The following is a 139,227-nucleotide window of genomic DNA, read 5'->3' as shown; positions in this document are numbered from 1 at the left end:
TGAACAATCCCAATTCGCACCCCTTCCTATTGATCAATGTACACAATACTTATTCGCGTATAATACGCACTCGTGTGTTATATGCACCCTTTATTATGGGCAATTAAATTCGGGAAAAATATATCTGTTGTACATAAACATTTCAGGCTGTCAGCACAAACCACAAAATTTATCTTTCAACTGTTTTTTTTTCACCATAATAATATTACCCCTATAAAGCCTCCTATTTCTAATTTTGAGAGCGCCCTGGGCGCTTATAACGTTGAATATGGTGTGTATTTATTTTTTATTTTCCCAAATTTGGCACCATGATGCTGTCGCAGTAATTGGTTTTCTCACCCATGCCCTTATGACAGATGTTGGTCTTCGAACCTGATAAACATGATATATACTCACCCACAAAAGAAACACGAATACCATACATGTTGGTTAATATATGAAGAATTACTCATATTCAAGAGATATTAGATTGGTTCGATGCACAAACGAACATACTGTTAAGTTGTGTGAACCGACGCTTATGAATGCATCATATTTAACGTCATAGATCCATGACTCGAGATGCACAATTTGTGCATTAGCGTGCAGCATTTCGTGATTAGACTAAAGACACTGTGGTAACACTTGACTGTTAGTTTTGTCATTAAGTGGTATGTGTTGGAGACGTTCACTCGTCACGCAGAAGACCTGGGTTCAATTCCCGACATGGGTACAATGTGTGAAGCCCATTTCTGGTGTCCCCCACCGTGATATTGCTGGAATATTGCTAAAAGCGGCGTAAAACTATACTCACTCACTCTTAACTACATACTTCACTATATGTTTCTATGGTTCGCGTTTCTTTTGGCAGTGAGTATATATCCATGGTTGTATTTTCATTTCATTTCAGTATGTTGTTATCCAGGCCATATGACTCATATTTCATACATGTTGTACAGTTATATTACATGGCTCTTGCATCGTGGTATTGGATAACATTACATTTCAGTTCTGAGTTTAAATACTATATACCTATAGTTTGCAGGTGAAATATATTTTCAAGTCTTTTACAATTAATTACAGACATCGTAACGTGGGCTTAGTTGTTTGTTAAAACTTAGCTTAAAAAAATTAAAAAATTGGTTCGACTTTTGAAATATAGTGCGGGCAGGCAGGTATTTTAATTTTTTGGGCTTGTTGAAACTAGTATGTCACCATATAAACAGTTGTGTACCATCAACCTGGGAAAGGGACTCCCTACATAAACAAGCATACAAACTTCTATTGCTGCCATGACCATAACAGGAGATGTGCAGTAAAGCAGTGCACATGTAAAGGGAAGTAACTGCTGGCCATATTGGATCGCATTGTTTTTAAGTATTAGGATTTTTTTTTTAAATTTAAAATGGAAATAAAGACGAAACGTGCGGCAGACTTTGTGATGATGCGGTCAGTGCCTGAGAACCAAGACCTATTATTTTTTTTTGACTATGTGGGGAATTGTGTTTGCATATGATCAGATGCCTTTGGAGGTCAAAGTCACTCTGCATGAAGTAGGCGCTTTCTAAGTTTGTGTACATGATAAATTGAGTATTTATGATTGGAATATATGAAACTGGTACATGTTTACTTGTGCAGGGTTTTGATCAATAAACGTTTTGGTGACCTTCATGCTAGATAAAGGTCACTAGATGTTGGATTGCAAAAACATGTCTTAAACATTATGTCAATTCATAAAAATCAAAGCATCAGTTATGACCGACTCTAAGTAACTCACTTAATACCTGTCATACGTCATGATAGGGTTAAGTGTCAAGGTCACTTTGAAGGTCATGTCATACACGGGTTGTCATTTATCAACCATGCAACTTTTGCACTGTTCATTCCAGACTTTTAAACAAACGTTTTCACTCCCAAGACACAACGAGACTACTTATTTCATTCCAAGAAAACAATTTGTTGTATTTTAAGCTCCCCTGAGTCAAAGATTCATATAGTTCCAGCCAAGCATGTTCAACAGTGCCGATATGCAGTAATTGTACAGTGTGAATTCTGATCTGATTTTCAATATGTCTGTTGTGGCGGCCATCTTGAAACTGTTCTTTGGCTACATGACATTTGTGCATGTATCTGAGTGTGTGATTTGCTTTGAGTGAGTGAGTACGGTTTTACGCCGCTTTTAAGCAATATTCCAGCAATATCACGGCGGGGGACACCAGAAATGGGCTTCACATATAGTACCCATGTCGGGAATCGAACCCGGGTCTTTGGCGTGACGAGCGAACGCTTTAACCACTAGGCCACCCGACCGCCTGATTTGCTTTGAAGTAAGCAGGAGGCAAAAGCAAACGTGAAAAATATTGTAGTCTGTTGGAGTGTAAAGAATAGCATTCTTTTGATTCATTGCCATAACGTGCTACGATGCTATGCATGTATCTTGAGATCATGTAGCGATACAAGTGTTAAGGGTTACATGTAATACTGTGTGAAAATTCCTTATCTGCCAGTTGTCAAGCAAGTGTTTGATGAATGAACTCAATAATTTGTGACACCAATTTTTGAATTCAGTCTTTATAAGTATCTCTTGGATAAGCTTGCAAAGGTTTGTTCATGAAACTTCATGTAGTAGTTTCTGAGAAAATGTAACAAATGTTATGTTTTGGGATAGCGATTTTCTGAGTAAAGTTCAGATTCTAGTACTTTTTTAAAAAAAATTTTTTTTTTTTTTTTTTTTTTTTAATACCAAAACATCAACATCAGCACGGGTTCAGCATGTGTTTGTTACATATGCAAAGTCTCATAATAAGAAAGTTTGCTCCGGAAATGTGACGGAAGGACGGACAAGCAGCAACCATTCCTATATCCCCCTTCAAGGTTGTGGCTGGGGATGATATGGCCCTCCCACTATGATCATAGTGAACGTGGATTCTTTATCACTGTCCGGCTGTGTACTGTGGTATATAATGTGTGTCAGTATGTATGTTACCTTCTCATATGTTTTAACTACAGCCAACCATACTGATACAGTTGATGCAGTGTTTCTTGTTGCTCTGGTGGGCAGTGGGGTAGCCTAGTGGTTAAAGTGTTCCATTCCCAGGTTCAATTCCCCCACATGGGTACAATGTGTGAAGATGTCCCCCCTGCCATTAGTGATTGAGTATCGTTTTTACGCTGCTTTTAGCAATATCACGGCGGGGGACACCATAAATGGGCTTTACACATTGTACCATGTGGGGAATCGAACCCGGGCCTTCAGCACTCTCACTCACTCACTCACTCACTCGGGTGCTTCATGGCTTCTCCGGGGCTCGGGTGGCCCAGTAAACTAAGGTGCCACAATACGCTGTGAAGAGTTGTTGCCCTTGTTGCATGACAACCCTTTGATCGTGGGTTCAGATCCTTGTTTGCCCCAATTTTGTTTACAGGTTTGTCAGCACCGTACCACGGATTGTGAATTTCTCCATAGAGGTAAATGTCTAAGACCTGCATCACTTCAGGCTTTCCTCCAATGTCAAGCTGACATGCCGTGATATGACTGGAATATTGTTCAAAGCAGCATATAACCCAACTCACTCACTCACTCATTGCTTATGCATCCATGCTTATTCAGGTTGTTAAATCTCCATCCAGACATGAGGCAAACACGTGTGAGGCCCATTTCTGGTGTCCCCCACTGTGAGTGTTTAAAGAGGCACTCACTCTCTAGGGCATCGGTCCTGTGTCTGTGATTCCACACTCTACCATCTCCTTGTGTTTGTGTGTTATAATTTTGATATACACTCCTACAACATCGCCAACATGTTAGATATGTCACATATTGTATATGTACTTTATGTAGCAATATTCCAGGACAATCTTTTATCCGGAATGTGATAAATCAAAAGTGTCTTGAATAAATATAACTTGAAACCTGAATTTCTTTCTGTTTGGTTTGAATGATATCCTGTGTGGAAGAGTACTGTGTGGAAAAAACATATGGGCTTTTCACAAAAAGGTCCTTTTTAATGTCTAAAAAGATACACGTCTTAAAAGATACACAAAAACATTCTCACAGTATGATATAACCAAAATTATTTTAACTGAATATTGAAACACGATCACACACCCAGGTTGTTTGTTTCTTTGTTATTTAATGCCGCGCTCAGCAATATTCCAGCTTTATGACGGCGGTCTAAAAAAATCGAGTCTGGACCAGACAATCCATTAATTAATATCATGAGCATCGATCCACGCAATTGGGACCAATGACATGCATCAACCAAGTCAGCGAGCCTGACCACCTGATCCCGTTAGTCGCCCGTTACGACTGGCATAGTCGCCTTTTAGGGCAGGCATGGGTTGCTGAAGACCTATTCTACCCTGGATCTTCACGGGTCTTGAGTTTTTTCAACAAGGTTAAAACATTCAATTCGTTAAAAAGTAAGGCTTTCAAAAAGTTTTGGTTTACATGTGGAGGACATTTCCAAATTTGGAATAACAGTGACAAAGAATATGTCCAAAGCAAAAATCTGGTTTGACTTAACATATTTTTTTCAGGTGAACACATGATTTGGCTTTGCATGTGTTTGTGATGGGTGTCACCGATGTGGCATGATATGTTACCCTTTTCGCTAATGCCTGGTATTCCCACTATTTGATAGTGATTCATAAACACATACTCATGATACATCGTACAATCGTTGTGGAAAAGGCTTTGTCGCGTTTATTTACCGTATATTGTATGTGTGCATCGTACAATCGATGTGGAAAAGGCTTTGTCGCGTTTATTTACCGTATATTGTATGTGTGCATCGTACAATCGATGTGGAAAAGGCTTTGTCGCGTTTATTTACCGTATATTGTATGTGTGCATCGTACAATCGATGTGGAAAAGGCTTTGTCGCGTTTATTTACCGTATATTGTATGTGTGCATCGTACAATCGATGTGGAAAAGGCTTTGTCGTGTTTATTTACCGTATATTGTATGTGTGCATCGTACAATCGATGTGGAAAAGGCTTTGTCGCGTTTATTTACCGTATATTGTATGTGTGCATCGTACAATCGATGTGGAAAAGGCTTTGTCGCGTTTATTTACCGTATATTGTATGTGTGCATCGTACAATCGATGTGGAAAAGGCTTTGTCGCGTTTATTTACCGTATATTGTATGTGTGCATCGTACAATCGATGTGGAAAAGGCTTTGTCGCGTTTATTTACCGTATATTGTATGTGTGCATCGTACAATCGATGTGGAAAAGGCTTTGTCGCGTTTATTTACCGTATATTGTATGTGTGCATCGTACAATCGATGTGGAAAAGGCTTTGTCGCGTTTATTTACCGTATATTGTATGTGTGCATCGTACAATCGATGTGGAAAAGGCTTTGTCACGTTTATTTACCGTATATTGTATGTGTGCATCGTACAATCGATGTGGAAAAGGCTTTGTCGCGTTTATTTACCGTATATTGTATGTGTGCATCGCACAATCGTTGTGGAAAAGGCTTTGTCGCGTTTATTTACCGTATATTGTATGTGTGCATCGCACAATCGATGTGGAAAAGGCTTTGTCGCGTTTATTTACCGTATATTGTATGTGTGCATCGCACAATCGATGTGGAAAAGGCTTTGTCGCGTTTATTTACCGTATATTGTATGTGTGCATCGTACAATCGATGTGGAAAAGGCTTTGTCGCGTTTATTTACCGTATATTGTATGTGTGCATCGTACAATCGTTGTGGAAAAGGCTTTGTCGTGTTTATTTACTGTATATTGTATGTGTGCATCGTACAATCGATGTGGAAAAGGCTTTGTCACGTTTATTTACCGTATATTGTATGTGTGCATCGTACAATCGATGTGGAAAAGGCTTTGTCACGTTTATTTACCGTATATTGTATGTGTGCATCGTACAATCGATGTGGAAAAGGCTTTGTCGCGTTTATTTACCGTATATTGTATGTGTGCATCGTACAATCGATGTGGAAAAGGCTTTGTCGCGTTTATTTACCGTATATTGTATGTGTGCATCGTACAATCAATGTGGAAAAGGCTTTGTCGCGTTTATTTACCGTATATTGTATGTGTGCATCGTACAATCGATGTGGAAAAGGCTTTGTCGCGTTTATTTACCGTATATTGTATGTGTGCATCGTACAATCGATGTGGAAAAGGCTTTGTCGCGTTTATTTACCGTATATTGTATGTGTGCATCGTACAATCGATGTGGAAAAGGCTTTGTCGCGTTTATTTACCGTATATTGTATGTGTGCATCGTACAATCGATGTGGAAAAGGCTTTGTCGCGTTTATTTACCGTATATTGTATGTGTGCATCGCACAATCGATGTGGAAAAGGCTTTGTCACGTTTATTTACCGTATATTGTATGTGTGCATCGCACAATCGATGTGGAAAAGGCTTTGTCGCGTTTATTTACCGTATATTGTATGTGTGCATCGTACAATCGATGTGGAAAAGGCTTTGTCGCGTTTATTTACCGTATATTGTATGTGTGCATCGTACAATCAATGTGGAAAAGGCTTTGTCGCGTTTATTTACCGTATATTGTATGTGTGCATCGTACAATCGATGTGGAAAAGGCTTTGTCGCGTTTATTTACCGTATTTTGTATGTGTGCTTCTTTTGAAACAAACTCAAAATTTTGGAGCAATTAAGAATTGACTTTCACTTTGTATATTTTTATAGTGATTAGAACCTTCAACATTACCAACCAAAGTATTAACTGAACTTTGAAGGATCTACTAGCTGCAACAAAAGACTGCAGAATATTAAAGATTTGACTTTCACTTTGTGTGAGTTCATTGGAGTATGAACCTTCATAGAGTGAGGGCCAAACTGTATGAACATCGGAGCTTGCGTCAGTTTTCTACCTCAAAGGGAGTAGGCCTTGATCAAAACACAATTATGATTAGTGCGTGCAAATTATATTTAGTATGTGTGACTTCGTGTTTACACTCACAGCCATACAACAATCAGCTGTATCGCGGAATAAAATAGTCTCTCAAACCGAGGGGTGACATGGGCGTAGGTATGCTCAATAGGCTCTACAGGAATAACTGCCATTAACCCAACAGTCCCATCACCTACACCACCAACAGCCATACAGTCCTATCACCTACACCACCATTAACCCAACAGTCCCATCACCTACACCACCATCAACCTAACAGTCCCATCACCTACACCACCATCAACCCAACAGTCCCATCACCTACACCACCATCAACCCAACAGTCCCATCACCTACACCACCATCAACTCAACAGTCCCATCACCTACACCACAAAAACCCAACAGTCCCATCAACTACACCACCATCAACCCAACAGTCCCATCAACTACACCACCATCAACCCAACAGTCCCATCACCTACACCACCATCAACTCAACAGTCCCATCACCTACACCACCATCAACCCAACAGTCCCATCACCTACACCACCATTAACCCAACAGTCCCATCACCTACACCACCATAAACCAAACAGTCCCATCACCTACACCACTATCAGCCCAACAGTCCCATCACCTACACCACCATCAACCCAACAGTCCCATCACCTACACCATCATCAACCCAACAGTCCCATCACCTACACCACCAAAACCCAACAGCCCCATCACATACACCACCATCAGCCCAACAGTCCCATCACCTTCACCACCAACAGCCCAACAGTCTCATCACCTACACCACCATCAACCCAACAGTCCCATCACCTACACCACCAACAGCCCAACAGTCTCATCACCTACACCACCATCAACCCAACAGTCCCATCACCTACACCACCATAAACCAAACAGTCCCAACACCTACACCACTATCAACCCAACAGTCCCAACAACTACACCACCATCAACCCAACAGTCCCAACAACTACACCACCATCAACCCAACAGTCCCATCACCTACACCACCATCAACCCAACAGTCCCTACACCACCATCAACCCAACAGTCCCAACAACTACACCACCATCAACCCAACAGTCCCAACAACTACACCACCATCAACCCAACAGTCCCAACAACTACACCACCATCAACCCAACAGTCCCATCACCTACACCACCATCAACCCAACAGTCCCTACACCACCATCAACCCAACAGTCCCAACAACTACACCACCATCAACCCAACAGTCCCAACAACTACACCACCATCAACCCAACAGTCCCATCACCTACACCACCATCAACCCAACAGTCCCTACACCACCATCAACCCAACAGTCCCAACAACTACACCACCATCAACCCAACAGTCCCAACAACTACACCACCATCAACCCAACAGTCCCATCACCTACACCACCATCAACCCAACAGTCCCTACACCACCATCAACCCAACAGTCCCAACAACTACACCACCATCAACCCAACAGTCCCAACAACTACACCACCATCAACCCAACAGTCCCATCACCTACACCACCATCAACCCAACAGTCCCTACACCACCATCAACCCAACAGTCCCATCACCTACACCACCATCAACCCAACAGTCCCATCACCTACACCACCATCAACCCAACAGTCCCATCACCTACACCACCATCAACCCAACAGTCTCATCACCTACACCACCATCAACCCAACAGTCCCATCACCTACACCACCATCAACCCAACAGTCCCATCACCTACACCACCATCAACCCAACAGTCTCATCACCTACACCACCATCAACCCAACAGTCCCTACACCACCATCAACCCAACAGTCCCAACAACTACACCACCATCAACCCAACAGTCCCAACAACTACACCACCATCAACCCAACAGTCCCATCACCTACACCACCATCAACCCAACAGTCTCATCACCTACACCACCATCAACCCAACAGTCCCATCACCTACACCACCATCAACCCAACAGTCCCTACACCACCATCAACCCAACAGTCCCATCACCTACACCACCATCAACCCAACAGTCCCATCACCTACACCACCATCAACCCAACAGTCCCTACACCACCATCAACCCAACAGTCCCATCACCTACACCACCATCAACCCAACAGTCCCATCACCTACACCACCATCAACCCAACAGTCCCATCACCTACACCACCATCAACCCAACAGTCCCTACACCACCATCAACCCAACAGTCTCATCAACTACACCACCATCAACCCAACAGTCCCATCACCTACACCACCATCAACCCAACAGTCCCTACACCACCATCAACCCAACAGTCCCATCACCTACACCACCATCAACCCAACAGTCCCATCACCTACACCACCATCAACCCAACAGTCCCATCACCTACACCACCATTAACCCAACAGTCCCATCACCTACACCACCATCAACCCAACAGTCCTATCACCTACACCACCACCAGCCCAACAGTCCCATCACATACATCACCATCAACCCAACAGTCCCATCACCTACACCACCAAAACCCAACAGTCCCATCAACTACACCACCATCAACCCAACAGTCCCATCAACTACACCACCATCAACCCAACAGTCCCATCACCTACACCACCATCAACCCAACAGTCCCATCACCTACACCACCATCAACCCAACAGTCTCATCACCTACACCACCATCAACCCAACAGTCCCATCACCTACACCACCACCAGCCCAACAGTCCCATCACCTACACCACCATCAACCCAACAGTCTCATCACCTACACCACCATCAACCCAACAGTCCCATCACCTACACCACCATCAACCCAACAGTCCCATCACCTACACCACCATCAACCCAACAGTCTCATCACCTACACCACCATCAACCCAACAGTCCCATCACCTACACCACCAACAGCCCAACAGTCCCATCACCTACACCACCATCAACCCAACAGTCCCATCAACTACACCACCACCAGCCCAACAGTCCCATCACCTACACCACCATCAACCCAACAGTCCCATCACCTACACCACCATCAACCCAACATTCCCATCACCTACATCACCATCATCCCAACAGTCCCATCACCTACACCACCACCAGCCCAACAGCCCCATCACATACATCACCATCAACCCAACAGCCCCATCACATACACCACCATCAGCCCAACAGCCCCATCACATACACCACCAACAGCCCAACAGTCCCATCACCTACACCACCATCAACCCAACAGTCCCATCACCTACACCACCAAAACCCAACAGCCCCATCACATACACCACCATCAGCCCAACAGCCCCATCACATACACCACCAACAGCCCAACAGTCCCATCACCTACACCACCATCAACCCATCTACACACCAACATCCTATCTACACACCAACATCCTATCTACACACCAACATCCCATCTACACACCAACATCCTATCTACACACCAACATCCCATCTACACACCAACATCCTATCTACACACCAGCATCCCATCTACACACCAGCATCCCATCTACACACCAGCATCCCATCTACACACCAACATCCCATCTACACACCAACATCCCATCTACACACCAACATCCCATCTACACACCAACATCCCATCTACACACCAACATCCTATCTACACACCAACATCCCATCTACACACCAACATCCCATCTACACACCAACATCCCATCTACACACCAACATCCCATCTACACACCAACATCCCATCTACACACCAACATCCCATCTACACACCAACATCCTATCTACACACCAGCATCCTATCTACACACCAACATCCCATCTACACACCAACATCCCATCTACACACCAGCATCCTATCTACACACCAGCATCCTATCTACACACCAGCATCCCATCTACACACCAACATCCCATCTACACACCAACATCCCATCTACACAACAACATCCCATCTACACACCAGCATCCTATCTACACACCAACATCCCATCTACACACCAGCATCCCATCTACACACCAACATCCCATCTACACAACAACATCCCATCTACACATCAGCATCCCATCTACACACCAGCATCCCATCTACACACCAGCATCCTATCAACACACCAACATCCCATCTACACAACAACATCCTATCTACACAACAACATCCCATCTACACACCAACATCCTATCTACACAACAACATCCCATCTACACACCAACATCCCATCTACACAACAACATCCCATCTACACACCAACATCCCATCTACACACCAGCATCCTATCAACACACCAACATCCCATCTACACAACAACATCCTATCTACACAACAACATCCCATCTACACACCAACATCCTATCTACACAACAACATCCCATCTACACACCAACATCCTATCTACACAACAACATCCCATCTACACACCAACATCCCATCTACACAACAACATCCCATCTACACACCAACATCCCATCTACACACCAGCATCCTATCTACACATCAGCATCCTATCTACACACCAGCATCCCATCTACACACCAGCATCCCATCTACACACCAACATCCTATCTACACAACCAACATCCCATCTACACAACAACATCCCATCTACACATCAGCATCCCATCTACACACCAGCATCCCATCTACACACCAACATCCCATCTACACACCAACATCCCATCTACACACCAACATCCCATCTACACACCAACATCCCATCTACACACCAGCATCCTATCTACACATCAGCATCCCATCTACACACCAACATCCCATCTACACACCAACATCCCATCTACACACCAACATCCCATCTACACACCAACATCCCATCTACACACCAACATCCCATCTACACACCAGCATCCCATCTACACACCAGCATCCCATCTACACACCAACATCCCATCTACACACCAACATCCCATCTACACACCAACATCCCATCTACACACCAACATCCCATCTACACACCAGCATCCTATCTACACATCAGCATCCCATCTACACACCAGCATCCCATCTACACACCAGCATCCTATCTACACACCAGCATCCTATCTACACAACCAACATCCCATCTACACACCAACATCCTATCTACACAACCAACATCCCATCTACACAACAACATCCCATCTACACACCAACATCCCATCTACACACCAGCATCCTATCTACACATCAGCATCCCATCTACACACCAGCATCCCATCTACACACCAGCATCCTATCTACACACCAGCATCCCATCTACACACCAGCATCCCATCTACACACCAACATCCTATCTACACAACCAACATCCCATCTACACAACAACATCCCATCTACACATCAGCATCCCATCTACACACCAGCATCCCATCTACACACCAACATCCCATCTACACACCAACATCCCATCTACACACCAACATCCCATCTACACACCAACATCCCATCTACACACCAGCATCCTATCTACACATCAGCATCCCATCTACACACCAACATCCCATCTACACACCAACATCCCATCTACACACCAACATCCCATCTACACACCAACATCCCATCTACACACCAACATCCCATCTACACATCAGCATCCCATCTACACACCAGCATCCCATCTACACACCAACATCCCATCTACACACCAACATCCCATCTACACACCAACATCCCATCTACACACCAACATCCCATCTACACACCAGCATCCTATCTACACATCAGCATCCCATCTACACACCAACATCCCATCTACACACCAACATCCCATCTACACACCAACATCCCATCTACACACCAACATCCCATCTACACACCAACATCCCATCTACACACCAGCATCCTATCTACACATCAGCATCCCATCTACACACCAACATCCCATCTACACATCAGCATCCCATCTACACAACAACATCCCATCTACACATCAGCATCCCATCTACACACCAACATCCCATCTACACACCAACATCCCATCTACACACCAACATCCCATCTACACACCAACATCCCATCTACACACCAACATCCCATCTACACACCAACATCCCATCTACACACCAACATCCCATCTACACACCAGCATCCCATCTACACACCAACATCCCATCTACACACCAGCATCCCATCTACACACCAACATCCCATCTACACACCAACATCCCATCTACACAACAACATCCCATCTACACACCAACATCCCATCTACACACCAACATCCCATCTACACACCAACATCCCATCTACACACCAGCATCCCATCTACACACCAACATCCCATCTACACACCAACATCCCATCTACACAACAACATCCCATCTACACACCAGCATCCTATCTACACACCAACATCCCATCTACACACCAGCATCCCATCTACACACCAACATCCCATCTACACACCAGCATCCTATCTACACATCAGCATCCTATCTACACACCAGCATCCCATCTACACACCAACATCCCATCTACACACCAACATCCCATCTACACACCAACATCCCATCTACACACCAGCATCCTATCTACACATCAGCATCCTATCTACACACCAGCATCCCATCTACACACCAGCATCCCATCTACACACCAACATCCTATCTACACAACCAACATCCCATCTACACACCAACATCCCATCTACACAACAACATCCCATCTACACATCAGCATCCTATCTACACACCAGCATCCCATCTACACACCAGCATCCCATCTACACACCAACATCCTATCTACACAACCAACATCCCATCTACACAACAACATCCCATCTACACACCAACATCCCATCTACACACCAGCATCCCATCTACACACCAGCATCCCATCTACACACCAGTATCCCATAAACACACCAGCATCCCATCTACACACCAGCATCCCATCTACACACCAACATCACATCTACACACAAGCATCCCATCTACACACCAACATCCCATCCACACACCAGCATCCCATCTACACACCAGCATCCCATCTACACACCAACATCCCATCCACACACCAGCATCCCATCTACACACCAACATCCCATCTACACACCAGCATCCCATCTACACACCAACATCCCATCCACACACCAACATCCCATCTACACACCAACATCCCATCTACACACCAACATCCCATCTACACACCAACATCCCATCTACCCACCAACATCCCATCCACACACCAACATCCCATCTACACACCAACATCCTATCTACACAACCAACATCCCATCTACATACCAACATCCCATCTACACACCAACATCCCATCTACACATCAGCATCCCATCTACACACCAACATCCTATCTACACAACCAACATCCCATCTACACACCAGCATCCCATCTACACACCAGCATCCCATCTACACACCAGCATCCCATAAACACACCAGCATCCCATCTACACACCAGCATCCCATCTACACACCAACATCCCATCCACACATCAGCATCTCGTCTACACACCAGCATCCTATCTACACACCAAAATCCCATCTACACACCAGCATCCCATCTACACATCAGCATCCCATCTACACACCAACATCACATCTACACACCAGCATCCCATCTACACACCAACATCCCATCAACACACCAGCATCCCATCTACACACAAACATCCCATCTACACACCAGCATCCCATCTACACACCAGCATCCCATCTACACACCAGCATCCCATCTACACACCAGCATCCCATCTACACATCAGCATCCCATCTACACACCAGCATCCCATCTACACACCAACATCCCATCTACACACCAACATCCCATCTACACACCAACATCCCATCTACACACCAACATCCTATCTACACACCAGCATCCTATCTACACACCAACATCCCATCTACACACCAACATCCCATCTACACACCAACATCCCATCTACACAACAACATCCTATCTACACACCAGCATCCTATCTACACACCAACATCCCATCTACACACCAGCATCCCATCTACACACCAACATCCCATCTACACAACAACATCCTATCTACACACCAGCATCCTATCTACACACCAGCATCCTATCTACACACCAACATCCCATCTACACACCAACATCCCATCTACACACCAACATCCCATCTACCCACCAACATCCCATCCACACACCAACATCCCATCTACACACCAACATCCTATCTACACAACCAACATCCCATCTACATACCAACATCCCCTCTACACACCAACATCCCATCTACACATCAGCATCCCATCTACACACCAACATCCTATCTACACAACCAACATCCCATCTACACACCAGCATCCCATCTACACACCAGCATCCCATCTACACACCAGCATCCCATAAACACACCAGCATCCCATCTACACACCAACATCCCATCCACACACCAGCATCCCATCTACACACCAGCATCCCATCTACACACCAACATCCCATCCACACACCAGCATCCCATCTACACACCAACATCCCATCTACACACCAGCATCCCATCCACACACCAGCATCCCATCTACACACCAACATCCCATCCACACACCAGCATCCCATCCACACACCAGCATCCCATCTACACACCAGCATCCCATCTACACACCAGCATCCCATCTACACACCAGCATCCCATCCACACACCAACATCCCATCTACACACCAGCATCCCATCTACACACCAGCATCACAGCCACACACCAGCATCACATCTACACACCAACATCCTATCTACACACCAACATTCCATCTACACACCAACATCCCATCTACACACCAGCATCCCATCTACACACCAACATCCCATCTACACACCAACATCACATCCACACACCAGCATCCCATAAACACACCAGCATCCCATCTACACACCAGCATCCCATCTACACACCAGCATCCCATCTACACATCAGCATCCCATCTACACACCAGCATCCCATCTACACACCAGCATCCTATCTACACATCAGCATCCCATAAACACACCAGCATCCCATCTACACACCAGCATCCCATCTACACACCAGCATCCCATCTACACACCAACATCCCATCTACACATCAGCATCCCATAAACACACCAACATCCCATCTACACACCAGCATCCCATCTACACACCAGCATCCCATCTACACACCAGCATCCTATCTACACACCAACATCCCATCCACACACCAACATCCCATCTACACATCAGCATCCTATCTACACACCAACATCCCATCTACACACCAACATCACATCTACACACCAACATCCCATCTACACACCAACATCCCATCCACACACCAACATCACATCTACACACCAACATCCCATCTACACACCAACATCCCATCTACAGACCAGCATCCCATCTACACACCAACATCCCATCTACACACCAGCATCCTATCTACACACCAGCATCCTATCTACACAACCAACATCCCATCTACACACCAGCATCCCATCTACACACCAACATCACATCCACACACCAACATCCCATCCACACATCAGCATCCTATCTACACACCAGCATCCTATCTACACACCAACATCCCATCTACACACCAGCATCCCATCTACACACCAACATCACATCCACACACCAACATCCCATCCACACATCAGCATCTCGTCTACACACCAGCATCCTATCTACACACCAAAATCCCATCTACACACCAGCATCCCATCTACACATCAGCATCCCATCTACACACCAACATCCCATCTACACACCAACATCCCATCTACAGACCAGCATCCCATCTACACACCAACATCCCATCTACACACCAGCATCACATCTACACACCAACATCCCATCAACACACCAGCATCCCATCCACACACCAACATCCCATCCACACATCAGCATCTCGTCTACACACCAGCATCCTATCTACACACCAAAATCCCATCTACACACCAGCATGCCATCTACACATCAGCATCCCATCTACACACCAACATCACATCTACACACCAGCATCCCATCTACACACCAACATCCCATCAACACACCAGCATCCCATCTACACACAAACATCCCATCTACACACCAACATCCCATCTACACACCAGCATCCCATCTACACACCAGCATCCCATCTACACACCAGCATCCCATCTACACACCAGCATCCCATCTACACATCAGCATCCCATCTACACACCAGCATCCCATCTACACACCAACATCCCATCCACACATCAGCATCTCGTCTACACACCAGCATCCTATCTACACACCAAAATCCCATCTACACACCAGCATCCCATCTACACATCAGCATCCCATCTACACACCAACATCCCATCTACACACCAACATCCCATCTACAGACCAGCATCCCATCTACACACCAACATCCCATCTACACACCAGCATCACATCTACACACCAACATCCCATCAACACACCAGCATCCCATCCACACACCAACATCCCATCCACACATCAGCATCTCGTCTACACACCAGCATCCTATCTACACACCAAAATCCCATCTACACACCAGCATCCCATCTACACATCAGCATCCCATCTACACACCAACATCACATCTACACACCAGCATCCCATCTACACACCAACATCCCATCAACACACCAGCATCCCATCTACACACAAACATCCCATCTACACACCAACATCCCATCTACACACCAGCATCCCATCTACACACCAGCATCCCATCTACACACCAGCATCCCATCTACACACCAGCATCCCATCTACACATCAGCATCCCATCTACACACCAGCATCCCATCTACACACCAACATCCCATCTACACACCAACATCCCATCTACACACCAACATCCCATCTACACACCAGCATCCCATCTACACATCAGCATCCCATCTACACACCAGCATCCTATCAACACACCAACATCCTATCTACACACCAGCATCCCATCTACACATCAGCATCCCATCTACACACCAACATCCCATCTACACACCAACATCACATCCACACACCAACATCACATCTACACACCAGCATCCCATCTACACACCAGCATCCCATCTACACACCAACATCACATCTACACACCAGCATCCCATCTACACACCAGCATCCCATCTACACATCAGCATCCCATCTACACACCAACATCACATCTACACACCAACATCCCATCTACACACCAGCATCCCATCTACACACCAGCATCCCATCCACACACCAACATCCCATCTACACATCAGCATCCCATCTACAAACCAACATCCCATCTACACACCAGCAACACACTAACATATGTAGAGCTATAGACAGATAATGTACATCAGGTCAGCTGGATACATATGTAGAGCTATAGACAGATAATGTACACCAGGTCAGCTAGATACATATGTAGAGCTATAGACAGATAATGTACACCAGGTCAGCTAGATACATATGTAGAGCTATAGACAGATAATGTACATCAGGTCAGCTAGATACATATGTAGAGCTATAGACAGATAATGTATATCAGGCCAGCTAGATACATATGTAGAGCTATAGACAGATAATGTACACCAGGACAGCTAGATACATATGTAGAGCTATAGACAGGTAATGTACATCAGGTCAGCTAGATACATATGTAGAGCTATAGACAGATAATGTACATCAGGTCAGCTAGATACATATGTAGAGCTATAGACAGGTAATGTACATCAGGTCAGCTAGATACATATGTAGAGCTATAGACAGGTAATGTACATCAGGCCAGCTAGATACATATGTAGAGCTATAGACAGATAATGTACATCAGGCCAGCTAGATACATATGTAGAGCTATAGACAGGTAATGTACATCAGGCCAGCTAGATACATATGTAGAGCTATAGACAGATAATGTACATCAGGCCAGCTAGATACATATGTAGAGCTATAGACAGGTAATGTACATCAGGTCAGCTAGATACATATGTAGAGCTATAGACAGATAATGTATATCAGGCCAGCTAGATACATATGTAGAGCTATAGACAGATAATGTACACCAGGTCAGCTAGATACATATGTAGAGCTATAGACAGGTAATGTACATCAGGTCAGCTGGATACATATGTAGAGCTATAGACAGATAATGTACACCAGGTCAGCTAGATACATATGTAGAGCTATAGACAGATACTGTACACCAGGTCAGCTAGATACATATGTAGAGCTATAGACAGATAATGTACACCAGGTCAGCTAGATACATATGTAGAGCTATAGACAGATAATGTACATCAGGTCAGCTAGATACATATGTAGAGCTGTAGACAGGTAATGTACATCAGGTCAGCTAGATACATATGTAGAGCTATAGACAGATAATGTACATCAGGCCAGCTAGATACATATGTAGAGCTATAGACAGATAATGTACATCAGGTCAGCTAGATACATATGTAGAGCTATAGACAGGTAATGTACATCAGGCCAGCTAGATACATATGTAGAGCTATAGACAGATAATGTACATCAGGCCAGCTAGATACATATGTAGAGCTATAGACAGATAATGTACATCAGGTCAGCTACATACATATGTAGAGCTATAGACAGATAATGTACACCAGGTCAGCTACATACATATGTAGAGCTATAGACAGATAATGTACATCAGGCCAGCTAGATACATATGTAGAGCTATAGACAGATAATGTACACCAGGTCAGCTAGATACATATGTAGAGCTATAGACAGATAATGTACACCAGGTCAGCTAGATACATATGTAGAGCTATAGACAGATAATGTACATCAGGCCAGCTAGATACATATGTAGAGCTATAGACAGATTATGTACATCAGGCCAGCTAGATACATATGTAGAGCTATAGACAGGTAATGTACATCAGGCCAGCTAGATACATATGTAGAGCTATAGACAGATAATGTATATCAGGCCAGCTAGATACATATGTAGAGCTATAGACAGATAATGTACACCAGGTCAGCTAGATACATATGTAGAGCTATAGACAGGTAATGTACATCAGGTCAGCTGGATACATATGTAGAGCTATAGACAGATAATGTACACCAGGTCAGCTAGATACATATGTAGAGCTATAGACAGATACTGTACACCAGGTCAGCTAGATACATATGTAGAGCTATAGACAGATAATGTACACCAGGTCAGCTAGATACATATGTAGAGCTATAGACAGATAATGTACATCAGGTCAGCTAGATACATATGTAGAGCTGTAGACAGGTAATGTACATCAGGTCAGCTAGATACATATGTAGAGCTATAGACAGATAATGTACATCAGGCCAGCTAGATACATATGTAGAGCTATAGACAGATAATGTACATCAGGTCAGCTAGATACATATGTAGAGCTATAGACAGATAATGTACATCAGGCCAGCTAGATACATATGTAGAGCTATAGACAGATAATGTACATCAGGCCAGCTAGATACATATGTAGAGCTATAGACAGATAATGTACATCAGGTCAGCTACATACATATGTAGAGCTATAGACAGATAATGTACACCAGGTCAGCTACATACATATGTAGAGCTATAGACAGATAATGTACATCAGGCCAGCTAGATACATATGTAGAGCTATAGACAGATAATGTACACCAGGTCAGCTAGATACATATGTAGAGCTATAGACAGATAATGTACACCAGGTCAGCTAGATACATATGTAGAGCTATAGACAGATAATGTACATCAGGCCAGCTAGATACATATGTAGAGCTATAGACAGATTATGTACATCAGGACAGCTAGATACATATGTAGAGCTATAGACAGATAATATACATCAGGTCAGCTAGATACATATGTAGAGCTATAGACAGATAATGTACATCAGGACAGCTAGATACATATGTAGAGCTATAGACAGATAATGTACACCAGGTCAGCTAGATACATATGTAGAGATATAGACAGATAATATACATCAGGTCAGCTAGATACATATGTAGAGCTATAGACAGATTATGTACATCAGGACAGCTAGATACATATGTAGAGCTATAGACAGATAATGTACACCAGGTCAGCTAGATACATATGTAGAGCTATAGACAGATAATGTACATCAGGTCAGCTAGATACATATGTAGAGCTATAGACAGATAATGTACATCAGGTCAGCTAGATACATATGTAGAGCTATAGACAGATTATGTACATCAGGACAGCTAGATACATATGTAGAGCTATAGACAGGTAATGTACACTAGGTCAGCTAGATACATATGTAGAGCTATAGACAGATAATGTACATCAGGTCAGCTAGATACATATGTAGAGCTATAGACAGGTAATGTACATCAGGACAGCTAGATACAGAACTATTGACCTTTTTCACACTTTCGCCATCTTGGATCGAAAACGAGGCTATGAGAGCATAGCTCCATGCAGTGTGAGTCGCATCAGCTGATAGGGAACAGACAGCATGTTGTGCATTTCACTGATGGACATTTCAAACAAACAAAAAATGGTATCCTCTGTATCTAATACAGAAGATATTTCACATTTAATCCTGAGGTCCAACTAAAATACGCCTGTAACACACTGGAATTAGCATTTTGCTGTCAGGATCCCTGAAGTGAATCGAAAGGTACAGTTCGAGATACATATTTCAGAAATAGATTGTTTTATCATAACCTCGTCGGCATAGAGGTACAATGTGACAGTACACTCAATGACAGAAGTTTTGTATCGTAAATTAACCGCATTACATGAAACATGTCAGTGTACTTTTGCAAATCTGCTCAGTCAATGCCTGGCTTGGTGAACTCGAGATCGTCGATCATGTTTATTTCAGGTTTCATATTGGTGTTTGCTGCACCACGTCACTATCGTTTTGCCATGAGTCCAGTTGACAAAAGACACTTTTTCTGCTATGATTTTCATCTAAACATATTACGATGTAAATGAAATTAGTTCACAAAATAACTCGTGTGTCAAAATAAATATTCAGAAAGGACGATAACTCTATTCAGTGTGTACAATGACAGATGATACTTTACTTGTTCTTCAAACATCACTCACTTAACCGATTACTGCCGATTGAGACTACACCGTGCACGACAAAAGTAATAATGTGTGAAATGTTTAAAACAAGTTAAAAGGAAACTTAAAATTGATAAATATAAATAATGCATGAAATTGAAGAAATATAAGAATTGATACAAACACCAATTCTCATATTTAACAAAGAAAAACAAACCGAAATTTTCATGTCTCCATTTCTCACAATATGAGCTTTCAAAACTTAACATGGACTGGGTGTCTTTGTCAGTCAAAAGTACCTACCGTATTCGATGTAATAAGCACCCCACTCTAATAAGCGCCCACGGCGATATTTGCTGATATATTGGCTAGTGAATAAGCCCAATTAGCATCCCTTCCGATTGATCAATGTACACAAGACTTATTTATTCGTGTATAATACGCACACATGTGTTATATGCACCCTTATTTATGGGCAATTAAATTTTGGAAAAATATATCTGTCGTACATAAACATTTCAGGCTGTCAGCACAAACCACGAAATTTATCTTTCAACTATGTTTTCTTTTCACCGAAATAAAATTCTTATAAGAGCCACGAATTTGTAATTTTGAGTGCGCCCTGGGCACTTATTACGTCGAATACGGTATTCAAATTCCAGGAGAAAATAATTTTCTTGCTTGTAAACAAATGGTACAATGTGCGTATTTAGTGTCTGATATATTGGCCATGTTGTTTTGTGAGAGAATAAGGCTTTTCACTTCCTCGTCCTATTTAGGTAAAATGTGACAGGAAGCACACTTGTTGATTAAATGGATATGGCTTTTACTTCCTCGTCCTTTAACAGGATGCACATTGTAACCAGTGTGTTACTATCAGCAGAAAGCTCCTCCAGACATCCGTCACCGGATACTAGTACTTCATTGTGTTGACTTGGCTGGCCTGAAATGAATAATTCAATAATGTGGCAGGCTCAATTATGTATATAAATTTTAATTAAGATTTATTAGTTAGTAGTAAGGTTATATGGCCTTGTTACCATTTTAACTGATTAGTTTATTACGTTATTTACATGATAAGAAGATATTATTAGTTATAATATTAGTTATGTTTTATACCTTAGTATTTTATACCTTAAACATTCATTCCATAGCTCTGTAACATTAAGTAAGCTTACTCTCAGTCTAACTTCCACTAATTGTCACACTGCATGCTTTTGACTTACAGCACTCTTTGCCCCAGCGCGCCCCGGCCCAGTCTATTGTCTTGTTGATAGGCCAAGCTGGCCACAGCTACAACAATGTTTGTTGTTGAATTTTAGAAAATCAGTTGCTATTTGTCACCTCAAGGAAAGACTCTGCGAGATTTATTGCTGCTTTCATTTCTATGTGAGGATTTGGATTTGTAGAAGGATTTATTCATATTTAAGGTTAGTTGGTTATTTATTTTATGATGTTGTATATATGGATGTTTTCTAATTATTGCGATTTGAAATAATATATATTGTAGAATGCATTCTTAATTTGATTTATTAAAAACATAATACATCTTGTATATATTTATAATGCTTGATGAACTTACAGTTCAGTGAGTAATTATTATCTGTATAAAACAGTATTAAACACAAAACCTAAATATATATATAAACTAAGTAATATAAACCCCTCTGGACAGTAATGGAAAGTAAATGTATGTCTGTATGCTTGATGCATGTTTGAAATGAGTGGCTGTTGTACTATATATTTTATACACTATTTTACCATAGGATATCACTTGTATATAGTATTCTGCATTTGTATTTCTTTATTATGCAGATTTCTCAGTAGCAACCTTCACCGTTCGATCATTGTCACGGTATTACCAGTTCAGGTATCACCTATCTGGTATGTAATGTTCGTTATCACTCTATATCATATTAATATATTTTGTATCTGTGTATTGATGTATTGTACGGATACGTCTGATGTATTGTGTAATGTAAAGTAAATGCTATTCATTTTAATGGAAGTGATATATATATATATATATTTTAGAAATTTAAAGAGTAACTATAACGGATTGTATATATTTATTTCTATGTTATATTTGCTTATGTTGTACTTCTATTGTTTCAGACTGAAATTAAGTACGTACATTCGTACTGATTATAAAATAAACGTCATCAGCCTCACCCCCAACAGCTGTTTGTGATTTATTTGGCCAGTAGAGCACCTACTCCATTATCGGCCAACACAAGCACGGTTACAATAATATTGTAATAATAATACCCATCAGAAATGCAGAAATACGCAGTAAAATATAATCCAAGCGTATCAAATACGCAACGAACATTACAGATACGCTTCAAAAATAAAACTTGTGCGTATCATCAGAATATTGTGAAGTAACCCTGCGTATTCGATTAGCAAATCAGCAACTTATTTTGAAATTATAAACAGGCATTCTGTCAACCTTGCCAAACTCCACGATGACAGTCACATCATGATCATTTGCCATCACACTTTCTTGTGGAAATATCGTGGTATTTTTGAGTCCTATAAAGCTCTCGAACCAACACAACACCAGTTTGCAGCGACTAGATGAATAGTGTTTTTAAATATTTAACTTATATACCCACATGTGTAAAAACTAGTGGGTAACAGAAATTTGATTACGCAGATACAATTAATGATACCCAGTGATTTTAAAATGCATGGGTAAAATACCCACAACACCAAAAGCTTATCTGGAGTTCTGGCTTAATGCTGTGTAAACATTGAATTATTCTTTACAAGATCTCAGTAGCATTTGTATTAAGTCTGTTCAGCTACCATAAACTGCACTGGGAGTTACCAGGTGGTCATGGATATTTTAAATTGAAATCACAACAGAACGGCCAGACTCAAATTTATATAGGTAAGGAGACCAGATAACAGTAGAATAGTTTGTCAATGATAAGAATAAGAATAATGTTCAATACTTACGATTAATGTACCGGGATGGTTAAATTGTCACAGTTTGTCCCGACTGAGTGTCTTGTTGACATCTCCATGTGTTTCATGTGCTATCCAGCCTTCACCTTCTGCTCTCCAAGCCTCGCTTTCAGCCTGGAAGTAGCGAAGTGTGAAAAAGGTCAATACTATCATAAAAATGACAAATGCGCTTACGAATTGCGCTGCACAAGTCGTGAACTAGTCTAGGTTTCTGCTATATCATCTGGGTACTCTCGGGAAAAAACAATAACAAAGGCAACAACCAGTCCTGGAGAATTGCTTTAGATCAGTGCCGCATCAAATAATGACTTAAGATTCTAGTATCAATAAATCAGATCTGACTCGAAGGGTGGTTTGGACAAAGAATATGCATGGCTTTCGCAAACGAGTCGTGTTTCATGAGCCGATTCTGTGGCACAGATTGAAGCACGGGAATGGGGCGAAGCGTTTTGTGTTTTGGCAATTTTCGTTTACTAATCGTGTCTGTTTTCTCGATACTTGTCGTCTCAGTAAACACGGGCCTATATAATTTAGGTCCGTGCAGGAACGAACGGGAACCAGTCAGAGTGTAGTGTTGGCCAGACGCTTGGTTCCCTCTCTTCATATAGTAAGTTGAAACAGTTGGGTTCCCTGGGTATGTTGCGCTGGCGCAATACAGTGTACGGCAGCGCAGCATACCAAGGGAACCTAAGCTGGGCCCCGTCTCTAATATCACAATATAGGCTTGGCACAAGTTGACGACGCGCATAGGGAGCTGGGAACCAGCTTAAAGGGAACTATGATTTATCTCAACCTGGTTCCCTGGGTATGCTTCGCTGGCGCTACACACCCAGGCAATGACTGCACAATGGCCGCCGCCACTAGACGAACAAACATGGCGGACACGCCATGTATTTACTATAGAAAAACTCTTGAACGGTTGGTTAAAAGATGTTCTTAGCATTTTCATTAATGCTCTTGCAATGTATATGTCACGAGAATAACGTCCGTTGTTACTTTTATTGAAGGAAAACATTATTTAAGCTGTTCGAGACTCGAAAGTAGTTGTCACATCGATGAAATGTAAACAATGACACACACCCATTTTCTGCAGTGATATGTGCGTTAATATTTCGTGTCAGCTCACTGTTATCACGAAATCGTATACATAATACATGGAATTAAATGACCATGTCAATGAAATACCATGATATAGCAATTGGGTACAACAGATGACGAGCTACTAAATTAAGAGTAGAATGGTATACTAGTGCAATTCATACACATTTAACACTTCTTGATGGCTGCATTGAACACCAAGGTGGGAAAAATTTAACTATGCATTAATATTTTATCTAATTTAATGAAGTGGAATATATATACACATATATGTATAAATATTTTATTATGAATCTACAATAACCCATAACCCTATTCGACTTTCCGAAAAGTCAAGTTCAATGAGAGTTATCCGTCTTGAGTTGGAACTCTTCAATTGGTTGGATGAACTTCCGCCGAGTACAGTCAACTTCCGTCAAAAATAGCGCGCTGCTTCGAAGTTGTCAAAATGGGGAAGCAATACTGCTGTATTTGTAGCAATTTTAGGGGAAAGATAGTCAGTGAAAGAATAGTATCTCTACACGTCATTCCAGTAAGCAAGTCCCTACGACAAGCGTGGATAAGGCGACTTCGGTTAGTGAGAAAAGACCTCACAGTGACCAAGCACACAGAAATATGCTCAGAACATTTCGTGGGTGGTAACGGTCCAGGCATAGGGCATGATGTTCCATCGATTTTTCCGAAGAAAAATTACAGTACTTGCACAGTGAGTTATGTTGATTCTTATAAGATTTATGCTATTGTTGGTGTATTTAATGTGTTTAATCGTTTGTGAATGTTATGTGATTGTGAAAAAGTGCTATGATTAAAACTTGAAATGAAAAAAAAACGTTTCAAGTTGTGTTGATCTTAAAATTCTATGTATCCTCTCTTTCATCTTATTTGTTTGAATAAATAGAAAAAAATGTCTCAGTGTCTGTTGATAATTTGTTGCAGGTGTCTGATGCTGACTTTGTTGATACGTTTAAGCCAAATGAAAGCCCATTCAAGCAGGCCTGTGACCCTGAATCTCCCAAAGTGACTATGCAGATACACGGAGGGACTCCTCAGTCTGATGAAATTGAACATCATTCCACAACATTCAGTCAAGGTGCCAGGTACAGCGGGAACATAAGTTTTTTCTCTTTTTTTGAGTTTGTTGAATTATTATGAGAAGTTATGCTTAACAAGACAAAATATAACAAGTATTTGTCACAGAATGACGAAATATCCCCCGCCTGTACACCATAGTACCAAATATGAAGACAATCCAGCGATTAGTTCTTGAGATATTGTGGCAACACCGTTTTCCAACTCCAAAAACAGATTTGCCTGCTGTGACCTTGAAAATGGGGTCAAGGTCACCAAATCTGACAGGTGTATGCGGTGTCTGTATATACACTATAGTTCCAAATATGAAGACAATCCAGAGATTAGTGCTTGAGATATCGCGGCAACACTGTTTTCTAACTCCAAAAGCAGATTTGCCTGCTGTGACCTTGAAAATGGGATCAAGGTGACCAAAACCGACTGGTGTCTGCGGAGTCTGTATATACACCATAGTTCCAAATATGAAGACATTCCAGAGATTAGTTCTTGAGATATTGCGGCAACACCGTTTTCCAACTCCAAAAGCAGATATGCCTGCTGTGACCTTGAAAATGGGGTCAAGGTCACCAAAACTGACTGGTGTCTGCGGAGTCTGTATATACACCATAGTTCCAAATATGAAGACAATCCAGAGATTAGTTCTTGAGATATTGCGGCAACACCGTTTTCCAACTCCAAAAGCAGATATGCCTGCTGTGACCTTGAAAATGGGGTCAAGGTCACCAATATTGCGGCAACACCGTTTTCCAACTCCAAAAGCAGATATGCCTGCTGTGACCTTGAAAATGGGGTCAAGGTCACCAAAACCAACTGGTGTCTGCGGAGTCTGTTACCTTGAAAATTAAGTTAATGTTACCTTGAAAATTAATTTAAGGTCACGAAAACCGACTGGTGTCTGCAGAGTCTGTATATACACCATAGTACCAAATATGAAGACAATCCAGAGATTAGTTCTTGAAATATCGCGGCAACACTGTTTTCCAACTCCAAAAGCAGATTTGCCTGCTGTGACCTTGAAAATGGGGTCAAGGTCACCAAAACTGACTGGTGTCTGCGGAGTCTGTATATACACCATAGTTACAAATATGAAGACAATCCAGAGATTAGTTCTTGAGATATTGCGGCAACACCGTTTTCCAACTCCAAAAGCAGATATGCCTGCTGTGACCTTGAAAATGGGGTCAAGGTCACTAAAACCAACTGGTGTCTGCGGAGTCTGTATATACACCATAGTTCCAAATATGAAGACAATCCAGAGATTAGTTCTTGAGATATTGCGGCAACACCGTTTTCCAACTCCAAAAGCAGATATGCCTGCTGTGACCTTGAAAATGGGGTCAAGGTCACCAAAACCGACTGGTGTCTGCGGAGTCTGTATATACACCATAGTTCCAAATATGAAGACAATCCAGTGTTTAGTTCTTGAGATATCGCGGCAACAAACAGGTGGGACGTACGGACGGACGGACGGACGGACGTACGGACGGTCGTGAATACTATATCCCCCGCTTCGCGCTTTCGCGCGGCGGGGGATAAAAATCATGGTGTAGTCTCTCTTACTTACAGAACAATAAAATATAAAGAGCATAAAATATATATATAGAGCATAAAATATAATAGAACATTGACCAATAAACTTGATAATACACTTCTTATATTAGCTTTTGTATTAACAGATTTATGTTAATTTATTTTTTATTAATTTTAATTCCTTTAACCTCAAAACATCGGAAAAAAACTATTTATTTAATGTGATGAAAAGCTATTTATTATTTTGACAGATCCTATGATGTTGCATCAATTATGCTGCATGACTACTGTGAGGCTGTGTGTGAAGACGACATCAGTTGCATAAGATATGGATCATCGCAAACTTCAAATGGTGGAAGTTAGAAGCATGTCTACTCAAACTGACGATGTAATATTCCAGTGTTTAAATCCTGTGAAAACATCCTGTGCAATGACTCAGACTGAGACTGAAAATAAAAAAGTCTTTCGCAATCAAGCCACTCAAGTCAAACTTCCTGATTTAACATTTTTTGATGTGAAGAATGATTCAGAATTGGTAACCTATTATACAGGTCTTGTGGATGCAGAAAAGTTTTCATGTTTATTTGACGAGTTTTCTGAGGTTCATGACAGGGACTATCCAACATCCAATATCGGACGCCCTAAATCTTTGTCTTTGATAGACGAGTTCTTTCTAGTGTTGATGCGTCTTAGACTTGGACTCCTAGTTGTTGATTTATCAAAGCGATTTTATATTTCCAGAAGCTGCTGTGCTGATGTCATTAATAGATGGATTGATATTTTGTACAACAATTTATCCTTCCTAGTTGTCTGGCCATCAATGGATACTATTAATACAACTATGCCTCAAGGTTTTAAAGATCTGTATCCAAATACAAGGGTTGTTATAGATTGTACAGAATTATTTACAGAAAAACCTTACTCTATTGGTAAACAGTCACAAATGTACAGTCATTATAAAAGTCAAATAACATTTAAAGCGCTTGTTGGTGTCACTCCAAATGGTGTTGTTAGCTTTGTCTCTGACTTGTGGTCAGGAGCTATAAGTGACCGGCAAATAACAGTAGAATCAGGACTTTTAGATTTGTGTGATGTAGGTGATGCAATCATGGCGGATAAGGGATTTACAATCTCAGACTTGACAACACCAAAAGGTATACTCCTAATAATTCCACCAAAGAAACATAAGAGAAAACAGCTGACTGCTGTAGAAATTGAACAAACTAGGAGAATAGCGAACTTGAGAATCCATGTACAAAGGCACATGGAACGTGTCAAGAATTTCAGAATTTTGCAGGGTATAATTCCAATTACAATTTCAAAATCTGTAAACAAAATCTGGAAAATCTGTAATGCTTTGACTACTCTGCTTCCCCCTCTTTATCCTCATGACCAAGAAATTGATGACAATTACTTCTTTGATGACAGTTCCTTCCTTGCTCTGTAATTAGTAGGATTAGCATAATCTTATTGCAGCTCCAGATGTGAATGGTCACATGATATTTTCTGCTATATTTAAACTTAATAATCATGGTATCATGATAACAATTTGTATTGAAAACATTGAGCCAAATAAGTCTAGACAAATAAGTCTATTTTTGTCCAATATGACAATTGACTTGACCACCTACTGGTTGTCTATTTTTGTTTTACTTATTGAATCAAAGCATTGATATAAAAATCCTGACTCTTCATATAAGTAGATAAACAATTTCATGTTTTAGCTGTGACAGCAGTATCATAGTCCCATGGTTCTAATTTTTGTAACAATAACTAAAAATGAAAGAAATAAACGCTTGATGATTTTCTTTAATCATGTTGTCCATGTTGTCATTTCAAGACGTTACAGAAAATATGTTATGATATGTTATGGCTTAATAGAATGGTTCAAGAAATTACAAGGAGAAGAAGATATCCTATGTCTAAGCGACATACTATCTGAACGGTCAGTCGCCGTGAATGCGGCGTTAAGTAACAATTCACCCACTGAATGGTAAGTATCTATGACTATCAAAGAAAGATATGATATGGTATTGAGTGAAACATTGAATTGACTGAGTGAGCATAGGGTATAACAACTGGTAAGATGGTAGTACAACGGTCAATCTAATACAGTGAAACACCTCGCTGGACACGTAGGGTATATTTTTCAGGAATAATGGCTGACAGATAGAAACTGCGAAGCCTTGTGAACATCTGATGCCACTTGTTCTCGTCAAATGTAATCCTTTCAATAGATATCCCTTTGAGAGTCCACACCACAAAATCACACCAAGTTCTTTTGGTCAAGGCCATCTGTCCTTGGACTTGAAAGTAGTATGCATGGTTTTCTTTTAGAGTCACATTATTGTCCACAATATGGCAGAAGAAATTTGTATTTGATGCAGCCTCTTCTGGTGTTAGATCTCTGAAAACAGATGATATTTAATCTCTAGTAAGCCATGTTGATTACTACATGTACTACAATCCGTGCATGACACAAGTCCATCAGGGCTAGTTGCAAGGTAAGGGTAGTCTGTATTCACAATTAGTCCACACTGAGACACTTTCAACTGTGGATGAAGACCTGCCATTTTGTTGATATACTGCCGCCTTGCTGCAGATTCATGTGAAAGTCCCCATCTGGTATGTCTGTTACCAAATTCGCCCCGATATCCCATTAGGTCACATACAAGTCTATCTGGAGCTGTAGATGTCTGTCGGATAAATACTTTGCCAAACTGTGAACTTGTTATCCTTTCCAATCTGGCTTCCTTCCAAAACTTTGTTTTATGTTGTCCTCTTGTCATTCTCTCTATTGACCTCACATCCTTTTCTGACACTTTCATAGAATCAAAATAATTTTGAAAGGTAGTTTGACAGGTTGGCGATTTAATATCAACATAGTCAGGAATACAACGATCAATGCATGGTATTTTTGGAAGTTCTGGCATAGGTTCAGGAGCTTGAGTAACAGTAGTTGTATTAACAACATATCCACATTTACTTTTTGTTTCATGACCAATTAACTTCTTATTAAATCTTGTGAGATTTATTGTTGTCTGTGGCATGTTGCTGTTGGGACAAATTGATCTTTTGTTGATTGTTCCATTCTGTATTCCGACAGTACCTTGTGTAGTCCCAGTACCTTTTTGTTGACTCTTCCTGCCACTTGACATCAAGTTCAAGTCATCCGATTTCATTGGATCCAACTTCCTTTTTCTGGGAATTTTCCACTTGCACTCAACTGATGTGCATGAAAGCAAACCATCCTTTTTCTTCTGACTAATGTCTGCAAGGGCATGAAGCAGGGCTGATACATGATTACAAGCCTCCCCGGCACTGCAAAAACAAAATTAGTTATATTTATTAATATTATTTGGACTCTAGCTTTAACATTATGAAATAACAATCAAATGCATATAAAATGACACAGTCATGTTTCCTCTATTTCACCCTAAATAATTATTATTTTTAATGTAATCAGCTAAAGATGTCACATATTAATAAGCAACAATATCAATAATCTGTTTATTTATTTAAATTAACAAAAGTGAATGAGAGGTCCCACAAAGGACGAGATTTTAAAATGTATCAATTACTTTGCTTGTATTTGGAATTAATAATTTACATATCTTTTGATCAAACTTAATATTTGGAACATATTTTCTTTGAAAAGGTTTTTAAACGTTCTGTTTGTAAAAAAACCAGCTATCTAGATATAGATGACACGACTTTAGTTATATAAATGCAAAGTCTACATACCCAGCTGCACAAGTACAATTTGCTGAATGAACACGACCTGTTACTTTTGAGAGACTTGCCCACACGTCGTGATCAGGGCTTTTCCTTGGATCCGCTGTTGGTAGTGATGGTATGACACGGCATCTGACAAACATATGGTCACAGTCGTGATGGATATCGTGTAGAGCTACGCCGTGAACATGTCTATCTTGGTAAAACACCACTGCCTTCATTTGTCGTTTAGCCATCATGGGTTTCTTGTCTGAAGTCCTATGGTTACTAAGTACCATATAATTGTAGATTTCCTTCTCTGAGAATTCCGGCAATGATTCAACAGCATCGTTCCATCCAATCATTAATGTAGTGGGGTCTGGCATTCGATATCCGCTGGGTGTGACGAGCTTCCGTTGCATAGATATAACGCCTTTACTGGGTTGTACTAAGGTGGTTGCATCCAAACGAAGTGCCTTCGCCCCTCTTGCTCGCGCTAAAACTTGTGCTCTTACCCCAGTCACCTTTTGATTTCGTTCCCGTAGGTATTCACGCAATTCTTTAACTGTCATTTGATGGAATTCATCATCAACGTCAATATTGTTATTTGCCGCCATTTTGAAGGTTTACTCGGCGGAAGTGAACCAAGCTCCTTTCCAGCGCGTGACACCTTCGTTACACTCTCGGTAACATCGCTGCCACCAGTGTGGGCGCGGCCATTACAAGAATCTTGAAATTTGCCCTCTAACACCTCAAGTAGTAACGTTGATACTTTTGTTTATATCCCTGGGAATGCCATCATATTTCATTTTGAAAAGGTTTACAACTGACCATGTTTTCCAGATGAATTTACTTTGTTGTTTGTATAATCAGATTGGTTCGAGATTGCAGACTAACGGAAAATAAACCAACTTCTCCCTTACATTCTTACTATATCAATAACATGATAGTTTTAATGAAATAGAAATTCAAATTGACAAACGAAGAAAGTAATTTAGCAGCGATAAGTGTATTCGGCGACACGACAGTCGTCACTTTCTTTGTAAACAAGTCATTGTCATTCGGTTGCGAGTTCAACTCCAAACATGGTTGTGGCCACATATTCACAGTTGGGAGTTTTGACTGGTGGCAGCGATAGTATAGAGAGCTCCGGGAACGTACTATCGCTGTGAGGAGCTTGGAAGTGAACGTGAAAAGGGGACATCACTCTAATTTTCTTTGCAAAGGGAGATAACAACACTTTTCGGAAAGTCGAATAAATTGATGTATTGCTGTATTTCCCCAACCAAAGATTAATCATGCTGAAAACATCATGACATTTGTGCACTTATCTAGACCAGAGTTCAATAATATTTCTCCACTTATTTGGTTCAACTGACATTTAGACATAAACATTGGGCTATAATCTAACAGTAAATAATGTTTTTACCAGCTGACAATCTTGCAGAACGGAGGATTTGCCATTTTCTCAATGTAGTGGTAAGCTTAGCAGACGAAGTTATAAAAAACGCAAACGGCGATTAGCAATTATTTTTCGACCAATCGGAGACGATCTTTGGAGAGTGGTATGTGAAGCGAGTAAAACTTCCGGGCGTCTCGATGTTCGTTGTTCGCCGTTTACTTTTTGAGACGAAATTGTGATTAAACTATGTACAAGGTAAATCCTTTTTCGGGTGCAAAATCTTGTTAGAGTTATATTTGACAAACTACTAGTCAGTTGTAAAACGAAATACATTGGACTGTTTTGGGATGGAAACATTGTTCGGTTTTCGATCAGCGGAGGTGTCCTCCTTTCTCTTTTTTTAATGTAATCAGTACAGTCAGTAGAGTATGGCTATCCGTGGCCCTGTGTCTGAAACAACGTATTCCGTGATGTCTTGCTCAGTGAGTTCAGTATGGTATTATGTAATCAGCTGGTATAAGTGATATGTACATTGTATTCGGAATCTGTGTAACACACTAAGGCGTGCAGATAAAACGTCCGCAGTGAAGCATGTGAAGACAGAAATGTTCAAGCAGATTTCAGACAGTCTCTCGGGATGTTGAGTTATTTTGTGAGGCGTTGTGCTGCCGTTGGTCCATCGGACGTTACACTGCCAAGCCTATAAAGGGCGCACTTTTTCAGATCCAATTAGCGCTGTGGGGGCTCGAACGCGCTTCGCCGGCTCACCGGTTCTGCTAATTAATGCGTTAATTAGTCGACGCCCTACCACTGGACCACAGGCGCTATCACATGTAATTAATGCTCGTTCAACGGGTCATTAGAATCACCATTGACATGCACGCGTAATCAGTAAACAAAGAATTGCGCATGCGTATGACGTCACGGTCCGCGCTCCCATTCATCTTTTCTTGAAACCACACCCGCAATTGTTTTTGTCAGCATGACCGACCAATGGGATTAAAAGGATTAACGCTTGTAAAGGTAAGAATTTATGGCTCACCCTTGCCCAAGCAGGCGAACCCTAATGACCGAAAACGGGTGTTGGATCGTAAAGACGTGTAAGTTTCCCTAAGACCGATAAACGGGTGTTGGATCGTAAAGACGTGTAAGTTTCCCTAAGACCGAAAAGGGGTGTTTGATTGTAAAGATGTGTAAGTTTCCCTAAGATCGAAAACGGGTGTTGGATCGTGAAGCGAGAGTCACCAGAGCGTGAGGCGTAAATTCTCTGAAACTGTATTTCCTCGCAATCTCCTCATACCTACTGGAACAAGGAAGTTGAAAAGAGGCCATGTTGAAATCCATGTTTGTGGCCATTGAACTTTTGTTTACAAAAATACCAAATTTCATTTCATTTTAATTAGCATATTGGCATACATGAGTTCTGTTTATCTGATATTTTAGATTTTGACCTTGATTAACCTTTAAGTTTTGAGGTGAGATGAAATGGTGTTTAACGTCACGTCCAAAATTATTGCACTTATATAGAGGTGTGTGTGTATGTTTGTTTATTTGTTTGTGCTAGTCCGGACTAAAGGTGATTTTAATAGTGCTAGCCCGCTGAGATACATGCTGCGGTTTAACCCCACTCAGAAACAATATACAGACCCAAGCTGACTAGTCCTTGTTTTAGCCCCTTAAAGGGGCACTGATCTAACGCAATTCCCCGGGACTGGTTGTTGCCTTTGTTATTGTTTTTTCCCCCGTGAGTACCCGGATGTAGAGCAGAAATCTAGACTAGCTCGCGACCTCTGTTGCGCCATTCGTAAGCGCATTAGTCATTTTTATGGATACCGGTAGTAATAAGAGCGTATGGTCACATTGATCAACAAAATGAAATACAGTTTTCGAGATAATAAGGAAATGTAGGCATCTTTGTGGCTAGCATCGGTAATGGTGACGAAGTTTTGATAAGTCACTTGCTTGGTAATTTTGCGATTTTCGTTTACACTATTTTGACTTGCAACACAACGCCAACGCAGGTTTGCTTGGCATGCTTTAATGTAAACAGGGTTAGCTCCCCTTGGTAGCTCGCCTGTCTGGGGAGGCTCGCTTGGGTTTCGCGGCTCGTTTCGAGTGATGCCAATAAATATCATCAAGTCTTTACCTGTGTCCTGTCGATGTGTGACAAGTGTACAGTTCCTCCTAACCTAACTGGCGTGGTGGCAGCGGGTTTGAACTCACGTCTAACGAAGCAGGCGACACAACGAACTGTAGTACTTGCATACTTTCACTGAACGTGATCAACAGGTCAGGCGGTAGAGTGCCTGGATAACGCAGAGTAAACAAGACTGTCATTATGGCCAACGCTCAACGTGCCCCGAAGCAATGGTGCCTCGGTAAGATTGAGACTGTAAATTCTTTCGAGAACTGGAGGCAAAATCTCCTTTATACATTATCTTTGGACACAAATTTTACTCCATTTCTTGCCGACGGGGCAGTCTGGCATAAGAAAACTAGGGCCACGCCACTCAGGGGCATGACTGACGACGAGGAAGACGTCCGTGAAGCTATTAGAAGAACTGCAAGACAGAAGGTTAGCAGTTTGGAGCTCATGCTCGGCCAGATTGCCAATTATTGTCCGATAATTTCACGGAACACCATAATAAAATCCTCAACGTCTGTAGATGCCATATGGCATGCCATACGCCTACATTTCGGGTTCCAAGCAACCGGCGCTCATTTCATTGACTTTGCCGAAATCAAACTTGAAAATGACGAGAGACCGGAAGATTTGTATCAGAGACTAATGGCTTTTGTGGAGGACAATTTACTCCGCCGTGAAGGGGGAATAACCCACTATGGCAATGCACCTGAAGAGGACGAGGAATTGTCACCATCGTTAGAAGATTTTGTTGTGCTCACATGGCTGAGGCTGATACACGTTGAACTTCCAAAGCTCGTCAAACAACGTTATGGGACAGATCTTCGCTCACGAACAATTTCCTCTTTGAAACCTGAAATCTCACAGGCTCTCGATTCACTTTTAGATGAAATCCGCACAGCAGAGGATGCTAAGGTTATGAGGACAAACACTTCACAACAGCGCTCGTCATTCTCACGTTTTGCTAAAGCACAACAAACGGGTAGAAAGTTTCAAAAATCATGCCCACTGTGTAAAGCTGCAGGACGCAGCGATCACGTTCATTATCTCAGCGAGTGCAAGTTCCTTCCAGATCATGACCGGAGATACATGGTCAAAGCAAGACAAATTGCCAGTATACTTGATGACCCTGCTGACGATGCTAGTGATACAGTTGAAAATGCGTGTGCAGTGCCATCTACTGAACCTGTCTCCACTCTTCGTGTGCAAGTCCGTCAGTCGCCCTATATGTACTGTTTCTGTGGCCACCAGACGGCACGAGTCACTGTAGATAGTGGAGCTACTGGTAACATGATCCGCCTCTCAACAGCAACAGGCTTCGGCGCTGACATCAAGACTAGCTCTCAGTCAGCCCATCAGGCAGATGGCTCTTCCCCACTGAAGGTCGTTGGAGAGACAAGAATACTTTTCACACGCGACAACAAGGAGTTCGATTTTAATGGTCTTGTGGTGGAAAACCTGGACGTAGAAGTCCTTGCAGGCATACCATTTATGGAGGCCAACGATGTGGCAGTACGCCCTGCAAAACATCAGATCATACTTGGTGATGGCACGACATACACATACGGTTCCACAGAAACAACTGGTGACGAACATACTGTGAGACGAGCTTGTGTACTCAGAGCCCCAGACACTTCTACTACCATATGGCCTGGAGACTTTATTGAGGTGCCGGTTCCTGAAAGCTTTGCTCCTTCGGATTTCACATTTGCCATAGAACCCCGCATAGATACCAGACCTGGACGCTCTACCTTATCATCCACTTGGCCAGAATTAGGAATTATCTCAAGCGTCTCAGGCAAAATCAGGATCCCGAATCTGTCCGACACTCCACAACTGCTCAAGAAACACGAGCACTTTTGCCAGATTCGCCCAGTTTTTATACCTGACTGCGACCCTGATTATGATGTTGAGCCGGCACGCCTGCTACCACCAACTATGTCCCCTCAAATTAAGGACATTGGTTTCTCATCCACTGTTTGTGTAGACCCAGACAATATCCTCCCGCAAGATACCAAATCTCAGTTTGAGTTACTACTTACGGAGTTTGACGATGTGTTTAACCAACATATCGATGGCTATAATGGTGCTTCAGGCCCCTTTCAAGCATTTGTTAACATGGGACCTGTACAACCTCCACAACGGAAGGGTCGTGTCCCGCAATACTCAAGAGATAAACTTTCTGCGCTCCAACAAAAGTTCGATGAACTTGAGCGGATGGGTGTATTTGTACGACCTGAAGATGCAGGTATCCAAGTAGAATACCTCAACCCTTCTTTCCTAATCAAGAAGTCCAGTGGTGGTTACAGATTGGTGACCGCCTTCTCTGATGTAGGACGATACAGTAAGCCACAACCTTCCCTCATGCCTGATGTCGATTCTACTCTAAGACAGATTGCCAAGTGGAAGTACATTATAACCGCAGATTTAACCAATGCCTTTTATCAGATTCCTCTGTCCAAGGAGTCGATGAAATACTGCGGTGTAGTGACCCCGTTCCGTGGTGTGAGAGTATATGCCAGGTCTGCAATGGGAATGCCGGGGTCTGAAACTGCATTGGAGGAGCTCATGTGCCGCGTACTAGGGGATCTTTTAGAGGAAGGGGTGATTGCTAAGCTTGCTGACGACCTTTATTGTGGTGCTGATAGCCCGGATGAGTTACTTCGTCATTGGAGACGCGTACTTGAAGCGCTCAAACACAACAATCTCAGATTATCTCCTAACAAGACAGTCATTGCTCCCAGGACAACAACCATCCTAGGATGGCAATGGCACCAAGGATCCATTCAGGCGAGCCAACACCGCATATCAACTCTGGCTTCTTGTTCACCTCCGGAAACAGTGACTGGCTTACGGTCATTTATAGGAGCTTACAAGGTCTTGTCCCGTGTAATACCTGGTTGTTCCACACTCCTTGCCCCACTTGATGCTGAAGTGGGCGGTCGCCAGTCTAGTGAAAAGCTTCTGTGGTCTGATTCTTTGCTCGATGCCTTCAAAACAGCACAGGCTGGTCTCGCATCCAACAAATCCATAGTACTGCCCCACCCCGATGACCAACTCTGGATTGTAACTGATGGTGCTGTTAGGAAGCCAGGAATTGGAGCAACACTTTATGTAACACGTAGTGACTCGCCACGACTAGCAGGATTCTTCAGTGCCAAGCTTCGGCGACAACAGGTCGCATGGTTACCATGTGAGGTGGAAGCCCTTTCAATTGCTATCGCTACAAAGCATTTCAGTCCTTTCATTATCCAGTCAAAACACAAAGCATGTGTCCTTACCGACAGTAGACCATGTGTTTTGGCATTTGAGAAGTTATGCCGTGGGGAGTTCTCTGCTAGTCCTCGGGTGTCTACCTTCTTATCGACAGTTAGCCGCTACCAAGCAACGATACAACACCTCGCTGGTTCTGCAAATGTGCCATCCGATTTTGCAAGCAGAAATGCACCAGAATGTGACAATCCCTCTTGCCAAATCTGCTCCTTCATTGAGCGCACAGAAAGCTCTGTTGTTCGACAACTGTCTATAGAGGACATCATGAATGGAACAACCCGCCTTCCTTTCACAAGCAGGTCTGCTTGGCGTTCCTTGCAAGAGGAGTGCCAGGATCTTCGACGAACACATGCTCATCTTCTCCAAGGTACCCGACCATCCAAGAAGATAACAAACATCAGGGATGTCAAACGATACCTAAATACAGCAACCATCTCCAAGGATGGATTGCTTGTTGTCCGAAAATCTGAGCCACTCGGTTCACCAAGAGAGTGCATTGTTGTTCCAAGACAAGTATTAGACGGAGTCCTGACCGCCCTACACATACAACTGGATCATCCATCTGCACACCAACTCAAGCAAGTATGCCATAGATACTTCTTTGCTTTGGACCTTGACCGATCCATAAACACTGTCTCAAAATCTTGTCACCGGTGCGCCTCCTTGCGTAAGACACCTCATGTTGTTGTGGACCAAAGCACCAGTGATCCACCTGAAACTGTTGGGTTTGCATTTGCGTCAGATGTTATGCGCAGGGAACGACAACTAATCCTCGTTCTACGTGAATGTGTCACATCCTACACTGCGGCCTGCATCATTACCGATGAGCGTGGCTCCACCCTGTGTGAGGCATTGATTCGTCTTTGCATTGAATTCCGTCCACTTGATGGCCCTCACGCTGTTATCCGCACTGACCCAGCCCCAGGCTTTAGCAGTCTAGTCACGGATGAACGTCTCCAGCAACATAGAATTACCCTAGAAATAGGCAGAGTGAAGAATGTGAACAAGAACCCAGTTGCTGAAAAGGCCATACAAGAATTAGAGGATGAGCTTGTGCGCCAAGACCCTGTACGGGGCACCACTACACCAACAGCTCTTGCCATCGCTGTCGCCCGCCTAAACACACGCATTCGTTCACGAGGCCTTTCTTCTCGAGAGATGTGGACCCAGAGAGACCAATTCACAAACTGTCAGTTGCCTCTGTCCGACAAGCAGTTGATAACAGAGCAACATGTTAATCGCCAAAAAAACCACAGTCACAGTGAAAAATCCAAGGCTCCTCGGAGTCATCGACCTGTTATTGATCAAATTGAGATAGGCGACCTGGTGTACCTTCATAACGATCGCAATAAAACATGTGCACGGAATCGTTACCTAGTAGTCACCAAAGATGGCCTCTGGTGCAATGTCCGCAAGTTCGTTGGGACCCAACTGCGGAACACTTCATACAGAGTTAAGCTCTCAGAATGTTTTAAAGTCCCACTTTGGAACAAGACACGTGTGCATGAAGCGAACAGTGAGGACACATCTGACATCGATGATGACCCACCTGAGACACTTCACCAGACACCGGAGACTCCGCACATTCCTCTGGAAATTTCTACTCCTCCTCTGCCACCGCTTAAGAATGACGTGTTTGATGACAATCACCCAACCGACATCAGTTCTGCGTCGGATCAATCTGACCCCCTATTTGACCCAGGTATACAGTCATCTTCAACTTCAAGGCCATCGCGTCAACGTCAACGACCAAAGCGATTTGATGAATACGTTTTGGACTTTTGAAGTATTGTGTTTGTTTTTTAAATGTTATGTTTGTGAGGGGCAGAATAATCCCCATCGACCAGAGGGCAGTCTACCCTATGATGGTTTACTTACCAATTGGTTTCATGGTTAACCAGAAATTGGATCTTTATTACATCATTGTTTACTTACCAAGTTGTTTTTCACGCCTATTTCCTTCATTATGGTTTGTTTAGATAACGTTTATCATGAAGAAAAAAAAGACAGTCACGCCAACGCAGGTTTGCTTGGCATGCTTTAATGTAAACAGGGTTAGCTCCCCTTGGTAGCTCGCCTGTCTGGGGAGGCTCGCTTGGGTTTCGCGGCTCGTTTCGAGTGTTGCCAATAAATATCATCAAGTCTTTACCTGTGTCCTGTCGATGTGTGACAAGTGTACAGTTCCTCCTAACCTAACTGGCGCAAAGTAAATATTTCACCTGAGCATTGCTTTTTTATAGTGTGTATATTTGTTTACTGTCAAAATGTGTAACATATTTATTAAACGTCTAAATATTCACTTATTTTACAAAGTGACTGAAAAACATTTCCATCTGTATTATTATGATAACGAATTCCAAACATTTTGATGTTTAATGTCATCACCAAGAGACTGAAAATGTTACGTTGAAAAGTACATTTCTATGTTGTTTGGCTTCTAATCCTACATAATAATCTGTTGTGATGTTTGTAGGCCCTTTTGATCGTCTTAATCAATCTGGACAGATTTTTTAGTCAAAAGGACTGAAATATTTACACATTTTATAAATTGCCTGAGAGAATCACATTTTACAAATTGACGGTAATCTATACACGCTTACAAAGGAAATGACCTGTGAAAACAACGTCTATCGCGCATTGAAGAATTTCCCAACCAAGAGGTAGAAAAACAAGAACGAATCGGTTCAAATGAAGGAAAACAAAATGCAAATAAAAAAATTACAACTTGCCAAATTTATGTGTATAAATAGGCAGCTTCCTTATTCGAGGAATGTATCCGTGAATATCCACACAAAGGAATAATATCCCACTCGTCTGCAGCCATACAAAATAACTTATTCGATGTCACGTGTCTCTGTAACTATCAAATATTCTAAATCGTTTCGGGTGTCAAGTCTCAAGGGTCGGCTGAGAAAGGCCACGTGACAACTATTTTCATTATGTCGACGGCTCCTAAAAAATCCATTGAGTTTGATAACAATGAGCAACCAATCAACGTATTATCAGTTAACCCTTTGAACAAATTGTATGTTGTTTTTACATCGGCACTTCACGCCATGATATGAGTGTATTCCCTTTGTTTTAGTAAACCTAGACATGTAAACACTCACTTTTGACATATCCACTGTGCAAGATAACAGTGATTAATCAATCAACGTATTTTCTGTTAATCCTTTGATGACTAGGAACGATCCGTTGATTTACAAAAAAAAGTAAATCAACTGATCATTCATCTCTTGCTGGGCTGCCACGTGCATATTACATAACCTCACTTCAAACCTGGATTTAGATTGAATAATTACCCCAGACACAATAAATGCCAAATGAGAACCTTTGTCAGGTAATCTAAGTGGTGCTACCACTAATTGTACCTGTAATAAATTCATTAACTGAGCATCATGTGAATGACGACAAATACACAAGTGTAGGGTTATACGAGAAAACGTGAATGACAACAAGGGAGTAGTAATCGTATTATCGACGCAATCCGAAATCCGAAAATGCTTTCACTGCATGGATACTTTTTTTAGTATTAAACTATAACCATCTGGGGTATTTCCAAATGACGACTTCCGATGAGCTCCGCCGTTCTTTTTGTCTGTTTGTTTAGGCTGAAGAAATTATTTAATATGCGCCCTTTGTCGAATCTTTATAGATCACAGTTAACCAATCAGTGTTTATGCAAAAATGCGTAAAACAAATATTGCCTCCAGCCTCCAAGTTTATTTAGCTGTCCTTGCAGACGGTAGCCCAGTCTCTGGTCACGCTCAGTTGCGTTGCGTATCATCCGGGTACTCACGGGGGAAAAAACAATAACAAAGGCAACAACCAGTCCGGGGAATGGCGTTAGATCAGTGCCCCTTTAATGCGCCAGGCGGGGTAACAAGTACCATCCTTTAGCGTCTTTCGGAATGACATGGCCGGGAGTCAAACCACTGATGCTCTACCACTAAATCAAGTCGGCGTCAACCATGTCCTCTCAAAATGGATCTCAAAACTCATCCCTTCCAAAACTTAGGAAGCTGAACTTTTGCCAGTATGTTTCAAATTTTAAAAAAGTACAACCATGAAAGAATTTTGACACTCAGCAATCACGAGACAGTGGGTGGGTGGGTGAGTTGGGATTAACGCCGCTTTTAACAGTATTCCAGTTATATCGCGGCGTGTCAGCTTAATGTGGGAGGAAAGCTCGAAGTGATGCAGGTCTCAGACGTTTACCACTTCGGTGAAACCCACGAGCACAATCACGAGACAGAAAACTGAACCCTTGTATGCATAATAATTACTTCCATATTCGACATAATAAGCACCCAGGGTGCTCTCAAAATAAGAAATAGGGGGCTCTCTTTAGAATATAATTTTGGTGAGAAAAAAAGTTGAAAGATCGTAAGTTTCTAAGTTTATGTACCTGAAATGATACAAAAGAAATGTCTGTGCATATTATACACGGCAGATATATTTTGCCAGAATTTTATTGCCCATAAATAAGGGTGCATTTTACACACGAGTGCGTATTTTACACGAATAAATAAGTCCTATGTACATTGATCAAACGAAAGAGGTGCTAATTGGGATTGTTCACTAGCCAATATATTAGCAAATATCCCCATGGGCGCTTATTAAAGTGGGGCGCTTATTACGTCTACTACGGTATATATGAGAAGGTTCAAGGCATCATCTGGGCTTTATCTTTAGCAGACATACAAAAATAATACCATTAAAAGGATGAAGCTTATGAAAATATATATTAAGTTACTTTAAATTTAAAAAAGGGGCGGTCGGGTAGCATAGTGGTTAAAGCGTTCGCGCGTCACGCCGAAGACCTGGGTTTGATTCCAGACATGGGTACAATTTGTGAAGCCCATTTCTGGTGTCCATGATATTGCTGGAATATTGCTAAAAGCGGCGTAAAAACATACTCACTCACTCACTAAATTTAAAAAAGATTCTTGGTTTGATGTGGGGTGTGTTTTTTCAGATAGCCTTTTGGACAGTTACTTTAATATTTCTGGAAGTCTGTGTTTGACTTGAATCATAGACACCAGAGAAATAGGACTGTGGAATATGACATAGCAGTCATTATTCTTTTGTCAGCAGATTAAACAATACAGGTCAATCCAAAGAAGTTATCACAAATTCTTTTCGAACTTTGAATGTCTCAAATGTTACATCACTGAAGAAGGTTCTGTACGTGAGGTAATCTAGTAATATATCCTGGAATTAAAACCCCTTTTCATGATCAAAAGAAATCTCTGCTCAAAACAAAGGACATTATAGAAAATGTGTAAGTAAAGTCTTAACCATGAATGTGGCACAGGTGGCCCAGTCGTCTCAGGTGCCACGATTCCCTGTGCAGAGTTGCATTCCCTGGGCACGCCAGAAACCTATGATTTTGGTTTCGAATCCAGGTTCGCCCTAATTGTTTCTAGGTTTGTCAGCACCATACACATGCTCGTGGGTGTCACCAAAGTGGTAAACGTCTGAGACCTGCATCACTTCGGGCTTTCTTCCCACATTAAGCTGACAGGCCGTGATATAACTGGAATACTGTTAAAAATGGTTTTAAACCCAACTAACTCACTCACTCACTCTCAACCATGAAAACTCACTAATGGGACACTGAACTGATAACCTTGATCTTGACATACAGCTGGTGAGCTACAGAGCCCATGGCAATGCTGTCTGACCTGCTTCACTTATTGTCACAGCATGATAAGATTCCCTCCATTTTCACAGATAGTGCATGGCGATGTGATAAGCTGAACTGTGATGGCCAGTACAGATGAGGACAGTGGACACCGTCTGGTAATGGCCACTTCCGGTGAGCAGACTGGAGGTCACATGGCCACTTCCGGTGAGCAGACTGGAGGTCACATGGCCACTTCTGGGGAGCAGGTTGGAGGTCATAGGACCACTTCCGGGGAGCAGGTTGGAGGTCATGTGGACATATCTGTGTCGAGAGAACACTTGGCTATTTCTGATGTTGACACTGCAAGTTCAGATGAGGAGTACCTCACAGAAGAGGATGACTCTGGCAACAGCGTGGTCAGTTCAGACGAGGAACCTGAAGGTCGCCTGGTAATGGCAGGATCAGCTGAGCATGAGGAGGACCTTGTGCTGGTGAGCCAACCAGTCACCAGATTAGGTACAGGTGGGTGTGGGGGGGGGGACGAACAGGAACAATATTATTTATTAAGTGAATTATCTCCTTCTCTTAGAAATACAGTACAAATGAAGCAGCCCCATGTAACTTGGGATATCTTGTCATGTTGTAAAGATGTGATATATGTCTTAACATGTGCAGCATGTGGTGAGCAGGTACTTAACCATGTTAACTAAGAAAGTGTTATCCCAAATTTAACATTTGTTACATTTGACCACTTTCTAAATGGCATTGTGTAATCGTTTTATAAATTGTTCAACATTTACAAATGGAAAAACACAGATGTTCATTAGGCTTACCTAATGTTAATTCCAAAGTGTAATTCTCCAAACTTCCCCATGTAGTTCTATGTATATTTGTGCACTCACACAACATTGTAATTACACCTCGCACAATTGTCCCTCTTTTATCACTAACTGTTACGTTAAATGCATATGACAATGTTAAAGTTTTCATTACACCTACCTCTCTCTCTCTCTCTCGACCTCTTGACCTCGACCTCGACTTGCTTGTCGTAAGAGGCGACGAACGGGATTGGGTGGTCATGCTCGCTGACAATTGCGTGGATCGATGCTGATGTTGTCAATCACTGGAGTGTCTGGTCCAGACACGATTACTTACAGATCACCGTCATATAGCTGGAATATTGCTGAGTGTGGCGTAAAACAACAAATAGACAAACAAATTTAATGATGTCATTCAATGTTGTATGAAAACATCTGATCAATTCAAATGTTGGTATCCATGGCTACCAATGATTCCTATTGGTGTTGACAGGTGAACATCCTTCAGGGAACTCCCAGGTGGCCAACACTCTGAACATCTTCACTGGACCAGCCGGACAAGGAACACTCGGGAGAGGTGAGCGTTCATGGCTGAAGGGCCAATAGATAACTAGATCTTGTGCAAGTGAGTGAGTTGGTTTTAACGCCGCTTTAAATAGTATTCCAGTTACATCGCGGCGTGCCAGCTTAATGTGGGAGGAAAGCCCCAAGTGATGCAGGTCTCAGGTCTCTTTACCACTTTGGTGAAACCCACGAGCACGGGTATGGTGCTGACAAACCTAGAAACACAAACGGGGCAAAGCATTATTCGAACCCACAATCATAGGTTTCTGGCGTGCCCCAGGGACGCAACTCTGCACAGGGAATCTCCGGCCTTAGACGACTGGGCCACCTGTGCCCCCTGATCTGATGGAGTTGATGGCTGCCTATCCTCACTTGGAATGTTATTTCCCTGGTCTAACATGTCATCCTTATGCATTGAATGATGGAGTATCCTGAAGCATTGACCATGATGTTGTGCCATTCTTGAGAACAGATCAGTGCTTATTCACGGGCCAAATGTTAAATCCTGATGTGACTTCCTATGGCATAAGATGTTGGTTTGTTGTTTAACGTCGCACTCAGCAATATTCCAGCTATATGACGGCAGTCTGTAAATAATCGAGCCTGGACCAGACAATCCAGTGATTGATATCATGAGCATTGATCCACGCAATTGGGATCGATGACATGTATCAACCAAGTCAGCGAGCCTGACCACCCGATCCCATTAGTCTCCTTTTACGACAAGCAAAGTCGCCTTTTACGGCAAGTATGGGTTGCTGAAGACCTTTTCTACCCTGGAATTGTCTTAACACAGAGAGGCATTGTATCAGATTAAAAGTTAAGATTTGAATTTGATCAAGAGGGTTGAATCTGGCAAAATGTCAAACATGGCCATTAAAAACAAGACTGAATTGAGAGGGCTATATGTAGTTAGCAAGTATTTTGTAGTTTAATTTTAACATCCAAGTATTTGCTGGGATGGTAAATAGTTACTATTCCTCCACAGGTACCCTTGATTTGCGCACAGACGAAGCGAGGAAGATTTTTCATCCAACCGAACCATACAAAACAGTGGAACAAACATTGAAGGAATTTGGTCATGTGACCATCTGCGGGGCTTCAGGAGAAGGCAAGACAACGATGGCTCTGGTGTTGGGTTCACGGTATAGACGCAAGGGCTATGAGGTCGTGTTTGTGGACAACATTGAGAAGTTCGACTTAGACCTCTGTCTTAGTAGACACCCCAGAGTATTTCTCATAGTAGATGACATGTTTGGTACTGTTGGATTATCTGCAAATATGGCACAGATGAAATCCTTTCTAAACAACATTCTCCTCCATTTAGAACAAAAGCGGACTGCGGAAAAGCTGCAGTCAGAAATGCATAAGTCCGAAATGCATGAGAGCAGTGATGCTGTAGGTACATCCAGAAAGAAAGTGCGGAGTCAACCAGAATGTCAAACAAAGGATATTCGTGTTGTCTTCACATCAAAGTCGTACAACTTCCATGATGGACTTGCAAAACTGCAATATGAGGGTTTCAAACTGTTCAAAGGTCAAACTGTAATGGATTTAACCACACAAGATAAATACTTGCTTTCTGACAAAGAGAAAAAGACAATATTTGAACGACATAAGAATGCTCTTGGTGACTGCTCCAAGGAACATATACCAGATTACAGTGAGCTGGAAATGTCTTCAAATATCTTTGGATTCCCTCTTATTTGTAAACTTTGTTTTGAATTTGCATCTTTCTACAAAAGTACAAAGTTATTTTTCAAGGAACCACTGTTTTATCTAAGGTTAGAGCTAAAGCATTTGCTTGAAGAGAGAAATGACCGATCAGCCATTTTGGTTCTGATGCTACTGTGTGAAGACAAATTGGACCTGGCCATGTTAGACAGTGGAGACGGGGACAAGGAAATGGACAGCCTGGTCAAAACTGTTTTACAGCTGATGTCTGATGCAACACGTTCAGGCATGTACAAAGCAGCTAAAAGTTTGAGAGGTACATTCTTCACAAGAGGAGACACTGTTGGCTTTGCTCATTCTTCAATCTATGATGCTTGTGCCTGTGCCTTGTACAATATCAGTCCAATCTTTGTTTTGAAGCACTGCAGTGATGATTTTCTGTTTGAAAGAGTACAAGGTGATACGGTTGAAGAAACCAAAGTTGACGATCATCTCCATTTGATATATGTCTCAGAGAATTATGATGACCTGCTTACCACAAGGATTGCACAGTCTATTAAACAAGGACAGTTTTCTAAATCAGTGACACATCCAATTCTCAAACAAGACAGGACAGTTTTGAAACTGCTTAACAAACTTCGGAGCGAGGGGATGAAACAGCTTCATCAGCATAATCAAACTGATTCTAAGGAAGAACCTTGGTTTCACAAGAAAGAGAAAGGACAATGTTTTCTGTATTGGGCAGTTCTTGGACATAATGCACATCTAGTCACAGATATAGAACACACAACTGGAGAAGAATTCACTCAAGGAGAGATCAGTGAGGCTTTGGAAGTATGTGCACAAAGCAACAACGTGACAGCATTGAAATGGCTCTTCAGCAGGAGTGAGAAACATGACCATCAATTGACACTAAACAGACTTTCTTTGGTAGCTGCTGCAAATGGCAGCTCTGACACACTAGTGTATCTGCTGCAGGAAGGTGCTGATATTAACACCCGTGACAAGGACATGCATAACAGCTTACATCTGGTCTGTAAATCAGGAATGGAAAAAACCCTGAAAGTCCTGTTAAACAGGAAGCCTGGGAATAATGTTATAAACTCTATTGATGTGAATGGCAGGACCCCAGTCATGGTTGCAGCACTAACAGGATCAGAGGAATGTTTTCAGTTACTGCTGACATTATCAGACTTGAATGTGAAAGATAAATATAGCTACGGAATTATTCATCTTGCCTGTCATGGTGGGAACACAGCTATAGTGCAACATGTCCTGTCTCCTTCTAACATCAACAGTAGAGGGTGGCAAGGATGGACACCAGTGATGAAGGCAGCTCTCAGTGGACATCAGAGTGTGTTTGACCTCCTTGTGCAGCACAAAGCTGACCTCACACTGGTGGATACATCTGGTGATAGTTTACTTCATCTTGCCTGTCGTGGAGGGAACACAGCTATAGTACAACATGTCCTGTCCCCTTCTAACATCAACAGTAGAGGCAGACATGGATGGACTCCAGTGATGAAGGCAGCTGTCAATGGACATCAAAGTGTGTTTGACCTCCTTGTGCAGCACAAAGCTGACCTCACACTGGTGGATACATCTGGTGATAGTTTACTTCATCTTGCCTGTCGTGGTGGGAACACAGCTATAGTACAACATGTCCTGTCCCCTTCTAACATCAACAGTAGAGGCAGACATGGATGGACTCCAGTGATGAAGGCAGCTGTCAGTGGACATCAAAGTGTGTTTGACCTCCTTGTGTCAAACCAAGCTGACCTCACACTGGTGGATACATCTGGTGATAGTTTACTTCATCTTGCCTGTCAGGGTGGGAACACAGCTATAGTGCAACATGTCCTGTCTCCTTCTAACATCAACAGTAGAGGCAGACATGGATGGACTCCAGTGATGAAGGCAGCTGTCAATGGACATCAAAGTGTGTTTGACCTCCTTGTGCAGCACAAAGCTGACCTCACACTGGTGGATACATCTGGTGATAGTTTACTTCATCTTGCCTGTCGTGGTGGGAACACAGCTATAGTACAACATGTACTGTCCCCTTCTAACATCAACAGTAGAGGGGAGTATGGATGGACACCAGTGATGAAGGCAGCTGTCAGTGGACATCAAAGTGTGTTTGACCTCCTTGTGCAGCACAAAGCTGACCTCACACTGGTGGATACATCTGGTGATAGTTTACTTCATCTTGCCTGTCAGGGTGGGAACACAGCTATAGTACAACATGTCCTGTCTCCTTCTAACATCAACAGTAGAGGGTGGCAAGGATGCACTCCTGTGATGAAGGCAGCTGTCAATGGACATCAAAGTGTGTTTGACCTCCTTGTGCAGCACAAAGCTGACCTCACACTGGTGTCTACATCTGGTGATAGTTTACTTCATCTTGCCTGTCAGGGTGGGAACACAGCTATAGTACAACATGTCCTGTCCCCTTCTAACATCAACAGTAGAGGGAAGTATGGATGGACACCAGTGATGAAGGCAGCTGTCAGTGGACATCAAAGTGTGTTTGACCTCCTTGTGTCAAACCAAGCTGACCTCACACTGGTGGATACATCTGGTGATAGTTTACTTCATCTTGCCTGTCGTGGTGGGAACACAGCTATAGTACAACATGTACTGTCCCCTTCTAACATCAACAGTAGAGGGGAGTATGGATGGACACCAGTGATGAAGGCAGCTGTCAGTGGACATCAAAGTGTGTTTGACCTCCTTGTGCAGCACAAAGCTGACCTCACACTGGTGGATACATCTGGTGATAGTTTACTTCATCTTGCCTGTCAGGGTGGGAACACAGCTATAGTACAACATGTCCTGTCCCCTTCTAACATCAACAGTAGAGGGAAGTATGGATGGACACCAGTGATGAAGGCAGCTGTCAGTGGACATCAAAGTGTGTTTGACCTCCTTGTGTCAAACCAAGCTGACCTCACACTGGTGGATACATCTGGTGATAGATTACTTCATCTTGCCTGTCAGGGTGGGAACACAGCTATAGTACAACATGTCCTGTCCCCTTCTAACATCAACAGTAGAGGGGAGTATAGATGGACACCAGTGATGGGGGCAGCTGTCAGTGGACATCAAAGTGTGTTTGACCTCCTTGTGCAGCACAAAGCTGACCTCACACTGGTGGATACATCTGGTGATAGTTTACTTCATCTTGCCTGTCATGGAGGGAACACAGCTATAGTACAACATGTCCTGTCCCCTTCTAACATCAACAGTAGAGGCAGACATGGATGGACTCCAGTGATGAAGGCAGCTGTCAATGGACATCAAAGTGTGTTTGACCTCCTTGTGCAGCACAAAGCTGACCTCACACTGGTGGATACATCTGGTGATAGTTTACTTCATCTTGCCTGTCGTGGTGGGAACACAGCTATAGTACAACATGTCCTGTCTCCTTCTAACATCAACAGTAGAGGCAGACATGGATTGACTCCAGTGATGAAGGCAGCTGTCAATGGACATGAAAGTGTGTTTGACCTCCTTGTGTCAAACCAAGCTGACCTCACACTGGTGGATACATCTGGTGATAGTTTACTTCATCTTGCCTGTCAGGGTGGGAACACAGCTATAGTACAACATGTCCTGTCCCCTTCTAACATCAACAGTAGAGGGGAGTATGGATGGACACCAGTGATGGTTGCAGCTTTCAGTGGACGTCAAAGTGTGTTTGACCTCCTTGTGTCAAACCAAGCTGACCTCACACTGGTGGATACATCTGGTGATAGTTTACTTCATCTTGCCTGTCAGGGTGGGAACACAGCTATAGTACAACATGTCCTGTCCCCTTCTAACATCAACAGTAGAGGCAGACATGGATGGACTCCAGTGATGAAGGCAGCTGTCAGTGGACATCAAAGTGTGTTTGACCTCCTTGTGTCAAACCAAGCTGACCTTACACTGGTGGATACACCTGGTGATAGTTTACTTCATCTTGCCTGTCGTGTTGGGAACACAGCTATAGTACAACATGTCCTGTCCCCTTCTAACATCAACAGTAGAGGGGAGTATAGATGGACACCAGTGATGGGGGCAGCTGTCAGTGGACATCAAAGTGTGTTTGACCTCCTTGTGTCAAACCAAGCTGACCTCACACTGGTGGATACATCTGGTGATAGTTTACTTCATCTTGCCTGTCAGGGTGGGAACACAGCTATAGTACAACATGTCCTGTCCCCTTCTAACATCAACAGTAGAGGGGAGTATGGATGGACACCAGTGATGGTTGCAGCTTTCAGTGGACATCAAAGTGTGTTTGACCTCCTTGTGTCAAACCAAGCTGACCTCACACTGGTGTCTACATCTGGTGATAGTTTACTTCATCTTGCCTGTCAGGGTGGGAACACAGCTATAGTACAACATGTCCTGTCTCCTTCTAACATCAACAGTAGAGGGATGAAAGGATACACTCCTGTGATGAGAGCTGCATACTGTGGACATAAAGATGTGGTTGACCTCCTTGTGCAGCACAAAGCTGACCTCACATTACTAACAGACAGTAATGATGACATTGAATGTGTAGCTCAGAGGGGAGGACATCCTACACTAGCCAAGTATCTTCAAACTGTTAAACAGCCTCACTGATTAACGTGTCTCTTGTAAAATGGTTTATGATTGATTTAATGAACTAAAAAGGGTCAATCACCATGTAAGACTTAAAGAGTACACCTGGAGATATGATGTGGTGGTTTAAGTTTTGTGGAAAATTCAATGGTTCAGTGCAGTTTTTAGAAGCGACTTCAGTGACGCCAGCAGGATGTTCCACAGATGCATGGCAGGAGGGTGAAACATTGTGAGCTTGTCAGCAGCGGGAATCATGTTTTAAGAATCGGTGGCATATGCAAAACCCTAACTGTGACAGTGTGGGCAACCATGGAATTCAGTTGCCACGGAAGCACGATATTGCATATAACATAGCATTGTGGGGAAAAAGTGACAAAACCCTTTCCATATTTCTAAGAAATCACTGCCGAGAACAGAAGTGATTGTACGATTCCATCTGTATAATGAGCATGTGCTTACGAATCACTATCAACATTATGAAGTTATCGATGGAATGTGCCAGACTGAGGCCAATGTCTCAGCTATTTGAGTATTAAAGAAAAAGTGCAATATAAAATTACTGATATCATGTTACAATGTAAATGTACATTACCTGTTTCGAGAATTGCGAGTGTTAAACAGTATTTGATCCCCATAAGTCTCATGTGGAACCGATATGTTTGTCTCCGAGCAGACATCCTTAGAGAATGCAGAGGCACTTAATACTGTACCTGCTTGAAGGCATCCATAGTGATCTGCTGTCTTTGTGAAGGATGCTTCCCAGCTATCTGTCATTTGTTGAAAGTTCCCTATGACCGCCTCCGTGGTCTAGATGTAGAGCGTCCGCCCGGAGAGCAGAAGGTCCAGGGTTCGATCCACGGCTGCGTCATACCAAAAGATGTTAAAAGATGGTACTTGTTGTTACCCTGTCTGGCGCTCGGCATGGTATTGATGACATGCATCAACCAAGTCAGTGAGTCTGACCACCCAATCCTGTTAGTCGCCTCTTACGGCAGGCATAGTCGCCTCTTACGGCAGGCATAGTCGCCTCTTACGGCAGGCATAGTCGCCTCTTACGGCAGGCATAGTCGCCTCTTACGGCAGGCCTGGGTTGTTTACTGGAAGATACCAAGTCCTAAATATTCATCATGTGTTGAATTCATTTCATCCTTAAGTGACTAACAGTCTCGCTTGTGGTGTGTTGACGCCTCCCCTGAGCTCTCTGCTTGTCAAGCTATGGTCACATTCCGTCTGTAAAATTACTTGTATAAAGAAATAAATCTGTACAAATCTTTGTTTTATGTTTGTGTTTTTGTGTGAAGGGACCGCTTCATTGTGTAGTGGATCGATCATCTGCCCAGAGAGCGGATGGTTGGTGGTTTGATTCCTATTCCCGACATTACAATATGGTACTTGTTGTAACCCTGCCTGGTGCTTTGCATTAAGGGATAAAACAAGCACTTGTATGTGTCTGAGTTGGGAATCTGTTAAACTGGAAACCCCATTTCACCTCACCACACCTCTTTATTTCATTAATTCAGAGTGTGTGTGTGAGTGAGTGAGTTGGGTTTAATGCCGCTTTTAACTGTCTTAGTGATATCACGGCATGTCAGCTTCATGTGGGAGGAAAGCCCAAAGCGACCCAGGTCTGAGACGTACATTGTCACTTTGGTGAAACCCTGGACCACGGGTGTGATGCTGACAAACCTGGAAATATAATTGGGGCGAACTGGGATTCGAACCCACAATCACAGGTTTCTGGCGTGCCCAAGGGGCGCAAATCTGCACAGCAAATTGCAGTGCCTTAGACGACTGTCAGCGTACCCCATGTGTCCTTGTACCCCATCAGCGTACCAAGTGTGTCATTGTTTGTCGTCGTACCCCGTGTCCTCGTACCCCATCAGTATACCCCGTGTGTCATCGTACCCCATCAGTAGATCCCATGTGTCGGCGTACCCCATCCGTATACCCAATGTGTCATCATACCCCTCAGTATACCCCGTGTCATCGTACCCCATCAGTATACCCTGTGTGTCATCGTACCCCATGTCATCATACCCCATCAGTATACCCCATATGTCATCGAACCCCATCAATTTACCCTGTGTGTCATAGTACCCCATCAGTATACCCAATGTGTCATCATACCCCATCAGTATACCCCGTGTGTCATCATACCCCATCAGTATACCCTGTGTGTCATCGTACCCCATGTGTCATACCCCATCAGCGTACCCCGTGTGTCATCGTACCCCATCAGTATACCCTGTGTCATCGTACCCCATCAGTATACCCAGTGTCATTGTACCCCATCAGTATACTCCATGTGTCGTCGTACCCCATCAGTATACCCTGTGTGTCATCGTACCCCATCAGTATACCCCATGTGTCATCGAACCCCATCAATTTACCCTGTGTGTCATTGTACCCATGTGTCGGCGTACCCCATCCGTATACCCAATGTGTCATCATACCCCATCAGTATACCCCGTGTGTCATAGTACCCCATCAGTATACCCTGTGTCATCGTACCCCATGTGTCATCATACCCCATCAGTATACCCCATGTGTCATCGAACCCCATCAATTTACCCTGTGTGTCATCGTACCCCATCAGTATACCCAATGTGTCATCATACCCCATCAGTATACCCCGTGTGTCATCATACCCCATCAGTATACCCTGTGTGTCATCGTACCCCATGTGTCATACCCCATCAGCATACCCCGTGTGTCATCGTACCCCATCAGTATACCCTGTGTCATCGTACCCCATCAGTATACCCCGTGTCATTGTACCCCATCAGTATACTCCATGTGTCGTCGTACCCCATCAGTATACCCTGCGTGTCATTGTACCCCATCAGTATACCCCATGTGTCATCGTACCCCATCAGTATACCCCGTGTGTCATTGTACCCCATCAGTATACCCTGTGTGTCATTGTACCCCATCAGTATACCCCATGTGTCGTCGTACCCCATCAGTATACCCTGCGTGTCATCATACCCCATCAGTATACCCTGTGTGTCATCGTACCCCATCAGTATACCCCATGTGTCATCGAACCCCATCAATTTACCCTGTGTGTCATCGTATCCCATCAGTATACCCTGTGTGTCATCGTACCCCATCAGTATACCCAATGTGTCATCATACCCCATCAGTATACCCCGTGTGTCATCATACCCCATCAGTATACCCTGTGTGTCATCGTACCCCATCAGTATACCCCATGTGTCATCGAACCCCATCAATTTACCCTGTGTGTCATCGTATCCCATCAGTGTACCCCGTGTGTCATTGTATCCCATCAGTATACCCCATGTGTCATTGTACCCCATCAGTATACCCCATGTGTCATCGTACCCCATCAGTATACCCCATGTGTCATTGTACCCCATCAGTATACCCCATGTGTCATCGTACCCCATCAGTATACCCCATGTGTCATCGTACCCCATCAGTATACCCCATGTGTCATTGTACCCCATCAGTATACCCCATGTGTCATCGTACCCCATCAGTATACCCCATGTGTCATCGTACCTCATCAGTGTACCCCATGTGTCATTGTACCCCATCAGTATACCCCATGTGTCATCGTACCCCATCAGTATACCCCATGTGTCATCGTACCTCATCAGTGTACCCCATGTGTCATTGTACCCCATCAGTATACCCCGTGTGTCATCGTATCCCATCAGTATACCCCATGTCGTCGTACCCCATCAGTATACCCTGCGTGTCGGCGTACCCCATCAGTATACCCTGCGTGTCGGCGTACCCCATCAGTATACCCCATGTCGGCGTACCCCATCAGTATACCCTGCGTGTCGGCGTACCCCATCAGTATACCCCATGTGTTGGCGTACCCCATCAATTTACCCTGTGTGTCATCGTACCCAATCAGTATACCCCATGTGTCATCGTACCCCATCAGTATACCCCGTGTGTCATCGTATGCCATCAATTTACCCTGTGTGTCATTGTATCCCATCAATTTACCCTGTGTGTCATCGAACCCAATCAGTATACCCCATGTGTCATCGTACCCCATCAGTATACCCCGTGTGTCATCGTATCCCATCAGTGTACCCCATGTGTCATCGTACCCAATCAGTGTACCCCATGTGTCATTGTACCCCATCAGTGTACCCCATCTGTCAGTGTACCCCATGTCATCGTGCCCCATCAGCATACCCTGTGTGTCATCGTACCCAATCAGTGTACCCCATGTCATCATGCCCCATCAGCATACCCTGTGTGTCATCGTACCCAATCAGTGTACCCCATGTCATCATGCCCCATCAGCATACCCTGTGTGTCATCGTACCCAATCAGTGTACCCCATGTCATCATGCCCCATCAGCATACCCTGTGTGTCATCGTACCCAATCAGTGTACCCCATGTCATCATGCCCCATCAGCATACCCTGTGTGTCATCGTACCCAATCAGTGTACCCCATGTCATCATGCCCCATCAGCATACCCTGTGTGTCATCATACGCCATCAAAATACCCCATGTGTTACCGTACCCCATCAGCTATCTGATGTGTCAGCGTACCCCATCAGTGTACCCCATCAGTATACGCCATGTGTTACGTACCCCATCAGTGTACCCCATCAGTATACGCCATGTGTTACCGTACCCCATCAGCTATCTGATGTGTCATCGTACCCCATCAGTGTACCCCATCAGTATACGCCATGTGTTACGTACCCCATCAGTGTACCCCATCAGTATACGCCATGTGTTACCGTACCCCATCAGCTATCTGATGTGTCAGCGTACCACGTGTCATTGTACCCCATCAGTGTACCCCATCAGTATACGCCATGTGTTACGTACCCCATCAGTGTACCCCATCAGTATACGCCATGTGTTACGTACCCCATCAGTGTACCCCATCAGTGTACCCCATCAGTATACGCCATGTGTTACGTACCCAATCAGTGTACCCCATCAGTATACCCCATGTGTCATCGTACCCCATCATAGTGTGATTTTGCTCATAATATTAACATCTGTTTTTACAGACCACTGTCATATAGGTTGAATCTTGCTGAGTGCAGCATTTAACAATCATTAAACAACAAAACCAAATCCTCACCTGTACTGGACCCAGAACATGAAGCCCTTCCCAAATTTTCTCATGATCACTGAACGTTTTCTCAAGCATGAAATCCAGACGGTGAACTGACTTGATGACAGAAGAACAATAATCTGACAATAATCTGCCAGATGGACAATACTTCCAAAGTAGAACAGACAACAGTTTAGTTTGAAATCCGTACATTGAATTTATGCCATTGGTAGATCCGGGGTAGAACAGGTCTTCTGCAAGCCATGCTTGTCGTTAAAGGCGACTATGCTTGTCGTAAGAGGTGACTAACGGGATCGGGTGGTCAGGCTCGCTGACTTGTTTGATGCATGTCTTCGATCCCAATCGATGCTCATGATATCAATCACTGGATTGTCTGGTCCAGACTCGATTATTTACAGACCGCCGTCATATAGCTGGAATATTGCTGAGTGCGGCGTTAAATAAAAAACCAACCAACCAATCTCATGATCACTGAATGTTTTCTCAAGCATGAAATCCCAAATGTGAACTGATTTATCATGACTTGATGACAATAAACTGACAATAATCTGCCAGATGGACAATATTTCCCAAGTAGAACAGACAACAGTTTAGTTTGAAGGATTTATTCCTGGGAAATCAATGATAAGGTAAATGCAACAAGATAAGAGATCAACAAGTAAATCTAAATACAAAGGAAGTAACCATGGTGACTGTATGAATAACAATATACACTATGTACACTGGAGACCTGTAGCTCCCATGCTACACCTGTATGAAACCCAACACCATGCTACATTGGAAAAAAGGCTGTGTCATAACAGGCTCATATTACTATCTAAATAACGATTGCCTAAGGCTTAAAAAAATAAAATAATTGGTTCTCAGGCAATGACTTTTGTAAACATAGTACGGGTGGGTGGTGTTTTTTTGCTTGTTCGAACTAGTATGTAACCAAATAAACAGTTGTGTACCATCAACCTGGGAAAGGGCCGCCCTATATAAACAAGCATACAAACTCCTATTGCTGCCATGACCATAACAGGAGATCAGTAAATCATTGCGCATGTAAAGGGAGGTAACTGCATGCCGTGTTGGATCACTTTTTTAAAGTATTAGGACTTTTTTTTATAAATTGAAATTAAAATGAAACATGCGGCAGACTTTATGATAATGCGGGCAGTGTCTGAGAACCAAGACTATTATTGTTTTTAGCCGAATGAGAAATCTACACTTCTAAACAGACTACTGAAGTCCCTTCACCCAGACCTACTGGAGAGAAACGGAATCAAAATGAGACTAAAACTTGGACCACCGTAATAATGAGTCATATCTCTCTGGTTCGGCCACTTTTTAGTTGGTTTACTGATTTTTCTCCCAAAAAATCAGTTGGTAGTGTGAAATTATTTTTGACAAATAATTCTGACATGACAAGGTGCCTGGATGTGGTTGGAGTTGCTGCCCTAACTATCAACACTGCATTGTCATGTAAATCATTTCAGAAGCAGTTCCTTCTGTACAGTGGCGAATTGTGGCGGCAAAGTCTCGTTACTGTGTTACAAGATTCTAGAAATATGCTTTTGTTTTGGTCGGCTGTGATAAAAATATTTTTAGAATATAACAATCTTTGTTTTTCCATTTTCTCAGCATTTTGTGTCAGAGGATTACAATCAGGATATAGTTAAAATCTTTGATGGAATAGTGAGTGAGTGAGTGAGTGAGTGAGTTTGGTTTTATGCCGCTTTTAGCAATATTCCAGCAATATCAGGGCGGGGGACACCAGAAATGGGCTTCACACATTGTACCCATGTCGGGAATCGAACCCGGGTCTTCGGCGTGACGAGCGAACACTTTAACCACTAGGCTACCCGACCACCCCTTGATGGAATAGAAAAATGGACAGGTACAAAAAGAACTACAATACATATTCAATTTAACGTTACTATAAATTTGTTTATTTAATGATAATTGATCCAATGATTTGTGTGTCATCTCTGGCCATTGCAAATGTTTCCCTAAGAGAACAGAAGTATCTACCTGTACATGTTATTATGGTAATAGCAAACACCCTGCACTAGCATATACTCCCTGCCAACAGAAACGCGAATACCATACATGTTGGTTAATATATCAAGACTTACTCATGTTCAAGAGATATTAGATTGGTCGATACACAAACGACATACTGGTATGTTGTGTGAACCGAAGCTGCTGAACGTATCACATGTGACGTCATAGATCAATGACTCAAGATGCACCATTTGTCTCGTGCAGAATTAGCGTGTAAAGTTTGGAAATCATGTGCAGCATATCGTGACAAGAATAAAGTCACTCTGTGGTAACACTTGGTGATTGTTAGTTTTGCCATTAAGTGGTACACATTGGAAACATCTCTTCATTATGTAGAAACTTCTCTATAGTTCGCGTTTCTTTTGGCTGGGAGAGTATAGTATTGGCATTTATTTTTCCCAAGGGGAACAACTTAATGGCAAGAGAAAAAAACCTTTTGTATTCACAAACATCTTGGTGCTCGTCAACACTGAACACATGTTGGGCACTGAATTACTTTGTTGGCAAACCTTTTGTATTGGCATACATAAGCAAAACCCAAATTCCAATAGCAACTCTCTTGTAACTTAGACTGATTTCAGAAAAGATCGAGATACTTAAAAAAACCTGCTCAAAGAGACCCTTTAAATGGAAAGTGGTCCACCATGGTCCCTGTAACGAAACAGCCCCGTACATGGACTGGTGCTGCTATTCCAAGTGCTCCCGGTAACGGTAATGCATAGTGTCTTAGGAGGGCACAACACAGGGTGGAATGGCCCAGTTTCTAGATTCTCTTATCCTACGCCCAGTTCCACAAAGCAATGTTAAGCTATGACTGTTGTACATAAGTCTATGTTAAAGTATGGGAGTTACGATCATCTTAGAGCTATGACTGTCATAAGTCTAGGATTTCTAATTATCTTAGAGCCATAAGTGTAGTAAGTCTATATTAAAGTATGGGAGCTACGATTTTCGTAAGTATATGTTAAAGTATGAGAGCTATGAACATCTTAATGTTTCAATTGTCATAAGACTAAGTTAAAGTATGGGAGTTATGATCACCTTAGAGCTATGACTATCGTAAATCTATGGAGTATTGGAGTTCCGATCATCTTAGAGCTGTGACTTTTGTAGGTCTATGTTAAAGTATGGGAGTTACGATCATCTTAGAGCTACAACGGCTGTAAGTCTATGCTAATGTATGGGAGTTACGATCATCTTAGCATTAAGATCGCTCTGTAGAACAGGACACTGATGACCTTATTGAATGATGAGCTTACATCTGTATGGGACACCCTTCCATCTGAAACATTTTGAGTTTGTTACTTTTACACAAACAATTGTTAGGGATAATCCTGTGATGGGTACAGGGTAGTTGATTCGTCAAAGGATGCAGAATACCCAGATTATTGCTGCCAATTGGTACAGAACTTTCACCCTACTTGGATTTTGAAAACTAAATGAGGCTGAATCTGATTTTGTTCCTTGATGGGTTTTCTATTGGAAAGATATTGGTAATCTTCCAATTGATCTTCCAAGCACGTAGAACTGGGGACAGTCAGCCAGCTGGACCATCATTGCCCACATCTAGAAATATCCCTGACAACTGAAGATGTCACACCGTGTGATTTAGTTCCAATACCAGTCGCAAAAGGTAGGGGTACCCGTTTTGTAAACAATTTGTCACAAAATATTGTAAGTCTCATCATAGGCCTGATCCAGCGTTTACCACATTTTGTCAAGCCATAGCTTTTTTTGTTGGGAATATTTGATGACAATCCACTGCAAACATTTCAAGCAAGAACATCATTCAATATTAATTAATGCTGATTTCATTCCACTTTTCATGAATAATATTGATATCATTTTGTTGGAGACTACAGGGTTCTTCCATAAGTTCTTCACAATCCTGTACAGTGAATGAGGTAAGTCGCATTAAACACCAGGAAAACGTATACCAAGTCTCCAGTGATGCATCTCCTGAAGGGGTTGGCCCTGTTTCAATAACTCGATGTTGTTTCACAGCTGTATCGTCCAAGGTTCTCCTGTTATCTGGCTTGCACAATTTAGTTGATATGTACCCATAAACACTCACTTCCAGCAGTAGAGGTAAATATCACATTTGGCGGCCATCTTGTTCTTGCCCCTTGTGGATTAATCATTTGAGGCAACTCTTAGAAAACAAAGGCAAAGTTCAGAAGCTAATCACCACTACACACTAAAAGGCTTTAGATATTTGACACGAAGAATAGATCGAAAATGAAGTTTCAATCATGCACAAGTTTCATTCCAGTGGTGTAACGTAATGCTCATGGCTGACACAGTTTGTACTGCATAAATCCAGTGCTTCAAGGAAGGATGAGCCCAGTCCAGTTCTCCCAGCTGAGAAGATGACAAAACCGCTTCATCTCCAGCTAGGGACAGATCATGGGATGGTGATCTATATCCTATATGTAATGTACTGATATATGCGAGATATCCCTCCACAGCATTGTCAAACTATATATTAGCCCATTCGTGGCCGACTAAACGTCTCTGACACTACTGCTTACCATACACATTGCAGCTTAGCTGATGGCTGTCCTGCTAGGGCTCGTGTGCATGTCAGTACATTAAATGTCAGCTGACAGAACTCCACATCCGACACACGCCTTTCTCACATCACATTTCTAAGAACATTATGTCCTGGAGGACATGATCCAAGCGATCACCGAACACCAGTTGCATGAAAATGATACTCCAATCCATGAGGAAAATTTGAAGAGGAAAAAGAATATGACACAATGACTTACAAGGCATTGCACATATTTTGACAACAATCTGACAATGTCCCTAGCTCTGGGAAGATGGTAGATGCTGCTACGCAACAGTCTCCATGGTTTCGTCACGTCTAGAAGCCGCATCTACAGCCCTAGTGGACGACCTCAGCATCACGTTCAGCCTCTGTACCGCCTGACCTCTTCTGGTTGCTATGGCGATGTGGGCGCCATCTTGCTTGCATAGAGCAGACAACGAAAGTGTTCATCTGCTGGAAGTACACTCATTGCAGGCTGAAATAGGAAACACGGAGTGAACTACTGCTGAAACATGAGGAAACATTAGGAAACATTAGTTACCGTATTCGATGTAATGAGTGCCCAGGGCGCTCTCAAAATTAGAAATAGGGGGATCTTATGAGAATATTATTTTCGTGAAAAAAGTTGAAAGATAAATTTCATGGTTTATGCCGGCAGCCTGAAATGTTTATGTCTAACAGATATATTTTTTAGTTATTATGTAAGCTGGTGTTGTGTGTGCAGGGTTTACAGTGTTGTGTGTGCAGGGTTTACAGTGTGTGTCTCTTACTGTGTTGGTTATTTTGTCAGCTGGTGTTGTGTGTGCAGGGTTTACAGTGTGTGTCTCTAACTGTGTTAGTTATTATGTCAGCTGGTGTTGTGTGTGCAGGGTTTATAGTGTGTGTCTCTAACTGTGTTAGTTATTATGTCAGCTGGTGTTGTGTGTGCAGGGTTTACAGTGTGTGTCTCTAACTGTGTTAGTTATTTTGTCAGCTGGTGTTGTGTGTGCAGGGTTTACAGTGTGTGTCTCTAACTGTGTTAGTTATTATGTCAGCTGGTGTTGTGTGTGCAGGGTTTACAGTGTGTCTCTTACTGTGTTAGTTATTATGTCAGCTGGTGTTGTGTGTGCAGGGTTTACAGTGTGTGTCTCTAACTGTGTTAGTTATTATGTCAGCTAGTGTTGTGTGTGCAGGGTTTACAGTGTGTCTCTTACTGTGTTAGTTATTTTGTCAGCTGGTGTTGTGTGTGCAGGGTTTACAGTGTGTGTCTCTAACTGTGTTAGTTATTATGTCAGCTGGTGCTGTGTGTGCAGGGTTTACAGTGTGTGTCTCTAACTGTGTTAGTTATTATGTCAGCTGGTGTTGTGTGTGCAGGGTTTACAGTGTGTGTCTCTAACTGTGTTAGTTATTTTGTCAGCTGGTGTTGTGTGTGCAGGGTTTACAGTGTGTGTCTCTAACTGTGTTAGTTATTATGTCAGCTGGTGTTGTGTGTGCAGGGTTTACAGTGTGTGTCTCTAACTGTGTTAGTTATTATGTCAGCTGGTGTTGTGTGTGCAGGGTTTACAGTGTGTGTCTCTAACTGTGTTAGTTATTTTGTCAGCTGGTGTTGTGTATGCAGGGTTTACAGTGTGTGTCTCTTACTGTGTTAGTTATTATGTCACCTGGTGTTGTGTGTGCAGGGTTTACAGTGTGTGTCTATTACTGTGTTAGTTATTATGTCAGCTGGTGTTGTGTGTGCAGGGTTTATAGTGTGTGTCTCTTACTGTGTTAGTTATTATGTCAGCTGGTGTTGTGTGTGCAGGGTTTACAGTGTGTGTCTCTTATTGTGTTAGTTATTATGTCAGCTGGTGTTGTGTGTGCAGGGTTTACAGTGTGTGTCTCTTACTGTGTTAGTTATTATGTCAGCTAGTGTTGTGTGTGCAGGGTTTACAGTGTGTGTCTCTTACTGTGTTAGTTATTTTGTCAGCTAGTGTTGTGTGTGCAGGGTTTACAGTGTGTGTCCCTAACTGTGTTAGTTATTATGTCAGCTGGTGTTGTGTGTGCAGGGTTTACAGTGTGTGTCTCTAACTGTGTTAGTTATTATGTCAGCTGGTGCTGTGTGTGCAGGGTTTACAGTGTGTGTCTCTAACTGTGTTAGTTATTATGTCAGCTGGTGTTGTGTGTGCAGGGTTTACAGTGTGTGTCTCTAACTGTGTTAGTTATTTTGTCAGCTGGTGTTGTGTGTGCAGGGTTTACAGTGTGTGTCTCTTACTGTGTTAGTTATTATGTCAGCTGGTGTTGTGTGTGCAGGGTTTACAGTGTGTGTCTCTTACTGTGTTAGTTATTTTGTCAGCTGGTGTTGTGTGTGCAGGGTTTACAGTGTGTGTCCCTAACTGTGTTAGTTATTATGTCAGCTGGTGTTGTGTGTGCAGGGTTTACAGTGTGTGTCTCTAACTGTGTTAGTTATTTTGTCAGCTGGTGTTGTGTGTGCAGGGTTTACAGTGTGTGTCTCTTACTGTGTTAGTTATTATGTCACCTGGTGTTGTGTGTGCAGGGTTTACAGTGTGTGTCTATTACTGTGTTAGTTATTATGTCAGCTGGTGTTGTGTGTGCAGGGTTTATAGTGTGTGTCTCTTACTGTGTTAGTTATTTTGTCAGCTGGTGTTGTGTGTGCAGGGTTTACAGTGTGTGTCTCTAACTGTGTTAGTTATTTTGTCAGCTGGTGTTGTGTATGCAGGGTTTACAGTGTGTGTCTCTTACTGTGTTAGTTATTATGTCACCTGGTGTTGTGTGTGCAGGGTTTACAGTGTGTGTCTATTACTGTGTTAGTTATTATGTCAGCTGGTGTTGTGTGTGCAGGGTTTATAGTGTGTGTCTCTTACTGTGTTAGTTATTATGTCAGCTGGTGTTGTGTGTGCAGGGTTTACAGTGTGTGTCTCTTATTGTGTTAGTTATTATGTCAGCTGGTGTTGTGTGTGCAGGGTTTACAGTGTGTGTCTCTTACTGTGTTAGTTATTATGTCAGCTAGTGTTGTGTGTGCAGGGTTTACAGTGTGTGTCTCTTACTGTGTTAGTTATTTTGTCAGCTAGTGTTGTGTGTGCAGGGTTTACAGTGTGTGTCCCTAACTGTGTTAGTTATTATGTCAGCTGGTGTTGTGTGTGCAGGGTTTACAGTGTGTGTCTCTAACTGTGTTAGTTATTATGTCAGCTGGTGCTGTGTGTGCAGGGTTTACAGTGTGTGTCTCTAACTGTGTTAGTTATTATGTCAGCTGGTGTTGTGTGTGCAGGGTTTACAGTGTGTGTCTCTAACTGTGTTAGTTATTTTGTCAGCTGGTGTTGTGTGTGCAGGGTTTACAGTGTGTGTCTCTTACTGTGTTAGTTATTATGTCAGCTGGTGTTGTGTGTGCAGGGTTTACAGTGTGTGTCTCTTACTGTGTTAGTTATTTTGTCAGCTGGTGTTGTGTGTGCAGGGTTTACAGTGTGTGTCCCTAACTGTGTTAGTTATTATGTCAGCTGGTGTTGTGTGTGCAGGGTTTACAGTGTGTGTCTCTAACTGTGTTAGTTATTATGTCAGCTGGTGTTGTGTGTGCAGGGTTTACAGTGTGTCTCTAACTGTGTTAGTTATTATGTCAGCTAGTGTTGTGTGTGCAGGGTTTATAGTGTGTGTCTCTAACTGTGCTGGTTATTTTGTCAGCTAGTGTTGTGTTTGCAGGGTTTACAGTGTGTGTCTCTAACTGTGTTAGTTATTTTGTCAGCTGGTGTTGTGTTTGCAGGGTTTACAGTGTGTCTCTTACTGTGTTAGTTATTTTGTCAGCTGGTCTTGTGTGTGCAGGGATTACAGTGTGTGTCTCTAACTGTGTTAGTTATTTTGTCAGCTGATGTTGTGTGTGCAGGGTTTACAGTGTGTGTCTCTAACTGTGTTAGTTATTATGTCAGCTGGTGTTGTGTGTGCAGGGTTTACAGTGTGTGTCTCTAACTGTGTTAGTTATTTTGTCAGCTAGTGTTGTGTATGCAGGGTTTACAGTGTGTGTCTCTAACTGTGTTAGTTATTTTGTCAGCTGGTGTTGTGTGTGCAGGGTTAACAGTGTGTGTCTCTAACTGTGTTAGTTATTTTGTCAGCTGGTGTTGTGTGTGCAGGGTTTACAGTGTGTGTCTATTACTGTGTTAGTTATTTTGTCAGCTGGTGTTGTGTGTGCAGGGTTTACAGTGTGTGTCTCTAACTGTGTTAGTTATTTTGTCAGCTGGTGTTGTGTGTGCAGGGTTTACAGTGTGTGTCTCTAACTGTGTTAGTTATTTTGTCAGCTGGTGTTGTGTGTGCAGGGTTTACAGTGTGTGTCTCTAACTGTGTTAGTTATTTTGTCACCTGGTGTTGTGTATGCAGGGTTTACAGTGTGTGTCTCTAACTGTGTTGGTTATTTTGTCAGCTGGTGTTGTGTATGCAGGGTTTACAGTGTGTGTCTCTTACTGTGTTAGTTATTATGTCAGCTGGTGTTGTGTGTGCAGGGTTTATAGTGTGTGTCTCTAACTGTGTTAGTTATTATGTCAGCTGGTGTTGTGTGTGCAGGGTTTACAGTGTGTGTCTCTAACAGTGTTGGTTATTTTGTCAGCTGGTGTTGTGTGTGCAGGGTTTACAGCGTGTGTCTATTACTGTGTTAGTTATTTTGTCAGCTGGTGTTGTGTGTGCAGGGTTTACAGTGTGTGTCTCTAACTGTGTTAGTTATTTTGTCAGCTGGTGTTGTGTGTGCAGGGTTTACAGTGTGTGTCTCTAACTGTGTTAGTTATTATGTCAGCTGGTGCTGTGTGTGCAGGGTTTACAGTGTGTGTCTCTAACTGTGTTAGTTATTATGTCAGCTGGTGTTGTGTATGCAGGGTTTACAGTGTGTGCCTCTAACTGTGTTAGTTATTTTGTCACCTGGTGTTGTGTATGCAGGGTTTACAGTGTGTGTCTCTAACTGTGTTAGTTATTTTGTCACCTGGTGTTGTGTGTGCAGGGTTTATAGTGTGTGTCTCTTACTGTGTTAGTTATTATGTCAGCTGGTGTTGTGTGTGCAGGGTTTACAGTGTGTGTCTCTAACTGTGTTAGTTATTTTGTCAGCTGGTGTTGTGTGTGCAGGGTTTACAGTGTGTGTCTCTAACTGTGTTAGTTATTTTGTCAGCTGGTGTTGTGTGTGCAGGGTTTACAGTGTGTGTCTCTAACTGTGTTAGTTATTATGTCAGCTGGTGTTGTGTATGCAGGGTTTACAGTGTGTGCCTCTAACTGTGTTAGTTATTTTGTCACCTGGTGTTGTGTATGCAGGGTTTACAGTGTGTGTCTCTAACTGTGTTAGTTATTTTGTCACCTGGTGTTGTGTGTGCAGGGTTTATAGTGTGTGTCTCTTACTGTGTTAGTTATTATGTCAGCTGGTGTTGTGTGTGCAGGGTTTACAGTGTGTGTCTCTAACTGTGTTAGTTATTATGTCAGCTGGTGCTGTGTATGCAGGGTTTACAGTGTGTGTCTCTAACTGTGTTAGTTATTTTGTCAGCTGGTGTTGTGTGTGCAGGGTTTACAGTGTGTGTCTCTTATTGTGTTAGTTATTATGTCAGCTGGTGTTGTGTGTGCAGGGTTTACAGTGTGTGTCTCTAACTGTGTTAGTTATTTTGTCAGCTGGTGTTGTGTGTGCAGGGTTTACAGTGTGTGTCTCTAACTGTGTTAGTTATTATGTCAGCTGGTGTTGTGTGTGCAGGGTTTACAGTGTGTGTCTCTTACTGTGTTAGTTATTTTGTCAGCTGGTGTTGTGTGTGCAGGGTTTACAGTGTGTGTCTCTAACTGTGTTAGTTATTATGTCAGCTGGTGTTGTGTGTGCAGGGTTTACAGTGTGTGTCTCTAACTGTGTTAGTTATTATGTCAGCTGGTGTTGTGTGTGCAGGGTTTACAGTGTGTGTCTCTTACTGTGTTAGTTATTTTGTCAGCTGGTGTTGTGTGTGCAGGGTTTACAGTGTGTGTCTCTAACTGTGTTAGTTATTATGTCAGCTGGTGTTGTGTGTGCAGGGTTTACAGTGTGTGTCTCTAACTGTGTTAGTTATTATGTCAGCTGGTGTTGTGTGTGCAGGGTTTACAGTGTGTGTCTCTAACTGTGTTAGTTATTATGTCAGCTGGTGTTGTGTGTGCAGGGTTTACAGTGTGTGTCTCTAACTGTGTTAGTTATTATGTCAGCTGGTGTTGTGTGTGCAGGGTTTACAGTGTGTGTCTCTTACTGTGTTAGTTATTTTGTCAGCTGGTGTTGTGTATGCAGGGTTTACAGTGTGTGTCTCTAACTGTGTTAGTTATTATGTCAGCTGGTGTTGTGTGTGCAGGGTTTACAGTGTGTGTCTCTAACTGTGTTAGTTATTTTGTCAGCTGGTGTTGTGTGTGCAGGGTTTACAGTGTGTGTCTATTACTGTGTTAGTTATTTTGTCAGCTGGTGTTGCGTGTGCAGGGTTTACAGTGTGTGTCTCTAACTGTGTTAGTTATTTTGTCAGCTGGTGTTGCGTGTGCAGGGTTTACAGTGTGTGTCTCTAACTGTGTTAGTTATTTTGTCAGCTGGTGTTGTGTGTGCAGGGATTACAGTGTGTGTCTCTAACTGTGTTAGTTATTTTGTCACCTAGTGTTTCTTAGTAGGGCTGAAATGGTTCACCCAGGGACTCGGGTCAGGAGGGTACTGAGTAGGACCCCACTACCCACAGGACTACCCGGACCCCAGCTCAATGACAAAAATTATCTGGAACTCTATGGTTACACTACAATTCACTAATATTGGCATTTTTTCTGACTATTCACCCATTCCTTCTGACATTTATATGTTTGAGTAAATACAAAGCTTCAGTCAAGTTCAGTGTATGCATGACCAGATGGTTTAATTGTGTATCTAAGTACAAATCCCAATCAGACATTTTGTACCCAGCTTGAGACCTACAGCAGGCACCTGGGTAGGATCAGGTGACAGGGGTTTGGGTACCAAGGTAGAATATTGAGACTCATCACAGTCCTATTTCTTAGCCTTGTTGTCATAGGCAGACCTCAGACCTGGGCCCCACACAGGTACAAAATTAGGCCTGGACCCCGGTACAATATGTGAAGCCTGGACCCCGGTACAATATGTGAAGCCTGGACCCCACACAGGTACAAAATTAGGCCTAGACCCCGGTACAATATGTGAAGCCTGGACCCCGGTACAATATGTGAAGCCTGGACCCCGGTACAATATGTGAAGCCAAGACCGCACACAGGTACAATATGTGAAGCCTGGACCCCACACAGGTACAATATGTGAAGCCTGGACACCACACAGGTACAATATGTGAAGCCTGGACCCCGGTACAATATGTGAAGCCAAGACCGCACACAGGTACAATATGTGAAGCCTGGACCCCACACAGGTACAATATGTGAAGCCTGGACACCACACAGGTACAATATGTGAAGCCTGGACCCCACACAGGTACAATATGTGAAGCCTGGACCCCACACAGGTACAATATGTGAAGCCAAGACCCCACACAGGTACAATATGTGAAGCCTGGACCCCACACAGGTACAATATGTGAAGCCTGGACCCCACACAGGTACAATATGTGAAGCATGGACCCCACACAGGTACAATATGTGAAGCCTGGACCCCACACAGGTACAATATGTGAAGCCTGGACCCCACACAGGTACAATATGTGAAGCCAAGACCCCACAGAGGTACAATATGTGAAGCCTGGACCCAACACAGGTACAATATGTGAAGCCTGGACCCCACACAGGTACAATATGTGAAGCCTTGACCCCACACAGGTACAATATGTGAAGCCTAGACCCCGGTACAATATGTGAAGCCTGGATCCCACACAGGTACAATATGTGAAGCCTGGACCCCACACAGGTACAATATGTGAAGCCTGGACCCCACACAGGTACAATATGTGAAGCCTGGACCCCACACAGGTACAATATGTGAAGCCTTGACCCCGGTACAATATGTGAAGCCTGGACCCCACACAGGTACAATATGTGAAGCCTGGACCGCACACAGGTACAATATGTGAAGCCTAGACCCCGGTACAATATGTGAAGCCTAGACCCCGGTACAATATGTGAAGCCTGGATCCCACACAGGTACAATATGTGAAGCCTGGACCCCACACAGGTACAATATGTGAAGCCTGGACCCCACACAGGTACAATATGTGAAGCCTGGTCCCCGGTACAATATGTGAAGCATGGACCCCGGTACAATATGTGAAGCATGGCCCCCACACAGGTACAATATGTGAAGCATGGACCCCACACATGTACAATATGTGAAGCCTGGACCCCACACAGGTACAATATGTGAAGCCTGGACCCAACACAGGTACAATATGTGAAGCCTGGACCCAACACAGGTACAATATGTGAAGCCTGGACCCCACACAGGTACAATATGGGAAGCCAAGACCCCACACAGGTACAATATGTGAAGCCTGGACCCCACACAGGTACAATATGTGAAGCCTGGACCCCGGTACAATATGTGAAGCCTGGACCCCACACAGGTACAATATGTGAAGCCTGGACCCCACACAGGTACAATATGGGAAGCCTGGACCCCACACAGGTACAATATGTGAAGCCTGGACCCCACACAGGTACAATATGTGAAGCCTGGACCCCACACAGGTACAATATGTGAAGCCTGGACCCCACACAGGTACAATATGTGAAGCCTGGACCCCACACAGGTACAATATGTGAAGCCTGGACCCCACACGGGTACAATATGTGAAGCCTGGACCCCACACGGGTACAATATGTGAAGCCTGGACCCCACACAGGTACAATATGTGAAGCCTGGACCCCACACGGGTACAATATGTGAAGCCTGGACCCCACACAGGTACAATATGGGAAGCATGGACCCCACACAGGTACAATATGTGAAGCCTGGACCCAACACAGGTACAATATGTGAAGCCTGGACCCAACACAGGTACAATATGTGAAGCCTGGACCCCACACAGGTACAATATGGGAAGCCAAGACCCCACACAGGTACAATATGTGAAGCCTGGACCCCACACAGGTACAATATGTGAAGCCTGGACCCCGGTACAATATGTGAAGCCTGGACCCCACACAGGTACAATATGTGAAGCCTGGACCCCACACAGGTACAATATGGGAAGCCTGGACCCCACACAGGTACAATATGTGAAGCCTGGACCCCACACAGGTACAATATGTGAAGCCTGGACCCCACACAGGTACAATATGTGAAGCCTGGACCCCACACAGGTACAATATGTGAAGCCTGGACCCCACACAGGTACAATATGTGAAGCCTGGACCCCACACGGGTACAATATGTGAAGCCTGGACCCCACACGGGTACAATATGTGAAGCCTGGACCCCACACAGGTACAATATGTGAAGCCTGGACCCCACACGGGTACAATATGTGAAGCCTGGACCCCACACAGGTACAATATGGGAAGCATGGACCCCACACAGGTGTCAACGTTCCGTTGTTGTGATTATAGTGAGTGAGTGAGTGAGTGTGAGAAAGAGTACACCACTGTTAGCAATATTCCAGCAATATCACTGCTGGGGACACCAGAAATGGGCTTCACACATTGTAACCATGTGTGGAATCGAACCCGGAGTCTTCGGCATGACAAGCAAATGCTTTACCACTAGGCTACCCGACTGGTAGGACGTGTACAGATATTGAGATTGTAACCTAATGACTGACTGTTCTTGTGGTAAATGTGAAGAATTAGTTCTGCAATTTAACTGCGTTCAGACCTGTGTAGGGGCGGTCGGGTAGCCTAGTGGTTAGAGCGTTCGCTCGTCACGCCGAAGACCCGGGTTCGAATCCTGACATGGGTACATTGTGTGAAGCCCATTTCTGGTGTCCCCCGCCGTGATATTGCTGGAATATTGCTAAAAGCGGTGTAAAACTATACTCACTCACTCAGACCTGTGTATTTCACTATTTTCATGAATTGTTGTTTCCTGGATTCGAAAAGATTTGCAACCAGTTCTTAAATAATTCAGTTTTCCACTTTTATCCAAAAGAAATGCTGCCATGCACTTGTGGTGTGAAATGTTGACTGCACTGGGTGCAGCCTTGCAATACAAGTTAACTGCACTAGCAATGTTTTACCTGCACTGGGTGCATCCTGGCAATACAAGTTACCTGCACTAGCAATGTTTTACCTGCACTGGTGCAGCCTAGATATAGCAAAATTGATCCCTGATACATTTATTCTTACACAAGTCTTATAAAATCAGTATGATGCACATGTGTGTGTAATAAGTTCTTTACTGATCACAACAGCTGTCTTGGAGAACCGCAATTGTCAACAATCCTCAGCTATGACGTCGTTTCTGGTGTGACGCTGTTCCAAACTTACGTCACAATGAGATTCGACTGATGTCAATGCCATCTGGTGGGCATAAAGTGATTTTTGTACCAGTGCATGCACCCTTTTTATGACTCAGTTGTTTCTAACCCTATGGGTTATAAAGATAATTATTGTAACTAACAGCTTCCTTAATGCATTTGATAAATACAGGAGCTGTTTATTACCATGTCATCCTAATGAACAGATGGATGACTGCCTGGATGTGATGTATCCTTACATATACATGTGGACGTGTAGAGAGATTTTGAAGTCTGTTTCAGGGCTTTTGTTCTGACTTCCATGAAAACAAATTCTCATTACAATACGACCTGTGTCCTTTCTGTACACAACTGGTCAGACAAATAATGATTACTATTTATTTTTTCAATTTTTTCAATTTAGACGGCAATTATCCCAGGTTTCTCTATTGCTTCAAAATTGCGTCACTCAGAGTTGTTTCACAGATCTGTTGGAGATGGGGACAGAAAATGGAGGCGTTACGGCACTTTATGAAGGTGAGGTGGGGTGAAATGGGGTGGTTTATGTCGCATCCAAGATTATTCCACGTGTGTGTGTGTTGGGGTGTTTAACATGAATACCCCACTCAGACACAGTATACTGACTCCGAGCCGACCAGTCCTTGTTTTAGCATCTGAATGTCAGGCGCCACACAGGCCAGGGTAACAACAAGTATCATCTTTTAACATTTTTTGGTATGACGCAGCCGGGGATGAAACCCCAGACACTCTACCACTAGACCACAGAGGCGGTCAGCACTTCATGGCATATGGCAGCCCCAGCCAGTGTGATTCAAGTTGTTAAACCCCCTTGCTTGTCTGCTACCTCAACTGGTAGGATCTATATAAGCATGACGTTAATATGTTCCCTTTTTTGTCCAAGTGTTGGGCTGAAAATTAGCACCAGCAGGTGAAACATTGTGGTGCCATTTATTGAAAAATCTCTGACTCTAAGTAGATTCTAACAACCAATATTAAATTGCAAATATGCCACTTTTGTCCATATCTGACATGGTTAGATTGTACTACAAGTAGCATCGCAGGCAACATGAAGTCGAGATTTGGGCGATTATCCTGCCTCACCTATTTCCTTTTATCTCATCTCAACGTTTGATTGGTCGGAAAAACATCAATGGAAATCAGGCAGGTTGGACTTTTCGCTTTGCAGTTAACTCGGACTGTTTACTTTAACACTTCACTACTGGGGCTGGGACGGGTAACTCGGGTACTCGGTACTCGGGTACTCGGGTGGGTCCTAAGTAGGACCTGGGTACCCACAAGACTACCTGGACCCGTGGTTAGTCATGTGATATATTGTTTAATGACAAAACTCACTATAGCTCTGTGGTTACTTTACAAGTTGCTAATGTTCGCATTTCTTTCTGACCATGCACACATTCCTTTTGACTTGTATATGTTTGAGTAAAGATAAAGCTTCAGTCAACTCGGTGAATGCATGATCGGATTGTTTGATGCATGTATGTAAATAGTTTTAGCCAGGGCTGCGGTAAAACAATTATTAATCAGACATTTTGTTCCCAACTCTTGAGACTTGCAGCGGGTACCCGAGTAGGGTCGGGTAATATGGTGTCAGGTACCCGGGGTACGGTCGGGTAATATGGTGTCGGGTACCCGGGTAGGGTCGGGTAATAGGGTGTCGGGTACCCGGGTAGGGTCAGGTAATATGGTGTCAGGTACCCAAGTAGGGTCGGGTAATATGGTGTCAGGTACCCGGGTAGGGTCGGGTAATAGGGTGTCGGGTACCCGGGTAGGGTCGGGTAATAGGGTGTCGGGTACCCAAGTAGGGTCGGGTAATAGGGTGTCAGGTACCCAAGTAGGGTCGGGTAATAGGGTATCGGTTCCCCGAGTAGGGTCAGGTAATATGGTGTCAGGTACCCGAGTAGGGTCGGGTAATATGGTGTCGGTTCCCCGAGTAGGGTCGGGTAATATGGTGTCAGGTACCCGAGTAGGGTCGGGTAATATGGTGTCAGGTACCCGAGTAGGGTCGGGTAATATGGTGTCAGGTACCCGGGGCGCGGTCGGGTAATATGGTGTCAGGTACCCGAGTAGGGTCGGGTAATATGGTGTCAGGTACCCGAGTAGGGTCGGGTAATATGGTGTCAGGTACCCGAGTACGGTCGGGTAATAGGGGGTCGGGTACCCGGGTAGGGTCGGGTAATATGGTGTCAGGTACCCGGGGTACGGTCGGGTAATATGGTGTCGGGTACCCAAGTAGGGTCGGGTAATAGGGTGTCAGGTACCCAAGTAGGGTCGGGTAATAGGGTGTCAGGTACCCAAGTAGGGTCGGGTAATATGGTGTCAGGTACCAGGGTAGGGTCGGGTAATATGGTGTCGGTTCCCAAGGTAGGGTTGGGTAATATGGTGTCAGGTACCTGGGTAGGGTTGGGTAATAGGGTGTCGGGTACCAGGGTAGGGTCGGGTAATAGGGTGTCGGGTACCCAGGTAGGGTCGGGTAATAGGGTGTTGTGTGTCGGGTACCAGGTAGCAAATTTGGACTCCTCCCCGCCCTATTCGCTACAAGGCCAACTGCAACTTGCTTATTTTTATGAGCCTTCTTGCCCACCAACACCAGGTGAGTGAGTGAGTGAGTGAGTGAACTAGGTATCAGCTCTGTCACAGCTTTACCATCGGCGCCAACACCATAAAAGACTTCATGTATTTACTTTGCAGGGTTTGTTTAGAGGTACTCGTCATTGATGGAGGGTTGGTGTTTTGACTGTGAACAGAAGAGGGCGAAATAGAAGATTGGGGTAGATCTTCTAGAATAGATACACAGTTTGGGTGAGTGTCACGAATACAATAGGTTATGCAGTGGATAAAACATATTAATATTTGTGTGATTTTGATGACTATTTTGCATCCTTGGGATATGAGTGTGAGAAGGTTTTGTCTGACGGCTTCACACGCAAGTCAGTAAGTTAGCTAGCATCTACTGGGGTCATGCAAACTATCGTCACTTGGTAACTACTTACTCACGTTTCTCGACGTCATTCTAATTTTGAAAAGCACGTACATCTGAAGCAGAAAACATGATGCAATGACACAATGAGATTGATGTGTTGAGAAGGTGACACGGTTAGCGCTGCGGCCGAGGTGGAGTAGTTGGAGGAGATGTGTGTTAGTGTAGGACAGAGAAGCAGCTTGTTAGTGGCGGCAGGGGGTCTGTGTGTGAGGGGGGCGGGGGGGGGGGATTATTGCTGGCGGGACAGGGGAGCAGATGCCACCCTCGACTCACCATGTTTTGTGCTGGATCTGAAAGCCAAACAGAGTTAACATTTTGAAAAATTCATTATTTGGGTTTTTGTCTGGAAGCTAAAAGATATTTATTTCATTTTGCTCTCTGTTTGAAGAGATGTGTGTGAGCTAAGGGACATCTCTCTACTTCTGTTGCCTCAGATGTTGCACAGTGTCTGAATAAAAGCAACTGTCTATTCAATATTTCCTCAGAAAATGCATCGTGTCAGTGAATTAAAGAAAATCTCTTTTTGTTCAGTACACATGTAGTTCATCAGTCCTGTTCTCGTTGAGGGTTTCCCATCTACCTGAGGCAAGAGACTATAAAAGTCTAGTTTCCACCCTTGCCGAACTAGGCTGGTATTATGGCGTTTGCATAGTCTGATCAAAAGTGTCCAACGAAATCGAAAAACGGCTCATAAACCTTCGTACAGATTTACAAAGCATGTGCACCACCAACTCGTTGTCAACAGATATTTTCCAAATCTTTTCAAGTTTTTAAATCAAGGAGCTCACATGATTTGATGCACTTCGCAATGTAAGACCCCTTTTATCACAATATAGATCTTGATTATCGATCAGATAGTCTTGACTGGGCGCCATCATTTTGTTTGGAGCAAATGCAAGTCAGGCGAGACGTGGAATCTGATTGGTCCATAAGAAAGGCTTAGAAGGGACATAGCTGGTAATAGCCACCGGTGGTGCTACGATCGAGTTCAGGAATTCCAGCCTAGTTCGGCATTGGGGAAACTGGACTTTTATGGTCAGTGAACTCCCTTTGCCTCGGTAAGATGATTGTTTCCATGACAAAGGGAAATAGTCCTGTAGTTACACCAAAGCTGAATGAACTGGTGAGTGAGTGAGTGAATGAAGAGTGAGTGAGTGAGTGAGTGAGTGAGTGAGTGAGTGAGTGAGGTGCAGCGAGGCTAATCACGGGGCACTGTAAAGAAGCACCCAGACTGAGTGAGTGAGTGAGTGAGTGAGTGAGTGAGGTGCAGCGAGGCTAATCACGGGGCACTGTAAAGAAGCACCCAGACTGAAAGGTGTGGTGAAACTGTTAAGTACAATAAGATTAGCTGCAGGGATTATTGAAGCATCATTGAACCTTTGCAGCAGCAGCTTTAAATCCTGGTAGCAGCTATTTTACAGAACATGTTCCGTTTTCGTCTGAAATGCTGCAACCATTTTCAGAATATGTTGTGTCTGGCCTTAGTAGCAGCAAGTTTAGATCCTGGTCCAAGCATTTTACTGAACACGTCCACCTTAAAGAACCAGCAACCACTCCAAGAACATGTTCTGTCTGGCCTTAGTAGCAGCAACTTTAAACCCGGTCCAAGCATTTTACTGAACACGTTACCCCTAAAGAACCAGCAACCACTCCCAGAACATGTTCTGTTTGAAACCAAGCAGCAAGTGTCTAGTAGCCACCTTTCAAGCAATGTATTCACACCATATCATAAGCATGCATTGAAGTCGTAATTTGTTTATGAAACAGTAAATTTCTGTGTCTGATTCATGTATAGTGAGTGAGTAAGGTTTTACGCCGCTTTTAGCAATATTCCAGCAATATCACGGCAGGGGACACCAGAAATGGGCTTCACACATTGTACCCATGTCGGGAATCAAACCCGGGTCTTGGGCGTGATGAGCGAACACTTGAACCACTAGGCTACCCGACCGCCCTGATTTATGTATAGAATGTGAGACATCCTATAGGAAAAAAACTATCAGGAACACTGGTACCGATGTGCTGACGTGTGGACACAAGTAGCCAAACAACACTTACATTATCTTGCTATACTGCTCAAAAGAAGTTAAGGACCACCTGTTTCTTTCATATTACTATAGTGAATCCGTCATGCCATGAATCATGCGGTCCTTAACTTTGAGTAGTACATTAATACTAATAATACCGTATTCGACGTAATAAGCGCCCCACTCTAATAAGCACCCACGGCAATATTTTCTCATATATTGGCTAGTGAACAATCCCAATCAGCACCCCTTTGGATTGATCAATGTATACAGGACTTATTTATTCATGTACAATACGCACTCATGTGTATAAATATACACACTATATGCACCCTTATTTAGTGGCAATTAAATTCTGGAAAAATATATCTGTTGAATGTAAACATTTCAGGCTGTCAGCATAAACCACGAAATTTGTGGGTTTTTTTCCACCAAAATAATATTCTAATCAAAGCCCCCTAATTTCTAATTTTGAGAGCACCCTGGGCGCTTAATACGTGGAATACGGTATTAATAATTACAGGTGTTTTTGACACGTACATCCTGTGAGGTTGTCATATCACTCTTGTGTGCAGACAATTCCATTTTGACTATTTAGGTCACATGTTACTGTAGGTCTTCTAGCCTTGGGTACTGCTTGATAACTTCCTCTAAGTAAAATGTGTTTGGTACTAAAGAATATCCTGGTATGGCCTCAGTGTGATTCCAGGTGCTTTTGTTTAAACGCCGAGTGCATGGATGTTTTTAGCCTGTTTACCTTTGATTCTGGGGATCTAGTTGTGGAACCTTGCTAGTCCAGACTCTTCAATTTCCAACTGTCTACATTAATTGAATCAGCACTGGAAACTATCCCAGAGCAGTTATTTGTTCACAAATGAGCTTTCCAGGTGAGTTACAAGAGTAGTTATTTGTTCACAAATGAGCTTTCCAGGTGAGCTACAAAAGCAGTTATTTGTTCACAAATGAGCTTTCCAGGTGAGCTACAAGGGCAGTTATTTGTTCACAAATTGGCTTTCCAGGTGAGCTACAAGAGCAGTTATTTATTTGCAAATGAGCTTTCAAGGTGAGCTACAAGTTCCAGTTGAACAAGATTCCACTTTCTGAGCCAGCCCAAGGAATCACTACTGGTCCAATGTTGGAATATACACTCATAGTATCAGCATTAGATGCTGGAATAAATGTACTTGAATACATCTCTTCCATCTTGTTGAGGGTTAGTTTCATGAAGTAATTTTCAACTGTTACTGAAGCTCGATATTCAGAAATAATGGTCACATAAATCAACAAAATATGAAATGATATGATCTATAGAAAACACACTTCTGTGAACAACCAAGTACAAGTTCTGACAGCCAATTCTCTTGTAGCTAATATATCTAAAAAGGAGGATCTAGCGTTTAGAAATCATTCAGTTAAACTGGTCAGTGAATTTAGATTGTGATCATAACAAAGATTCGAAAAAAAGAACAGAAAAGAAAACCTGTGATGTTAAAAAAAGTTTTAAATAGGTATTTTCTTCATCAAAATAAAAGCAAGATGTGTTTAAGATCAAGAAATCGGAGAATCTGTACCTGATAATTCCACCATGGAAACTATAGCATAGAGAGTTCTAATACACAAGTTTTCACAAAACAAAGATGTTGAAAATAGAGGTAAGATCTCAAACATGCTTGAAGCTATTTATAAAGGAGACATTCCGAAACCATGAGAAATCATAGGAAATGAAGATTATAATTTTGAAATAATTAGAATGTTTACAGTGCATTTTAAGAGAACAAATTGTGGAAAACACCATGCCAAAGATCTATAAATCGCATCTGTCAACTTTGGAGTGTCAAGATTTCTCACAAATTTTACAGATAAACCTCAAAATCGGTGAAGTCATCACCGGATGAAAATTTTCAAAATTGATTTGATTCATATTTTATCAATGCTTCAATAAATGATCCATTTTTTATTTGTAATTGATCAATTACAATTCGTTTTAACAGTTAATATTGTTATCCGATTTTGTTAAATTGCCATAGATACGGTTGACAGCTCTGTATAATTTCCTAAAATCTTTGTTCTCCAAAGTGACTGTGCTGCAATGTGAGTGAGATCTTACCCCTGCCTAGCGCTATCGCCGTGGAACTTGTCGGGCTCTTTGTCGACTGAAGGAAATAAGCAACAGTGTTAGACAGGCTGTTTGTCAGGGTGAGACACAGTGGCATTATATCAACAGGGGGTCGGGATAGACAGTTTACCAAGTCTGAGTCGTCCGTTCTAACCGGAGACCATACAGAATATGGTCTCTGTTCCATCTGATGTCTCGGTTCTAACTGATGTCTCTGTTCCAACAGTAACTATACTAAGACTGAGTCGTCCTTCAAGTACTAACCAGAGACTAAATACCGGCATATGTCTCTGTCCCAACTAATGCCTGTGCAACTCCAAAGAGTTTTGAAAACCGTTGAATGTCAGTTGATGTCTTGGGGAGCCAGCCACTTCACAAGGGTACATCAGCTTGATTGCATGGCTCTCCAAGTTTAATTGCGTTGTGATTGAACAGACATCCTCAAATGCAGAACCTATTGGGCAGTCATTCATCAAGCAGGTTGAAGGCATTATCTGTAAATTGCCCAGGTTTAGTTTCATTGAAACAATCAAGGCATTGTCTGACAGCCCAATAAGTCTTGTTTGATAAAGTCATCAAGATAGGCAAGGACGTCCCAGCCCTGTGACCATCCTGAAAGACTCCTGAGTTGTCTCCAGTCTTCTGTGCTGCTGTCGTTGGTGTCCTTGTGTTAGGAGGATGTCTGGCTTGCTAACAGATGGAGGTCCAGAAGGCCTCTACACAATAGGCTAGGGATGTCACTGGTTGGACAGAATGACTCAACACCTTTTGCAGTTTATTGAAATATTTGAGATACACCCATAATAGAGGTTTTGAAGCATATGAACAATGTTTATCAGAATTTGTAACCAGAAAGAAGAAAAATATACTTCATTTCATTTGGTCAATTATTCCATGTTTTGGATATTCCTTTATGGGAAATGATAGTCAGGAGATGTCTGTGACAGCCCTACCTTAGTCAAGTGTGTGTGTGTGTGTGTGTGTGTGTGTGTGTGTGCGTGTGCGCGCTAGTCTGGAATGATGCCGATTTATAGTGCTAACCTACTGAGATATCATAACGCAGTTTAACATAAATACCCCATTCAGACACAGTATACTGACTCGGAGCCGACCAGCTAGTCTCTCACAAACAAAGCCATTTTTTATTTATTTTATTTAGCCTTCTTACTTACAAATAACCCATCGTAGGTCAGAATTCTTTTTTCAAAATTGTTTCGATCTTATTCAATGTGGCATATCTATAGGGTGAGTTGAATTAATCATACACACAACTACCCATGATTGATAATGCTAGTACATTCTGTAACTGCCCACACACCTCCTAAAAACAACATGTCACTTGTGGTCCTAGGGTTGTCCTAGCTATGATCATGCAGTAACGGCTGCGTCATCCTCACTGACTTAGGTGCTATCTTATTACTTAAACCTCAAAGGATTACTTTTCCGTGATTCTTTTACTGCTTGATAGTTGAAAAACAACAAGAAGTCAATTTTGATCAGTTTTATTTTCAGTTTGGAAATTAGCATACGTCCTTTGAAGGAAGCAGTAAATGTGTAAAGAAATGAACAAAAACAAGATCAGTTTCTGATCATATATAATGCTGCTGGTATAAAATCCACTGAAGTCCCTTGAAATCAGTCAGCCGAAACAAATATAACAACCATCAAAAACCCAACACACATCGTCTTGTTTGGATTTCAAGGGATTTCAAAATGGCCGCCTTGGATCAGACGACCTCATGTTCATGTGACATTACTACAGATATCAGGTCAGGACAAATCATGTATTTGTTGGTCAATCAATGGAGAGGAAAACATTTCTGTTTCAAAAATAGAGTGAAGGAATCAAGATAAGCTGGACTTACTAGTTTTGCCCATTGGTTTTAATTTCCGCTGATTCATACGACATAATGTCATAATATATTATATATCTATATACCACACTTATACAGGTACTAGTATCTGCTCAAATGTGGTTTATTTATACTATCTGTTATGCACTTCGCCATAAAGAAAGAATCTTGTTTATAAGTCAATTCCAATGACAAACAAACAAGTACAAAATGTGCCCAGTTCAAGGATCTACACTCAAAATGGGCGTAGCCATAGAAAAGTATTTGCCGAAGTTCCCTGGTATAGTGTTAAATACTATACTACGAATGTTTCGGTTGATCTATTATAAAATCGTCAAAATTCAAAATTCAAATAGGATAGAAGGTATAGTTATTTGTAGAAATGTACAAGACAAATATAATCGAAATGTGCCATTTTGAGTAATACAGCTGCAATAAGTGTAAAATTAGAATAAGTATGTTGACAAAATTGTCAAGTTGCTAAGATGATGAATGCTCAATATAGATGCATTAATAGGAAAAAGGAATGAATAATGGGTATTATCACTCATTAAGTGCACACACACTCGCACACACATGTATATACTGAAGGGAAAAAGTAAGTGAACACAGCATTATGGCCAAATAATGTTTGCCAAGTTTGTGTCTTATGACACTTATAAGAGTCCACTTCCATGGGTCCGGAAGACGACCAGAATGTCTGTCATGTCCAACAGATACTGCTTTTACTTAATGTCTGCTTACTTCTTTCCATCAGTATATAAACAAGGCATAGCAGCATTAATAGAGATTAGAGACAGCTTTGAAATATTTTGTATATGAACATGCTTACAATATACTGAATATTGTTCAATATTTCTTTAAGTTGACTTGATTTTGAATAAAGTAATATCATTGTGATTTCCTTATAGATGTATATGATATAATTTCTTCTGATCAGAAATGAGTAAAAAATTTGTCACTTAGCCAAAACTTGAAGTACCTCACAGAAGAAACAATAAAACGGGTGATTAGTTTCCTTCCTCTGACTGAGAAACAAAGTGGCCAGCTAGCTGCCTGGTGTTGTCATGCAGTGTGCTGGGACAGTCTTGGGCCCTGTTCCACAAAGCGATCTGAGTGCTACGACAGTCGTAAGTCTGGGAGTTACTAGGGCCTTATCGCTAAGATCGCTTTGTGGACTGGGGAGTCAGTCCTGAACCATCTCCCCGAGGCAAGAGAGTTAACTGACTACTAAAGTCCAGTTTCCACCCTTGATGAACTAGGCTTGTATTATGGAGTTACATTTTTGCTGGACTAACGAATCTATGCTTAGTCCAATCAAAAGCGCGCAACAAAATCGAAATCTGTTTTGTAAACTGTCATGCAGATTTCGGTCGATTGCAGGATTTGCAAAGCATATGCTCGCCAACTCATTGTCAACAGATATTTTCCAAATCTTTTCATGGTTTTAATCAAGGTACTCACATGATTTGATGTACTTCGCAATGTAAGACCCTTTGTATGATAATATAGATCTTGATTATCGATCAGATCGTCTTGACTGGGCTACGCCATTTTCTTTTATACAAATGCAAGTGATACGAGAGGTGGAATCTGATTGGTCCACAGGAGAGGCTGAGATGGGACATAACTCGTAATAACCATTGGTGGCTGGTGATTTTAAAAGTCAGTTAACCCCCCTTGCCTCAGGAAGATGGTCCTGAACTATCTGGGGAAGTGAGTCCTGAACTATCCTGGGCAGTGGGTCTGGGCATGTTGATAGTCCTGAACTATCCTGGGAAGTGGGTCTGGGCATGTTGATAGTCCTGAACTATCCTGGGAAGTGAGTCTGGGCTGTTGATAGTCCTGAACTATCCTGGGAAGTGAGTCTGGACTGTTGATAGTCCTGAACTATCCTGGGAAGTGAGTCTGGACTGTCGATAGTCCTGAACTATCTGGGGAAGTGAGTCTGGGCTGTTGACAGTCTCATACTGACATTCAACATACGTGAAAATGTGACTGGTGGCAAGTGTGTAGTTCAGTATGTTGCAATACACAAGGATGGGATTGCCACCCAGGGGAAGATAATGCCAAACCAGGGGAGATAATGCCAACTCAGGGGAGATAATGCCAATCCAGGGGGAGATAATGCCAGCCCAGGGGAGATAATGCCAATCCAGGGGGAGATAATGCCAATCCAGGGGGAGATAATGCCAACTCAGGGGAGATAGTGCCAACCCAAGGGGAGATAATACCAGCCGAGGGGATATAATTCCAATCCAGGAGGAGATAATACCTAATCAGAGGAGATAATGCCAACCAAAGGGGAGATAATGCTTGCCCAGGGGGAGATACAAGTTCCTTCCCAGTGGGACACCTTCGTTACACTCTCGGTAACATCGCTACCACCAGTGTGAGCGCAGCCATTACAAGAATCTTGAAATTTGCCCTTTAACCCCAAATGTAGTGATGTTTATACTTTTGTTTTTGTCTTTGGGATTGCCAGCACAGTTAATTTTGAAAAGGTATACAGCTGACAATATTTCCCAGTTGAATTTACCTTTTTGTTTGTTTGATCAGATTGGATCGAGATTGCAGACTAACAGAAAATCAACCAACTTCCCCCTCACATTATTACTATGTTAATAACATGATAGTTGTAATGAAACAGAAATTCAAATTAACACGCAAAGTCATCATTTGTCAGTCAGTCAGCTGTGAGTTCAACTCCAAGGATGGTTGTAGCCACCTATCATGGTTGGGAGTTTTTACTGGTGGCAACGATAGTATAGAGAGCTCCACGAATTTGAGGAGCTTTGGGGAGATAATGCCATGTCAGGGGAGATAATGCCATGTCAAGGGAGATAATGCCAACCTAGGAGGCGATAACGCCAACCCAAAGGGAGATAATGTAAACCCGGGGGGACATAATGCAAGTCCTAAGGGAGATAACCCTCACACAGTGGAGATAATGCCAGTCCAGGGCGAGATAATGCCAACCCAGGGGGACATAATGCCAGTCCTAAGGGAGATAACCCTCACACAGGGGAGATAATGCCAGTCCAGGGGGAGATAATGCCAACCCAGGAGGGGTGGGGTGCGGAGGATGATCCCAGCTAGTGTTTGGGTTATTTACAAATTGTCACTGATTCTTCTGCGAGGTACTTTATTTTGTTGCAGGTAAATACTATTAAGACACATATTTCCACTGTGAATTTGAGAATTCTTGTTTTAGTTTTAGCCCTGTATGTAGGCATACATTTTAGCTTGCCATTCTCTGCAACCTCTTTTTCTTGACAGTGCAAACTATGGCACATTAAAGCAGGCATGTCAAAACAAGGTGCCCATACCTGAATTACAGGATTGATGTATCATAAATGTGGCCATAAACAAATTATAAAAATGTAAATATAATCAAATAGTAAGTATCACAGCCTACAGCGCAGATAATGCAAGGCATTCCTACAAGTATAAATATACATATTAACAAACAAATAAGACACCGATAGCTCGTCAATACATCATACAGGGTTGTGAAAGTCAATCCACTTGATAAACAAGGAATACAGTCTTGATCAAAATTAAGTTTTAGCCATAGAAATTCAAGTAAAGTTTATTCTAATACAGATTCTCCCAAAATTTTTTTGTTAAGGTGGATTAATTGAAAATTGTACTGTCATCAATGTATTTACTGTTATGTTGAGTTTGAGTAATTGAAAAATGCATTTTTTATGTATACCACATATTTTGGTCTTCATGATTAGAAGTCATTAACGTGACAGTAAATAAATCAAATGTTACAAATGTACCTCACAATGATGTCGAGGTCGTGCCATTAGATATGAGGAGAGTAACTACATGCTACATCTGCCATTTGGAATGAAAGGTGAACATTATCAAAATAGGTGTTTAAAAATATTAGATATTTTGGTATATGCCATTTGGGTTCTTGTCTTTGTAAATGTGTTCCCGAGTGCATTGAGAACTAGCATGAGAATCACCACGCTCTTGTCCTAAGACCATACAAGGATGTGTGTCTGGTCGCTGACGTATGAGATGTTGTCGGGAAATCGGCTGAAAACTGATTGAGTATTTCTCTCACACTGACTTTGGTACAAATTGTAGGATGATACAGTAAACTATGGTTATAACGAACACGCTTCTAATGAACTGACATAGTGTTATTTTGGTCCTGGGCATTTGCTGTATATATGCTTATAATGAACTAAGGTTATAACGAACTAAAATCAGTGGTCCCTTTCAGTTCGTTACAACCGTAGTTGACTGTACTTTAAAAAAACAATTGGTATACTGGATCTTCTCAAAAAACTCCACATATCAAATACATATTCTCAGAGTTCAACATCTTGGTCACTAAAACTCATCCCTCGAAACATTGGGACCATTTATGTCAAATGTCTTGTAATTACTCCGTAGCCTCATCCAATAGAGACCTCAGAAGTAGTTTTATTCATGCTGACTGAGATAATCAATACCAAGGTGTCCGGGACAAGCGGAATTGACAACCAAGTCACCAAGTCAGACCTCCCCATCCATTAAGTCACCTCTAAGATACTCAATACCAAGGTGTCCGGGACAAGCGGAATTGACAACCAAGTCACCAAGTCAGACCTCCCCATCCATTAAGTCACCTCTAAGATACTCAATACCAAGGTGTCCGGGACAAGCGGAATTGACAACCAAGTCACCAAGTCAGACCTCCCCATCCATTAAGTCACCTCTAAGATACTCAATACCAAGGTGTCCGGGACAAGCGGAATTGACAACCAAGTCACCAAGTCAGACCAACCCATCCATTAAGTCACCTCTAAGATACTCAATACCAAGGTATCCGGGACAAGCGGAATTGACAACCAAGTCACCAAGTCAGACCTCCCCATCCATTAAGTCACCTCTAAGATACTCAATACCAAGGTGTCCGGGACAAGCGGAATTGACAACCAAGTCACCAAGTCAGACCAACCCATCCATTAAGTCACCTCTAAGATACTCAATACCAAGGTATCCGGGACAAGCGGAATTGACAACCAAGTCACCAAGTCAGACCTCCCCATCCATTAAGTCACCTCTAAGATAATCAATACCAAGGTATCCGGGACAAGCGGAATTGACAACCAAGTCACCAAGTCAGACCTCCCCATCCATTAAGTCACCTCTAAGTTACTCAATACCAAGGTATCCGGGACAAGCGGAATTGACAACCAAGTCACCAAGTCAGACCTCCCCATCCATTAAGTCACCTCTAAGATACTCAATACCAAGGTGTCCGGGACAAGCGGAATTGACAACCAAGTCACCAAGTCAGACCAACCCATCCATTTAGTCACCTCTAAGATACTCAATACCAAGGTATCCGGGACAAGCGGAATTGACAACCAAGTCACCAAGTCAGACCTCCCCATCCATTAAGTCACCTCTAAGATAATCAATACCAAGGTATCCTGGACAAGCGGAATTGACAACCAAGTCACCAAGTCAGACCTCCCCATCCATTAAGTCACCTCTAAGTTACTCAATACCAAGGTATCCGGGACAAGCGGAATTGACAACCAAGTCACCAAGTCAGACCTCCCCATCCATTAAGTCACCTCTAAGATACTCAATACCAAGGTATCCGGGACAAGCGGAATTGACAACCAAGTCACCAAGTCAGACCTCCCCATCCATTAAGTCACCTCTAAGTTACTCAATACCAAGGTGTCCGGGACAAGCGGAATTGACAACCAAGTCAGACCTTCCCATCCATTAAGTCACCTCTACGTTACTCAATACCAAGGTACATGTATCCTGGACAGGCTGAAAGATTTTCCCTTCCACATCATGTACACCTGAATCAGCTACTTTTCAGATAAACATGTGGGTACCTTGTAATATCTCTTAATTGTACTTAAACAAACGGGGTTGGAAGTCTTTAAGGTGAGAGAAACACTGAATCAGCTGTTGAGCTTGCCAGGGCACCTGCTGAAGGTGCTTAATTCCCCCTCCGAACCTCACTCTCATCTACCTACTGAATGACAGCACACAAGTATTGGGCAGTAATATGTTGCATAGGAACCCCCCTGATTGTGAAGAATGGCAGTAATATACAGTATATGTGCGTGCAGCCACGGAGGCGATCGGAACCTACTCGAGGAGTGTGCGCGCAGCCACGGAGGCGATCGTAACCTACTCGAAGAGTGTGCACGCAGCCACGGAGGCGATCGTAACCTACTCGAAGAGTGTGCACGCAGCCACGGAGGCGATCGTAACCTACTCGAGGAGAAACATAAAGGCAAGAACAAGCTTCATCATGGCCGCAGCTAACCAGAGGTCATCTCTGAAATAGTGAATCATAGCTACTGCAGTCGCTGTCTATCTTCAACTTGGATTAAGCCACAACTAGTGTCATCGACTTCAGCGTCCATGTGACATTAAAGTTCTGTGATTCCAAATCGTCTTGTAACAATGTGGGTTAGAAGTGGATTACTTTTCCCAAGGGAAATGTCAATGTGATGGACGCTCTAAAAAACGGATAATGTAGTCCAACAAGTGTCTGGCTATACTCCATGCAGTCAGCCAGGGGCACCTGCAGCCACCAGGGGCGGGGCAGGTGGGCGTGGCAGGTGGGCGTAACAACATGCGGTAGAGAACCAGTGAAAAGTGGTATTGTTCACCTGTATGTTTCTCGCTTGTACACGGGCTTATTCCCAAGCAGCTTATCCATCTCGCTAAGAATAGCCGGTGTCAGCTTGGACACATACTGAAACAAGAAACACAAACAATAAGTACATGTCGGCCATATATCCACAACCGCCGTGATGAAGAGCGAGATGGTAATGTGTCTTGATACAGAGGATGTAACTTTTGTCCTTTCATCTGCAACAACCTAATAAAATGTCCACATAATTTTCTGAATTCTGCGGAAAAGGAGTTCTTAACTTCTATCTAAGCTTTGTAATGTCAGAAACACATGGTTTAAAACAAACTAAACTGACAAACTAAGAAACTGAAATTACACATATTGACACATATGATTCAGGACTAAAAAGTAATTTAGTTTGTTTGCAAAAAGACACTGTATTGTCACTTTATTAGTCGCTATATAAGTGCAATAATCTTGGACGCGATGTTAAATCCAATTTCACCTCACCTCATCTATTAACACTACTCTGTACACTGATCTTGTGCAGTGTGTACTTGTTGTTAGATGTGTATTGGATGAAATGCATACACCAACATGAGTTTTTAACAACACAAGGCAAGCATGGACTCAAAGTCTTCAGATGCTGTGCATATATCACACGGCAAAAAAACACATGTCGCAAAACAAACATTCATACGTCAACATGCTTATTAATCGTGCAGAATAAAATCATAAATTTTAACCACATGAAAACCATGACAAAATCTCACAAACTTAAACATCTAAATGTCAGCATACTAAATGTGGGAAGCAGATGTAGGAGCAGTCTTATGAAAAGAAAATGACTTCATTGTGTGCGGAATGGGTCGGCTTAAACAGGTGCCCTTGTCAAAAGGTATCACAGCTGAACTGTCATGAAGCATCATGGCTAGCAATGGGCAAGGAATGACAGTCACAGGACTAGGTGGAATGGGTCGGCTTAAACAGGTGCCCTTGTCAAAAGGTATTACAGCTGAACTGTCATGAAGCATCATGGCTAGCAATGGGCAAGGAACGACAGTCACAGGACTATGTGGAATGGGTCGGCTTAAACAGGTGCCCTTGTCAAAAGGTATCACAGCTGAACTGTCATGAAGCATCATGGCTAGCAATGGGCAAGGAATGACAGTCACAGGACTATGTGGAATGGGTCGGCTTAAACAGGTGCCCTTGTCAAAAGGTATCACAGCTGAACTGTCATGAAGCATCATGGCTAGCAATGGGCAAGGAACGGCAGTCACAGGACTATGTCTTGGTTCATGCTGCTGAGGAAGTTTCAGAGACAGAAATTTAATGTTGTTTTTAGCAATAACCCAGCAATATTATGGCAGGGGACACCATGACATTAGCTACATCCATACCATTTCACAAAAACAACATAAGGCTAACAGTGGACATTTCAAAGGACAATGATTAAGTCCTCAATTATTTTCTTCAAGGAACATGTCTATCATGCTGGTGATGGTTCATTAGCTGCAGCATTGACGCATGTAGCCTTTGGCCAAACTTTTGTATGGGGACAAATGGAACAGGTCCATTGCTTGTTGAAAGAGGCGACTAAATGGGATCGGAAGGTCAGGCTCGGTGAAATCATGTCACCATAGTCTGTGAGCCCAGTAGGAGAAAGAAAGAGAGCTTCAAAACCAAAAGATGTCATTGAGTCAGTGACTCCGAAATGATGAAGATGGGATACAATGAGGAACAGTTGCAGGCATCTTTTAGAAAGATGGCACAAGTCTTTTACACAGGTAGGAATCTACATTCCTCTGCTGTGTGTCTCTCAGGAAGCAGCAGAATCTGGCTGCACACCATTTCCCCATGTGGGAGTCAAACACGGACTTTCACTGTCAGGAGCAAACACTTTAACCACTGGGCCACCTCACAGCTTCCTTAAGCAGCAGGGTAAAGGTACTTAATTTTGTGTAACAGTATTCCGAAAAAGCATCACTGAACTCAGAAGGCTGTCAGAAATATCCCATCAGGGACAGATTTCTTACAAATGTATTTCAGTGGGATAATGCCTCTTGCTTTCCGACATGGTCATTCTGGTTATTATAAATAATGCCTCTTGCTTTCCGTCATGTCATTCTGGTTATTATAAGTAATGCCTCTTGCTTTCCAGACTCTTTAAACTATGCTCGTTCAGAGGTTATGTGCCACCTGAAAGAATCTACAAGCGCAAAGAGTGCAGGTATTGGCTGATGGAGAAGGGGGAGGGGGCGTGTTATTGATGCAAGTCTAGCCAGCATGGCAAGTAAAGAGTGCCGGTATTGGCTGATGGAGAAGGGGGAGGGGGCGTGTTATTGATACAAGTCTAGCTAGCATGGCAAGTAAAGAGTGCCGGTATTGGCTGATGGAGAAGGGGGAGGGGGCGTGTTATTGATGCAAGTCTAGCCAGCATGGCAAGTAAAGAGTGCCGGTAATGGCTGATGGAGAAGGGGAGGGGGCGTGTTATTGATTCAAGTCTAGCTAGCATGGCAAGTAAAGAGTGCAGGTATTGGCTGATGGAGAAGGGGGAGGGGGCGTGTTATTGATTCAAGTCTAGCCAGCATGGCAAGTAAAGAGTGCCGGTATTGGCTGATGGAGAAGGGGGAGGGGGCGTGTTACTGATACAAGTCTAGCCAGCATGGCAAGTAAAGAGTGCCGGTATTGGCTGATGGAGAACGGGGAGGGGGAGAGCAAGGGGGCGTGTTCAAATGCTTTTGTTAAAGTTTTGGTACACTTAGAATAAACGATTGACTAAAACTTTCCAGTTTGAAATGTATTCGTTTGTCAGTGAGTGAGTTGGGTTTTACACTACTTTTTTCAATATTCCAGCAATATCATCGCAGGGGACAAAGGGGACAAATGAAATAAGTGGGGAATCAAACTGCGCATTTGGCATGAAGAGTGAATGCTGTAACCACTAGGCTACCCTACCGCCCTGAATTTCGTAGTCTGCAGAATGGTGGAGGGGGTGGGACATGCCTCTGACTAGCATAGATTACTGCAACGATACACATTCTTCTCTGTGCTTTCATGAGATTAACATAACTGTTTGTTTGGTAATCGCCACAATCAGAAATATTCCAGCTATATGACATCAGTCTGTAAATAATTGAGTGTGGAGCATACAATCCAGTGATTGATATTTTGAGAATCGTTTCACGCAATTGGGATACGATGACAACAATCAACCAAGTCAGCGAGCCCTACCACAAAATCATGTCAGTCGCTTCTTATGACAAGCTGTTGCTAAAGACCAGTTTTAACTTTAGTGAAGTATGATATCTGATAAAGAAGACAGTATTAAAGATAAATGAAAAATGGTCAATTCTTAACTTATATTAGATACTGCTATCCTATCTCCTCCTCCGTACCCTTCTTCTATTCTACACAACCCTATCCTATCCACCTCACCATTGTCTCATTCACTATGAAAATTAAAAAAACAACCCCCCCCCCACCCCAAAGAAACAAAAAACAACCAACAATTCTAACCCAGATCTTGGTCTTGGTTGCTGGAGTTATGAATTCCAGCAATAACCTAGCAGGGGCTTCCAGTCCTCACACATTGTACCCAAGTGTGGAATCAAACCCGAGCTCGCAGCGTGACAAGTGAACACTCTACCTACTGGGCTACTCAACCTTCCCTTGGTTACAAGTGCAGTCCAAGTCTGTACAGTTACTTTTGTTTGTTTGTTTGTTTGTTGTCTAACGCCACGCTCTGCAATATTCCAGCTATATAATGGAGGAATGTAAATAATCGAGTCTGGACCAGACAATCCAGTGATTGACATCATGAGCATCGATCCTCGCAATTGGGATACGATGACATGCATCAACCAAGTCAGCGAGGTCTGACCACCCGATCCTGTTAGTTGCCTCTTACGACAAGCATAGTTGGCTTTTACGGCAAGCATGGGTTGCTGAAGACCTATTCTACCCCGAATCTTCACGGGTCCTGTACAGTACTGGACATAAACAGATATGACACTGTTCCAGCATTGGGCCTAAGATGCTGAAGATGGGATAACATGAATTTTGTCAAGAATAGCATCTTTGATAAACAATTGAACAAATCTGTCTCCAGCACTAGCAATACAAGTATGAATCAAAATCAGTCTACACACCTGCTGGTTGTGTCAGCTATATTATATGTTGTATACATCAGTGATATACAGCTATATTATATGTCATATACATCAGTGATATACAGCTATATTACATGTCATATACATCAGTGATATACAGCTATATTACATGTCATATACGTCGGTGATATACAGCTATATTACATGTAGTATACATCAGTGATATACAGCTATATTACATGTCATATACTTCAGTGATATACAGCTATATTACATGTCGTATACATCAGTGATATACAGCTATATTACATGTCATATACCTCAGTGATATACAGCTATATTACATGTCGTATACATCAGTGATATACAGCTATATTACATGTCATATACGTCAGTGATAAACAGCTATATTACATGTCGTATACATCAGTGATATACAGCTATATTACATGTCGTATACATCAGTGATATACAGCTATATTACATGTCGTATACATCACTGATATACAGCTATGCTACATGTTGTATACATCAGTTATATACAGCTATATTACATGTTGTATACATCAGTGATATACAGCTATATTACATGTCGTATACATCAGTGATATACAGCTATATTACATGTTGCATACTTCAGTGATATACAGCTATATTACATGTCGTATACATCAGTGATATACAGCTATATTACATGTTGCATACTTCAGTGATATACAGCTATATTACATGTCGTATACATCAGTGATATACAGCTATATTACATGTCATATACCTCAGTGATATACAGCTATATTACATGTCGTATACATCAGTGATATACAGCTATATTACATGTTGCATACTTCAGTGATATACAGCTATAAGAGATGTCATATATGTCAGTTATATACAGCTATATTACATGTCATATACGTCAACGATATACAGCTATATTACATTTCATATACGTCAGTGATATACAGCTATATTACTTGTTATATACTTCAGTGATATACAGCTATATTACATGTCATATACATCAGTGATATACAGCTATATTACATGTCATATACATCAGCGATATACAGCTATATTACATGTCATATACTTCAGTGATATACAGCTATATTACATGTCGTATACATCGGTGATATACAGCTATATTACATGTCGTATACATCAGTGATATACAGCTATATTACATGTCGTATACATCAGTGATATACAGCTATATTACATGTCATATACTTCAGTGATATACAGCTATATTACATGTCGTATAAATCAGTGATATACAGCTATATTACATGTCATATATGTCAGTTATATACAGCTATATTACATGTCATATACCTCAGTGATATACAGCTATATTACATGTCATATAGGTAAGTTATATACAGCTATATTACATGTCATATATGTCAGTTATATACAGCTATATTACATGTTATATACATCAGTGATATACAGCTATATTACATGTCGTAAAGGTCAGTTATATACAGTTATATTACATGTCATATACTTCAGTGATATACAGCTATATTACATGTCGTATAGGTAAGTTATATACAGCTATATTACATGTCGTATACGTCAGTGATATACAGCTATATTACATGTCATATACTTCAGTGATATACAGTTATATTACATGTCGTATACGTCAGTGATAAACAGCTATATTACATGTCGTAAAGGTCAATTATATACAGCAATATTACATGTCGTATACGTCAGTGATATACAGCTATATTACATGTCATATACTTCAGTGATATACAGCTATATTACATGTCGTATAGGTCAGTTATATACAGCTATATTACATGTCGTATACGTCAGTGATATACTTCAGTTGCTACACATGGAGATGGCTGGTTGATACAAACATGTTGCTAAGCAACGGTGCAGGACACTAATAAGTTCTGGGAGGGACAGACGACGCAGGGCAGCATGCTAGTAGCCAGTGCAGCCACAGCGGGGAAAACTGAAGCTGGACTGACGCTGTAGGGGAGGAAGCGAGCCACGCTAGCAACAACACACACGCAGGGGCTAGAATGGCGGCCGGCACGTTACCGCTTATGTCAGACGATACTGTCCACTACAACACAGAAAGGTCACACTGGTCGGCAACTCCTTGTGCATGCATGGTTTACACTGAAGACGTGTATAAACCACCTTACCTCTAGACTAGGGACCGACCATTTGACATTTTGGGGGCCTGAGACTTTATCGAAAAAAATAACTTGTAGCAGAAAATGCTTGTAAAAATTAATTATGTTGAATGAAATTGACTTCTACAAAAAACACATTTCATTTTTTTTATATTTAGGCTTGTAGTTTCAATTAATTTTTTTTATGTCTCCTTTTGCAGCTGTACCTGAAAAAATAGTTGTCTCCGAACGGAATCCCAGGCCCCCGACAAGAATATAAAATGGTCGGTCCCTCAGGCATTGTCAGATTTGTTGCTCTGAATAATAGAGCTTGTGTTATGGACAATAGTCCACAATAACTTTCCATCAGGCATTACCTTGTTGTTCAGTCGAAACTGAAAGTGTGTACATTAAAAAAGATCGGATTACTTCAGTGGGTATTTTTTCACCTTTTGGAATATTTCAAATGCTTGTGTGACATGTTGTGTATGTTAAATGTTGTGTCCTTTATACCAACTCAGGAAATCCTTGCACACAGGTGTTCATGTGTTATTTGACGCCTAAATATGCAGTATGCTGATATACTACAGTACCACTTTTCATTTTCAAGGTATAGTTTGGTAATGCATATTAATTATGACTATGAAAATTGATGTAAATAAGTCTGTTTTGTACCGCTTAATGCGAGGTGTCTGTATAATCTGTGCATGCTTCAATGAAAGTTTTGTTTGTTTGTTTATTGTTTAAAGCCGTACTCAGCAATATTCCAGCTATATGACATCGGACTGCAAATAATCCAGGCTGGGTCAGACAATCCAGTGATTGACATCATGAGCATTGATCCGTGTAATTGGGATACAATGACATGCATCAACCAAATCAGCGAGCCTGACCACCCGATCCTGTTAGTCGCCTCTTACGATAAGCAGTCGCCTTCAGTGAGTGAGTGAGTGAGTGAGTGAGTGAGTGAGTGAGTGAGTATGGTTTTACAAACCTTTTCACATTCTAGCTCAAACCTCGGATGTCCCTTATTCATCTGATCATGTCTCACGATGATAGACAACTGACGTCTCTTATTCATCTGATCATGTCTCACGATAATAGACAACTGACGTCTCTTATTCATCTGATCATGTCTCACGATAATAGACAACTGACGTCTCTTATTCATCTGATCATGTCTCACGATAATAGACAACTGACGTCTCTTATTCATCTGATCATGTCTCAGGATAATAGACAACTGACGTCTCTTATTCATCTGATCATGTCTCACGATGATAGACAACTGACATTTCTTATTCATCTGATCATGTCTCAGGATAATAGACAACTGACGTCTCTTATTCATCTGATCATGTCTCAGGATAATAGACAACTGACGTCTCTTATTCATCTGATCATGTCTCACGATGATAGACAACTGACGTCCCTTATTCATCTGATCATGTCTCAGGATAATAGACAACTGACGTCTCTTATTTCTCTGATCATGTCTCACGATGATAGACAACTGACGTCTCTTATTCATCTGATCATGTCTCACGATAATAGACAACTGACGTAACTGGAATATATTTGCTACGTCAACATAAAACAGTTTGAGTATCAATACGGTACTGTGATGTGTATTAAAACAATCCTAACAAACATTGACCACTTAGAATCCATTGTGCTTAAATCTACTCCCTCTATACTATCGGGGGCGGTTTTCTGACGTGCCCCGCTGTGATATTTCTGGAATATTGCTAAAAGCGGCATAAAACCATACTCGCTCACTTTATACTATGGACTTGATCGGTGTGCAAGGCTTGAAGTGAAACCTTGAATCTCTAACCTCATGAGCTTGCTATATTGTACAGCAGGGGAAAAAATTAGAACTAGCCAGCTAGTTCAGACTAGCTCTGTAATGTTAAAGGTATTATAAGGGTTTGTAGAATTTCAAACATTTCAGGGGGAATTGCTACATGTTGACTTTCTTGGTTAATTTTTATCCCCAGTATAAGGTGGGATATACTTATAACATCCCTACCAACCCCACTCCAAACCCCAAATGACATGAACATACAGGCATTAACAACAAAACCGTCCCTTTTTGTTATTGAAACAGTTGTGTATTTGTCATTTGGGCCAATACCAACCCATAGGGTCAAAATCAAAATGTGCACCACAAACCCACAGATTCTTGATCCATCTCTGCTCACGGTGCTCTGATATTGGAACTTGAGTTGCCATGACTACAAATACCTCCGAACAGTGTGATGGCAGACAGGACTTGAGTTGACAAGGCTTCACTGTAGCAGAATATTGCTGACAGGGACTCAAGCCGCTGATATTCACATGTGTGTTGTTTGTTTATTGTGGAATCAAGGCATCACTATTCACATGTGTGTTTGTTTATTATAGAATAAAGGAGTAGAAATTCAGATGTGTGTTGTTTGTTTATTGTGGAATCAAGTCGTTCATATTCACGTGTGTTGTTTGTTTGTTTTTGTGAAATCAAGCCGTCAATATTCACATGTGTTTTTTGTTTATCATAAAATCAAGGAGTCGATATTCACATGTGTGTTGTTTGTTTTTTGTGGAATCAGGCAGTAGAAATTCAGATATGTCTTGTTTATTATAGAATGAAGGAGTTGATAATCACATGTGTGTTGTTTGTTTATAAAAGAATCAAGCTGTAGAAATTCAGATGTGTGTTTGTTTTTTATAGAATCAAGGAGTTGATAATCACATGTGTGTTTGTTTGTTTATCATAGAAACAAGCAGTCGATATTCACATGTGTGTTTGTTTGTTTATCATAGAAACAAGCAGTCGATATTCACATGTGTGTTTGTTTGTTTGTTTATCATAGAAACAAGCAGTAGAAATTCAGGTGTGTTGTATATTTAACTTTTGAAATGCCACAGAAAGAAGCTAGGAGAGTAACGGAGTCACACAACCAGCACATGGGACGCCACAGACTTGCAGCAGACGTACAAACACAGTGACACTCCCAGAGGCAGATGTGCACTACACCAAGATGGGATCGACCATATTTACAAGAGAAAAAAGCAACAGGTACCCTGTACATTTCATACAACTGTCTCTTGTATGTCATGTTCGCACTCCAGGCTGAAACATGAGACAATACGAGAAGGAAGTCATTAAGGCACTGGAGGACAGAGACAGAACTCACGAAGCTGTAGGACGTAAAGAGAGAGAACTCATGCTCTTAAAAGAATTTCTTCATTAAAAGTATCTAAGGCATGAATACACTTAAAGTATACTTGGCAAAAATGTTTTTTTATAAATAGAACTGGTTTTGAATAAGCATGCCTGTCCTTAAGATAACAATGAAGGATCTTGAAGCCTGATTGATCCATTATTGACTTGTAGTGTAGCTCTAGTATTCAGTTCTTGTACAACTTGATGTGCACACATGCCTCTGTGCATAAAGCACATTAATATGACCGCTTATGTTGCCTGAATGATGATCGTATTGCAGAGGCGCTCAGAGCTGTTACACTTGAGTCTTGTCGTGTCACAGATTGCCTGGTTTGATCTACAGGGGACCTTTGTTTATACATTACAAATACACGTTCTTCTGTGTTATATATCTCCTGTAAAGCGGCAGGCTATTTGTGTTCATGTGGGGCTTGGTTTGTAAATTGGCAGTCCTAGGAAAGTTTTTTTCAATTTGACAAATTCCTTTTGTCTGTCAATTCAAATTTTGTTTTGAATATAAATTAATAGCAGTTAAAGTAAATGATAACTCGTATTACAATGACTCAGTTTCACACAGATATAACGTATATCGCTGTCTATAAAGCAATCCCACCTAAAAGGTGACCCCCCTGTCAAAGCCTTCAAAATCGATGCTAATTAATACACCCCGATTTGATTACAATGACTCCGCCCTTAAACCAGAAATGGGTATACGATCATTGAACAGGGACTTCCTTTCAATTAATCACCTATTACACAGCTATTTCAATTAATCACCTATTACACAGCTATTTCAATTTATCACCTATTACACGGCTATTTCAATTAATCACCTATTACATGGCTATTTCAATTAATCACCTATTACACAGCTATTTCAATTTATCACCTATTACACAGCTATTTCAATTAATCACCTGTTACGCAGCTATTTCAATTAATCACCTATTACACAGCTATTTCAATAAATCACCTATTACACGGCTATTTCAATTTATCACCTATTACACAGCTATTTCAATTTATCACCTATTACACAGCTATTTCAATTAATCACCTATTACTCAGCTATTTCAATTAATCACCTATTACACAGCTATTTCAATTTATCACCTATTACACAGCTATTTCAAGTAATTTCCTATTACACAGCTATTTTAACATTTTATGTATTATCAAGTTGACAAACTAACATCTCAATTGCTTTTTTCAAGATTAGCATATTTGCTTTTATCCTAAAAACTGCCTTGTTTTGGTTGTTGACTTTTTCAGTACTAAATACATTTGATTATGCTAATCATACTTCAAGACAGGTGTTAATTGCACTGCTTAATTCAGTATCACTGGAACTGTAAAATGGGTACTTCTGAATGGTGAAATAGCTTTTACTAAAGAATCTACACGCTACATATGTTAATGTCTCACTGGTCCTCGGAACACAAGGCTACCAGAATTCGCAAGTCTCAAGGGAAGTTTGACCCTCAGCAGTATTCCAGCTATAGCAGCCTTTAAATAATCAGTTTTGGATCAGACAATCCAGTGTTTGAAATCATGAGCAGCGCCCAATGCCATCGGTGTACAGTGACATGCAACCAACCAAGTCACATAGCCTCGTCCGTTTAGTCACCTCTTACAACAAGCATAAGTTGCTTGGGACCTATTCTAACTCGGCATCCCTACATGGGCAGGGTGGTGAGGTGAGGTGAAGTGAGGTGAAATGGGGTTCAACGTCACGTCCAAGATTATTGCACTTATATAGCGACGTGCATGCACATGTGTGTGTGGCTGCTTGTACTGGTCCGGACTGATGCTGATTTATAGTGCTAGCTCGCTGAGATACCATGCCACAGTTTAACATGTATACCCCACTCAGACACAGTATACTGACTCCAAGCCAACCAGTCCTTGTTTTCGCCCCTTAATGTCAAGCACCAGACAGGGTAACAACAAGTATCATCTTTAAGCGTCTTATGGTTTGACGCGGCCAGGGATCAAACCCCGGACCTTGGGCTCTCCGGGCGGGCACTCTACCACTAGACCATGGAGGCGGTCTCCATGAGGGGGAAGCATCTTTGATCCTGGTCAAACAAAGCATGGCTTCAGAAGTGCATCGACTACATGTATCGCCTTTGTGACATAATATTGGGGACTTATCTCTCTTGTGACGTAATATTGGGGACTTATCTCCCTTGTGACGTAATGTTGGGGACTTATCTCCCTTTTAAAGTAATGTTGGGGACTTATCTCCCTTGTGAGGTAATGTTGAGGACTTATCTCCCTTGTGAGGTAATGTTGGGGACTTATCTCCCTTGTGACGTAATATTGGGGACTTATCTCCCTTGTGACGTAATGTTGGGGACTTATCTCCCTTGTGAAGTAATGGTGGGGACTTATCTCCCTTGTGACGTAATGTTGGGGACTTATCTCCCTTTTGAAGTAATGTTGGGGACTTATCTCCCTTGTGACGTAATGTTGGGGACTTATCTCCCTTGTGTAGTAATGGTGGGGACTTATCTCCCTTGTGACGTAATATTGGGGACGTATCTCCCTTGTGACATAATGTTCGGGACTTATCTCCCTTTTGAAGTAATGTTGGGACTTATCTCCCTTGTGACGTAATGTTCGGGACTTATCTCCCTTTTGAAGTAATGTTGGGGACTTATCTCCCTTGTGACGTAATATTGGGGACGTATCTCCCTTGTGAAGTAATGTTGGGGACTTATCTCCCTTGTGACGTAATGTTGGGGACTTAACTCCCTTTTGAAGTAATGTTGGGGACTTATCTCCCTTGTGACGTAATGTTGGGGACTTATCTCCCTCTTGAAGTAATGTTGGGGACTTATCTCCCTTGTGACGTAATATTGGGGACTTATCTCCCTTGTGACGTAATGTTGGGGACTTATCTCCCTTGTGATGTAATGTTGGGGACTTATCTCCCTTGTGACGTAATGCTAGGGACTTATCTCCCTTGTGAAGTAATGTTGCAAGCTCCTTCCCAGCGTGTGACACCTTCGTTACACTCTGGGTAACACCAGTGCGGGCCTGGCCATTACAAGAATCTTGAAATTTACCCTCTAACCCCTAATGTAGTCACTTCATACTTTTGTTTATGTGTTTGGGAATGCCATCATACTTCGTTTTGAAAAGGTTTACGACTGACCATGTTTTCCAAATGAATTTACTTTGTTGTTTGTATAATCAAATTGGTTCAAGATTGCAGACTAACGGAAAATCAACCAACTTCTCCCTTACATTCTTACTTTATCAATTACATGATAGTTTTAATGAAATAGAAATTCAAATTGATAAACAAAAACAGTAATTCAGCAGGGATAAGTGTATTCAGCGTCAGGACAGTCGTCACTTGTTTGTAAACATAACGGTCAATCGGCTGCAAGTTCAACTCCAAGCATGGTTGTGGGGAGTTTTTACTGGTGGCACGATAGTATAGAGAGCTCCGCGAACAGGATATCGCTGTGAGGAGCTTGGTAATGTTCGGGACTTATCTCCCTTATGACATAATGTTGGGTAATTGTCTCCCTTGTTAAGTAATGTTGGGTGATTATCTCCCTTGTTAAGTAATGTTAGAAAATTATATTCCTTGTGAAGTAATGTTCGGGACTTACCTCCCTTGTGACATAATGTTGGGTAATTGTCTCCCTTGTTAAGTAATGTTGGGTAATTATCTCCCTTGTTAAGTAATGTTAGGAAATTATAATCCTTGTGAAGTAATGTTGGGTAATTGTCTCCCTTGTGATGTAATGTTGGGTAATTGTCTCCCTTGTTAAGTAATGTTGGGTTATTATCTCCCTTGAGAAGTAAAGTTGCAAGTTCCTCGTAGCGATGTCTCGTTTGCAAACCTCTATATACTATCGCAGACACCAGTCACAGCACCCGACTGTGATAGGTGGCTACAACCATGCTTGCAGATCAACTCGCAGCCGACCATAATCAATTGTAGTGGGCATAATATGGCTTCGAATATGGCTATGGCTATTTGCCCTGTGTAAGCTCCAAGATGAATTGACTAAATCTAAAGATCTAGAATTAGCATGGATAATATACAATCTGGATTAGATGGATATCCTTGCATTTCAAACCAAGGAGCCTGTTCCACGGACAAGCTTGTTTCTCATGCAACAACACTTGTGCTTCCTGCCTTAAACCAGCCACAAGGGCCTGTTACAAGGGTAATGTAAATGCTCTGTTACCACGACAACGTACACCGCTGCGACCCTGGAGGTGACCTTGGAAGGGGTTTGTTATTTAGTACAGTGTCCAAACGCTCTTGAATTTCCAACGTGATTTTAGGAACAAACTGGCAAGGGTAAAAAATGGAAAAGTGATTAAACAAACCTGATGTTGAGTAGTAAGCCAAATAATGACTTGCCTGTTGGCAGTGTTAATGTGTAGGAGTGACGGCTATGTTTGGGAGACAGAGGGAATGTTATTAATTCGATTCCTACATACCAATATCTTGAAACCTGGTGACTTTTTCAGCATGATGAAAAAAATATTTTTCACCATAGAAGTAAACAGAAATATAGCATATGTTAAATCAGAAATTTTTGATAACAGATTTTGGACAGGGTAGTGGTAGGGGGCATTAATAATACTGTGAAGATTTTTCCTTCATTGAAAGACTCAATAATAATAATAATAATAATAATAATAATAATAATAATAATAATAATAATAATAGCCTAACCAGCCTGACTGTGCCAGGATCACCCAAGCCCTCTTTGACGCATTTTTTATTTTAATCTGTACATGATAATAATAATAGGCTATTAATATTGCGCATGTTTCTACACCCCTCATGGGCATGCTCAAAGCGCTAGCATTACCCCGGTCACTGGATCAGTGTGCACTCAACAATCATTCTCAACTCCCTGGGGAGAATACAACCCCAGCTGCCTGATAGGTGCTAGAAGGTTAACAGCCACTTTGCCATCTCATCCTACCGGGTACCCATTCACTGCTGGGTGAACAGAGGCACATTCCGAACAAAGTCGCTTGCCCAATGAGACGCCACATGTGTTACATGTGCTACTGTCTGGGCAAGGATTTCAGGCGATAGCTCACCAATTCCATTTTCAAAATTGAATAGGATAGGCCCATGGACTGACAACAGTGCAGTACCAGAAAGACATAGTCAGATACAAATTTACAGTAAATGAAAATGGCTATTTGTAAGTATCGGAACATGGGACGAGACAAACAATGCTTTCTGCAAAGGAAGTCACAAGGTTTCAAACTATTTCAGTCCATGAAACTTAAATGTTACTAAACTCCTCACTTGTTAACAGTAAGCTTGAAGTTATGCCATTATTTAGATGAACTACGGTAACAGGTGTGAGGAACAGCACATGAGAAATAACTTCATGAGGACATGAATCACAGCAACCACACTTCAAACAAATGCAAAATACACTTGAAATGCCAGAACCAGGGAACAGTCCATCACGGGGAGTCTAGATACCGAAACGGTTGGGAATCCAGAAATCCCAATTCCAAAGCTTGTAGTTTGTGTTGTTTCAAAAAAGAAAGAAGTCACGCCCAATTTCTATAGAAACCAATACCCAAATTATCTAAAACTAAGTTTAACTACAAAAAGGTGAAAAGAAATATGTAAAAGGATTTCTGGAAAAAATTGCGATTTTTTTCATTCTTACCCTAAATGCCATAAAAAATGTGCAAAATAGCCTGCACACTTTCTTCACAAATTGTCGATTAACTGTCAATGAATTATTTCCCTGGTTCTATAAAATTCAACTAGTAAAACTCTACATGTCATTAACAGTGACTGACAGGCTGGCAATTTGTGCAGTATCAAATAAGCAAGAACTCATGTAGTCCACGTGATCAGCTTAGCAGTGTCATCAGCTTGTGAACAGCAAAGAAAGTACATGCAGTGAATCACACACAGCGAGAGTGGGCACCCCACCAGGCAAAGGGAGGTAACTCTTACCTGCAGGGCCTGGATGTCCTCGTACAGCTGATCAACATTGGAAGCTCCAAGGAGGACACAGTGAACATTCTCACTCTTAACACACCACGCTGGAGACGAGAAAACAGGCATTGGGTTGGATCAGCGGACAGGTCAAATAGCAAAACAGATTACGTAATTTGAAATAATTTTCTGCTCCCAAACAGGTCAATGTGGAGGTCAATGTGGAGGTCAATGTGGAGGTCAAAGTTGAGGTAAAAGTTGAATCTAAAGTTGAGGTCAATGTGGAGGTCAATGTGGAGGTCAAAGTTGAGGTCAAAGTTGAGGTCAATGTGGAGGTCAATGTGGAGGTCAAAGTTGAGGTCAATTTTGAGGTCAGAGTAATCATGGTTGAAGTGAATTGAGGACATAACTAAGGGATCTGATCATAAGATGAAAGATTGTGATATTGCCGGAATATTGCTAAAAGCGGCGTAAAATAATACTCACTCACTCACTCACTCATAATCCCATTTATTCTCTGTTTACATTGTTTATTTGTTTCATGCAGAAGTCAGCAAATTTCCAAAGATATCAGGGCGGCCTGTAAATATTCAAACCATATCAGAAACCCATGTTTGTCGTAAGAGGCGATGAACAGGATCGGGTGGTCAGGCTTGCTGACTTGGTTGATGCATGTCATCATATCCAAATTGTGTGGATCGATGCTTATGATATCAATCACTTAATTGTCTGGTCCAGACTCTATTATTTACAGACCACCATCAAATAGCTGGCTTATTGCTAAGTGTGGCTTGACCCAACCAACAAGACAAACCATGATCTACAGCCCAGTCTAGATGTTGTAATGAACGTCCTAGGTGACTTGGAACATAATCGTGTGAATTTACAAACTTTACAAGTTTTGAAATACTTAAATCCAACTTGCTGGGACTGCAGATTGAAGTGCTTCAAGCCCCCCTTTAAGATTAGGTCTAGGACTGCAGGTTGAAGTGCTCCAAGTCCCCCTTTAAGACTAGGTCCAGGACTGCAAGTTGAAGTGCTCCAAGTCCCCCTTTAAGACTAGGTCCAGGACTGCAAGTTGAAGTGCTCCAAGCCCCACTTTAAGACTAGGTCCAGGACTACAAGTTGAAGTGCTCCAAGCCCCCCTTTAAACCTATTTCTATTCCCACCTATGGCGAGCTGTGCTATAGAATAGCCTAGTCTAGACTTGCTGGGACTGCAAGTCGAAGTGCACCAAGCCCCCCCCCCCCCCTTTAAGCTTGTCTAGGACTGCTGGTATTCCCACCTATGGCGAGCTGTGCTATAGAACAGCCTAGTCTGTCAGCAATCACTGCCACCTCTCTCAATTTGGCCTGCTGTCGTCGTCCATCTTCGCTTAGCACTTTATCCTTCAACCAGCTGTAGCCCTGAAAGCATCAGTAATTCACAGAATAAGATGCATTGTTCAAAGATGAAGATGTAAATAATGAAAACTCAGACGTGAAGTGAAGGTTCTCCTCAAATCTCATTACAATGAACCTTTTATATCTTTGCAATTTTTGTTAGGTTTTGCAGTTATTGCTTCAGGACATGAAAGTACTTTCTCTGAAAGAAGGAACTGATTATTTTTTATTCAATACTCATTTCATTCAGGACAGCATATCGGAGGAAACATATTTTGTTCAGTATTTTCTATAACAAATTATTTTTTCAAAAACCAATATTTGAAGCCTTCAAGATAGTAGATGGTTGTTACCTTGAGGGCAGCCCTGGAGTAGATGGGAACACCGTCATCGTACTTCCCCGTGAGGATCCCACTGGCAAGAGGGGACCACGTGACTGTCCCGATACCTGGAACAAGCAGTGAGTCACTATTGTAGTATCAACAGTGTCATAGTATCAACAGTGTCACAGTATCAACAGTGTCATAGTATCAACAGCGTCACAGTATCAAAAGTGTCATGGTATTAACAGTGTCGTAGTATCAACAGTGTCGTAGTATCAACAGTGTCATGGTATCAACAGTGTCAGAGTATCAACAGTGTCACAGTATCAACAGTGTCATAGTATCAACAGTGTCACGGTATCAACAGTGTCATAGTATCAACGGTGTCATAGTATCAACAGCGTCATAGTATCAACAGTGTCATAGTATCAACAGTGTTATAGTATCAACAGTGTCATAGTATCAACAGTGTCACAGTATCAACAGTGTCACAGTATCAACAGTGTCATAGTATCAACGGTGTCATAGTATCAACAGTGTCATAGTATCAACAGTGTCATGGTATTAACAGTATCACAGTATCAACAGTGTCATGGTATCAACAGTGTCATGGTATTAACAGTGTCATGGTATCAACAGTGTCACGGTATCAACAGTGTCATAGTATCAACAGTGTCATAGTATCAACAGTGTCACAGTATCAACAGTGTCATAGTATCAACAGTGTCACAGTATCAACAGTGTCACAGTATCAACAGTGTCATAGTATCAACAGTGTCATGGTATCAACAGTGTCACAGTATCAACAGTGTCATGGTATCAACAGTGTTATGGTATCAACAGTGTCACAGTATCAACAGTGTCATAGTATCAACAGTGTCATAGTATCAACAGTGTCATGGTATCAACAGTGTCAAAGTATCAACAGTGTCACGGTATCAACAGTGTCACGGTATCAACAGTGTCACAGTATCAACAGTGTCATAGTATCAACAGTGTCACAGTATCAACAGTGTCATGGTATCAACAGTGTCACAGTATCAACAGTGTCATAGTATCGACAGTGTCATAGTATCAACAGTGTCATGGTATCAACACTGTCACAGTATCAACAGTGTCACAGTATCAACAGTGTCACAGTATCAACAGTGTCATAGTATCAACAGTGTCACAGTATCAACAGTGTCACAGTATCAACAGTGTCACAGTATCAACAGTGTCATGGTATTAACAGTGTCACAGTATCAACAGTGTCACAGTATCAACAGTGTCATAGTATCAACAGTGTCATGGTATTAACAGTATCAGTCATGTTCATGCTACAGCCAGCAATAAAACACCAACAAAATATATGTTCATCACAATATCATAGTGAGTCAGTGCATTGGGGTTATTGCCGCTTCAGACAGTATTCTAGTTATATCACAGCGTGTCCGCTTAATGTGTGAGGAAAGCCCGCAGTGATGCAGGACTCAGATGTTCACCACTTCTGTGACATCCAAGAGCACGGTATGGTGCTGACAAACCTAGAAACATAATCGGTATGAACTGGGATTTGAACCCAGAACAAAGGTTTCTGGTGTGTCCAAGTGATGCAATACCTAGGTGACAGTAGACCCTTCCAATTAACATTAGATCCAACCAATTAACATTAGATCCTCCTAGTTAACATTAGATCCTCCCAGATAACATTAGACCCTTCCAATTAACAGTAGACCCTTCCAATTAACAGTAGACCCAACCAGTTAACATTAGACCCTCCCAATTAACAGTAGACCCAACCAGTTAACAATAGACCCTTCCAATTAACAGTAGACCCAACCAGTTAACATTAGATCCTCCCAGTTAACATTAGACCCTTCCAATTAACAGTAGACCCTTCCAATTAACAGTAGACAAAACCAGTTAACAATAGACCATCCCAGTTAATATTAGACTCTCCAAGTTGTTGTTAGACTCACACAAGGTGCTGGAAGCCCGCTGTAGACCCACCTATTTTATGGTATAGTTCTGGCATCTGTATTTCCACCTTCTCCCTCTGGAACAGATGGTACTCTGCCTGCTCCGCTACCGGAGGAATCAGGTTGAACTGCCTCGCCACTGAGTACGCCTCCTACAATCACAGAACACACATACAACGCTAGCCTGTTGGTCAGAGAGCCATCCAAACACAGTGCCATCAACATATGGTTGGTCGACAGTACATTTTCAGATGGGATAAAATGTGTTGGCTAGTAGAGTCATGATTTGATGAAATCAGAGGAAAGATAAAGCTGATAACTGTTTTCCTGTGCACATGAAAGCTTCTACGTGCATGTTATTGATTGAAGTGTCATAAAATATCTTCCTGGGCTCCATGCAAGACACCATTCCATTTAATAACTTTAGACACGGAGAAACTGTTTAATGTCATCGGTATGCCAACAATATTAATATCAACTGTCTTACGTCGTTACCATCCAATCCACAGTTTAATCAGCGTGAACAAGCATTGATACTGGGGGCTATTCTCATTGGCTTGTACTAGCATTGATATTGGGGGCAATTCTCATTGGCTTGTAGTAGCATTGATACTAGGGCTATTCTCATGGGCTTGTACTAGCATTGATACTGGGGGCTATTCTCATCGGCTTGTACTAGAAATGATACTGGGGGCTATTCTCAACGGTTTGTAGTAGCTTTGCAACTGGGGGTTATTCTCATCGGCTTGTACTAGCATTGCTACTGGGACTATTCTCATTGGCCTGTACTAGCATTGATACTGGGGGCTATTCTCATCGGCTTGTACTAGCATTGCTATTGGGGCTATTCTCATCGGCTTGTACTAGCATTGCTACTGGGGGCTATTCTCATCGGCTTATACAAGCATTGCTACTGGGGGCTATTCTCATCGGCTTGTACTAGCATTGCTACTGGAGGCTATTCTCATCAGGAAGACAAAAGGGACAAAGACATGAGGGTACCATACTTTTACAACTGGAAGTGTTTAAAAGATTTAATTTCTTAAGTTATGACCTGGAACCACCTACCATGATCTCCATGGGGCTCCAGCGGGATGTCCCCCAGTACATGGCCCAGCCGTGGTTGATGACATGGGTGAAAGCACGCACCACCTCTGTAACATCAGAGGGATATAGTCAAGAGTGAGTGAGTGAGTGAGTTGGGTTTTTACGCCACTTTTAGCAATATTCCAGCAATATCACAGCAAGGGACACCAGAAATTGGCTTAACACATTGTACCCATAGGGAATCAAACCCAGACCTTCAGTGTGAACGCTTTAACCACCAGGCTACCCCTAGTCAAGACCTTGCTTCCGGCTACACCTGACACAGCTTCACCCGATTCAGACAAAGGTGACTGTAACGGATCAACCACTTACATAAGGGGAGTGGGGACTTTCCTAAAGGAAAGAATATTTAGTCCGGTCACTGCTCCTAAATATGCAGTTGTTTCTCCGACAGAAGCAGCCAAACAAGTTGCAAATCCCAAGGGAATATTACTTTTTTCCATTTTTTCTTGACCATTTGGATTTTCCATATTGATATTTTCTTAAAATGATTTCATTGTGTTTCACAGGTATGTTTGTCTGTATATATGTATGTATGAATCATAATGTTTTGTCATTTCAAATATTGCATCTGTTCCATAATGGAATGTTTTCTGCAATGAATATTATCCCATGCTATCCTATCTTGAAGTTACAGTAAACTACGGTTATAACGAAGTCAATGGGACCACCAATTTTAGTTCGTAATATCCGTCGTTCGTTGTACGCATTTCGACCATCAGACATCTTTTATCAAGTCATGTGACATCATGTTACTCGATAACTTATAAACAAGTGTGCACTGTACATGTACAGAATATATCCACTTCAATCACTGTGTTACTATTGTTAATTGAGGGTGTAGTTTGAGGACAAGGTGTCAGTACTTAAGAATACATCAATTACCTTCAGTATTTATTGTCGCTTTGACCAGCCGCGCTTTGCCGCAGTAGTTTTGATAAGCAGACTGGTGACACGTGAGGAGCTCAGCTCAAGGATTAACAGTTCGTTATATAAACGGGACCACAAGATGAGTTCACTCTATCCGTTATTTCGTTATGAGCATGTTCGTTATATCCATTATGATTATATGATAAAATATATGGCAAATGGCCTGGACCAAAAGAACAGTTTGTTATATCCGTTAGTTCGTTATATGCGTGTTGGTTAAAAACGTTGTTTACTGTACATGATAAAGCCAAATATAGTTAATTTTGAGCCGCTATGCCTGTTCAGTGGTGGACTTAGAACTCTGTCTTCAACACTGTAGCCTGACCAACCCCATGTTACATGAATCTACACCTCACTGAATCTACACCAGCCCTTCCTTAGCCAATTTGACTTCTGTCAAAGCAATTTAAGATTTAATATCAACAAAGCTGATATCCAATCTGGACCTATTCTTTCCACTTGATCAGTGAACATCAGTAGTTTCCTTGAATGTAGTATGAGAGATTTCCTGCAATGCCATATTGATTTCCACACAACCACTGTTACTTATGACAAGGGCCTCTCTTAGTCAATTCAAGATGCTGTCTACATCAAGGACAGCTTCATCTACACAAAAGCCTGGGGCAACAAAGTCAATTAGGCTGAAGTCAAAGTACACCTGAATCTTTTCATATCACAATTGTCAATCTGTCATGACATGACGGATTAATAATAGTACTATGGAACAATTGGGTGATCTTTAACCTCCTTTGAGTAGAAAGAGAAAGAGAGATATAACATGATATAATGCTAATCACACATGGTTTAACACAACGTACAGGTAACATGTATTTATCTGCTAAAAGGATAGAGAGAGAGAAAGAGATATAGAGACAGATAGAGAGAGAGAGAGGGAGAGATAGAGAGAGAGAGAGAGAGAGAGAGACGTGTTAGTATACACACTTATAACATGATATAATGCTAATCGTACATGGTTTAACACAACATACAGGTAACATGTATTTATCTGCTAAAAGTATAGAGAGAGAGATAGAGAGAGAAAGAGAGAGAGAGAGAGATAGAGAGAGAGAGGGAGAGAGAAAGAGAGAGAGAGAGAGAGAGAGAGAGAGATGTCTTAGTATACATACTTATAGCATGATATAATGCTAATCAGACATGGTTTAACACAACGTACAGGTAACATGTATTTATCTGCTAAAAGGACCAACAAACATGATAAAAAGGAAGAGGCTTCAGCGTTCAGTTTCTGACTACTGCACTGAATACAGTTTTGAAAATACAACGTTAAAACCAAAATATTATTTACGATATTTCAAAATGGCTGCTCATCATTCGGGTTCTTGTTTGTTTAGATCGGGTACGGGCTCATAGTGCTCACATTCTGTATTCAAGATGGCCGCCTTAATAGCCTCGTCCTGACACAAATCTCTACACATATCATCACCTAAAATGGTCTTGAATTCAATTAAAACAAACCAGGAGAACAGTGAGTGAGTGGTTTTACACAACTTTTAGCAATATTCCAGCAATATCCCAGCAGGGGGCACCAGAAATCGACTTCACGCATTGTACCCATGTCGAGAATCAACTCGAATTTTCAGCATGACAAGTGAATCCTTTAACTACTAGGCTACCCCACCACCCCAGGGAAGTGAATAAAGATAACTTAAATTTTAAAAACTGTTTTATTTTCCACTCAATTAAATATAGGCTGGCTTAACCATAGAACAAGAACATCAATTGATGTGGCCTTAATAATTAAGCAAAGGAGCATAAGGTCAATCTGGTACCAGCTTCAGCAGTCAATGTAACATTCTCTCCTTTATAACCCTGGAAGATGGCTTCCAGCCAACACCTACATGGTTATAACAAGCTATATCACTCAAGTGTGTAGCCAATATTGCTACATGCTGTGTTAGTGCCAGATATAAAAGTCCATATTTCCCTATCACGACCTGAGTAAATATTTGACAGATGTAAACTGCATTATGTCTCATTATAGATCTGTCTCGCCATAGGTAGTGCAGACACAATTAGCACAATGAGGTTGACCAAGAAATCGGTGCCAACATCCTCAGACTGCAATGCATGGATCGTGAACAGCATCGGTTTTGATCGTGTTACTATGGGATTGAGATCACGTTTCAGTCTAAAATAGACAGCGACCATGAGCTACTGATCAAGTTGTCATCAAAATCTGATGAGTTAGAAATAAAACAACACTGAACCGTACTGAATATGAATATTGAATGTTGACTGAGTTGCCGTTGTGAGACCACTCCTGTCATATCTGCCAGTGTTTGTGAAAGACAGGTGACGCCTGTTTGTGTGTGTGTTTGGCACCCCCCCCCCCCCCCCCCATCTTAACGAAGCAAGTGAGTTAACTGACTGTAAAAGTCCAGTTTCCACCCTTGTCGAGCAAGGCTGGAATTTCTAAGCTCAATCGTAGAGCCACCTGTGGCTATTACAAAATTATGTCCCTTCTATACCCCTCCTACTGACCAATCAGATTCCACCTCTCATAGCACTTGAATTAGCTTCAAAGAAAATGGTGGAGCCCAGTCAAGATGATCTGATCAATGATCAAGATATTGATATTGTAACAAAACGGGGTTTTCCTCGCGAAGAGCATCAAATCATGTGAGTAACTTGATTGAAAATGTGAAAAGATTTGGAAAATATCTGTCGATGCCCAGTTGACGGTACACATTTTTTGCAAATCCTTAGTCAACCGAAATCTGAACGTTGAAATCCAAGTTGATTTTGATTGGTCCATGCATAGACTCGTCAGTCCAGGCAACATATAACTCCTGACTTTAAGCCTAGTTTGGCAAGGGTGGAAACTGGACTTTTACAATCAGCTAACTCCCTTGTCTCGGGAAGATGGCCTCCCCCAGGAAGGATTTCAATGCACTGAGCAGCACTAATGTAAACAGAGACATAAATTCTCTCCTTTTTCATTTAAAAAATATATTTTTCATTCATACATTAATGTGTGTGAGCAAATGCTATTTTTTGGTGTATACAAATCTCAAATGCCATATTGAAGGCTTCAAAGGCCTACCCTTGGGACAAAAGTCTTGTCCAGGTATTTGCAATTTAGGCTTCTTACAATATGCAAGAAAGTGAATGTTGTTTTAGATCACAGTCAGTAATATTAAAATAGATATAAAAAAATGTTCTTCAAATGAAGCTGCTCTCCTCCGCTGTTAAAGAAAACTAGACTTGGTTTAGTTTGGTCTAGACATGCCTAGGATTATTGTAAAAAAAATAATATATATATATATACTGTCATGGCCCTGGCCCTGAAACAGCCATGTTTGGGTATTACATTTGACCGTAAGCCTGATTCAGGTCATCTGGTAAAGGTATCATTAATTTCCTGCTTGTTAGGGGGATGTGTCCTTTTTTCCTGTGTGGCAGAGAGCTAGAAGCAATGAAAGACAGAGTCGTGTTCAGCTGATGAAGCACCATGTGAACAGCTGTCAGACACAAGAAGACATGCTCCAGAAAACAATCTAGTCCTTACCTTCCATTGGTGTGTGTGAGTCCGGCTTGTTGGCGAAGACGATGTCCACATAGTCCTGCTGCAACCTCTCCAGCGACCCCTTCAGACCTGGCAACATTGCACACGTCACAAATTGATATCACCACATCATACATACATCAATCTGTGACACGGTGATACGGATTGCGAAACTTCTTTGAGAGGCATTTCGAAGTTGGAATACTCATCAAGGATAGGATATGTGGATGAACAACTTCCTTATTACAATAAGGAGTGACGGTAAGGTTGTGAGAACAGTGTTAGAACCTACACCGAAAGGTTGCTCCTATTTGTAAAAAAAAGTTGTTCATCAATATATTTTATCCTTACTTAGATTGTGAAACACAGGGATTTCTCTCCAATACAATCACTGATCTAACACACCCTTTTCAGAAAGTGCAAGTAGGTGTTAACTCCAGCACACACAGGAAAAAAAGTGACGTTGCCGCCATTATGACATGATGGCTTGGGTAGTTACGTGACTACTTGGCGACAACTAGTTGTGTGTAATTGACAGTGAAGAGGACGTCTCTTGAAAATCTGAAAATTTTAGTAAGTGTGATTGAAGCCAAAATACAGGACTTATGGCAGATATGTAATAGAGGTAGAAGTTTCATAAGAATTACGACCTTTTCAGAAAGTGCAAGTAAGTGATAAGATGCAATCTAGAATATTTCACACACCAAAATGTGAATTGACCCTTACGTTTTATTTACAGCAAAAGTGAATGGGAGTATCCATGGTAACGCCACAATGTTTGTGAAACTATGAAGCCACTGCATTGTAAAATTCCGTCATTAATAACACATATCAACAGAATGTTATGCATGTTAGAAACTAAGGCGTGTGAGTGAGTGGGTGAGTTGGGTTTAACGCCACTTTTAACATTATACCAGGCGTGTCAGCTTGTGGGTGGAAAGCTTGAAGTGATGCAGGTCTCGGATGTTTACCACTTCGGTGAAACACACGAGCACGGGTATGTTGCTGACAAACCTGGAAACCTACCAGTAATTGGGGTAAACTGGGATTCGAACCCACAGAAACTAAGGGAATTCATAAGCATGCACGTTATTATCCATTTGCTAAAGATTAATATACCTACACATAGAATCATGAAGTTTTCTAATAGATGAAATCTTTACCTATAGTTGGTTAAAATTTACTAAAAACTTCATTTTTCATTTGGAAAGTTAGATTATATCATCTCCATTTTGAAAATAATTTATATATATTAGAAGACGTCACATACACTGAAGAAAGACCAGTAGAGGTCCGCCCACAATAAACACCATTCTATCATGGTGAGCAACACCCAAAATGTGCCCACACACATTGTACCACTTTTCTATCATGGTGAGTGACACCCAAAATGGGCCACACACAGTGTACCACTTTTCTATCATGGTGAGTGACACCCAAAATGGGCCCCACACATTCTACCACTTTTCTATCATGGTGAGCGACACCCAAAATGGGCTCCACACATTCTACCACTTTTCTATCATGGTGAGCGACACCCAAAATGGCCTCCCACACAGTGTACCACTTTTCTATCATGGTGAGCGACACCCAAAATGGCCTCCCACACAGTGTACCACTTTTCTATCATGGTGAGCGGCACCCAAAATGGGCCCCCACACATTGTACCACTTTTCTATCATGGTGAGAGACACCCAAAAAGGGCCCCCACACATTGTACTATGGGAGGCAATAAACCTGGGTCTAAGGTCTGATAATCGAATACTTTATCCTCTTGGAGGCCCTTCTCTTCCACATTACCTTCAACGATATGTTTCCGGGAAAGTCCTTTCTCTGTCTCGGCCCTGGAAACAAACATGGAGGATGCTAGTATGTTTGTTTGTTTGTTGTTTAACGCCACACTCAGATATATTCAAGCTATATGACGGCGGTCTGTAAATAATCGAGTCTGGACCGAACAATCATGTGATTGACATTATGAGCATCTATCCACGCCATTGGGATATGATGACAAGCCTCAACCAAGTCAGCGAGCCGGACCATCCGATCCCGTTAGTCGCCTCTTATGACAAGCACAGTCACCTTTAGTGAGTGAGTGAGTGAGTGAGTAGGTGAGTGAGTATAGTTTAACACCGCTTTTAGCAATATACCAGCAATATCACGTCAGAGGACACCAGAAATGGGACTCACACATTGTACCCATGTGGAGAATCGAACCCGGGTCTTTGGCACGACGAGCAAACGCTTTTACCACTAAGCTACCCCACCGCCCACATGGAGTATGAACAGTGATGATAATTATTAAATGGTTGTGTATACGTAGTATCGGTGTTGAGAGTTTTAAATATAAAAAAAGTAAAAGGTAATAGGCAGAGTTATTTCCCTTCTTTATTCATTGGAATCGTTTGGGTTAACTACTGTAAGGATATATTTACGAAATGAAAAATTTCAGAGACTGTCCGGATGGTATGATATGTATTCAAGCGAGTGGATTGGTCCAATAAAAGCTTTTTATGTTTTGTAACTATTCCATGGCAACAGTTATTGTTTGTTTGTCTGTTTGTTTGTTATTTAATGCCGCACTCAGCAATATTCCAGTTTTATTACGGCGCGGCAGTAGTGATGAGTTTTCATTTGTTTTAGGGCTGGGACGAGTCCAAATTTACTAACCGGGAACCTACGCCCCTATTACCCGACCCTACCCGAATACCCACTGAAGGTCTCAAGAGAGAGGTACAAAATGTCTGATTGGGAATTTTTTTACAACAGCCCTGGCAAAACGTATTTAGATACATGTATGAAACAATCTGGTCATGCATACACTGAAGTTGACTTAAGTTATATCTTTATTCAACCATATGAAAAATCAGAAGGAATGGGTGCATAGTCAGAAAGAAATGCGAACATTCATGACTTGTAGTGCAACCATAGAGTTCTAGATAATTTTTGTCATTAAACAATAATATAGCATGTGACTAACCACGGGTCCGGGTAGTCCTGTGGGTACCCGGGTCCTAGTCAGTACCCACCCGACCAGGGTACACAAGTTACTCGTCGCAGCCCTAACATGTTTGTATGACAACATTAGATCTTTCTGGTGACCACCAGTGGGTTCGGTATGCTAACTGTAACTGAAAATGTGAGTCAATTATGACGCCACAAGAAGATGACATCACATCACACTCAATGACGTCATGACGTCTACATAGGCCGGCCACCATGCACGGGTTTTACAAGTCCATGTTTGATTGTTTGTTAAACGCCTCACTCAGCAATATTTCAGCTATATAACTGCAGTCTGTAAATAATCGAGTCTGGACCAGACAATCCAGTGATTGACATCATGAGCATCAATCCACGCCATTGGGATACGATGACATGCATCAAACAAGTCAGCGAGCCTGACCACCCGATCCCGTCAGTCGCCTCTCATGACAAGCATAATCACCTTTTACGGCAAGCATGGGTTGCTGAAGACCTGTTCTACCCCGGACCTTCACAGGTCTACAGGTCCAAGACTGCCAATCAGATTGTTAGATGTTACAAGTAATGATGCACTTACTTCCCTCCCCAGTAGATCTTCGTGGACAGAATGTAACTCGATCTCCTGAAAGACAAAACAACCTCCTTTGTACAAAGAGCTGTAGCAGTTGAAATAATCAATGTCCATACAACAGGCAGTCGTGGAAACATTCTGAACAATACACCTTGAAATCCGTACAGCGACTGATTTGATTTAATCACTGACAGCGCCAACCAGACAATGTGAAAATTACCTATCTAAACCTGAATACGAACAAGGGGAAATCATTTGTAGTGGTGGGACAATACTCAGATGCATCGGTGGATCACGATTTAGTACTTCTCGATACAAGTATCGATCACAAGTAAAAAATATTGATTCTGAACTGTATGAACTGTAAATAAGTTTTGACTGACTGTTTAAACAATTGTGTAAAATTAGCAATGAATCAGTGCATATATAAGAGCTATTTCGTCTGTGTGCATTTGATATTAATCCAATTAATTGGATGGAAGGTGAGTGTAGTCATTAAATATTGAGCAACTTCACAGCTTGTCGAATGTACGTCTTCGGCCCTGAAGTAAGTCTATCAAAACATTTCTTTAAAATAATTGAACTTTATTATTTCGAAAGAACCTTTTCTCTTTCCTGCTGTTTTCACATGTGGAATCAAGGAAACTAGACTTGGTTTAGGTTGATCTAGACTTGCCTAGGCTTTTAGTATATATACTTGGTGTGTGTGTGTGTGTGTGTGTGTGTGCATGCGTGCGTGTGCGTGTGTGTGCGCGTGCGCGTGTGTGTGTATTACATGTGTCAAGTACAGGAATAGCATACCTCCAGCTCTTCTTCTTGAGAATATTCCCCAGTGTGTTCTCGGCCCTGAAGAACACAAGTCCAGAGTGAGTGAGGCTGATGATACATGAACAAAAATTCAGCAGTATCACAGCCTGCCTGCTGACTATTTGGTACCCACGAGCACAGGATCATAATAAGCCTGACCTATGATCACCAGATCCTGGCATGGTCAAGGGGCACAACTCTGTACAGCAAATTGTTGCACTTTACATCGCAATGCACCAGCACCGTCTTGAATCTGACCAGAATTATATTTTCATCAACAAATCATACAAAAGAACAAAATAACGTGACGCAATACATACAACTATATATACACTGGGGATCACTAAAAGTAGGATTAAACTACATAGGGTATAACACTACATAACACAATGGATATAACACTACAATATAACACATTTGATACCACTTGCTAGGGCAAACAGTGACACTAGTAGCACGAGAAGAGAGTGAGTGATTGACTATGGTTTTACGCCGCTTTTAGCAATATTCCAGCAATATCACGGCCCGGGACGCCAGAAATGGGCACCACATATTGTACCCATGCAGGGAATCAAACCCAGGTGCCAAAAAAATGTAACTAGATATCAATTAAGGCTACTTTAGTTTGTTTGTTTATTTGTTGTTTTACGCCACACTCAGAAATATTTCAGCTACATGTATATGATGGCGGTCTGTAAATAATCGAGTCTGGACCAGACCATCCAGAGATTGATATCATGAGCATCGATCCACGCAATTGGGATCGATGACATGCTTCAACCAAGTCAGCGAGCCTGACCACCCTGTTCGCCTCTTACGACAAGCATAGTCAACTTTTACGGCAAGCATGGGTTTCTGAAGACCAGTTGTACGTCAAGGCTACTGTTAGCTGTGACACAGAGGCTGTGTGTAATACATACACACATCCAACACTTCTCTGTATCGCAAGCCTTCCTCTATCAATATAGCAATCCTACTTCTCAAAGGTGAGTAGGTGTGAAGCAGTTTGGTGTGTGAAGAGCAGAACATACGTATGAACTGTGAGTGGAAAATATCGTGAGAAAACGGCAAGCAAGAAACTTCATGAGAAACTGTAGAGTTGTGTGGAGGTTGAACTAGGAGGCCAGCTGTTTGGGCATGCCATTCAGGGAAACTAAACTTCCAGTGTCTATTTCCGTCTATTGATAACTTGGGAAGCCTTGTCTCGTTAACAAACAGGTGATTTAGGATGAGTCTTCTAATGCCGCTTTGAACAGTGACAGTTCTGTTACATAGTCATAGATATAATGTTTATTTGTTTGTTTGTTGTTTAACGCCGCACTCAGCAATATTCCAGCGATATGCGTTGATCTGTAAATAATGGGATCTGGACCAGACAATCCAGTGATTGACACCATGAGCATCGATCCACGCAGTTGGCATACGATGACATGCATCCACCAAGTCAGCAAGCCTGACCACCCGATCCCATTAGTCGCCTCTTACGACAAGCATAAGTTGCTTGGGACCTATTCTAACTCGGCATCCCTACATGGGCAGGGTGGTGAGGTGAGGTGAGGTGAGGTGAGGTGAGGTGAGGTGAGGTGAGGTGAAATGGGGTTCAACGTCACGTCCAAGATTATTGCACTTATATAGCGACGTGCATGCACATCATGTGTGTGTGGCTGCTTGTACTGGTCCGGACTGATGCTGATTTATAGTGCTAGCTCACTGAGATACCATGCCACAGTTTAACATGTATACCCCACTCAGACACAGTATACTGACTCCGAGCCAACCAGTCCTTGTTTTCTCCCCTTAATGTCGAGCGCCAGACAGGGTAACAACAAGTATCATCTTTAAGCATGACGAGCAAACGCTTTAACCACTAAGTTACCCCACCCCATGGAGTATGAACAGTGATATGAATAATGGCCCATGCCATCTTCGTTTGTTGGTTAATGCCACACTAAGCAGTATTCCACTATATGACAAGCATGCCTTGAAATAGCCACATCTGGACCAGACAATCCAGTGATTGATATGAATAATGGCCCATGCCATCATCGTTTGTTCTTTAACGCCGCACTCAGCAGTAATCCACTATATGACAGCATCCTTTGAAACAGTCGCATCTGGACCAGACAATCCTGTGACTGATATGAATAATAGATCTTTGCAACTGGGATACAATGACCTGCATCCACCAAGTCAGCCAGCCTGACCACCCGATCCATGCTTGGCCACATGCTGTACTGCATCGTGCACCCACTGACCTCAGCCTGTGGCCTTATTTCTGATTTGTTTGTTTACGCCACACTCAGCTCCATAACTACATCCTAAAGATAATCGAGTCTGGACCAGACAAACCAGTGATTGATATTGTAAGCAGTACACATCACCAGTGTACAATGAAACAATCATCCCAGTCACCAAGCCTGCCCACCCATCCCGTGTGGTGGCCTCTTACATCAAGTCAGTAGGCCTGTACAAAGTCAGCAATAGAATAAAGACAAACAACTTGTTCAATGAATGGAGCATAACGAATGAATGCTCATAATAAAGGAAGGTGTTTTTGTGGGAAATATGGTAGTTGAATACTAAGGTTTGTTTACACTGTTCGGGCGTGGTCAGTGTGTGAAGGTATGCACTTATGATACATACAAGAATACAGGAAGCACGGGGGCCTAATTTCTTGTCACAGAAACATTTGGAAAGTGCACCAGAGGGTGGCAAATACAGGTGACAATGTCTTGGAGGCCTGCGAATGGCCAAGGTACCTGACATGGTTTCCAAATTGCGTCGTCCCTATTTCCCTATTTGACAGAATGGCAGCTACATGCAAGAAATAAAAACTGTTGAGTAAAATATACGAAGGAACTTACAGCTGTCCCTGACCAGCGATGGAGATTTGACCAGACAGAACCAGCATGTTGGTGATGCCAGGCACAAGAAACGTGTGCGTGCCGCCATGGCCAGCTGATGGAGGTTAACAAGGCCATTTGTGATCTCTCCTGTGATTGGTGCTTGCAGTTACGGTTACGGGTGATGGGTTAGACTTGCTCCAAATCTCTACTGAATGAAAATTACATAATAATGGATAATAATGCACTTGTCTACAAGGAGGCCAGTCTTTTATAGGGACAATATGTTCTTATTATTGATATATTTAAGGAATTACGATTGGAACTAATAGCCATATCCTTAAAGACTTGTGCCAGTGTAGTGGTCGGTGAAATGGAGACCATGAGCAGGGTGGATGTTCACACGTTGTGGGTTTGTGTGAAAAGTGGAAACGAGTTGAGCTATGAGGAAGAAGATCTAATTGTGGTTGATGTGAAAAATAAAGAATAATTATACAATCATTTGTTTTCACAGAAAACAAAAGACGTGAAGGTAAATGTGGGATTAATTGCTGACATCATCATTTTTCTGTCAAATGTTACTGAAATTACATCATTAACAGGACATTCATGCTGTTATCCCATCTTATGAAGGAGTGCAGTTGAGTTCATTGAGGGAAGTAATCAGTCCTCGGTAATCCCAATGTGATGTAGGTGGGTCTAAGATGTCCACCACTTTGGCAAAATCCATGAGCTTGGGTATGGTGGGGAAAAACTTAGAAACATAATCGGGTCGAACCAGGATTCAAACCCATGAACACTGGTTTCTGGCATTCATTTTAAGATTAACATATATCGTAGTCTCTTCAATAAAGTTATGTATACAGTCGAAAAAACATAATTCTATGAGGAACCACCCAAGTCTCTTAATATTTGACAATGGGATAAGTATATGATGATAGTGAGTGAGTGAGTGAATGAGTGAGTGAGGGAGGGAGGTTTAATGCTGCTTTGAACGGTATTCCAGTTACATCCCAGCAAACAGGCTGAAGGGCTGAGAATGGGATGAGTGCTATCAGATGGAGCTGAGATGGGGATGAGGGGTGGAACAGAATGGGGGGGATTGTTGTATATGATCTGGGGTCTTAACGAGAGACAAGATTATATTGAACCACCAACTTGTTTGTGTGGCTGATATTACTAGTCGGGACTAATGCCCATTTTATAGTGCTAGCCCAGTACTTGGTTTGGCTCCTTAATGCCCAACGCCAGACAGGGTAACAACAAGCACCATCCTTTACCGTCCCACCAGGGGATCGAACCACCGACCTTCCACTCTCACAGTCTTATAAACACGTGAGTGAAGTTGAACAGTGAAGTCAGCAATATCCAGCATCACCACGGCAGTAAATAAATGAGTCTGGGACATGGTATAAGGACATGGCATATGGGCAGGGCATATTGACATGGTATATAGAGAGGTATATGGACATGGCGTATGGACATGGCGTATGGACATGGAGTATTGACAGGGTATATGGACATGGTATATGGACATGGTATATGGACAGGGCATATGGACATGGTATATAGAGAGGTATATGGACATGGTATATGGGCAGGGTATTGGACATGGTATATAGAGAGGTATATGGACATGGTATATGGACAGGGTGTATGGACATGGAGTATTGACAGGGTATATGGACATGGTATATGGACATGGTATATGGACAGGGCATATTGACATGGTATATAGAGAGGTATATGGACATGGCGTATGGACAGGGTGTATGGACATGGAGTATTGACAGGGTATATGGACATGGTATATGGACAGGGTATATGGACATGTAGTAATGAAACACTTCAGATGTTGGTGTCATACTTTGTTAGGCACAACAGCACTTGTCTCTCGGACAGACACTGACCAAAATATCCGAAAGCTCCAAAGCAAGTGTACAAAACTATGGCAAATCTAGATTTCTCCTGAAAAAGAAGAGATTTTCTGGAATCCTTTGTATCACATGTTGCCATGGTTGCAAGTCAATTGAAACAAAAAACATCAATATAGACCTAAATGTCAGCAGTAGTAAGCACCCTGGGAGCTTGGCAAATTATCAAAGGTAGGGGGTGCTTATTGAAACCACAAGTTACATTTGTTGTCAGAGACATCGAGGTGCCCGAAACTTGAAAGAAATGGCATGGATTTTCCATGACTTTGGATCAAATAAAAGAGATAGCTAACCCATGCCCTATCACATACCTAACCCTAAGGATCGTATAGGGGTGCTTGATCGGAATGGGGTACCTAACCCTAAGGATCGTATAGGGGTGCTTGATCGGAATGGGGTACCTAACCCTAAGGATCGTATAGGGGTGCTTGATCGGAAAGGGGTACCTAACCCTAATGATCGTAAAGGGGTACTTGATCGGAAAGGGGTTGCTAACCCTAATGTAAAGGGGTGCTTGATCGGAAAGGGGTACCTAACCCTAATGATCGTAAAGGGGTACTTGATCGGAAAGGGGTTGCTAACCCTAATGTAAAGGGGTGCCTGATCGGAAAGGGGTGCCTAACCCTAATGATCGGAAAGGGGTGCCTAACCAATGATCGTAAAGGGATGCTTCATCGGAAAGAGTTGTAGGTAACCTAACCTACCCTAACACAACGAACTGTGAACTGAGTGCCACAATGAACAGCCTGAGACAATTAGCTCTAATTAAGCAGGACCCAGTAAACTGCATTGTTGACAATAACAGTTACTCCCTCACCATCGCTGTAATAAACACACTCACAAAAGGACCTGTCTTGTAAATCCATTTCGGGATTATCTATATTCAACCCCAAGTCTGCAGCAAAAGACAGTACAAATTCCCAAATTTGGAACACTATTACAATTTTTCTTTCCCAATTTGACTGCTGAGGGAACAAATGGAACGTTGTTTGGATTTCCATATAAATCCCTGCTATTATTAGAGCGAGGTACTTCATACCACAAATACAGTATACCTCATGAAAAATACTATTAAGTACAAGGAGACCAAAGGATAAAATCGCCTACCTTTCACAATCTTCCATAAAGAAGAAAATATCAGGGCTGTGGTAAGTTGTGTCAGGAGATTGTGTCGGCGCCCCACAGCCATCTTGGGTCTGCAACAATGTCCAACACAATAAGCACAAGTGATTCATGACCAAAACAAGTTAAAACATAATTACTCCACCACTGTTCATGCTCTGATACCTTGGTAACCAACCAAAACATCAATTTCTTGGAAAATGAGATATAAAGGTCTTAATACAGATGTCACTTTTCCTGGTTCACGATACGGGAATAGTTACAGAACTGTTACCATGGTTACAATCAAGTGGTAACACAAAGAGACTAATGTCGACAATATTATTTACTTTTACATTAGGTTTTTAGAGAAAAGTTAAAAGTAATAATCCATGATACAATGAACAGGAAGGGATTGGGAGGAAGGGATTGGGAGGGACGGGGGGGGGAGCCAGGGGGGAGAGAGACGAGGTGTGACATAGGTTGGCAGGCCTGTACAGCAGCAATGGAATAAAGACAAACAACTTGATCAATGAATGGAGCATAATTAATGCATATGTTACCCAGCTCACAATCACTCAGACTGACTGAAAACAACGAGGGAACATGGGTCAGTATCTTTGTATTCGTAAGAACATGGCTTTCAAAACTTGTATTGTCATCAAGTTTACAACTTGCCATGGTGCAACGGATATAGTATACAACTCATGGACTATTAAAGGGATAGTTTCAGTAAAGTGTCTATGTACCTACTTAGTTCCCTCTGTTATTTATAGCAACACTGGTCTAGATGACATGAACGCCTTTTACAATAGTTATTAATCAACACAATGGTTAACAGGATCAATATTAACTTTCAATAAATATCAGAACCATAAATCCTATGATTATAATATATTATCCATTATTTACAGTACAAGAAAAGTAACTATACTTCAAGCAGCATGAACTTTGAAATTAGTTTGACAGAAACTCTTCTTGAAATATGAAGTGTTTACATGGAAATATACTACAGAATAATACCCCAAAATGTACTATGATCAATTATGGATATCAAGATATTACACATGAATTATAATAAATGGATTTTGAGTGAAGAGCATAACATTTTATCATTCAAAACTGGCTCCCACAGGAGATATCGCTTGGATGAGATCAAGCGATATCTACACTGTAGATATCGCTGCAATGAAATTACATCACAATGGTTTACAGACCATTGTGACATCACTGGTTACCATGACGTCACAATCAAATGACATCACTGGTTACCATGACGTCACAATCAAATGACATCACTAATGGCTCTGCTACTGAAGCTGTTTTCAGTACTTTTTACACTGAAGACACTGCTAATTACTGTCTACAAATTGAAAAAGTTGAAAGAATGATGTTGGCAAGCCTCGGAGTTTTCCCACTTTTATGAACTCGTGTTGATATATTTGATATCAAAAGACACTCGGGTGAGATTCTCTATTTAACATTACAGTACAATTGAAGCGCCCTGCAAATCACTACTTAAACAAGACAACCAGAGTTGTCTCCCATACCCCTAGGACAGATTGATTTACCTAATGACATAGAGGGGAAAACTAACAACATGTACAACAGCCAGGGACATAGTTTATACTTTGATTCTTCAAGCTTCAATATCTACTAGATGTGTAGTGATATGGTGGAAAGTCACGTGACCTCAGTAACCCACAAACACTGTCTTTGGACAAAATACTGTTTGCATCCTACATTAACTTAGAATATATTGCCAAACAGACAGTTTATACAGGTTAGGCAACAAATATCATCATATATGCATAACTGGAGCCCTAAAACTTGGGTCTTTACTATGAAGAACCTTCCCTACCATGTCGTCTGTCAACGCCTACATACCGTGCGGGTAGCGCGAACATGAAATAATGAAATTACTCAAACTAACCATTTCCCTGTGTTTACAAATATAGTATTTTCAAATCTAGGTTACCTTATTATATTATTAGGTACATTATTACTTATATTGCAGCCTTATTGCGACCATAAGTTGTAATACAAACCAGAAAACAATGAAGGAATCTGGGTCCATATCTTTGTATTGTTAAGAACACGGCTGACAAAGCTGCATCAGCCAATGAGGTAAACGCATTTGGTCGTGAGGTGACCCTAATTAAGTTGCATGAACCTGGAAGACTGACAGAGTTGTTCCCCTTAGCCCATTGCCAAGACAAACAAATACATTTCCAACAGAAGAAAAGTACTATATACAACACATACTCATAATAAAGGGGATACGGTAGTTGAACACTTAGGTTTGTTTACACTGAAGGGCGTGATGAATGGCGCATGTTGATTAATGATAGCATAGTGCCGTTCTTATGTCGGATGAAATACGGTAATTGTTTAAACTGTTATAGGGCGTGGTCAGTGTGTGAAGGTAGGCATTGATCATACATACATACATACAAGAATACGGGAGGCACGCTGCCTGCTTCTTCGCAACGAAAACGCCTGCAATGTGCACCAGAGAGCGGCCAAAACAGGTGACATTTTCTGTGATGAAAGTTAAGAAGTTGCAAATGGCCAAAGGAAGGACAAGGTTTGGAACATGCCTCGTCCATGTTTTGACAGAATGGCCGCTCCGTGCGGGAAATAAAGACGATGAGTGAAATATATGACTGAACTTACCTTCAGATGCATGTGCATAATCGTCCACTCCGTCGATGCCGGTGCGACAAGACCGACCGAGCGAGCACGCGTGTGTGTGTGACGATGCCAGGCAGAGAGAAGTTGCGTGTGTCGCCATGGCCAGCTTGATGGAGGAAATGACGGCCTTGACATTAGTGATCTCGCTTGTGATTGGTGCTTTGCCGCTTCCTTCCGGGTGGCTTGGTGCCGGCTGTCTAAACTGCGTTTTTTGGCGGTCGGTGCAATGCCCAGATGCTCTCGGCGTAGCCGGTGGCCTTTGAGTGGCTTGGTACCGGCTGTCTAAACTGCGTTTTTTGGCGGTCGGTGCAGTGGCCAGATGCTCTCGGCGTAGCCGGTGTAGTCACGTGGTGGATTGGTGCGAAAAGTGGAAAGAAGTAGACAAAAATGGATCTACATGTACGATGAATAAAAGATATTTCCTATGTTGGGAAAACTAAAGTATGATTATGCAATAATTTGTTTTACAGACAACCGAAGATGTGAAGTTAAAGTAATGAAGAGTATAAAAACCCGCAGACGAGGTGTAAAATAAATTGTGACAATTGGAAAGAGAGTTAAAGCTGCATTCTACCATGAATTTAGAATTTACACGATTCTGATTGGTCAATCAGAGGCTATTAAATCACAATAAACCTCTCTGATTGAAACAGAAAGAGAGTTAAAGCTGCATTGAATAGCAAAAACCTGAAATAGCCAGAAAAGCAGGAAAGGCAAGAAATAAGTATGCCAAATCAAAATCAAAGTAGACTAAATACACTGACTTCGTTCTGAAACACTGCAAAATACTATAAAAAAAAATTCGGTTGTGGAGATTTTTTTTACAAAAATGTGAGTCGAGTCGAGTCGAGTCGAGTCGAGTCAAGCCACGTCAAGCCAAGCGAGAACATTTGTAAGTTGCATCGTGTTCGAAAGCGAAGAGGTAACCATGGGCGTAAAAACGGGGCCGAAGCGGGGTAAAAGCGGGGCCCGGGTAATCGAGCCGAAAGAAGGGAAAGGGAGAAAAGCGCTTGGTCGGGCGGTGAAAAGGAAGCGATTGGATTGGCTCGGGTTGAAGGGTGAGAGTTGAGTTTGGGGTTCATGCAATAAGTAAGAAGTCCCTTAAAAAAAGAGTTCCTTCTAGAAAGGGGGTTTGCACCCACTCAGGGTGCCCCTGGGCCAAAGCGAGCGGTGCCAAGCGACCGTGGACTGTACCTGGAGGCACAAGCACTTCCGAAAGAAGCGAAAAGTAGCCCGAAGTTGATTTCCAGACGGGTGTGAAATGTCTGGAAAACACCCTTTCTATGAATAAACGTTCGGCTATACCGCGAGATTGATGAGATTACTGGTGGCCCCATTAGCGCAGTGAAATAAACCATTCTGGCTTATGGGCGTACAGGATCGTTTGTCTGGCCATGGACTCATTTATTTGCAGGTTATAAGCTCGCAACATGCCCCGTAAAGCACCAGTGCGGGTTTTGTTCCTGGGGCCTAAAATGGAACAGCATACGTACATTGCACGTTGCATGATATCTCCAGTTTTATAAATGCGCAAAAGATGCCTTAACCACAAAGACAGATACTATTGATTCATTCGAAAACAGAAAGAACAACACTGTTCGTTGGTTATGAATAATATTTGTGGAATATTATACGTGATATTTATATAGATCTTACCGTTTCTCAGCGCACTTTTTGAACTATAAAATAAAAAATTGCGTTTTAATCGCTCTATTGATACACTAAATAACTATGAAACTCGTGACAAAAAAGTAAAGAAATGTTCCTCTGTGCTGTGCTGTGCTGTGCTGTGCTGTGCTGTGCTACAAGTAGGAGAAGCGATGGTTTGTGGATTGTAAACGCATAGGCAGACTCTAAGTTGTATAAATGTAGTGCATGACTGATTAAAGACACATTTCTCTCAGAATGTCACATTGAAACATGTTCCGCAGTCTTTCTCAGAATTTAACTTGAATTGATGTTAGAGGTGACTAGGTTGATTGGCCGTTTTGCTCTACATGTGTACAATGTTGTACAATGTTGTACAATGTTGCACAATGTTGGACATTAAGTTTCCCACCGGAAGTGGATTGCAGTCACACCGGAAGTAGGGATCAGACACACCGGAAGTGGATTGCAGGCACACCGGAAGCGGACATCAGACACCGGAAGTGGATTGGAAACACACAGGAAGTGGATTGCAAGCACACCGGAAGTGGGGATCAGACATACCGGAAGTGGATTGCAGGCACACCGGAAGCGGACATCAGACACCGGAAGTGGATTGGAAACACACAGGAAGTGGATTGCAAGCACACCGGAAGCGGACATCAGACACCGGAAGTGGATTGGAAACACACAGGAAGTGGATTGCAAGCACACCGGAAGTGAATTGCAAGCACACCGGAAGCGGGGATCAGACACACCGGAAGTGGATTGCAAGCACACCGGAAGCGGGGATCAGACACACCGGAAGTGGATTGGAAGCAAACCGGAAGCGGACATCGACCAAACCGGAAGAGGACTGGCAATCTACTTTGCATACAGTTACATCAGTCAACCAATCGGATTAAGACATTTCGATGTCAGGCAGGTCAACAATGTGAACTAGGCTGGTTTCATTGATAAATCGTAGTAACACTTCCATATATGGCACCTATTTCTTGGGAATGGTATGACGGACGGTTGACTATTTTTTTTGGGATTGGGAATGCAAGGTAGATCTAATGCTAATGCCGACCCTTGAAGCTTCGTTAGGCCTAGCTTTGATGAAATATTTCATTTGAATACACCAGTCACCCTCGAGGCTCATGCTCTCTCGATCGCCAAAACTTGCTTGACAATGTCAAACCACAACAGATAGGACTTTTAACGAGTCAAAGTATGGCATTTATCATATATATATATATATATATATATATATATATATATATATATATATATATATATATATCCAGTCCCTGTCAACTAGAGTTCGTATCGTGGCATCAATAGCAATAATCGGACCGTGGTTGTCGTTCCATTACACACAATTTCGCCGCCAGGTAGCATAATAATTGGATTAAACTGCATACTTCCGTTCGGATTTGTTGACTGGTATTTCCGGGCTGATCAGCTGATCAGGTGATAATTGGCTTTTTTAGATGGAGGGAAAAATATCCGCGTCAGTGTAAAACTTGTGTTGATTAAATAAAATAGACAAGTAAATTATGGGAGCCATGCGTTACCGCGCACTATAACCGAGATAGCACTATATTGAGGGGCGCAATAGCGAGGGAGGGAACACTGTATCTCTGATTCTCAGTTATCTGGATGTAACATTTTACTGAATTAGTATGGTCGCCTCTTACCACAAGCATGGATTTGCTGAAGACCTATTCTAACCCGGAGGTTCACGGGTCCTCGGACACAGTATACACACTGACTCCCATCAATGCCGAGCAGCAGACAGGGTAACAACAAGTACCATGTCTCTTGGTATCAGTGTGACCTACCTCTCCCTGATACAATAAATTCACGTCATCTCTCAGATTAAACGTTAGTCAACTTACAGTGCTATTTCAATTATTAGAATTGATTTGTGAGACTTTGATAGTGACTCAGTAGTTGTAAAGGTAAGTGAATCGTTCACAACAAAGTTTAGCTTAATATTGTAGATACATTATTACTTTGTCAGGCTTTCAGCTGTGTGCAATCTGCAGCCTACATCCTACATACCAACTGGATGAGCCTTGTAAAGTTGGTGGTTGAAACTGACATGACACATTGGGGGATACACTGGACAGGAAACTTTGCAATATACACACATGTTGTCTGTACATAATACAACCAATGAGGGAACGTGGATCAAATACTCATGCATGTCCCCATGCGCTCCCTATAAAATTATGGGACTTTATTTTGTAAAATCGTTTCAAGCTCTCTAATCCATATCTTCTACCATACTCCAGCACAAGCCTGTTTCATCATGCTTTCAAATCACAAAATCTGATACTGGTCACTGACCAGTTCTCGCCATTTTGTTCATGTTATTTCTGACATATTCCCTGTACAAAGTTGGCTGTACCAATGAGCAAATGTGCTTATTTCTGTCCGTGAAATAACATTCCTTATAACGCTACCATCGGGAATCAAAACAATGGAAATAGTCGACCTACTGCACCAGTTATCGCCATTGTCTTAACAGCACGTGTCATGTGATCATGCGCAGTTATACAAATTACATTTTTTAGTATCGCTGGTATCGCATTTAATATTTTTAATTTAATATTTTTGATTCATCAAAATGAATAAGAAATGCCGTTATCAACGTGTCGTCTGCAAACTGACAAAGACCAATATTCCCCAAATTCGATCTACACATTCTTATGCTTATTATGGATTTCGTGACATATAGAGGCTATGCATTTTGGGAAATATAGCTCAAATTAGGTTTCAGAATTGTATTTTGGGGATGAAATGACAGACAGACAGACAGACAGACAGACAGACAGACAGACAGACAGATAGATAGATAGATAGATAGATAGATAGATAGATAGATAGATAGAAAGCAATGACAGAGCCGAAAGTGCATCATCCTGTTGTTTGATTTATATTTTTGCGTGAATTAGTCATGTGACACCGCCCGCGTGTCGTTTGTAAAGTTGTATTTGAGCAAGGGGATTATCATGTATTATTTTAAAACATTTTCTCACAAGATCCGATTTGTTCATCATTTTCTAACAAAATATTTCTCTCTTCTAATAAATGCGAGGAAATGTAACATGAGATGCATGCGCCCCAAAATCGGAGCTGGCCATAATGGGTCCTCCATGATAACTAGTCGCTAGCCAGTCAGTATAGATTTTGTAAATTCTTTTGAACTTAAAATATAAGTAAGGTGAAATGAAATATTTAAACTCTGGTCAAATATATGTCAAATACGTAATACCTACAAATCACATTTTTTGTAAATTTATATTGAATTAGGTCCAGTATAACTTACAGATGTTTGCATTCACGATTACCTCAATCATAAAGTTTTCGTTTTGACGGATCAGCAAGATTAAACCATCCAGTATCTGCAATTCGTTTGGTCAAAAGTTTGACAAGCGCGGGTCTTTTGTCTTCCTATATCAGCTTGGTAGATCTCACAGGAAGAATACATCATTTCACATCGACCCAATCACAAGGAACTATACCAGTAAGGTCGTGGACAATTGTTTTCAGGTGTGTTTGGGTAACAATTCAATTGCTTTACATGATACATATATAATGTAATTCAATTTTAACGGAAAAAAATGACAATGTGGCAATTCGCCAGTGAGCAGAATTGGACGCCATTATCAATGAGTTGTGAAAACAAGATGTCTAGTTAGGAGACAAACCTAATGTGTTTTGAAATTTGATGTTGTCCCACTGCTGGAGTAGATAGATTCCTCTTATTTTAATTTGGAAACGATCGCTTCAACAAATAAGTTTGTATTTATTTTATTGAATAAAGCAGTTTTCATGTGATATTCAATATAATGTTACTGTTATTGCTAATTCAGTACAGAACCTTGGTGTGGGGAAATCTGGATAAATATTAATATTATTTGTCGCGAACACTATTAGTCTGTTACAATGTGGACGGTTTAATATCAGTCTTTCATCATCACATCAACATTTCTATCGATCTTTTTCATATTATATGAAAAAGGCAAGTTAGCTAGACAAGATTTATCGAGATCATTGGTAATATATGTAACTGTTATTGAGATATCATTGGTAATATATGCAACTGGTAACTAGTTTTGTAGTAATGAATCATTGTATATCAGATAATAGTCTAATACAAACACGTTTTCTCCACAAGAACTTTCAAAATAATTATTTATTACTTCTAAAATGTTGTACATGCCAAACAATTAACATGTTTTAATTGTTAGGCCTGTTGTCATGTGACGATGTGATCAAATCACAATTTGATAATACAAGTATGAGTGGAATTACACGCCAGGGTGAGCGGAATTAGCAGAAACTGAGGCATTTCTAGTTACACTACCAGGTGGATTACGTGCCCTTACAAAGCTATTGTATAGATGACCTTTATGACAAGGAGTGGTGACGTTGAATAAGGATCTCGTCTTTCAAGTTCAAGTATTGTGTTCCCTTCTGCTCATAACGATTGTGTCTCACATGACGCCGAGAAGAGAGCGGAATGACCCGGATCAACTCTATAGTTCAAGAAAATCTGAAAACTTACAGCCACAATGTAAAACTATGACACCGGACCAAAATGCAAAAAAATAAAAGCCGCACTCAGCAATATTCCAATCGTGTGTAAATGATCGCATCTGGACCAGACAATCCAGTGACTGATATTTCGAGAAACGATCCACCCGGTTGAGTGTATGACAGGCTATCAACCTACTACTATAAAACATGTCCTGAATAAACTTTTAACATGCTTGATGACTAAAACACAAGAATAATACTATTTATTTTTAATGAAATAAGACTCACAAACAATAAACACGTTTATCCATTAAAAAAAAGTAAATCATTTATACATTCGATGGTGTGTGTTTTTGTAGTTAATTCAAGTTGGTGTGGTTGTTTTTCAACGCCACACTTAGTAATATTCCAGCTGTATGTCAGCCATCTGTAAGTAATCGTATCTGGATCAGACAATCCAGTGATCGACACTATGACCATTGATCCGCTTATTTGAGATACAAACGTATGCAATCAACCAAGTCACTGGGCCTGACCACCAGATCCCATAAGGCAAGCATGGGTTGCTGGGGACCAATATTCTTACCCTGAACCCCATGGGTTACCGGTAGTTTTAACACTGATATAAATCAAAATGTAACTATTCAGATAGCTTACACACACACACACACACACACACACACACACACACACACACACACACACACACACACACACACACACACACAATATCAAAACAGTTTCAAGACTTTGTTCAAATGCATACAGTGTTACACAAGTTATCAATGATTGGGTTTATCTGATATTGACACTGTCAGCCACTGTGGACCATGCCATGTTTTCACATGCCACGTGCAGGCATGGCAAGGGCGTATAGTGTTAAATTGTCTCGTTTGGTGATTTATCAAAGATGCGAAATAAAAGACACTCAATATCGGTACTACGAATATCTCCTAAGAAGCCATCATACGATCATTTGGGTAAGTATGTATACGATTCACTTATTCTCAAGGAAGAAATAGCTTTTCTCGTTATAGTGCTGTTGCGTATGCGCTGTGTACGGCTTGCTTTGAAATGGCGTAGAATTGTCTCGTTTGGTGATTTACGAAGGACGCGTAATAAAAGACAAACAATATTCGTATTTTGAATATCCCCTAAGAAGCCATCATACTATCATTGGGGTAAATATGTATACAATACACTTATTCTCAAGGAAGAAATAGCCTTTCTCGGTATAGTGCTGTTGTGTATGCGTTGTGTACGGCTTGCTTTGAAATGGCGTAGAATTGTCTCGTTTGGTGATTTACGAAGGACGCGTAATAAAAGACACACAATATTCGTATTTTGAATATCCCCTAAGAAGCCATCATACTATCATTGGGGTAAATATGTATACAATACACTTATTCTCAAGGAAGAAATAGCCTTTCTCGGTATAGTGCTGTTGTGTATGCGCTGTGTACGGCTTGCTTTGAAATGGCGTAGAATTGTCTCGTTTGGTGATTTACGAAGGACGCGTAATAAAAGACACACAATAATCGTATTTTGAATATCCCCTAAGAAGCCATCATACTATCATTGGGGTAAATATGTATACAATACACTTATTCTCAAGGAAGAAATAGCCTTTCTCGTTATAGTGCTGTTGCGTATGCGCTGTGTACGGCTTGCTTTGAAATGGCGTAGAATTGTCTCGTTTGGTGATTTACGAAGGACGCGTAATAAAAGACACACAATATTCGTATTTTGAATATCCCCTAAGAAGCCATCATACTATCATTGGGGTAAATATGTATACAATACACTTATTCTCAAGGAAGAAATAGCCTTTCTCGGTATAGTGCTGTTGCGTATGCGCTGTGTACGGCTTGCTTTGAAATGGCGTAGAATTGTCTTGTTTGGTGATTTACGAAGGACGCGTAATAAAAGACACACAATATTCGTATTTTGAATATCCCCTAAGAAGCCATCATACTATCATTGGGGTAAATATGTATACAATACACTTATTCTCAAGGAAGAAATAGCCTTTCTCGTTATAGTGCTGTTGCGTATGCGCTGTGTACGGCTTGCTTTGAAATGGCGTAGAATTGTCTCGTTTGGTGATTTACGAAGGACGCGTAATAAAAGACACACAATATTCGTATTTTGAATATCCCCTAAGAAGCCATCATACTATCATTGGGGTAAATATGCATACAATACACTTATTTTCAAGGAAGAAATAGCCTTTCTCGTTATAGTGCTGTTGCGTATGCGCTGTGTATGACTTGCTTTGAAATGACGTAGAATTGTCTTGTTTGGTGATTTACGAAGTACGCGTAATAACAGACACACAATATTCGTACTTTGAATATCTGGTTTTGGACTCGCAATTCCCTTTATTCACCACCAGATCCACACATTACATAATATTTCAAGTTTTGTAAATACGCAAAGGAATCTTAAACCACAAAGACAGATACGTTTGATAGATATTTTTTGAATATGGTATGTTATATTTATCAACCATTTCTCACCGCACTATTTTAACTAGAAATTAAAAAATGCTTTAAGTGACCTACACGATGTGCGAAATACACTTACAAAATTGTTTTCGCTATGTGTGGGAAAGTGCACTTCAATTCCCCAAATAAGTAACTAATATGAACTTCAGGTCGTAAAAAAACCCTAATTCCACAAATAACTCATTACTATGAACTTCAGGGTGTAAATATAAAGCCGAAATGAAAACGACACTTCACATGATTTGAAAATATCGTAACACTAGTGGAACATGTTCTGTGTTACAGAGAAGTACAAGGTTGTTTCTCACTCTCTGCCGTAGGAAGTCACCCCATGGCCGGCCATAAACCTGTAATAACAATTAATAGGTTACTTACAGAAAAAAAAGAGAAAATTCATCAGCCCCTGACAATGCAACATTGAAATAAATATTGTTGTGCAATCTTTCAAGTTTACAAGTTTTATTTATGGTAGAGTTGAATAAAACCCATATTGTAAGGGCTGGGAATATGGAAGGCCGTTATGCACTGGATAATGTTCGACCATGTTGAACATTATATACATGGTATCATAGCCACTGAAGCTTCACCCACTGTTAGATATTGCAGCAAGATGTTGTGTATTGAATGCAATTACAAAAAATGCCCATTTAGATTCTACTGGTGGCTTAAATGTTTGACACTCTCCAAAAGAGTGTCATCTTTTCCACGAGAGCTGTCCTGTCATTATGAGGATATGATGAGTGGGATTTGTGGAAATGGACTTCAAATGTCATGCACCGGGTGACCTGAATACAAGATGGTCTACTTATAATAAATATTCTTTTAAAACAGATATTTACAAAATGTTCAAAGTGAGATCTAGGGATCATGTACGGACTTTCCTCTTGTGAAACACAAAGTGCATTCTCCGGCCGGTAGATAATATGGCAAGTCTTCAGTTTAACGTGGGCAGCATGTCAAACGCCCATACAGTAAAGATACTGATGGAAGCGCCCCACAAATATACGAATAACCCCCATTAACTGGCTTCCATAGGCCCAAGAGCATAACACAGTCTTGTCGTAAATGTGTTCGTCAGTTAACATGGTGCTGTATAGTTCGATTTCAATTTGTTTTTCCCTTCATTGAAACTGTAATAATGACGCTATGATTAGTTTACTGAAATTGTAGATTATCAAATACACATAATAAATCTCCTCAGACACGGAAAGCATTATCATAACACGATAGGTTTCGTATTTCCAACATTCGGCAATGGATATGAGATCTTATTAATTTTAGATTTAAAAATTATTGATGTCGACTCTTCTCTCAATGATGATAGTCTATCACAAGTCTAACTTTCATTTGATATGTTATCTTTAGTGTCAGCTATGAGTAAATGCTTTATTTTTTAATGCAATGATATTGCTCTCTGCAATTGTATTTGTGTAGGCTAACAGTGATTTCTCGTTGCTGTCACATTTACTCACTCTAATGTTAATTGCATTGATCTCTAAAAGAAACTAAAGTTTATACAGTCATATGTATTAACATCTCTGCTCAGCTCAAGAACTCAACTCAGTTTTTTTAGTTACAAACATTTTATACAGGAATCAGCAAGAGTACAAGTCTGACTGGCTATAATGTTTGCAAGAGGAGACAGGATGACCTATCGCCTGGCTCAGTGCATTTGCCTCTACCCCCTCGGCATATGAACAGAGAGAGCATGTGTGTGTGTGTGTGTGTGTGTGTGTGTGTGTGTAATTTCACTGCCCATGGTGCGTGCGCCTGTCTGTCTGTCTGTCTGTCTGAGTGTTGCACAAATGTTTGCACAGTCATTCACTCAACCACAGAGTACTAGGATGGATGACCACCGTCTGTGAAGTAACTGCTTATACATGAACTCACTGATCTACCGATCCACACTCACATCACATCACATCACATCACATGACTGACTGAACTGTCGTCTACTGGGAAATGTCGCACTGGGAAATGTCGCACTGCTTGGCTGGGATAAGATTTTATTACCTCACCAATCCATATGATTGGGCAACTGATATGCACTGATCAAAAGCCGTTATTTTTGTTATTAAATCCGTGCTCCATTCGTGTCCGGGGTAGGAATACATGACGACACCCGCACGTGTCAGTTATGACAGGAAAGCTGATCATGAGTCGTTGGGCTTTCCGTCAGTAACGACCCTGATACTCTTTGTGCGAATACCGAGAGCTACGTGAAGCATGAGAATCTGCAGTAATTTGGGTCATCGACGACTTCCATGCGCCACGGACCCTCTGACAGTCAGGTCAATTCTGACGACACATCGTCTAGAGACTCCGCTTATCCTATGTCTGAGATATGTGTTGCAGACAGCAGCCCCTGCCTCTGACGTCCGTAAGACAGCTTTGACCTTGATCAAGTAACTGTCAGGCCTCAAAATGGGGAATTAGCTATTAGAAGCTAAACAGTATACAACATTTACTATAGCAATAACGGTAATGACAAATAACAGCAATATTCCAGCTATATGACGGCGGACTGTAAATAATCGAGTCTGGACCAGACAATCCATTGATTGACATCATGAGCATCGATCCACGCAGTTGGGATATGATGACATGCATCAACCAAGTCAGCGAGCCTGTCCACCTGATCCCGTTAGTCGCCTCTTACGGCAAGCATGGGTTGCTGAAGACCTATTCTACCCTGGATCTTCACGGGTCGAAACTAACGATGTAATTTTCCTAGTCATACCTAAACTTTTGAGAGGTTCCCGAAAGGAATTAACCATGCCAGATTTAGGGGGGTCGTAAGCATGCCCATGCATCAGTGGCACCGATTCAGAATAGTCACGATAGACACGTCAATAGATAGAACATAGTATGTAGTTCTAGTATATACATTTAGAATAAATCTCAAATCGGTTTTGCAATTAACAATCTGAAAATTGTTCTGGATTTTAAGGATTCATTTATTTACAGAGCGAAAAATAAAACTTTTGGAACAGTTTACGTATGAATCAATTATTTTTTAAAAGCTATGCACAGGAGCTGCAAGTAAAGCATTCTTAATAAGAAGGGGGCATGTCTGTGAAAAAAATCAAGAGATTCAATAGAGTAAATATAAAAGTAATATGTAGATGTATGTATCTGTATGAATGAATTTTAAAAAAATGAAAAATGCACACAGCTCCCTATATATGCTACATATCATTCCAAATGTAGCTGGTCTATAATGTGAACCAAAATTTAATAACTTGGATACGTATATAGAAGTACGTATATTATAATCAAAACCAGTCTGCTTGAACTTGTTTTCCTCTCCCAGCGCGATATTTGAGACGTTAAGAGACGGAACCAAGCTTTCACTAAAGCCTTCTCGACACTGGTTGGAGTACTAAGCTGGGCCCCCGTCTCTAATATCGCAAGTTGACGACGCGCATAGGGAGCCGGGAACCAGCTTATTTGGAGTACCTACAGCCGACTTGAAAACCGCTGTGACGTCAGAACTGGCGATGATGACGTCACATTCCCTGTACTTGAACACGGTGACCTTGGTCCTGAGACAGCTGACAATGACGCTTTATGCAGTCAAATTTCTGTTGAATTTGGCCAGAAAACGGGTCAACTTAATGATGACGTTTACTGTCCAATGCGTCAGTGTGTGGGGCCAGATTGGGAATTTAAGAAATGCCATAATTACACTCCTGATTGTTATGTATTAATAAGGCCAGGGATTGCTTTTTTAAAGGAGATACAGAAAGAAAAAGACTTATATTACGTTGATAAATTGTCTATAACGTCACGTGACCACCGCCATACTGGTCTGAAGATGGACCAAGAGGCTAGGCGACGGTGACGGAAGTACAAACATAGGATGAGGGTAGACGGCACCGTTTTCGCTTCTCTTCCAATTTAGATGATTGGCATGGGGTAAAAAGTACATTGTCATTGCCTTGTCTTCTATTTCAAGCACAAGCAATGTGCAGATAATGTAATCTGAAGTAATGAACATTATTTTTATCACCTAGCTGTTCATATTAGGTGGGACACCACCCATGCTTACTGATTCACCAGCGTCAACATTACCGTACACATATGAAATACAACACTACTGTGTATCTATACATCACTCTGCGACCTTCAGAACAAGCATAATTTTCCTTTTACGGCAAGAGTGCATATTTTGTGTCAACTGTTTTGTTTGATAAAACTCGGTAAGATGGAAATTAAAAATAAAAACTGAAATAAATGAAGTCTACAAAAAAACAAATTGGTTGTGACCTGAATAAGGAGGAAATGGCGTTCATGGGAGAAGTATATATATTTCTATGTACAGACACGTACAGCTACCTATTCCTGCATGTGTTTATACCAGATATTGTGAAAAAAGCAGACATGAACATTATGTCAGTGGGGGATACGCTGGGTGAGCGTGGTGGCGTGGGAAGGTGGCTTGTTGATGTTGTTGAACGCCGCACTCTAGTCGACTCTACACTCCTCATATTCAGTGACATGAGGGTGGTCTGTAAATATTCCAGTCTGGACCAGACAATCCAGTGATTGACATGATGAGTATCGATCTGGTCTGGATCTGGAGTGGCCATACTCCTCCCCTTTGTTTTATAAACGACTCTTCCCCCCACCAGAAACTAAGTAAATATATAACATGATGGTCGTTGAAGTTAAATAAACAATGGTTTACATATTGTGTTTGGGATATTTTGGTCGGACTCTCTCGGACTCTCTTTCTCTAACTGGAATTACACATTTAGCACAATACATAGATTGTATTCTTTACCCATATAATGCTCATCATCTCTTTTAAGATAGGGGCAACGCCCGTACTAGAGATTTCCGAGATTACATTCTAAATGACAAGCTTAGTCAACCCAACCCTGGAATAACAGAGAATGCACTTCGTAGAACCCTGCTTTTAGCAACATTCCAGCAATATCATTGATCATCAGGGGGGCTGCAGAA

At 41.9% G+C, this 139,227-nt stretch overlaps 4 protein-coding genes, 1 long non-coding RNA gene and 1 pseudogene across 5 annotated transcripts; 3 read left to right on the top strand and 3 right to left on the bottom strand.

The window, feature by feature from the left end:
* Positions 1-21,395: 21,395 nt before the first annotated feature.
* LOC139471338 (serine/threonine-protein phosphatase 6 regulatory ankyrin repeat subunit C-like) lies at positions 21,396-53,563 on the top strand. The gene is made up of 4 exons (XM_071253657.1): positions 21,396-21,442; positions 44,796-45,210; positions 46,000-46,083; positions 47,059-53,563. Exons 2-4 carry the CDS (start codon positions 44,829-44,831, stop codon positions 52,356-52,358), a joined length of 5,766 nt encoding a protein of 1,921 aa, XP_071109758.1. The 5' UTR covers positions 21,396-21,442; positions 44,796-44,828; the 3' UTR covers positions 52,359-53,563.
* On the top strand, positions 26,357-28,890 carry LOC139471363 (uncharacterized). Its single transcript, XM_071253692.1, has 3 exons — positions 26,357-26,614; positions 26,845-27,005; positions 28,779-28,890. The coding sequence occupies exons 1-3, from the start codon at positions 26,357-26,359 to the stop codon at positions 28,888-28,890; spliced, it is 531 nt and encodes a 176-aa protein (XP_071109793.1).
* LOC139471282 (uncharacterized) lies at positions 30,634-32,865 on the bottom strand (annotated as a pseudogene).
* On the top strand, positions 35,982-40,844 carry LOC139471434 (uncharacterized). Its single transcript, XM_071253799.1, has one exon. It carries the CDS (start codon positions 35,982-35,984, stop codon positions 40,842-40,844), a length of 4,863 nt encoding a protein of 1,620 aa, XP_071109900.1.
* Positions 53,564-60,524: 6,961 nt separating the features above from the next.
* LOC139471433 (voltage-gated potassium channel subunit beta-2-like) lies at positions 60,525-119,911 on the bottom strand. The gene is made up of 13 exons (XM_071253798.1): positions 119,865-119,911; positions 116,995-117,069; positions 116,200-116,244; positions 114,438-114,481; positions 112,641-112,727; positions 108,143-108,228; positions 107,106-107,226; positions 105,144-105,238; positions 104,694-104,814; positions 103,427-103,515; positions 88,026-88,111; positions 75,650-75,666; positions 60,525-62,504 (listed from the first exon to the last, which is right to left on the bottom strand). Exons 1-13 carry the CDS (start codon positions 119,909-119,911, stop codon positions 62,476-62,478), a joined length of 942 nt encoding a protein of 313 aa, XP_071109899.1. The 3' UTR covers positions 60,525-62,475.
* An 82-nt stretch (positions 119,912-119,993) lies between these two features.
* LOC139471167 (uncharacterized) lies at positions 119,994-125,616 on the bottom strand. Its single transcript, XR_011653820.1, has 3 exons — positions 125,555-125,616; positions 122,885-122,973; positions 119,994-120,054 (listed from the first exon to the last, which is right to left on the bottom strand). It is a non-coding gene; the product is annotated as an uncharacterized lncRNA (long non-coding RNA).
* Between the last annotated feature and the right edge of the window lie 13,611 nt (positions 125,617-139,227).

The sequence above is a fragment of the Haliotis cracherodii genome, unplaced genomic scaffold (assembly GCF_022045235.1).
Source record: "Haliotis cracherodii isolate W230 unplaced genomic scaffold, xgHalCrac1.p SCAF_22, whole genome shotgun sequence".
In the NCBI taxonomy this organism is placed as follows: domain Eukaryota; kingdom Metazoa; phylum Mollusca; class Gastropoda; order Lepetellida; family Haliotidae; genus Haliotis; species Haliotis cracherodii.
The sequence above is the reverse complement of the archived record's forward strand: the minus strand, read 5'-3'. Positions and strand labels throughout refer to the sequence as shown.

What these genes read in the sequence shown, in the direction of transcription:
- LOC139471363 (XM_071253692.1), top strand. Translation starts at nt 26,357, where the DNA reads ATGGGGAAGCAATACTGCTGTATTTGTAGCAATTTTAGGGGAAAGATA. An exon ending in AAAATTACAGTACTTGCACA is followed by an intron (nt 26,615 to 26,844) that starts GTGAGTTATGTT and finishes AATTTGTTGCAG; the next exon opens with GTGTCTGATGCTGACTTTGT. An exon ending in ACATTCAGTCAAGGTGCCAG is followed by an intron (nt 27,006 to 28,778) that starts GTACAGCGGGAA and finishes TTATTTTGACAG; the next exon opens with ATCCTATGATGTTGCATCAA.
- LOC139471434 (XM_071253799.1), top strand. Translation starts at nt 35,982, where the DNA reads ATGGCCAACGCTCAACGTGCCCCGAAGCAATGGTGCCTCGGTAAGATT.
- LOC139471338 (XM_071253657.1), top strand. Translation starts at nt 44,829, where the DNA reads ATGGCCAGTACAGATGAGGACAGTGGACACCGTCTGGTAATGGCCACT. An exon ending in AGTCACCAGATTAGGTACAG is followed by an intron (nt 45,211 to 45,999) that starts GTGGGTGTGGGG and finishes TGGTGTTGACAG; the next exon opens with GTGAACATCCTTCAGGGAAC. An exon ending in ACAAGGAACACTCGGGAGAG is followed by an intron (nt 46,084 to 47,058) that starts GTGAGCGTTCAT and finishes ATTCCTCCACAG; the next exon opens with GTACCCTTGATTTGCGCACA.
- LOC139471433 (XM_071253798.1), bottom strand. Translation starts at nt 119,911, where the DNA reads ATGCTGGTTCTGTCTGGTCAAATCTCCATCGCTGGTCAGGGACAGCT. An exon ending in CTCAAGAAGAAGAGCTGGAG is followed by an intron (nt 116,245 to 116,994) that starts GTATGCTATTCC and finishes TTTGTCTTTCAG; the next exon opens with GAGATCGAGTTACATTCTGT. An exon ending in AGAACTATACCATAAAATAG is followed by an intron (nt 105,239 to 107,105) that starts GTGGGTCTACAG and finishes TGCTTGTTCCAG; the next exon opens with GTATCGGGACAGTCACGTGG.